Genomic DNA, 144,179 nt, shown 5'->3' with positions numbered 1-144,179 from the left:
CCAATTTTAGATTTCTGTAGACTTGTTAACCATAGCCACCATCATTTCCAAAACATCACTCAACTAGTTAGTTCCATTAACAATGCTTTAAACACTGGCAATGCTATCAGCTTACCGTCTCTGTTCTGTTTCTGTGTCATCAGGTGAGACCTCAGGAACTGTGTGGATTGGAACTCAGGAAGGAAGGTGAGGTGTGGAAATCAGAACCATGCTGTTCCATGATATGTTAAACAATTGACAGTTGCTCATTCTCCCTCTCCTCTCTTTTTCTCTTTCTCCCTCCATTCCCAGTGTATTGGTCCACTCCGCATCCACAGCTAGGAGGCGCTGTCTGCAGTCTATCTCTCTGTCTGAGGGTGTGCACTCTCTCACGTGAGTACATCTGTACCCAGTCCGATATAGACCGCGAGCCCCTACAGTTGGACACTTGGATGACTAAATCTGAAAGGATAATTGTGTACCAGTTTGAATATTGCATGTTTTGTCTTTGTTTACTTTCAACTCTAAACCTTTCAGGTATTCACAGGGTCAAGTCATTGCTGGATTTGCCAATGGGACGCTTGCATTCTTCTCGCACAACCCAGGTAATTCCCCCTCTCAGGTTACTGTCAGGATCAGGTCAGGTTACTGTCAGGATCAGGTCAGGTTACTGTCAGGATCAGGTCAGGTTACTGTCAGGATCAGGTCAGGTTACTGTCAGGATCAGGTCAGGTTACTGTCAGGATCAGGTCAGGTTACTGTCAGGATCAGGTCAGGTTACTGTCAGGATCAGGTCAGGTTACTGTCAGGATCAGGTCAGGTTACTGTCAGGATCAGGTCAGGCTACTGTCAGGATCAGGTCAGGCTACTGTCAGGATCAGGTCAGGTTACTGTCAGGATCAGGTCAGGTTACTGTCAGGATCAGGTCAGGTTACTGTCAGGATCAGGTCAGGTTACTGTCAGGATCAGGTCAGGTTACTGTCAGGATCAGGTCAAGGCTACTGTCAGGATCAGGTCAGGATCAGGTCAGGCTACCGTCAGGATCAGGTCAGGTTACTGTCAGGATCAGATTCCTGTCTGGATCAGATCAGATTCCTGTCAGGCTACTGTCAGGATCAGGTCAGGCTACTGTCATGATCAGGCCAGGATCAGGTCAGGTTACTGTCAGGATCAGGTCAGGTTACTGTTAGGATCAGGTCAGGTTCTTGTCAGATTCTTGTCAGGTTCTTGTCAGGATCAGGTCAGGTTCTTGTCAGGATCAGGTCAGGTTCTTGTCAGGATCAGGTCAGGTTCCTGTCAGGATCAGGTCAGGCTACTGTCAGGATCAGGTCAGGCTACTGTCAGGATCAGATCAGGCTACTGTCAGGATCAGATCAGGCTACTGTCAGGATCAGGTCAGGTTACTGTTAGGATCAGGTCAGGTTCTTGTCAGGTTCTTGTCAGGATCAGGTCAGGTTCTTGTCAGGATCAGGTCAGGTTCCTGTCAGGATCAGGTCAGGTTCCTGTCAGGATCAGGTCAGGTTCCTGTCAGGATCAGGTCAGGCTTCTGTCAGGTTCAGGTCAGGCTACTGTCGGGCTACTGTCAGGATCAGGTCAGGCTACTGTCATGATCAGGCCAGGATCAGGTCAGGTTACTGTCAGGATCAGGTCAGGTTACTGTTAGGATCAGGTCAGGTTCTTGTCAGATTCTTGTCAGGTTCTTGTCAGGATCAGGTCAGGTTCTTGTCAGGATCAGGTCAGGTTCCTGTCAGGATCAGGTCAGGCTACTGTCAGGTTCAGGTCAGGCTACTGTCGGGCTACTGTCAGGCTACTGTCGGGCTACTGTCAGGATCAGGTCAGGCTCCTGTCAGGATCAGGTCAGGCTCCTGTCAGGTTCCTGTCAGGCTACTGTCAGGTTCCTGTCAGGATCAGGTCAGGCTACTGTCAGGATCAGATCAGGCTACTGTCAGGATCAGATCAGGCTACTGTCAGGATCAGATCAGGCTACTGTCAGGATCAGATCAGGTTCCTGTCCGGATCAGATCACTTTACTGTCAGGATCAGGTTACTGTCAGGATGAGGTCAGGATCAGATCAGGCTACTCTCAGGATCAGGCTACTCTCAGGATCAGGCTACTGTCAGGATCAGGTCAGGCTACTGTCAGGATCAGGTCAGGCTACTGTCAGGATCAGGTCAGGCTACTGTCAGGATCAGGTCAGGCTACTGTCAGGATCAGGTCAGGTTACTGTCAGGTTCAGGTCAGGTTCCTGTCAGGATCATATCAGTGCATATGAAGGAAAGTAGGGAAGAAGTGGTACCATTTAAGTTTGAGATAAACTGTATCCCTTCTAGCCAGAACCATTGTATGTCAGAATTGACTTTTCGTAGCAGGTTAGGAGAACTTACGCAGCAGGTTAAGAGAATTAGCATAGCCGGTTAGGATAATTAGGTTCAGTTTAAGAATAGGGTTAGCTAAAATGCAAAGAAATTACGTCAATTTGACAAACTGTATTCCATCTATCCATGACCACATACAACCTGTGGCTCAGTTGGTAGAGCATGGTGTGTGCAACGCCAGGGTTGTGGGTTCGATTCCCACGGGGGGCCAGTACAAAAAAAAAAATGCATGAAATGAAATGTATGCACTCACTGGATAAGAGCGTCTGCTAAATGACTAAAATGTAATTGTAAGAGACTGACGATGACTAATCACCACTATATTTGACAGGTGGATGGAATCTCCAATCACATGAGGTTTTGCCTCTGGGATCAACTCCACTGCAGCCCATTCGCTGTTGCCTAGCGAAGGGGGCGTGCTTATGGGTAGGATATTGGAATCGGGTTCATGTGGTCGATGTCGAGAATAGAAAAGTGGAGGTAAGAGTTTGACGAACCTGAAAATATTGTGTGTGAATTCAGAATGGTTTGTACTTTGTATTATTTTGTCTATATTTCCCACCGCTCTCTTTCAGCAAACTTTAACCGTCTCGGAGCGCAGTGAGCAGCAGGTGCGTTTCCTGTGTGCGGCAGGAAGTGGTGTGTGGACGTCCTGCCGGCTCGACCCTACACTCAGGCTTTTCGATTGGTCCACTGGCCGGCTCCTGCAGGATGTGGATCTCACCCCTCTGGTCACCAAAACACTGGGTAGGAGCAGGAACAGGATTCTCAGTTCATGAATCTGTTCATGTTTATATTGCTGATATGAGCATGTAATGGCCCACATAGAAGTTAATGTTCAACTTTGAATACATTTTCTTCAATTTTGGCTTCAACCCTTACCTCCTCAACCCAAAAACTGAACCTACTCTGCTTGAATGGATAAGCTCCTGACTGTTGGTCTCTCTTCTCCAGGCCCTGCCTTCTTGTCTCTCTCCCCGCTGCAGATCTCCTCCCTCACCGTCATCTCTGGCCGGCTGTGGGTGGGAACAGGAAGTGGCGCCATCTTCTCCATCCCTGTGTCTCTCAGTGAGTACTAACCTCTGGCCCACAGAGGTCAACAACAGAATCACCTGAGAGATAATGCCCTTACACTGGTCAAATGACAACTGTCTTCTTCTCTGCGTTCCATAGGTTCAGAGTCTGCCTCTATACCATACTGCTCTTTGGCGGCAGCACAACTGTGTTACCATGGACACCGCCAGGCTGTCAAGTTCATCATTGCTGCACCTGGTGAAAATCTTCTATCGTTGTTCATTCATTCACTGTTGTGTAACAATGCAGTTATTCTACAGCAGGGCTATTCAACTGGCGGCCCCTGGTTCTTTGATCAATTCTGAACATTAATCAAAGATCTACAAAAAAAATCCCCTCCAAAATCCGACGTTCAACGTCAAAATGACAAGCACTATGGTGGTTGTCTATAATGTGGTTTTTTTGTGGTTTCTAGCACTTATGTGGCATGTTGATAATTTTTTCTTCATATGAATTTGGCTCTAGTGTTTCAACGGTTTAAGCTACAACATGTTATGACCCCATTCGTGAAAGCTACGACTCTCAGGAACACTACATGCCTTCTGTTTCCCTCTCTGATGCTCACAAGGACTTGTTAGAAGGGAGTGGGACAAATAAATGCACCTAATGACTGTGGGGAATTAATTCAAAGCTTCCGTCCCTCAGACTGGAATTTGGCATCACCTGATTTTACATATCTTTGTGTTCTTTATTAAGATGCTTAGTTTTCAGATTTTAAAATGACCTAATTACGTGTAAGAAGCTTTTACTAGTTAAAATGATGAGCGAGTGTTGTGACTTCCTTTTCAATGATGAGCATTTTTGGGCTGCACCTCGACTCACGTTGGCTGAGCGCCCTCCACTTCTTTCCTAATTACTTTTAGCAACATTTAATTTGAAGAAAATTGCTTTATTGGTGATATGCGTTGCTTTTTTTATACAATTCTTCCGAAGATTAATTGCATGTGGAAAATGTCCGTCCCCCCTAAAATTAACCAGTAGGAATGTAGTTGAATAGCCCTGTTCTACAGTATTAAATACTATGTAGTTATTACATAGTTATTAGACATTGTGCTACTATGCAGTTATTGCATAGTTATTCGACAGTATTATATTGTGATACTATGCAGTTATTACATGGTTATTAGTATTCTATATCTGTGTTCCCCAGGCTGTGGGACCAGCTCCTCTACAATAGGAGGCGGTGCTGTGACTCTAGTCTCTACCTCTCAGCTCATCCTCAGTGGAGGAGAGGGCTACATCAACTTCCGCATCGGTGAGTTGAGGATATCACGTGGTTGTCATTAGAGTGGTTGTCTGACTGACTCTGTCTCCCTCTTACCTTTCCCAGGCGACGACGCGAATGACGGCGCACCCGAAGCTGCCCCGCTGCGATCAGACCGCAGTCACATGATCATCTGGCAGAGCCCCACCCCCTCCCTGCCCAGCTCCGCCCTTTGACCACATCCAGTCTAGAATGAGACAAGGAAGGATTAGACAGAGATGTCATACAAGAGACCAGGAAGTACAAATGGGAGCCATGTTTTAATGGGCTTCATTCACTAGGAGTTCCATTTGGATATTTGTTCTAGAATCTTGGGATTAAATTAAGACATCACAGCTTAATCCTTCTTGTCTCACTCTGTTATCCAGTTGCTACCCTCATCCCCTTGACTAAACCTTTCACCTGGTTAAGCCAGTCTCCTCGATGTGTGCCTTAATGTGATTTGACAATCGTTGCTGTGAGATTGGTCATTGTACAATGTTTTGTGTTTTTTGTGAAACATGTTTCCTCATCATGGTAATCATATATGGGCAGCAGGTAGCCTAGCGGTTAAGAGCGTTGGGCCAGTAACCCAAAGATCGCTGGTTTCAAAACCTGAGCCGACTAGGTCAAAAATTGGTCTGTGCACATGAGCAAGGCGCTTAACCCTAATTGCTCCTGTAAATCGCTCTGGATAAGAGCGTGTGCTAAATGACTCAAATGTATATATCATCATCACTGTAGCAAAGTATTTTACAGTAAGAGTCATCATCTCTGACTTTTGGTTGGTCAGTTAAGAATAGTTTGGGTTTGTTTTAACCACAAAAGATGCACACTCAGTAGCATATCATTCCATGACGTTGGCACAAGGTCATTATACCCTTGTTCAAACTTGTTTACATTGATACTGAGATGTAGTGTTGAAGCTGCTGGGTTCCTAATAACTATTGTTGCATAAGACCCTGGCCTTCAGTTCCCATTGCATGCTGGGTAAATCTACAGCGTAATTGCACTTTATTATCGTGTGTGTGTGTGTGTGTGTGTGTGTCTCTTAAATCTTTTGAAATGATTGGCTAATCCTCTTAAAGATCCCAGAGAAATTATCTTATGTCTGCTCGTCATGACTTTGTGAAACACAAATGGTTTGTTAAAACAAAAAAATGTAAGTTTTCATTTGCAGAGCGATAAGGGAGTGGAAGCCTCAAAAGATACTTAAAAGTATTTTATGCAGTATTTGAAAGTGTGTTTATGTGTGTGATTCATGTCTGAAAATGTTAATCATAACTGGACTCTATGCAAGAATCTATGTATCTACTTAAATCTATGAAAAATAAACTTTGGGAAATACTTTCATAAAAGATCTGTTTTCAAATCAATATAATGTAATACTTTACACCCCAAATTTTCACAAATGCCCTATGGTAGGTTATTTTATAGTTTTAATACAATTTTATAATTTAATACAAAAACCCTACTACGATTCAAAGAAAACCACAACACATGGATTATTATGACTATAAAGACCAATTATGTACAGATTCAAGCCTAAACAAACCAACCAAGTGAACTCTGAATATCCTCCATGCTTGATCGTTTAAAATCCTATTCAGACAGTCTGTACAATTCTGTTATCTACCAGAGGTGTTTCAGCAAAGGTCAAGTCACAATAAAAAGCAATGACCAACCGTTTTTCCATCTTGCAATTGACACTAGTGAACTAGCAGTATGTAAGTCTCTTCCACCGTGGAGGCGGTGGAACTTGGGTTAAAGAATGAGGGAGTTCTATAAAAAAATGTATCTTAAACTGAATCTTATTCCTGCTCCAGGTGAAGCGGGTTAGGGTTGATTACATTTGTTTTGGAATCGGGCTCCCTCCCGGTCGTGAGCCCAGTGCCCCGTTTTGGCCGACGGCGAAGTCAGCTCCAAAAAAAAGTGACAGGTTAATCACGTGGAGTAATGAGTAGGATTCTGGGTTTTTACATACACAAATGATTGCTTTTGATAAAAAGGCTTTACCTAATGAAAACTAGTTTGAAAATGTGAACATATGCTGCCTTGATGACAACATGACCGAGCGGCGCATATTACTGTTTGATTTGAGAAGGGCGCTCCTCCCAACCCCGCTTTTCCCCATTCACATCACGGGCCCTAGCCTGGTTCATTTAATAGCACTCCCCCAATGCCAACAATACCACTCCCAGACCCCCAGGCAGTTTGACTGCCAATAGTCTAATGGAGACAGTGAGGACCCTCCCTTACAACCAAACCCTTCTCCTACGCCTGACCATGAAGCATCATGAGGGGCTGCTGTGGCTCCTGGGGAGTCGTATCCTGCGGCTGAGGGAGCGGGCTAGCCGGTCCATGGCACCCATGGTTCCCCCTAGCTCCTTCCTGGAGGTCAGGCCCTCAAGGTTCCCGCTGTACCACATGACCCATCCTCCCAGGGACATGAGCATTAGTAGAACCCCAGAGTACACCAGCAGGTCCCCAAAGTCCTGTCCCTTAATCTCTAATGGGGCGAAAACCCCCACCAGCAGAGCAGACACGCCTAGCAGGTCCATTAATATGGCAAATGCCAGGGCCAGCTTACAGTGGGACAGACCATCATAGTGGTGCGCCATGGTCACTCACCTGGGGGACAGAGAGGTGGGGGAGGTGAGGTGTGTGGCACATTGACAGACATAAATCTTGTGCATTGACATTGCTCAGAGTAAAATCACAATAGAGTCACCTCTGGCAATGATAGGGGGTTCCCTCTAGGCCTACTGGTCGACTGGGAGGATATTGTATGAACATAAACATGACACCATGGCGTGTATGTTCTGTAGCTATTAAAGTACAGGCATGTATGAAATAATGTAACCATGGTCAAATAACTACAGTATGTTATTTAAATATTTACTGTGTCTGTGTATTTAGGCCTACACCTTTTTTTTTTTACCTTTTCATGTAACATTGTAGGTTCCTACAATACTCTTCAATGTATCTTTATTCATAGGAAAAACAGGTGCCACACCTGAGCGCTATGATTCTCCCAGCACAACCGAGACACTTTTGTGTTTCAATGCCGGTTAAAAAACGGATTTAAACACAGAAAAACATAACAGATTAATACTCACCTCATCACAGGTGCAAATGCGTTTTGATTAGTATCTTTTCAATGTTTATCTCTTAAAAATTTAAGTAGAATCCACTCAAACTGTATTCTTCCGGTTCTTCACTGGCAGGTAAAAACAGTGACTCATGAGTGAATAATGTTACCTGACACCTCTCCACTCCCCCCTCACCTGAAATTTCTGCACTGAAGAATATCATTGGTCCTGTATCCTTGGTCAGAGCAGCACTAAACGAAAGCAAGAAAAACCTGTCAAACAATATTTTACTTTTCAATTCTTTTCCCACTGACATTTATTTTGGAATTTGAAATATAATGTATATACTAAACAAAAAAACAAATACAACATTCACAAATGTCAACGATTTTACTGAGTTACAGTTCATATAAGGAAATCAGTCAATTGAAATAATTGAATTGGGCTCTAATCATCTGAGACCAGCCACCCACTGGGGAGCCAGGCCCAGCCGATCAGAAATCGTTTCCCCCACATCAGCTGTCCGGGTGGCTGGTCTCAGATGATCCTGCAGGTGAAGAACCCAGATGTGGAGTTCCTGGGCTGGCGTGGTTACATGTGGTTTGCGGTTGTGAAGAAAGTTGGACGTACTGCCAAATTCTCTAAATACGAAGTTGGAGTCGGATTATGGTAGAGATGACAATTAAATTCTCTGGCACGCTTGCTCAAAACTTGAAACATCTGTTGCATTGTGTTACGTGACAAAACTGCACATTTAGAGTGGCCTGCACCTGTGTAATGATCATGCTGTTTACTCAGTTTCCTGATATGCCACACCTGTCAAGTATATGGATTATATTGGCAAAGGAGACATGCTCACTAACAGGGATGTAAACAAATTTGTCCACAACATTTTTGAGAAATACGATTTTTGTGCTTATGGAACATTTCTGGGATGTTTTATTTCAGCTCATGAAACATGGGAGCAAAACTTTACATGTTCTATTTTTGTTCAGTATATAATTTGTGTTCTTATTTAATAATTAACAATTAATACAATACACAAGCGCTTTCCATTGATAAAGATATGTACTTACAGTGCGACAGCTGGAACGGGATCCTGACTACAGCAGCGCCTTTTCCTTACAAACTACATTTCGGTAAATTATACACTCTCCCTTAGGTAACCGGAAATGACGGCAAAGGACGTAAACAAGACTTGTAAAATAAACGCTAAATTGTTATTGTTCTAGCTAGGTACGAAAGTGGACAGAATGAACGGGATTTACATATGAAATACGGTGTTATAACGACTGAATAACGGTTCGTATATCATTGATTTGTAGAGAACTCCACCAGAAAATAGTTTGTGCGTAAAAGAAGCTGCTAGCTTGCTACTAGTAAAATAGCTAGCTGCTGATTATCTAGCTAGCCTGTGTAAGATTAGCAGAGTCCTTATGGCAATGTGATGTGTAACTAGCTAACGTGTCCATTTTTTATTATAACGCTACATTTTGCAAACTAGCATATGTCAGCGACGAACATCGTGTATAATGTGCTAATATAACTTGATAGTACGCTAGCAAGTTTAACGTTAGACAGAGGGGAATAAAGCGATCTGTGCGAAATAAGTAGGTAACTTATTCTGCATCTCAGCTGAGAACTGCCATACATTAACTACTAGTAATTACATTTCTAGTGGCATAATTGCATCCACGAATGCTTAGTTAGCAAGCTGAAGGCAACACTTCGAAGTTATTACTAAACTGACTGCATACTTTTACATTTGCAATGAAACATCGTCAATGGGAGTTGTTTTCCATCATTGGATGTTGTGTGCCAAATGTAATAAATTAATAAACCTGTATTGTTTCTGTACAATGAAGGGTGCACGAGATGCAGGAGGGAAATATTAATGACGCTTTGCCTACCTCCAAGAGCCACACAGGCTCCCACCCCATGCAGAGTAAGATTGTTAAACCTTCTAAAATCTGGATCATTGATATAGCTGTGTATTTACCTCTTCATGACAAAGTGATAACAGTTATTTATCCATAATAATGCCTACTGTATATTTCTCCCTCTGTAGCTCCGAAGAACGAGGATGCCTATGAAATCTCCATTCCCTTTGAGGAGAACAACTTTGAGCAGCAAGGCTTCTTCAACCAGAATGAACAGAGTTTTGACGGTTCATATCAAAGCTTTTATTTTCTACTAGATCAGAACCCATACCATAGATTAATGTAGTTGAATGACCATCTGGAAGGACAGTCCAGTGAGTCCACTCACCTGGTTTCTTCGGTGTGAATCGGTTAGGGATTAAGATTAATCCTGATATTCATTACCTGACCCTTAACTTCCTGTGTGTGTTTCTCAGAGTCGCCCCTTCCCTCGGGCGCCCCCCCACCAGGCAGCTCGTACCTGCTGATCACCAACCTGCGGACGCAGCTGCAGATCTCCCTGGAGAAGAACTCGTGGCTGCACAAACGCATCGAGGACCTGGAGGAGGAGAGGGACTTCCTGCGTTGCCAGCTGGACCGCTTCATCTTCTCTACCAAGACCCAAGGCCATCAGAACCAGGGCCCCAGCGAGAGCCAGTACAGCAATGGTGAGCGAGGGGCATGGAGAGGTTTTGGGAAGGAGGATGGACACAACCATGATGGAGAAAGATGTTTTGTGATTAGAGAAGTTCTTCCATGCTAACCACACCAGCCAGGTTGCGTGCACGAGCGTTGCTAAGTAAATGTACACACGTTATTCAATAATTTCATCCCAACTGCTTGTGCACCTCAACCAGCGTCTGCTTAGCCAGGCGCTTGATTTGCTGCAAGACCCGCCTCTCCCATCTCATCATTGGTTTTTAGGAGCATATACCCACGTGGGTGATTGAAAGATGGAGGTCCACACCACCATTTGGTGGTGGTAATGTACCTTAAATATGGTTGCCAACCGCCATATAAAACTCCACAAAAGAAGAAGAATGAACAAACATCCCCTTTTTGTCTGTGGATTAATTATCGGAGTAGAGAACACACGATTTTGTTTGACTCAACATGGGTAAAAAATTATAAAAAGTACCAGCAAAAAAAGGACCATATGCATTTCAGGTAAAATAACAACCCAATGTTTATTTTCTAGGACAAATTAGATAGCAACAGCAAGCTAGCTAAATGTCCATGAAAGTTTCATGTGTGTTTCGACCTGTCCCCAAATTAATATAGTTGGTCCACAGTTGGTTTTGGTATTTTAACCTGCATGTCATGAACGCGTCTGGTGGGGATAGACAAAATCAGCACGTAGACGCACGCGTGGAGCCGGTTTGTCAGCATGTAAGACAACATACTTTTTACAGGCATAGATTTATTCTCAGGAACCGTTGTTTTTCCTCCTGCAGGCTATGACTCTAGACGTTTTGAATGGAAGCCGAGGAGAGAGGGGGAACGGCCAGCTGGTAAGGACTGCTTTATGACCTCAGTAGTGCATTGTTGTTCAAGATACATGTATCTAGATCCAGAGCATATTCTATACATTCTCGTCACCTCTCACCACTACTGGCCTCAGTTCACTGATCACCCTCATTGATCTTCTCCTTTTCCGTTCGTTAACCCTTTCAGAGCAGAAGTCTGAGCCACAGCGTTTCACATCTCGTCAGATATTCCAGCGAAGACCATCCCCCACTGCCATGGCCCCACCCAAAAACCACACTTCCAGCACGATAGCCAATCAGATGGCCGCGATGAGCTCCATGTTCAGCCCCGGGGCCTCCCAGACCCTCTTGCAGGGGCACAGCAGTGGCAGTAGCAGCGCTAACAGAGCCACCATGAGTGACATGAATGCACACGGGAGTGTAGGGCCAGGTAATGGGATCCAGACTAGAGGTTGACATATGAACAGGACTCTTGCAGGTGCCAAAGGATTCTGGCAGGAATGGGAGAGGCCTCCCGAGTAGTGCAGTGGTCTAAGGCCCTGCATCGCAGTGCTAGCTGTGCCACTAGAGATTCTGGGTTCGAGTCCAGGCTCTGGCGCAGCCGGCCGCGACCGAGAGACCCATGGTTCGGCGCACAATTGGCCCAGCGTTGTCCGGGTTAGGGGAGGGTTTGGCCGGCAGGGATGTCCTTGCTTATGTATATTTGAGCAATTCCATTTACTTTTGATACTTAAGTATATTTAAACCAAATACTTTTAGACTTTTACTGAAGTAGTATTTTACTGGGTGACTTTTACTTGAGTCATTTTCTAATAAGGTATCTTTACTTTTACACAAGTATGACAATTGGGTACTTTTTCCACCACTAATAGTCTATCACCTCTTGTCTAGCACCTCTAGTCTAGCACCTCTATCACCTCTAGTCTAGCACCTCTATCACCTCTAGTCTAGCACCTCTAGTCTAGCACCCCTATCAGCTCTAGTCTATCACCTCTATCACCTCTAGTCTATCACCTCTATCACCTCTAGTCTAGCACCTCTATCACCTCTAGTCTAGCACCTCTTGTCTAGCACCTCTATCACCTCTAGTCTATCACCTCTAGTCTAGCACCTCTAGTCTAGCACCTCTATCACCTCTAGTCTAGCACCTCTATCACCTCTAGTCTATCACCTCTATCACCTCTAGTCTAGCACCTCTAGTCTATCACCTCTAGTCTAGCATCTCTAGTCTATCACCTCTAGTCTAGCACCTCTAGTCTATCACCTCTAGTCTAGCACCTCTAGTCTAGCACCTCTATCACCTCTAGTCTAGCACCTCTAGTCTAGCACCTCTATCACCTCTAGTCTAGCACCTCTATCACCTCTAGTCTATCACCTCTATCACCTCTAGTCTAGCACCTCTAGTCTATCACCTCTAGTCTAGCATCTCTAGTCTATCACCTCTAGTCTAGCACCTCTAGTCTATCACCTCTAGTCTAGCACCTCTAGTCTATCACCTCAAGTCTAGCACCTCTAGTCTATCACCTCTAGTCTATCACCTCTATCAGCTCTAGTCTAGCACCTCTAGTCTAGCACCTCTTGTCTAGCACCTCTAGTCTTGCACCTCTATCACCTCTAGTCTAGCACCTCTATCAACTCTAGTCTAGCACCTCTAGTCTAGCACCTCTAGTCTAGCACCTCTATCATCTCTAGTCTAGCACCTCTATCAACTCTAGTCTAGCACGTCTATCACCTCTAGTCTAGCACCTCTATCATCTCTAGTCTAGCACCTCTAGTCTAGCACCTCTAGCATCTCTAGTCTAGCATCTCTAGTCTATCACCTCTAGTCTATCACCTCTATTACCTCTAGTCTAGCATCTCTAGTCTAGCACCTCTATCACCTCTAGTCTATCACCTCTAGTCTATCACCTCTAGTCTATCACCTCTAGTCTATCACCTCTATCAGCTCTAGTCTATCACCTCTAGTCTATCACCTCTAGTCTATCACCTCTAGTCTATCACCTCTATCAGCTCTAGTCTATCACCTCTAGTCTATCACCTCTAGTCTATCACCTCTATCACCTCTAGTCTATCAGCTCTAGTCTATCACCTCTAGTCTATCAGCTCTAGTCTAGCACCTCTATCAACTCTAGTCTAGCACCTCTAGTCTAGCACCTCTAGTCTAGCACCTCTATCATCTCTAGTCTAGCACCTCTATCAACTCTAGTCTAGCACGTCTATCACCTCTAGTCTAGCACCTCTATCATCTCTAGTCTAGCACCTCTAGTCTAGCACCTCTAGCATCTCTAGTCTAGCATCTCTAGTCTATCACCTCTAGTCTATCACCTCTATTACCTCTAGTCTAGCATCTCTAGTCTAGCACCTCTATCACCTCTAGTCTATCACCTCTAGTCTATCACCTCTAGTCTATCACCTCTAGTCTATCACCTCTATCAGCTCTAGTCTATCACCTCTAGTCTATCACCTCTAGTCTATCACCTCTAGTCTATCACCTCTATCAGCTCTAGTCTATCACCTCTAGTCTATCACCTCTAGTCTATCACCTCTATCACCTCTAGTCTATCAGCTCTAGTCTATCACCTCTAGTCTATCAGCTCTAGTCTAGCACCTCTATCAACTCTAGTCTAGCACCTCTAGTCTAGCACCTCTAGTCTATCACCCCTATCAGCTCTAGTCTAGCACCTCTATCACCTCTAGTCTATCACCTCTAGTCTATCACCTCTAGTCTATCACCTCTATCACCTCTAGTCTATCACCTCTAGTCTAGCACCTTTAGTCTATCACCCCTATCAGCTCTAGTCTAGCACCTCTATCAGCTCTAGTCTAGCACCTCTATCAGCTCTAGTCTAGCACCTCAAGTCTAGCACCTCTAGTCTATCACCTCTAGTCTAGCATCTCTATCAGCTCTAGTCTAGCACCTCTATCACCTCTAGTCTATCACCCCTATCAGCTCTAGTCTATCACCTCTATCACCTCTAGTCTAGCACCTCTAGTCTATCACCTCTAGTCTAGCACATCAGTCTAGCACATCAGTCTAGCACCTCTAGTCTAGCACCTCTAGTCTAGCACCTCTAGTCTAGCACCTCTAGTCTAGCATCTCTAGTCTAGCATCTCTAGTCTATCACCTCTAGTCTATCACCTCTAGTCTATCATCTCTAGTCTATCACCTCTAGTCTATCACCTCTAGTCTAGCACCTCTAGTCTAGCATCTCTAGTCTATCACCTCTAGTCTATCACCTGTAGTCTAGCACCTCTAGTCTAGCATCTCTAGTCTAGCATCTCTAGTCTATCACCTCTAGTCTATCACCTCTAGTCTATCATCTCTAGTCTATCACCTCTAGTCTATCACCTCTAGTCTAGCACCTCTAGTCTAGCATCTCTAGTCTATCACCTCTAGTCTATCACCTGTAGTCTAGCACCTCTAGTCTAGCATCTCTAGTCTATCACCTCTAGTCTATCACCTCTAGTCTATCATCTCTAGTCTATCACCTCTAGTCTATCACCTCTAGTCTAGCACCTCTAGTCTAGCATCTCTAGTCTATCACCTCTAGTCTATCACCTGTAGTCTAGCACATCAGTCTAGCACCTCTAGTTTAAAGTAGTTTTTTATCAGGTCTTGTTTGTCTGTTTAGATTCCCTTTCCCTCCTGGGGGAGTCCGAGGAGTTCCTGGAGCAGGAAGGCTACATGAACGAGGAGGAAATGATTTCAGGAGAAGACGGGATGTCAGAGGGCATGAGCAGCGGTGGGCACCCAGGGATGAAGAGGAGGCGGGTCTTCCGATTCACCAGGGAGAGGCAGAGAGGTGAGGGACAATGGCAGCCATGTTACTCATGCCATGTTCCAATGCTTTGGAAATGCTTCTTTCCTTCCTTCCTTGATGTAGGCCTAATCAATCCCCACCTCCCTCCATCTCCTCCCCCTCTAGTCAAAGACGCTGCAGGGGTTCTGTTTCGCTACAAGAAGATCCTGCTGACCTACCAGCGGCTGAAGAACATGTCTAAGGCCTTCCAAATCCACGGCGTAGACCGCAACACGGTGGCCTCCACCACGCCCATCGCTGAGATGCTGCTGGTGGCCCCGGAGAAGGTGGCGGAGGTGGGCGAGTTTGACCCGTCCAAGGAGAAGCTGCTGGATTACGCACGGCGCTGCTACGTCGCCCTGGATGAGGAGACACTCAGCAGGGTGCAGGCCCTGAAGAAGAACAACCTGCTACTACCCATCTCCTACAGGTTCAGACACTGAAGGGGGGAGGGACGCTGGGGCCAAGGGGATGAGGGGAATCTAGGGGCCAAGGGGATGGGGGGGTGCTCTGGGGGGAGGAGGGCTTCATTTAGTCATGAAGAAGAGCAGGGTGGGACTTTTGGGGAAGGTCATCACTCAACCATCTCCCTAAGATTCAGACATTTATGGAAAGTTAAGATTTGTGTATGGGAGCGCTGGATATGTAGGGGAGGTTGTTGCCCATCCCATACACAGAATCTGTTTTCTATTCTTAACTATTTGTTCAGAATCCTTTTGAAGCCGAGGTAATGAACTATAGCATTCCTTATTTCTGACCAGAGTACTATTGAACTTTGTAGTACTTTATTTCAGTGCAATTTTGACACATAGGGCCCCATTTTGCTAATGCCAAAAAGTGGTGCTATTGTCTGAAGAGGCCGTGCTACTCCCAAATACTTACAGTAGCAGCATGAAGGTACAGTGACCAAATCGTAGATTTGTAGCGTTCCAAACTGGGTCTTTATTTTCATCATACTTGAAATAAGTGCCATGCTGACTATTTGAGGTAATACGGTCTTTTTTGACGATCATCTATTTTGCGCTGTCAGAATTTCACCTTTTAGTGTCTTCATTTAAAAGTGGTGTCATATTCTGCACACTCACAAAAGAAATGCCAATACTATACATCTTTATTTACAGATAAATGTTTGTTGTTTGGATAACATTCCCTCGTCTTTTTCCTAGCACTTCAAAAACAAATGTATTATTTGTGCACTTAAATGATGACCTTATTTAGATATTAAAAAAGCCCACACCTAGTGATTTTGGATCTGTCTCTCATTTCTCCAGGTTGAAAGGAGGAGAGGATTCTCTTAAAGAGAAGGAAACTCACGCGACCACAAACTGAACAAAGCAAAGAGTAGTTGCACACTCTATTGCTCAGATTCCACCCTTTAGTAGAATCATTCCAGTGTTCTGTCAGAAAGCTTCCAGGTTCTGAAACAAAGGAAGTTAGCTAGCTGACTGACCACTGGTGTTGTGTCTGCACCAGAACAACAGAATAAGCAGATACTCTTTGCTTTGGAAGGAGGATGGGGCCAGTTTTGGGAACAGTGCTACTGTGAGGCTAAGCTGTTGTACCACAAATACATCACTTTTTTTGTTGCACCAGAATATATTCTGTCACTGTAAAGTGCCGCTGTAGCATACAGTTGTGAGATGTGTAATTTGACTGAAGTGTGGTGTAGTGTAACATCACGTACCCTTTGTACTGTGCTACGAAGATTTGTTTTTTGCTATAATAGTAGTATGATTTACTGTGCTATTTCACCATCAGTTGAGCTTTGTGCTTTCTTTTTTCAGTCCTCTACTGCAATACTTTGTTTGCTTGGGAATAATTTATTACAATTAGATTGCATACTATTAGGTTTCTCTTTCTTTGTGTTCCAATAAGCTCAGTGATTTCCACAAAAGGGACAAAATACAAAATGTTGATTTTTATTTGAACATGTCTATGTAAATCAATATCAATCACCAGGTCCCCATTACAATTGCATGTGAAATTAACTCATGTTGGTCAGTTGTTTAGACAGAGCTGTTGTTGAACCTAATAATGATGTTAAAAAAACAATAGCAGTAGTATTGGCGATGGTGTAATATAGTGGTATAGTGTGTGTTTATTATACTGAAACTGGTACAAGGAATTGCTGAGACCCCAGGTTGTCTGAGTGTGTGAAAGGGTACCTCTCACTTTAAACTTCATGTCTTACTTATTCACAACACAAACTCTCCCAGGGACAGGTATCAGTGTGTACAACTGCTGAAATCATGTTATGTTCCAACACCTTTTATACGGGTCAGAGATGTCATTTTCACTTTAATAAGGAACCAATAATTTACTGAAAGGTACAGTACAATCTGTATCATTTAAGATACCGGTATCTGTGTGCAGCATTTCAAAAATGTTTAATATTGTATTTCTCTTCAAGAATAATGAGGAGTAGCCTGTAATTCAAAAACTGATAATGTTTGGTTGATTATACAAATTGTATGGACTGTAAAAATAGAAATGCCATTAAAGCATTTGATTTCTTAAAAAATGTGACTTATGTTTCTCTCTGTGTGTAGAAAGGGAGATGCTAGAGGAAAAACGTACGCATCGGCCCTGGGTCAAACTCCTTTCTGTTGTAATCACATATTTGAGAGGTTGTTTCTGAAATCAATAAAGGGAAATCGAGCTTTCACGTATCCAATGCATAATATAATGTCCAATGTAATAATTTGTTTGGTGCTAGGGCAAAGAGAATATACTGTATTTACATGTTTTGCAGGTTGAATAACAGGCCCAAAGGGGGCGCTAAAAGTAAAAGGTGTATATCAACTTCCGGTGTCACGGGGTTCCTGGGAGACGAAACGCAAAAAGCGGGCATACCGAACATATCCCGTATTTTCTCCTTGTATACATTTCATTGCAAAACATATATATTGGGACGATTTCAAACACCGTTACAACATCAACAGGACAGACGGCATAACATTGGATGTGCAATTGTACCAGCATATCCGTATTCACTCGATTTGCTAACTAATTAGCATTAGCTCGCTACCACGACTCCTTCAAGAACAGGCCCCAGCCTGGACTTTGCTTTAGCTATCTAACTAGCTAGCACAATATAACGCGTTTTCTTCGCCAATGTTATTGTCTGTTCTTAGTGTAAACTAGAACCATATATTTATAAATCACTTGGAGTTGTTCATGTGATTTTGATATTTCTAACCCGTTGTATTGGTGTTGTGTAGCTAGTTAGCATTTACTAAGTGTGTTGTGCACTTTTTTCGCAAGCTAGCGACCGCGCCGCATTCCCGTCCATTTTACAGTCACAACTAACTAGCTAGCTAGGGCTAGCAAATAAGAAACGGCGATGTCGGATTTCGACGAATTCGAGAGACAGCTGTCTGAAAACAAACAAGGTAAGCTAGCTAGTTAATCACTTATGTTTTATAACCAGGTTCTAAACTAGCTAATTAACAATCGCTTATTATCACAACACAAGAGCGCGAGCTGGATAACTAGCTGGTAGTAACGTTGTCTGCTAGAGTCCACACTGTCGCAGCTGTCGTCCCAGGCACATTCGTGTGGCTATAACTAGCTAACCCATTGTTTAAAAGTAACGTTTTTTTTATGTCACTAACCGGCCCTGTTTTGAACCAGCTGACGTTTCCCAGCTCTGTATATGTTGAAGTTTCCAGTTAAAATATTAAACCATGAAAAGTTAACATCTCTTGGCCATATAGTAGCTATATCCTATGAAAGTAAACACGTAACGGTGTCCATCCTCTTGCCCCCTGTACCATCTTCTCTCCTCCCCATCTCTATGGTCCTCTGTAGCTCAGTTGGTAGAGCATGGCGCTTGCAACGCCAGGATAGTGCGCTCGATTCCCGGGAACACCCGTACGTAAAATGTATGCAAGCATGACTGTAAGTCGCTTTGGATAAAAGCGTCTGCTTAATGCCATAACTATATTATTTTAACTCAACCGTTTTCTCTCCTCCCCTCTGTTTTCTTTCCTCCCTCTTCCTATTGTTTCACCGTTCCTTCCCTTTTCTTTCCCTTCCTCCAGCGGAGAAGGACAAGGAGAACCGCCACCACCGTCGCTCCCCCTCTCGCAGCCGCAGCAGAGAGAGGAAGAGGAGGAGCAGAGACAAGGACAGACGCAGCAGGGATCGCCGTGGAGACAGCAAGGAGCGCAGACCGAGACGCAGGTAACTATAGCATTGTTTTACTGCACGCTCTCAGGTGTGTAAGAGACCTAGTTAAGTGCAGGTACTACGTACTGGTTAGAGTAGGGCTATCTGCACACCTGATGAGTGAACAGTATCAGGACACTTGGAAAATAAGCAACCCAGGCAACACTGACTTTACCTGAAATAGAAAGTTCTCACAGTCATATTGATGCACAACATTATTCCTCTGTCTGAGGTAGCCCACCTATTGTCCTGACAGTGAGATGCAAGTTTGTGGAGGAAGACTCACATCTAACAGTGTTCACACACACGTTGAACATTCTACACCTGGTCCCTTAAGTTGTTTTAGGATGCATTTGTTTTAGTGGAAAGAGCCTTACTAGACCTCAGTTTTCTGTAGAAGATTCCAAATCGGTCCCTATCCCTAGGCCCTACTAGTAGATCTGAAAGGACTGGATGTGGTGAGCGCTCCAGCAGAAGACCATATTGCTTATGCCTATCCAATCCTTTAGGATCTATGTGAAGTTCATACAAACAGTGGCTTGGGGCTAATTTCCAATTGCCCTCTAGTTCCACTTCCTGCATTGGAACTACCTGTGACCAGGGTTGGAGTGAAATGAAATGTGAACTCCTTCCAATGTCATTTCAGCTCACCATCCCAACAACAACCCCAAGAGATTGCTGTAAGGTAATACAGCAAACTAACACAGAGCTTGTTTCTGCATTATTACAATATCACTCCAGTCACTCTAGCAAGTGATCTTTCCTCTGATTGTGTACTATCCACTCATGTTTATGACAGCGTATTATATCCTGTGTATACCATTGTGTGGGAAGGTTTCGGTTTCTATGGAGAGAGAAAAATGAAACTGTAGGGTCAACTCTGTAATAATGGGTTAGATTTGTAGGGCTCTGTGACATCATCCACTAGAAATGTCATTTAAGAGTAGTATGTCATTTGAAATCACTTGTATTTGTAAAAGGTATAATAATTTATAACATGGTGTTTGTCATAGATGGGTTGAAGAGAAGCTGTAGGTTTCTCTAAGGTCTGTTTCTCTAAAGGCCTGAAGGACTTTAGGGCTTGACTCACAGGACATCACAAGTAATGACTTCTATTTGTCTTTTTACTTCATCTGTTTCCTCCTGCGCTCCTCTGTTGGACTTTCTGTCCTCACCTCTCCTGTCCTATTTTCTCTCCATCAGTCGTTCCCCGCACCGTGAAACGAAGAAGAAGAACAAAGTGAAGAAGTACTGGGACGTCCCTCCTCCTGGCTTTGAACACATCAGTGTGATGCAGTACAAAGCCATGCAGGGTAAGAGAGGAGGCCTCACTTCATCATCCTCTTCCTCCCTTGTTCTCTCTATTTCCATATACTCTATTCAACTCTTTGACCCTCGTTTGGCCTCATATTTAACAGTTCTTTCTAATACGGTCTTGTTCTGGAAGCTGTATGAATGTTGTGTTTAAAAACATGTGACTTCTCCTCAAGCTGCGGGTCAGATCCCAGCCACGGCCCTGCTGCCCACCATGACCCCAGATGGCCTGGCTGTGACCCCCACTCCTGTCCCTGTGGTGGGAAGCCAGATGACCAGACAGGCCCGTCGGCTTTATGTGGGGAACATCCCCTTCGGCATCACAGAGGTCAGTTAGCTCCTGGATGGATGTAGGGACAGAGATCAGAGAGATGTAGTAGGTAAAAGTTGATACAGGTTAACAGGGTTCTACAGTGCTGCCATTTAACTCGTGTATGTGCCTGAATATGTAGCTGCGTGACCTGGAATTTTTATTTAGGAGGACCAGTGTGCCTAGAAAAATGTAAGGATTCTAGCTTTTATTTCCTCAAATATTTTTCCTTGTGCTCCTAAATTTCTTTGTTTGCGCCTACATTTGACGTGCTCCCCATAAAACAAGTTCAGCGTAGAGCCTTGACAGGTTAAGGATAGGGGCCGGGCCACCTGATTCTGTCAACTAGTATTTCAAGCTCAGGGGGATCAGAGAGTGCATAATAAATACTGTTGTTGTTGGAGTGAGTCTTTTCCAGAGTATTGCCTCAATGTCTCTCCCTCTCCCTGTGTAGGAGTCCATGATGGATTTCTTCAATGCTCAGATGCGTCTGGGCGGTCTCACTCAGGCTCCAGGAAACCCCGTCCTCGCTGTTCAGATCAACCAGGACAAGAACTTTGCCTTCCTCGAGGTGGGTCTCAACACCCACTTGACAATACTCAATACTGGAGAAGAAATGTGACCTTCCTCAATAGTTTTAAAGGACCTCTTTTCCTTTTATCTGAGTTTTATGAAATGGTCTGACAGGTGAAAGTTAACCCTCTACCTTTCTAAAACCTGGTCTGTGTTTGTTGTCCCATAGTTCCGCTCAGTGGATGAGACAACCCAGGCCATGGCGTTCGACGGCATCATCTTCCAGGGACAGAGTCTGAAGATCCGCCGTCCCCATGACTACCAGCCTCTGCCCGGCATGAGCGAGAACCCCAGCGTCTACGTGCCTGGTCTGTCCGCTTGTCTGTCTCTGTCTGAACGTCTCTGGCTGCTTCACTCTCTATTTAGTCCATCTTTAAACCCTTCTTAGTCTGGCCTACTTGAACTATTTACCCGTCTCTATTAGAGGTCGACCGATCATGATTTTTCAACGCCGATACCGATTATTGGAGGACCCCAAAAAAAGTCGATGCCGATTTTTGTGTGTGTATATGTGTATATATATATGTATATATATATGTATATATATGTGTATATATGTATGTGTATGTATATATGTATGTGTATGTATGTGTGTATATATATGTATGTGTATATATATATGTATGTATGTATGTGTATACATATGTGTGTATATATATGTATATACACATACATATATATACACATATGTATATGTATATACACATACATATATATACACATACATATATATATATATATATATATGTATATACACATACATATATATACACATACATATGTATATACACATATATATGTATGTGTATATATGTATGTGTGTGTGTATGTGTATATGTATGTATGTGTGTGTGTGTGTGTGTGTGTGTATATATGTGTATGTATATATGTATATGTGTAATGACAATTACAACACTACTGAATTAACACTTTTTATTTTAACTTAATATAATACATAAATATAATCTATTTAGTCTCAAATAAATAATGAAACATGCTCAATTTGGTATAAATAATGCAAAAACAGTGTTGGAGAAGAAAGTAAAAGTGCAATATGTGCCATGTAAAAAAGATAACGATTAAGTTCCTTGCTCAGAACATATGAAAGCTGGTGTTCTTCAATATTTCCAGTTAAGAAGTTTTAGGTTGTACTTATTATAGGAATTATGACGCGTTGACTATTTCTCTCTATACCATTTACCTTTGACTATTGGATGTTCTAATAGGTACTTTAGTATTGCCAGCCTAATCTCAGGAGTTGATAGGCTTGAAGTCATAAACAGCGCTGTGCTTCAATCATTGCTAAGAGCTGCTGGCAAACGCAGTAAAGTTTGAATGACTGCTTACGAGCCTGCTGCTGCCTACCACCACCCAGTCAGAATGCTGTATCAAATATCAAATCATAGACTTAATTATAATATAATAAACTCAGAAATATGAGCCTTTGGTCATTAATATGGTCAAATCCGGAAACTCATTTCGAAAACAAAACGTTTATTCTTTCAGTGAAATACGGAACCGTTCTGTATTTTATCGAACAGGTGGCAACCCTAAATCTAAATATTGCTGTTATATTGCACAACCTTCAATTTTATGTCATAATTATGTAAGATTCTGGCAAATTAGTTCCCAACGAGCCAGGCGGCCCAAACTGTTGCATATACCCTGACTCTGCATGCACTGAACGCAAGAGAAGTGACACAATTTCTCTAGTTAATATTGCCTGCTGACATGAATTTCTTTTAACTAAATATGTAGGTTTAAAAATATATACTTCTGTGTATTGATTTTAAGAAAGGCATTGATGTTTATGGTTAGGTACATTCGTGTAACGATTGTGCTTTTTTCGCAAATGCGCTTTTGTTAAATAATCACCCGTTTGGCGAAGTAGGCTGTGATTCTATGATAAATTCACAGGCACCGCATTGATTATATGTAACGCAGAAGCTAGTTAACATAGTAATATCATCAACCATGTGTAGTTAACTAGTGATTATTTGAAGATAGTTTTTTATAAGATAAGTTTAATGCTAGCTAGCAACTTACCTTGGCTCCTTGCTGCACTCATGTAACAGGTGCTCAGCCTGCCACGCAGTCTGCTCGTGGATTGTAATGGAATCGGTGTCCAAAAATACCGATTGTTATGAAAACTTGAAATCGGCCCCAATTAATCGGCCATGCCGATTTGAATAACTTCTCTCTCCTTCTGTCTGTGTAGGCGTGGTGTCCACAGTGGTGCCTGACTCGGCCCACAAGCTGTTCATCGGGGGCCTGCCCAACTACCTGAATGATGACCAGGTCAGTGAGCTAACCTTAACCAGCTTAGCCTTCTAACCAGGTCACCTGGAGCCGCATACTGGGGTGTGCTGGCTGGCTGGCTGCTCACCTCCCGTGACGTCTCAGTCTGGCCCAGTGAAAACCTCCTGTTTCCTCACATGCCTAGTCAATGCTGGATGCGGTTAGCAGTGTACTGGAGTAACACTGATGGAAGCCAGACAGCTTGAAAGACCTCCAATAGTCTGAGATGTTAAGTGTCCAACAATGTCTCCTCGTCTGACTGTTCTCCCCTGTCCCTCCCATCTTTTCCCCTCTGATCTCTATGGTAATCTCACCCCTTCTCTCTGTGTTCTCCAGGTGAAGGAGCTCCTGACATCGTTTGGGCCTCTCAAGGCCTTTAACTTGGTCAAGGATAGTGCCACAGGTTTGTCTAAGGGTTATGCGTTCTGTGAGTATGTAGATGTCAACCTGAACGACCAGATCACCATGGAGAATCAGGTAGCTAACCAACCCCTTCATTTTTACTTCTTCACACACACACCATGTTTTGGATTTGTTCCAGTTTTTTTTAAATCTCCACATTTTTGCAATATCGCTTCACATTTTTAATTACTTGCATATCAATAAAAATGTAAATTAATGTTATAAAAGGGGAACTATATTGCTCTTGAGATATTAAAATGTATTATGTGTTTGATATAATTACTTTAGCCCCCACAGCAAGATGCATAACTCTTGACAAAATTATTTCATGTGGTTACACTCCAATCATAACAGATTACCCTGAAATATTGGAACTGAATTGCAGTACAAATGTTGTAAAACCTTTGAAAATGACCATCTGTAGAAAGGGAAAAATACTAAATTCTTCTTTTGATTGGGTTCTTGAAAGGGGGAATTTCAATATACACTGGTCAAAAAAATAAAGGGAACACTAAAATAACACATCCTATATCTGAATGAATGAAATAATCTTATTAAATACTTTTTTCTTTACATAGTTGAATGTGCTGACAACAAAATCACACAAAAATAATCAATGGAAATCCAATTTATCAACCCATGGAGGTCTGGATTTGGAGTCACACTCAAAATTAAAGTGGAAAACCACACTTCGGGCTGATCCAACTTTGATGTAATGTCCTTAAAACAAGTCAAAATGAGGCTCAGTAGTGTGTGTGTGGCCTCCACGTGCCTGTATGACCTCCCTACAACGCCTGGGCATGCTCCTGATGAGGTGGCGGATGGTCTCCTGAGGGATCTCCTCCCAGACCTGGATTAAAGCATCCGCCAACTCCTGGACAGTCTGTGGTGCAACGTGGCGTTGGTGGATGGAGCGAGACATGATGTCCCAGATGTGCTCAATTGGATTCAGGTCTGGGGAACGGGCGGGCCAGTCCATAGCATCAATGCCTTCCTCTTGCAGGAACTGCTGACACACTCCAGCCACATGGGGTCTAGCATTGTCTTGCATTAGGAGGAACCCAGGGCCAACCGCACCAGCATATGGTCTCACAAGGGGTCTGAGGATCTCATCTCGGTACCTAATGGCAGTCAGGCTACCTCTGGCGAGCACATGGAGGGCTGTGCGGCCCCCCAAAGAAATGCCACCCCACACCATGACTGACCCACCGCCAAACCGGTCATGCTGGAGGATGTTGCAGGCAGCAGAACGTTCTCCACAGCGTCTCCAGACTCTGTCACGTCTGTCGCATGTGCTCAGTGTGAACCTGCTTTCATCTGTGAAGTGCACAGGGCGCCAGTGGCGAATTTGCCAATCTTGGTGTTCTCTGGCAAATGCCAAACGTCCTGCACGGTGTTGGGCTGTAAGCACAACCCCCACCTGTGGACGTCGGGCCCTCATACCATCCTCATGGAGTCTGTTTCTGACCGTTTGAGCAGACACATGCACATTTGTGGCCTGCTGGAGGTCATTTTGCAGGGCTCTGGCAGTGCTCCTCCTGCTCCTCCTTACACAAAGGCGGCGGTAGCGGTCCTGCTGCTGGGTTGTTGCCCTCCTACGGCCTCCTCCACGTCTCCTGATGTACTGGCCTGTCTCCTGGTAGCGCCTCCATGCTCTGGACACTACGCTGACAGACACAGCAAACCTTCTTGCCACAGCTCGCATTGATGTGCCATCCTGGATGAGCTGCACTACCTGAGCCACTTGTGTGGGGTTGTAGACTCCGTCTCATGCTACCACTAGAGTGAAAGCACCGCCAGCATTCAAGTGACCAAAACATCAGCCAGGAAGCATAGGAACTGAGAAGTGGTCTGTGGTCTCCACCTGTAGAACCACTCCTTTATTGGGGGTGTCTTGCTAATTGCCTATAATTTCCACCTGTTGTCTATTCCATTTGCACAACAGCATGTGAAATGTATTGTCAATCAGTGTTGCTTCCTAAGTGGACAGTTTGATATCACAGAAGTGTGATTGACTTGGAGTTACATTGTGTTTAAGTGTTCCCTTTATTTTTTGGAGCAGTGTATAATGTGTAGAAGTGCTTAGACCCTGGGGGTTTGTCCCTGCTGATGATTGACAGCTGTATTAACCACTTGGAGATGCCCTGTTCCCACAGGCCATAGCAGGACTCAACGGCATGCAGCTGGGAGATAAAAAACTCCTGGTGCAGAGAGCCAGCGTGGGATCCAAGAACGCCACTCTGGTGAGACTGAGATCTGGGCAGGCTGGGAATAGAGTGCTACTGTAGAGAGAGAAGTAGAAGGTAGAGTGAAGCTCTTGGTCCAGGGAGCCATCAGGACATCTGAGAAAGATACACTTGGATAGAGGATCTTGTGCAGAGGGGATAGAGGATCTTAGAGTAGAAGAGACGAGGGGGAGCATATGCTGTGCCCTTGGGGGCGGCCCGTGCTGTGTCTGTTCTACTTTTCCAATCCCTCACGGCATGTTCTGTATCCGACACTCCTTCTCCAACCCTCCTCTCTCCCCTCCAGACAAGTATAAACCAGACCCCGGTGACGCTGCAGGTGCCGGGCCTGATGAACAGCTCAATGACCCAGATGGCCGGCCTGCCCACTGAGGTGCTGTGTCTGATGAACATGGTGGCTGTGGAGGAGCTGGTGGATGAAGAGGAATACGAGGAGATCGTGGAGGATGTGAGGGACGAGTGCAGCAAGTACGGCCAGGTCAAGAGCATCGAGATCCCCAGACCTGTGGATGGGCTGGAGGTCCCTGGCACTGGCAAGGTGAGAGAGAGAAGCTTCTGTCTGTCTTCAGCTTCATGGCTTTGCCTTTTTGAATGATCTCATTGAACCTCCTTACATTTCCCCTCTCTACCCCTCTCTCTCCTATAGATCTTTGTGGAGTTCATGTCAGTGTTTGACTCCCAGAAGGCCATGCAGGGTCTGACGGGCAGGAAGTTTGCTAACCGGGTGGTGGTGACCAAATACTGCGACCCTGATGCCTACCACCGCCGAGACTTCTGGTAGAGGATGGCGACAGACGAGGATAGTGATTGCCATATGCCATATGGATTGCCATATTTCAAATCGACCCCTAACCCCCCACCACCTAGGCACGCGTTTTGACCTGAAAAGGTGTGAGCGACATAATGTTTCACCTAGTCCATCAGAAGGCCAGGTAGAGTTCAGAGAAGTACCCAGCGGTAGGGGCTGGGGATCCATTTGGTATTGGGCAAAAGAGAAGGGAGAGATGAAGGGTTTGTATTCTGATGAAAACCAAGAGGGGGGTGGGGGTTCAAAGATTTTTGTGAATTGTGTGTAGTAACAGGTCAGGGGTAAATGATTTTTATACTTTGTGAAAGGGATGGGTCATTCTGGGGGGGGGGGGGGGGGTCTTGCCACACCTTATGGTTTGTATTTAAATGCAGGGAGCCTGTTTTAAATACTTTAGGAAGGTGAGGAGAGTGGGAAGTCCACTATAAGAGTGGTGGATAGATGGATGGACAGGAGTATTCATCATTTCGTATGGGGAGAGGGAGGTGGTGACATTTTTTATTTGACCCAACAATGTAGATAACATGATCAGATTCTTGTTGTGAAAAGGGGGAAGGAAAGCTCGAAAGCTATTGACAGGATAGCATGGAAACTATTGACAGGATAGCATTGACAGGATAGGATGGAAAGCTATTGATAGGATGGAAAGCTATTGACAGGAATGGCCTCGTTTTGTGATTTTTCTTTCTCAGATTTGGACCTTTTAGATTTCCTTGTTTTTCTTCCATGTACATCAGACTAAGCCCCTCTTCCTCACCCTGTGTGTGTAGCGAGAGCGGGAGAGGCTGTAACTATACATAACCCACTCCAATGTCATATTGGACTCATTTATCTGAATGTCAGCTGTTGTGTATACTGTCACACCTTGCATTGTCACCAGGGCCAGAGTTTGAGTACCATACATTTTTATTACTGCCTGTGTCTCTTTGAAGGTTGTTTCTTTTTAGATTGAAACCTTTCATCTAGTGTGAATTTATCCATCCCCATTTTTAGCAGGCAAAATAATTCTGTCCCTACACCCTTACCCTTAAGAGAGACTGGGAGAGGGGAAAGGCAGGCTTTTGAAGTTCTGAATTGTTATTTTTGAGTTGTGAGTGAAAAATATTGGATTGGTGTTGAGTAGGGCTTGATCTGATTCTGATTAAAAGCCTTGCTATTTTTCATGTCACATTCAAGATAAAAAATATATGGAGTACTCATTCATGTCTGCTTAGCAAGTTTGTCAATACATGGAGTCATTTCATGCTTTGGTCTTTTCAGGTAACAATGATTTGAGATTGTAGTCAGTATTCAAGTTGTATTGCTTTGTCTGGAATTAGTTTATTTTGTTTTTGTTTTGCTTCCTGTTTCAAACCTACCTATAGAATATTGGACCGCTCATACAGAAATCTCTTTGTCCCAGGTAGTGTTTGTGTAACTTCTCACCTCAGCAGACAAAATAAAGGTATAAAGACTAATACCAATGTTTCCTGTTCTACTGCCCACAAATAAAATGCACTATTTACTTTGACCAAGTTATCAGGCTTTTAGTAACTATAAAAGTCAGGTAGTATTGTGTGATTGTACACCTTTTCTGTTAAGTAATGGGTTTGTTGTCACAAAGGGTGAGATGGAGATATTAAACAGATGATTTTTTTAACTGAAAGGGAGTGCAGTCTTTTGGACAGGTTCTATTGGAATGGTCAACAAAATGTTCATACTCATCAAAAGGTTGTCCCCTCAACTGTATATATGGTCTCACTTCTTCCTCATCTCCCTCAACCTTTGTCATTATGACTCCAAGGACCACTAGTTAGACTATGGGGTTGGGAGGGAGTTCCCATGATGCTTTGTGTTCAGACCTAGAGTTGGGCAGTACCAGTAAAATGTGACTTTCTCCCCTTATAAAATTTGCTTTTTAAATGTTACCATGTCATTTAATTTTAGCTTTTCTGGGGGGGGAAATGTGATTTCTTAAGTGAATTAATGGAATAAAAAATGGTTAAAACCACATGTAGTTTATAACAGAAGTGTGGATCTTTTATTTAACTAGGCGAGTCAGTTAAGAACAAATTCTTATTTACAATGACGGCTAAACCCTAACGACACTGGGCCAATTGTGCACCGCCCTATGGGACTCCCAATCACAGCTGATTGTGATACAGCCTGGAATTGAACCAAGGTCTGTAGTGATGTCTCTAGCACTGAGATGTAGCCTTAGAACACGGCACCACTTAATTTCTCATTTTCAAAAGTTGCTCAAACAGGATTTCTGATTATACACACTGAAAAGCAGGAGTTGACTAAAAGTGCAAATAGACTTGGCTTGTATGTTTACATTTTCTCTTAGCCACGACTTCCAGTAGTGAGCGCATACATTTTCATACTGGTCCCCCATGGGAATCAAACCCACAACCCTGGCATTGTAAGCGCCATGCTCTACCAACTGAGCCACACGGGACTGATTTTGACTGTTTCTCCATTGAAATGTCAAGGTGACAGGTTCAGAACCACAGTACACATAAACCTGAGCTGACTGGTCAGCAGTATTCATGGGTAGAGGCTTGCCTAAGTGGCATGAAAACAGGTTGACACTGCAGCCTTCAGTACTCCCTCTATACTCACCTGGGGCTTATTCAGGATGGAACGGCTACTGAAATGCATAGTGCAGCACAGACATGACACTGGCATGGGAATAATGAACCATGTCTCTATACATCCCATCTCTGTCTGTGCCGTTGCACGCCACTGAGGAAGGCCAGCAATATGGTGCAATCCCTCCAGACCAGGCTATATGTTGCCAGAAAGTACAGAATCTAAGATCAGTTTACCCACCCCAATCCAATCCCAAGAGGGAAAACAAGACTCCTTAGATCAGTGTAAAGGAACAACTTCATCCTACTCCAATGGGAATCAGTATAGAGACTCGGAAGATCTCAATTGCATACTCCTCATGTCCTCTCTCCTCGTCTCCTTCTTAAAACCCATTGGATGAGAAAGCCAGAAGTCCTGCCCCTCGGACCTTCTCCTCCAATGGGTTTTGAGAAAGAGACGAGAGAGGACGCGAGGAGTATGCAATTGAGATCTTTCCTCAGTAGCCCACCATAGGAGCCCAGCCCAGGCAGGTCTGATGCTACAGTAGTATATCCATGCACTGCTGCCCTCTAGTGGGAAGTCTACACCACACCTCCCCACTGATCTTCATTCAGAAAGATGGAACGCTGCAGTAGCAGAGGGAGAGAGCAACACTAAACACTACATCAAGGGATGGAGGCTGTGTGCATGTGTGTGCCTGTGTGTGCCTGTGCATGTGTGTGTGAAAGCAGAGCACAATTTGTAAATGCATAGGTTTAAGGTTCAGATTTCTCTTGTCATGACATCACAGAGCAGTAGATTCTCTTCTACGCAGTCCTTAGTTCAACTATAGAATATCTTACAGATGACATCATGCAGTGTGTGTGTGTTCCGTTGTGTGTGTACGCGCTCTCGCGTGTGTTTTGGTGTGCGTGCTTACATGAGTGTGTATGTGTGTGCGTGAGTGAGTGTGAGCATACATCACTCCGGTGGTGACAGGACTTGGAGTGATGTGTATATGAGAGTCTGAGGATGTTCACATCAGCACACCGTGTATTATAAAAGACCTGAGATGACCACTGTCTTCCTATCAGACCATATGAGGGAGGAGAGGTCACGCCATACAGCCAGGACAGAGGCACAGTGCCAGAGTCCACTCTACAGCAACTAGAAAAAAGTTAAGAAATAAAGCACACAAGTATAATTATATTTTGACAGGAAAGCTAATTTGCACAGGCAAGATTAAATACTGTAGGCCACCTTTTATGATTGATACCACATTAATTCAATGCATTTCTATGTCAAATCTGTCAGCCCCCCCTTCCCCCATGCCTTGCGTGTTTCTGGACCCTTGCCCACCCACCCCGGGTGCTAGGAAAATGAATCCAGTTGAATGGATGTTTGGCTCTTCATCAAGCCGATATGCCCACCATATTGTCCACTTTCTGATAAGAATCATCACCTACAGAAGAAGCGTGTTGTTATGCTGCAATCCCAGGAAGTGGTGAGGAACTGAGATGAGTGGTGAATGGGGGGAGGGGTATTCCTGTCAGCCCCGTACCTCATTCGCCAAGTTCCCCGTTACTCTGCCACTCGATCTCTCTCTCCCTCTACCTCAATTAGCTTTCTCTCTGTGTCGCTACTCTCCCTCACTCTTTCTCTCTCTCCCTCTCCCTACCTTCCTCCCTCTCTCTATGTTTATATCTCTTTCTCCATGTCTCTCTCTCTCTCTCTCTCTCTCTCTTCATCTCCTCTCTTTCTCTATGTCTCTCTCTCTTCATCTCCTCTCTTTCTCTGTCTCTCTTTATCTCCTCTCTTTCTCTACGTCTCTCTCTTCATCTCCTCTCTTTCTCTACGTCTGTCTCGCTCTCTCTTTCTCTACGTCTCTCACTCTATGTTTATATCTCTTTCTCTACGTCTCTCTCTCTTCATCTCCTCTCTTTCTCTACGTCTGTCTCCCTCTCTCTCTCTCTCTGTGCCACGTGTCATGTGTAACCCAAACTGTGAGCAGTACAGCAGAGCAGGAGCTGGATCATGTGGAGAGCTTCCATGAGACCAGGCTGTACCTCTCTCTACACTCTGCTTCCTTAAAGGGAGGTTCTGTACTATAGACCACTGACTGGGCTTCTGATTGTGCTTTAGAATAGTGATTACGGTTCTAATTTTCTTTAGAACGTTGAATGGGGTTCTACTCTGCTTTAGAACAACGACTATGGTTCTGCTGCTCTACAGGAAAGCAAAGTGTATGAAATGTAGTTGTACCTTGACTGCTCTTGATGTCTATTTCTCCAACACACTCTCTTTTTCGACAACCAACTTCTTTTCCCATAACTTTCCACCTCTTCTTTTCCTCTGTAGTGCTCTTTTTCCAGTGTGTTTCTGTCTGTCATTCTGTCAGTTGCAGTTTGTCTCTGTCTTTCTCCCCTAATCCCTCTCTGTCTGCTCTCTCTCTCTCTCTCTCTCTCTCTCTGTCTGCTCTGTCTGCTCTGACTCTCTCTTCCTCTCCCTCTCTCTTTCTCTCTCCCTCTCTCTTTCTCTCTCCCTCTCTCTTCCTCGCCTCTCTTTTTTTTCTCTCTCTCTCTCTCTCTGATTAACAGTGTGTTATGGGTTGCTGTGAAGTGCTACCCTGGCCTCCACTCATATAAACAGTACAGAGGCCCCTCCCTTGCCACCACTTAATGTCATTAACAGCTGGCTTTCTTAAATAGACACAGACAGACACACACACAATGTTTTTACCCACACAAACATTGCCTGACATCATGGCAGAAGACAAAACCATAAAGATTTCAAACAAATGTAGTGTTGAGTTTGAACATGCACCCAGATACACACAAACACACATTCTGAGGGGCAGAGGCCAGTAGACACAGTTAATCAACTACAGAACCAACCTACCCAGCACTCCCTCTCCTCTTACTCTCTCTTTCCATATCCTTTACTTACCCCACCCCCTTAACACACACTGACTATCTCTCTCTCTTCTGCCTCTCTCTCTCTTTAGCCCCATTTATACCTGCTTTTAACAACATGCATACTCTGTCCTGATCTTGTCCACATTCTGATTGTGCCCACATTTTTAGACAGGTGTAGACGATTAAAAGACGGATTGTGATCAGATCTTTCTGACCACCCCCGGAGGTAGTCAAGCATGCATTGTGTCTGGATGTCTTGTGTGGACAGATCTGGACAGAGAAACAATTCAAATCATAATTACCCACCTTCTAAAATCATTGACAGGTGGCACCATTGAATTATGACATCAATATGTGTGTCTTAAAATAAATAAATATTATTGTAAAAGAATAGCACTCAGTTAATTTGCATACAGCGAGGTACCAGGAAATCTGGAAATGTCAGCACAATCAGAATGTAAACAATCAGGACAAAGGACCTATGTTAGCACCAGGTATAAACGTCTCTCTCTCTCGCTCTCTCTTTCTTTCTCTCTCTCTCTCTCTCTTTCTCTCTTTCAACCCCCTCTCTCTCCCTCTCCAACACTCCCAACTTTCTCCCCTCTATTAAGTTCCAAGCTTCTTTCAATCTGAAGTGAACAACATATTCCAAACAGGTCAGACTTACTTTTCTCCTTGTTGTTATTGGAGCTGTGCTTTAGATCGTGCTTATAGCTGCATGTTGTGCTGTTTGCAGTAGTGGTGGTTAAGTAGGAGAGAGTGTTGCTGATTTTCACAAACAGATGTCTTTTTTCCTAACATGTGTGAGCAGTTAGAGCCTGCCGTTTTAGTTCTACTGCTCAACGAGTAATGGACAGATTCTTTTGAAATGAAACATGTCTGCAGTCGATCTTAGTTTTGACGGATGTGTACACACGATTAGGTTTGATCTTAGTTTTGACGGATGTGTACACACGATTAGGTTTGATCTTAGTTTTGATGGATGTGTACACACGATTAGGTTTGATCTTAGTTTTGACGGATGTGTACACACGATTAGGTTTGATCTGATTTGTGGAACAGTTTGCTGTGTTATTTTGACTACATTGACCGTGATTAGGAAATCATGGACATTGCACAGCAAAAAGTGACATCTAAGCAACTTAAATATGTTATCCAGAGTGATAATTCACTTCAAATGAGTGTTTCTTGTCTTACTAAGCTAACATGTCTAACCTCATTGGCAGATATTTGGCTTCTTTTAACCTAAAAAAGGCTAAATACTAGTAATTTATCTTATTTGAAGATATTTTTTCAAGATATTTAATCGTCTTATTAAAATAAGCAAAATGATCTGGCAATGACGTTAGATAATTTAGTAAAAAATTTTTTTTAAAGTGAATTATCACTCAATATAACATATCTAGGCTTGCTTAGATTTCACTTTTTGCAGTGCGTGATGTAATGGGATATCCATCCATGTGCAGTGTGTGTAATTCTACAGCTCCTAATTCAACTGTCAGCAGCTGCTCTTGTTACTTTCCATTAGGTTCAGCGCTATGCCTTATGCTATAGATATAAGCTATAGGTTGCTTAATGTGCAAGAGAAGTTTCGGTCTAGCCATTGGATATACATATCTCTGATAGTGTATGCCATGAAATAGTCTTTATTTTGGTTCTGTGGGACATTCCATAGGGAGCGCATGATGCTCTTTGACAGACAGAAAGTGATCCCTTCCACTGTGGTTGCCAGCTCTGTCAGAAGGACGTCCCAGTGCAACATTTTAAAAAGGGCAGACAGTTCTCAGGAGTTTGACTTTGGCTTGGAGCTATAGACTGATAGCAGAGTACACACCTCATGGATTACTACACAGCAGTGGAGGCTGGTGGGAGGAGCTATAGACTGATAGCAGAGTACACACCTCATGGATTACTACACAGCAGTGGGGGCTGGTGGGAGGAGCTATAGACTGATAGCAGAGTACACACCTCATGGATTACTACACAGCAGTGGGGGCTGGTGGGAGGAGCTATAGACTGATAGCAGAGTACACACCTCATGGATTACTACACAGCAGTGGGGGCTGGTGGGAGGAGCTATAGACTGATAGCAGAGTACACACCTCATGGATTACTACACAGCAGTGGGGGCTGGTGGGAGGAGCTATAGACTGATAGCAGAGTACACACCTCATGGATTACTACACAGCAGTGGGGGCTGGTGGGAGGAGCTATAGACTGATAGCAGAGTACACACCTCATGGATTACTACACAGCAGTGGAGGCTGGTGGGAGGAGCTATAGAGGGACGGACTCATTGTAATGGCTGGAATGGAATTAATGGAACGGTATCAAATATATGGAAATCACACTTGACTCCGGTCCTTTTATTCCATTCCAGCCATCCTATAGCTCCTCCCACCAGCCTCCACTGCCACACAGCCTTTCACCACTCCTTCCCCACATTTCTATCACATTTAGATGGTCACTCAATGGACGCTTTCATCCAAAGCAACTCACAAACTCCCACGTTTAAACTGAACTGCTGTCTCCTATCCTATCCTATTGCCCCAACTCAACCCTTGTCCCTAACCCCTCAGGCACTTGTGTAGATGTTAGTGGATTGTATGTATAAACAAAATATACCAACTTACCCTCCTATAGGCTGGAGGACTTTCCATCAGTTTTACTGTGTGCCTAAAGAGTAGGGTCAATGGGTTGATTAAGGATTGCAGTTTGATAGTAGAGAACCTACTTAATGGATCAAGTATTTCTCTTTTCTTTTCACCTGCTGTCTGTCTGGCTGTGCCCCAACCTGGGACCTGTCCCTGGGACTCCACCACTCTGTCCCCTGATGTGGGACCAATCCCTGGGACACTCACTCACTCCACTGCCCTGTCCCCTGATGTGGGACCTATCCCTGGGACACTCACTCACTCCACCGCCCTGTCCCCTGATCTGGGACCTATCCCTGGGACACTCACTCCACCGCCCTGTCCCCTGATGTGGGACCTATCCCTAGGTCACTCACTCCACCACCCTGTCCCCTGATGTGGGACCTATCCCTGGGACACTCACTCCACCACCCTGTCCCCTGATGTGGGACCTATCCCTGGGACACTCACTCCACCACCCTGTCCCCTGATGTGGGACCTATCCCTGGGACACTCAATCTGTCTACCACCACTGTCAGCGCTTGGCATTAATTGCCACCCAGAGCTGAATTATCACCACACACACACACCACGCACATGCAAACGCACATGCACGCACAAAACATTAATGGTATCTGCGTATACATGATACATATACACTGAGTGTACAAAACTTTAAGAACACCTGCTCTTTCCATGACATAGACTGACCAGGTGAATCCAGGTGAAAGCTATGATCCGTTATTGATGCCACTTGTTAAATCCACTTCAATCAGTGTAGATGAAGGGGAGGAGACAGGTTAAGGAATGATTTTTAGCCTTGAGACAATTGAGACATGGACTGTGTATGTGCACCTTTGAACGGGGGATGGTAGTAGGTGCCAGGTGCACCGGTTTGTGTCAAGAACTGCATGCTCCTGGATTTTTCACACTCAACAGTTTCCTGTGTGTATCAAGAATGGTCCACCACCCAAAGGACATCCAGCCAACGTGACACAACTGTGGGAAGCATTGGAGTCAACATGGCCCAGCATCCCTGTGGAACGCATTTGACACCTTGTAGAGTCCTTGCCCCAACGAATTGAGGCTGTTCAGAGGGCAAAAGAAAGTGTTCCTAATGTTTTGTACACTCAGTGTAACACAGAATATTACTTTCAGAGAGGGTACTAATAGCAACCTGCGAGGAGGATCTGTAGGGACTGACCCAGGGATATCTGGCTGGGATATTGGTAGGCGTGTGGGGGAAAACAATAGCCTTTCCTTATGGCTGGCTGGTCCAGAGCAAGCACAGTTCCTAGTAGAGGATTTGACACTCACCTTGACCCTGACAGCAGTCTGCTCTAATAGCTTGTATCTGGCTCATACTCTCTCTGGTGTATAGGACAGCAACAAAGAATTTCCAATCCAGGCAGTTCTTTAACCACTAGGCTACCGGCTGTATCTGGCTTGTACTCTGCTGCATAGGGCAGCAACAAAGGATCTCTACTCCTGGCAGACTGGCAGTTTTATCCACAGAGAGATCAATGTTGGCCCAGTCAAGTGTTTTTTCCCACCTGAACTTGATCCCCCTTTTTAGAGAATCATCATCTCTCTTGTTATGGATGGGGACAAAGAGGGTGTTGTCGTTGTTAACTGTTTTCTTTTCTTCTTTCCTTGTTTATATTCAGGGGATGTTCCAGAAAAAATAGATGCCATCCTTCCTCGTCACCCAGTCCTCTCCTCCATCTATCTCTCCATCACTCCCTTTCTCCCATCTTTTCTACTCCCATACTGAACCGTCCATCTCTCTCTCCCCTTTCCTCCTCCCGTTCTCTCCGTTCTCCATTCTTCATCCCCACATCCACCTCTGAACTGCTGTTATCTGTGCCTCTACCTTCCTCCTGTCTTCAACCTTCCTTTCTTCTTTTTGGGGTTCACTTCCCTTCAATTATTTCCCTGCTTCTCTCTCTTCACCCTCTTTCCCGTCCTCTTCCCTCTTTCCCCTCCCTTCCTCTCTCCATCCGGCCTCTCTCGGCCTCTGGTAGAGGTCACCATGTGGGCCAACTACATTGTCCAGCCAGAGGAGGATGGCCGTATGGGGGTGGTAGGAGCAGGGCCCCATGGGGGCCTGGCCGGCCTGGCAGGGGTGAAGGGAGGGGGGCGTGCTACAAGGCGGACCCCTAGGATGAGTGACAGCCAGGAGGGGAAGATCAAGCTGGCGTTCTTTGTGGCCATTGTGGGCGTGACCCTGACAGTGCTGGGGGTGGGCACAGAGTTCTGGGTGGAGCTGGCCACGCCCAAGACCTGGAGTAACAACCAGACGTGTCAGACAGCCCACTACGGCCTGTGGAAGGGGTGTACTCGCACCCTGTGGGTGGACGACATCGACCCCGAGAGAGAGAGCTGCGGCCCCGCAGACCTGCCCGGAGGTGAGGAACCTGTGTCTGTCTGTCTGTCTGTCTGTCTGTCTGTCTGTCTGTCTGTCTGTCTGTCTGTCTGTCTGTCTGTCTGTCTGTCTGTCTGTCTGTCTGTCTGTCTGTCTGTCTGTCTGTCTGTCTGTCTGTCTGTCTGTCTGTCTGTCTGTCTGTCGCATTAAGGCAGGCCATGAGTTGATTTTGGGGAAAGGCTTGGTAATATCCTTTGGTTCTCATTTTGATGACAACACTGTAAAAATGGGTTTTGACTAGAGGGAGTAAAGCCACGACCGGAAGGGATTTTTTTCGGAGCAGGTTAGGAGAATTTGCGCAGCAGTTTAGGGTAATTAATGTGGCAGGTTAGGAGACTTAGGTTAAGGTTAGGAAAAGGGTTAGGGTTAGCTAAAATGCTCTCCTAACCTGTAACGAAAAGCCTCTTCCGGTCGTAGCTGGACTCCCTCAAATCACAACCGCAGAGATGGAGGTAACGATGGAGGTAACTGGGGCACTGATTTCATGACCAACCCCTGATTGCACTGCAGTGCTGTGTGTGTTAGTTAGGGCTTCCTCCCCTTCCTCTGCAATGATCTGTAATCATAGGATAGGTGGAAGCAATGTGTTGGATGTCTTCCAGGAATTTACATCAATGCCGTGTCAATATGTGGGTGTGTGTATGCATGTATACATTGTATGTATGCGCGCCCTTTGTGTGTGTGTCTGTGCGCGAGCGTGCTTATGCAAATGTGTGTGAATAGGAGGCGTGTATGCCAGCTTTGCTGCATGTGTATCTGGGTCATCCTACAGATAATGTGCAAATTGAGTCCTTAAAGGAATACTGCTTTGAAATGGAGCCAGTCTGAATTTGACGAATCTGAATGTGGCTACTGGTCTGTCTGTTAGTTATCTAGCTATAGGCATCAGATTTTTATAATCGTTGGTGAGTCAGAAAAGGATGTTTCCAGTATCCTTGTAAACATCCAACCTTTCAGTGTGTTTATATAAGACAGACGCTTCCCTTTTACTGCATGATGGAGCTTCTCCTTTTGGAATATTTCAATGGATTATTATTATTATTATTTAATTTCAATTTCTTTCAGTTTTAGAATTTTCATTTATTGAATGATCAGTCAAAAATATATTTTGATTGCAGGAATTCTTCATTATAGTGTTTTTTCATAAAATGTTCTCCAAAAAATATATAAATAAATACGATTTTCAGCCACTTCCTCCATCCTGTACTGTTACGTTCCCCCATGTAAGTCTCTTATCTGTGGAATGACCCGTTTCTGTCTGTAGGGATCGTCCAGTGGTGGATGAATGCAGGTATTAAAGCACTTGTCCCACAGAGGGGGCCAGACAGGGCCTACGGTAGGATGAGGTATCCATCTCCTGTATTCGTGCTTTATCTGCCAGAATAGTCTGATATTCAGCCAGGCTAGCAGTGGTTGGCTTTGATACACTAGCAATGATGTATGTATTGTTTTGAATAGGATGTATATATATTTCACATTGTATAAATATAAAATGGCTTTATTTCATTTTGTAGTCTTGATTTAGCTTGTTTTATTAGGATGGATGAATCCCATGAATGTTCATATCTATTACAATGTAGATTATACACTATATCCACCTGGTGCATTGTTTATCAACCTCCGGTATTTTAGAGGGCTGATTCACCTTGGATGTCTAGTCGATAAACATCTATGTCTGACTCACCTTGTGTGTCTTGTCTAGCAGATAAACATCTGTGTTTACGATGACGGTCTGTGTGTTGGAGTAGAGTCAGTATCTATTCTGACACTTCCTCGTCTCCTTGCGTCAAAACACTGTTGGCCCACAGCGCCTGACAGACAGGCTCTGCTGTGTGTGTGTGGACTTCTCACGTTTGGAGAAAAACAACTGTTTCTCCGTCTGTGCTTCTCTATTTCACATTCATGTTTACATGCCCTTGGCGCCTGTCCCTGGGAAACAACATCACAGTCATTCTCTGTCACTGTCTTTCAGTGCCAGACCAACTAATACATCATACATCACTCACTGCTACTGTACATTACTATAACCTCTGACTAACTGACTCAGAGGTGGAGAGGTCGGCAGTTAGACAGGTAGACAGGTGGAGAGCTTGGGAGGTAGATCTCACTATAAATCTGTGGTCATAATATACAGGTTTCCTGTAACGCACCAGTGTTGCAGACAGAATAGCATTAAGGTTGATAGGAGAGTCTGCTGTATATGTTTGTACTTGTGTGTTTGGTTTTACTATCCTTGTGGTGACCAGAAGTCAAACAAGGAAAAAGGTTATTTTAGGCTAAGGTTTAGGGGTAGGGTTTGGGGTTAGGGTTTGGGGTTAGGGAAAATAGGATTTTGAATGGGAATCAGTTGTTTGGTCCCCACATGGATAGTAAAACAAACATCTGTGTGTTAGTGGGTCCCTCTGTGTCTCTGACCACACAGAGTATGCAGGGGTGACTATCAGACAGGGATCGAGGAAGAACAGCAGAGGACGATAGAATATATAAAGAGCAGCAAAGGATGAGAGAATATATAGTTGAAGTCAGAAGTTTACATTCAGAAGTTTACATACACTTAGGTTGGAATCATTAAAACTCGTTTTTCAACCACTCCACAAATTTCTTGTTAATCAACTATAGTTTTGGCAAGTCGGTTAGGACATCTACTTTGTGCATGACATAAGTAATTTTCCCAACAATTGTTTAGACAGATTATTTCACGTATAATTCACTGTATCACAATTCCAGTGGGTCAGAAGTGTACATACACTAAGTTGACTTTGCCTTTAAACAGCTTGGAAAATTCCAGAAAATTATGTCATGGCTTTAGAAGCTTCTGATAGGCTAATTGACATCTAATTGACATCATTTGAGTCAATTGGAGGTGTACCTGTGGATGTATTTCAAGGCCTACCTTCAAACTCAGTGCCTCTTTGCTTGACATCATGGGAAAATCAAAAGATATCAGCTAAGACCTCATTACAAATATTGTAGACCTCCAAGTCTGGTTCATCCTTGGGAGCAATTTCCAAATGCCTGAAGGTACCACGTTCATCTGTACAAACAAACGTACGCAAGTATAAACACCATAGGACCACGCAGCCGTCATACCACTCAGGAAGGAGACGCGTTCTGTCTCCTAGAGATGAACGTACTTTGGTGCGAAAAGTGCAAATCAATCCCAGAACAACAGCAAAGGACCTTGTGAAGATGCTGGAGGAAACAGGTCCGAAAGTATCTATATCCACAGTAAGACGACTCCTATGTCAACAAAAACGAGTCCTATATCGACATAACCTGAATGGCCGCGCAGCAAGGAAGAAACCACTGCAAGGAAGAAACCGCCATAAAAAAGCCAGACTACGGTTTGCAACTGCACATAGGGACAAAGATCGTACTTTTTGGAGAAATGTCCTCTGGTCTGATGAAACAAAAATAGAACTGTTTGGCCATAATGACCATCGTTATGTTTGGAGGAAAAAGAAGGATGCTCGCAAGCCGAAGAACACCATCCCAACCATGAAGCACGGGGGTGGCAGCATCATGTTGTGGGGTGCTTTGCTGCAGGAGGGACTGGTGCACTTCGCAAAATAGATGGTACATGAGGATGGAAAATTATGTGGATATATTGAAGTAACATCTCAAGACATCAGTCAGGAAGTTAATGCTTGGTCGCAAATGGGTCTTCCAAATGGACAAGCATACTTCCAAAGTTGTGTCAAACTGGCTTAAGGACAACAAAGTAAAGGTATTGGCGTGGCCATCACAAAGCCCTGACCTCAATCCTATAGAAAATTTGAGGGCAGAACTGAAAAAGCGTGTGCGAGCAAGGAGGCCTACAAACCTGACTCAGTTACATCAGCTCTGTCAGGAGGAATGGGCCAAAATTCACCCAACTTATTGTGGGGAGCTTGTGGAAGGCTACCCGAAACGTTTGACCCAAGTTAAACAAATTAAAGGCAATGCTCCCAAATAATAGAGTGAATGTAAACTTCTCACCCACTGGGAATGTGATGAAAGAAATGAAAGCTGAAATTAACCATTCTCTCTTCTATTATTCTGACATTTCACATTCTTAAAATAAAGTGGTGATCCTAACTGACCTTAGACAGGGAATTTTAACTAGGATTAAATGTTAAGAATTGTGAAACTGAGTTTAAATGTATTTGACTAAGGTGTATGTAAACTTCCGACTTCAACAGTATATAAAGACAGAGAGAGGAAGATCAGCAGAGGATGAGAGAATATATTGACAGAGAGAGAGAGGAAGATCAGCAGAGGATGAGAGAATATATTGACAGAGAGAGAGAGGAAGAGCAGCAGAAGATGAGAGAATATACAGTTAAAGTCAGAAGTTTACATACACCTTAGCCAAATACATTTAAACTCAGTTAAACAATTCATGACATTTAGTCCTAGTAGAAATTCCCTGTCTTAGGTCAGTTAGGATCACCACTTTATTTTAAGAATGTATATATATATATATATATATAAGACAGAGAGAAGAAGAGTGTCTGTCTAATGCAGTATTAACCAAGCCCCCGTAATCTTCTCTCTTTTCCTTCCTTCATCTCGTTCACCTCCCTCTCATCTGTCTCCCTCTTTCTCTTTGTTCTCACCCCTCCCTCCGTCTGCCCACTCTATCACTCCTTCCCCCTCTTTCTCATGCTCTCTGCGTTCTCTCCTTCTCTGTGTCTTCCTCCTTAAAATGTCTTGCTTTCTCTCCTCCCCCTCCACCTGCCCCCTCTTTCTATCTCTCCTTCTCCCTCTCTTCCATCACCCTTCTCTCTCGTGGCACCATATGTGCTGCGGATGTGCTGTGGATGTGCGGTGGATGTGCTGTGGATGTGCTGTGGATGTGCTGTGGATGTGGGACTGCGTAGAGCAGTGAGCAGTGTTTTTCATGGTGCTGCCGCTACACAACAGATAAAATAGGTCTTCATGCCTAGGAGGACAGAGGGGATGGATGCACAGGGACCAGCAATATACTGTGTGTGTGTGATGTTCCCTCTCTGTTTCTCTTCTCAGAATCTAACTGCACTTACTTCAAATTCTTCACCAATGGAGACAACGCTGTCATATTTAAGAAGACGACCCACAAGAGTAAGTCGGCATCTTAAGTCTCGCTTCCGCCTCCTCCTCCTTCTCTTCCTCTCTCTCTTTCTCTCCCTCTCCCCCTCTCTCTCTTTCTCTCTCTTTCTCTCCCTCTCCCCCTCTCTCTCTTTATCTCTCTCTCTTTCTCTCCCTCTCCCCCTCTCTCTCTTTCTCACTGTGCTGTATTTATCCCCTGTGGCGTCACTCTCAGATGCACAATACTCACTGAGGTGTAACTCTGCCCTCCCTCATTCTCCCCTGTCTACCTCTCCAACACCTCTTCACTCTTTCTCTAACCACTTCTCCCTCTATTCACTTCCTCTCCATCCCTCTCTCCTCCTCCTCTCATTCTGTCTCCCCCCTCTCTCTCCCAGACCTGAACATAGCGGCTGCTATCCTAGCGATGATAGCTCTATCTATGATGGTGATGGGGGCTATCTGTATCACCATGTCCCTCAGTAAAGGAGTGCCCTTCTTCCTCAAGCCCGCCTCCTTCTGCTTCATCCTATCAGGTAAGGGGAAGTAGACTACAAAGAGAGCAGCCACTATTCTGTGTGTAGACTTAGACCCCCCTGTAGGGAAATAAACAATCAAAAATGTACACTAAACTCTCAAAAGTTCCAAAAGAATAAAGATATTTCAAATGTCATATTATGTCTATATACAGTGTTGTAATTATGTGCAAAGTACAAAATGGAAAATTAATACACATAAATATGGGTTGTATTTACAATGGTGTTTGTTCTTCACTGGTTGCCCTTTGCTTGTGGCAACAGGTCACAAATAGTGCTGCTGTGATGGCACACTGTGGTATTTCACCCAATAGATATGGGAGTTAATCAAAATTGGATTTGTTTTCGAATTCTTTGTGGATCTGTGTAATCTGAGGGAAATATGTGTCTCTATTATTGTCATACATTTGGCAGGAGGTTAGGAAGTGCAGCTCAGTTTCCATCTCATATTGTGGGCAGTGTGCACATTGCCTGTCTTCTCTTCAGAGCCAGGTCTGCCTACGGCGGCCTTTCTCAATAGCAAGGCTATGCTCACTGAGTCTGTACACAGTCAAAGATTTCCTTAATTTGGGTCAGTCACAGTGGTCAGGTATTCTGCCACTGTGTACTCTCTGTTTAGGGCCAAATAGCATTCTAGTTTGCTCAGTTTTTTTGTTAATTCTTTCCAATGTGTCAAGTAATTATCTTTTTGTTTTCTCATGATTTGGTTGGGGACAGAAGCACCAGATAATCAGCAAACAGTAGACATTTGACTTCAGATTCTAGTAGGGTGAGGCCGGGTGCTGCAGACTGTTCTAGTGCCCTCGCCAATTCATTGATATATATGTTGAAGAGGGTCTAGCTTAAGCTGCATCCCTGTCTCACCCCACGGCCCTGTGGAAAGAAATGTGTGTTTTCTGCCAATTTTAACCGCATACTTGTTTGTGTACATGGATTTTATAACTTTGTATGCTTTTCCCTTAACACCACTTTCCATCAATTCGTATAGCTCTCTCTCCCCTCATACCTCCTCTCCGTCTCACCTCTACTCCTTCTCTCCCTCCCTCCACATCCATTCCCCATCCCCACTTCCTCCCTCCCTCCCTCAGGTCTACTGGTCCTGCTGTCTATACTGGTGTTTCACCAGTCAGTGCTGGCCCTGTTGTCATCTGACCACTCCATACCGCTCCACCACGAGCTCTCCTGGTCCGTGGCCTGTGTGGGCTTCGCTGGGGCCATCCTCATCGTGGGGGGGATCCTTTTCCTGATCCTCTCCCTCCCCTACAGCTCCTGGGAGAAATGTCTGCCTCAATGCAACAGCAGCACTACCTAGCACATGGGAGGCCCAAAAGCACATTACTGGGGGGGAAATAAATTGAGTTTTATATCAGGATCGCAATCAAACTCCAGTCCTCGGGGGATTTGGTTGCAGGCTTTAGTTGTCAGGTATAAATCAGACACTGATTAGAACAACTACAGCCAGTAGACACTGATGCCATCCAGGAGTTGAGTTGGAGACCCCTGTTTATATTGTCAGTTATATTGTCAAACTAGACTGAAAGACTGACTAACTTGTAGGTCTACACAGTGTTTACTTAATGCAATAACAATGATGCTCACTAACTGCCTAGAACTGTACAAGCCTGCCCTAAAGCCTGCGACCTTACCAGGAAACACTACGTAGACCACAACTTCCCCACTTTTTGGCATCATGACCAACCTATAGCTTTTAGAAGTTTCTGATGACCTACCAAAGAACAAGCAATGTTTCTAAGCAGAACCCAGTCTTTACCAGGGGGGTAATGCTGGGTTAAACAAAACCAAAGCATGGATTGCTGTCTTAACTTGTCCATTGACTGCTAACAGGGTAAGGAAACCAATATGTCATTTAGTTATTGAACTAGTTCTTTAAACACAACGTCAACCACAATGTAGTTGTAGATAAAGACCCAGCAGTGGGGTGCAGCATTCTGTCTGTACTATGTACTATGTACTATGTACTAACCATTACTTATTGACAGTGTTACTTAGCCTATTAAATCACACATGGGGGGGGGGGGGGGGGTGGGGGCTCTATGGGTAGGTCACTACCGTTGCTAAGGGAGGAGATATTTTATATTTTTCTTGAAGTGGCACAGCCATCCCTGCTACATGAAATGCCTTGCAGGTTGTCACTATTAATCTATTATGAATGATTATGACGCCTTACACTTAATACCTAGAAATAATATATTATCTAAGCAATTTACTAAATATTTATTATCTACACATTGTCCACATAAATGAATGCTGTTTTTACATAAGAATGTGTGAATGATTTAATGTATGTATGGAAGATACAGATTTATATTTCACAGTGTATTGTATAGACTCACTTTACAAGCACAGCTCTGTATATAAAATATGTGTTTATATTTTATTTATACCTGCACACTGTAGCTTGGAGGGTGTTCAAGCTGTTCAAGCTTGGAGGGTGTTTTTAGCTTATTCAAACCCTTTTTTCATCACGTGTTTTATTTGTCATAATAAAGCCCACCTTGTCTTTCTCTACCTACATGTTTGTTTGGGGAAATGCATATTGTGCCTAAATGGTTCTATGATCATAAGTATGTCTCACTGGGTTTGCTTTTGAAATAAATAGACTTCTCCTACTTTGTCTTGTCTACAAGTCCTTTTCTCCCTTCTAACTTAAATGCAACCCATTTTTTAACCCTTACCAACAGACGTACCAACCCCCCAACTCCCTCTCTCTCTCTCTCTCTCTCTCTAAAATTAGTACATTGCTCATCCCAGTTGCACTGCAGAGGTTGAGAAACCTTATCCATGAATGTAAACTATGTACCTCACCCCTACCCTCACCCTTACCCCCACGTGCACCTGCACCCCCACCTCTCCCAACCCCACTTTCTCTCCTGTCTCTCGGGGAGCTCCCCTTCCCAAACCCCCCACCTCTGTTGCCCTCACCCCATTGGCCCAGAGGTGGTGTACTAGGTCAGAAGGGTCCTAGAACCTCCTTCCATGTCGGTTCCATTTCTTTTGGACACCCTCTACCCTAATTGTCCAAGGGGGGTACAGAGACCACCAACACACACACACTCTAGCCCTCCAGTGAGCAGAAACTGAAACCAGTGCTGACACATTACACGGTGTTCAGAAAGTATATATAGCTGTTTAATGGTTCTGCACAGCCTCTTTGACGAGAGCAATAGAAGCACTGCTGGCTTGTACCAGGTGTAAGTGAACCTCAGAGTGTGAAATTGGAGATTTTGGCTGACAAATGTAGTATCACCACCTCTTTGCCAGGCTGTATCACAACCAGCCGTGATTGGGAGTCCCATAGGGCGGTGCAAAATTGGCCCAGCGTCGTCTGGGTTTGGCCGGTGTAGGCCGTCATTGTAAATAAGAATTTGTTCTTAACTGACTTGCCTAGTTAAATAAAAAAAATAATAATACAAAAATTCCTGTTTAAATAAAGTAAATAAATAAAATATTGTGGTCACATTCACATTTACATTACATTTACGTCATTTAGCAGACGCTCTTATCATTAACAGGATAGTGCACTGTATAGTGCAAATAAATGTTTTCATACCTTGGGTCTAAAGTTGTGTCAAGTCTCTATCTGTCATTCCCGCCAACTCTCACTTTTTCTATTTTTTCTCTCGCTGTCATTCCCTTCATCTCTCTCTCTCTCCATCCCGCTATGCAATCTGGTTTCTGAGCTGGTCATGGGTGCACCTCAGCCACGCTCAAGGTCCTAAACGATATCATAACCTCCATCGATAAGAGACAATAATGTGCAGCCGTATTCATCGACCTGGCCAAGGCTTTCGACTCAGTCAATCACCACATTCTCATCAGCAGACTCAACAGCCTTGGTTTCTCAAATGACTGCCTCGCCTGGTTCACCAACTACTTTTCAGGCAGAGTTCAGTGTGTCAAATCGGAGGGCCTGTTGTCTGGACCTCTGGCAGTCTCTATGGGGGTGCCACAGGGTTCAATTCTTGGGCTGACTCTATTCTCTGTATACATCAATGATGTCGCTCTTGCTGCTGGTGATTCTCTGATCCACCTCTACCCAGACAACACCATTCTGTATACTTCTGGCCCTTCTTTGCACACTGTGTTAACTAACCTCCAGACGAGCTTCAATGCCATACAACTCTCCTTCCGTGGCCTCCAACTGCTCTTAAATGCAAGCAAAACTAAATGCATGCTCTTCAATCGATCGTTACCAGCACCTGCCCACCCGTCCAGCATCACTACTCTAGACGGTTCTGACCTAGAATATGTGGACATCTACAAATACTGAGGTGTCTGGTTAGACTGTAAACTCTCCTTCCAGACTCACATTAAGCATCTCCAGTCCAAAATTACATCTAGAATTGGCTTCCTACTTCGCAACAAAGCATCCTTCACTCATGCTGCCAAACATACCCTTGTAAAACTGACTATCCTACCGATCCTTGACTTCGGCAATGTCATTTACAAAATAGCCTCCAACACTCTACTCAGCAAATTGGATGCAGTCTATCCGTTTTGTCACCAAAGCCCCATATACTACCCACCACTGCGACCTGTATGCTCTCGTTGGCTGGCTCTCACTTCATATTCATCATCAAACCCACTGGCTCCAGGTCATCTATAAGTCTTTGCTAGATAAAGCCCCGCCTTATCTCAGCTCACTGGTCACCATAGCAGCACCCACTCGTAGCACGTGCTCCAGCAGGTATATTTCACTGGTCACCCCCAAAGCCAATTCCTCCTTTGGCCGCCTTTCCTTCCAGTTCTCTGCTGCCAATAACTGTAACGAATTGCAAAAATCACTGGAGCTGGAGAGTCATATCTCCCTCACTAACTTTAAGCACCAGCTGTCAGAGCAGCTCACAGATCACTGCACCTGTACATAGCCCATCTGTAAATAGTCCATCCAACTACCTCATCCCCATACTGTTATTTCATTTTGTTGCTCCTTTACATCCCAGTATCTCTACTTGCACATTCATCTTCTGCACATCTATCACTCCAGTGTTTAATTGCTAAATTGTCATTATTTCGCCACTATGACCTATTTATTGCCTTACCTCCCTTATCTTACCTCATTTGCACACACTGTATATATACTTTTTTTATATTGTGCTATTGACTGTATGTTTGTTTATTCCATGTGTAACTCTGTGTTGTTGTTTGTGTCGCACTGCTTTGCTTTATCTTGGTCAGGTCGCATATGTAAATGAGAACTTGTTCTCAACTAGCCTACCTGGTTAATTAAAGGTGAAATAAAAAATTAAAATAAAATAAAATCCCATCTCATTATGTCATTCCTTTAAAGAAAAAAATAATCAGTCTGTAAATCGGTCTGTTATTGTTTTTTTTATAAACTTCGTGCAATACAGTGTTTGAGTTTATCACACATTTAGATAAACCATAATCATTTTGTCTAGATATATCTATTCTCAACTACATAGTATTCATATTGCCCACATAAATGCTATCTGTGTGCAGTTTTGTCACATTATTATTTTTTCTCTCAAATGAAATAAAAAAGAAGAAACTCAAATTAAAAAGAATGTGGAAGCGTCAGGTGGTTTAATTTCCTTTCCCCAGTCTGTAATGTAGCGGGGTGTCCAATAGTGTCCATCCCAGTTCTGCCATCACTCCAGACAATAAATGAGGTGCAGGAGAGTGTATACATTCTCTTCAACATAAACAGAAGGGGTCAAAAGGTCAAAGTTCAAGGGTCACGTGGGAAGCACAGTGAGAGTTTTTCTTTGGGGGTGGGTTCGGATGTTCGTCTCCATGGTAATTCTGTCATGGGTCATGTGACAGAGGAGAAGACATGCCCAAAACGGCTAGGGCAGGGCAGGGTGGGGGGGAGAGGCAGCGCACCCCATGAGAACTGGGGGGTAGCCTGTACCCATACAGAGGATCAAAAACACATCACCCTCCCCTCCCCTTCCCAAAATACACACCCTGTTTTCATACCAGAGGTCCTAAAGAAAGTATCTATAGAATTTGCAAATATAGGTATGCGTTAATTACAATGTACATGTTTAATTTCAAAAGTTTTCTCTATAGTGTATTTTAACCCCCCCACCTCCGTCCCCACATTTATTTAATTGACATTTTTCATTGTCAATTTCATTTTAATGATGGATGGATAGCATGTCTGTTGTGTCTGTTCTAAATAATAATTTTGGGTCTCTTGCTTGTAGAAAATAATGAATAAATGTTTCTCTTCTTCTCTCCAGGTGACGAGCTTCACCTGTTTTCTCTGTACAAATATATCAGTTTCTCTTCTTCTCTCTTCAAGACAGAGGTTTCTGTTAATGCCCAGAAAACAAACATCTTCAACATGACTACAGCTACGACTACTGCTAACATTGATTCGAATGGAACTCAGAATAACATAGGCCCATAGAAAACAGACTCAGAATAACACTGAAGTTGCTCAGTTGCCTCAGTCACTCACTTATTGTAGCCTTCAGTTACAATATTGGAAGACAATGTACAGTATTCACACAACTTAACTGTGTGTTAGAACCAAGGGGTAGAAAATCAAAAAAGAGACGTAAAAATAAATTAACTGAACTCCACCAAAGAACAAGTTGTAATAATAGTAATAATAATACATTATATATTATTATTATATAATTAAATCATATAAATCATAATACACACTCTCATCTTCTCATATGTTGTATACACTCATGCTTGACACCAATGACACAGTTACACAGCCCACTGATCATACCAGCGTGTCTGTGTTGAAGAAATTCACAGTAAACGTCGTCAGGATCCAAAATCAGAGTGAAAATGATACAAATCATATCATCATTCTAAAACGATAGCATTGCGAACAGAGCTAGCTCGTAATAACGCTAATAATAATCACAACAATTGACGTCAAATATGATCTTGTTAAATCAGCGTTAGTATTGCACTAAAGAAAGTGGATTGTTTAAAATAGTAGCGCAAGATTAATCGCGTTGGATCATTAACAAAATAAATCATTTCTAGTGCGTTAAAATAGTAAAATAGTTTTGTTGTTAAAGTTCATTATTGTTGTAATTATCACGTTGTGTTATTACTTGTTTTCTCTTGTTTCTCAGTGAGATACTGTAGACTAATAACAGTGAAAAAGATTTTCTCTCTCTCCTCTCCATTCCTTTATCTCAATACCCTTTAATACTCCTTCATCCCAATCCCCCTCTCTCTATATATCTCTCTCTCTTCCTTCCCTGTGTACCCTCCCTCTCTCCCCCTCCCCTCCTCTCTACACGGGTGTTGTCTTCCTGTTGAGCGTATTGGAGTTGCTCTCTCTATCTCCCTTTAGCCTGTCCAGCGTTCCCATCCCTCGTTCTCTCTCCACCGTGGACGAGGAGAAGGGTGGGGGCCCCGAGCCCACCGAGTTGCCCATGGGTGCGTTGGAGTTGGAGGAATTCTGGGATAGCGAGGGGTTGTGGGACTTCAGAGAGGGCAGCGTGCCGCTCATCATCACACCCCCTCCTCCCCCTCCTCCCCCGTCCTTGGGGAAGCAGTTGTGGAGCTGGTAGAGGGTGGCGCGGTCCACGGTGCCGTACATGGGGGGCAGGCCAGCCAGCTTGGGGTCGCGGGACAGAGTGTAGAGGGAGATGTCGCCCCCCGCCAGGGTGGTGTGGGAGCGAGAGTGAGGGTTGGGCAGCGTGGCCACAGACATGGGCCCCTGGGAGAGCATGGCCGAGGGGGGCAGGCCAAAATTCTTCCCCCCGCCTCCCCCCACCGGCGAGGGGTCTCGGGAGCGTGAGGGGTCAGTAGAGCGGGATGAGGAGCGGGAGCGACGGCGGAAGCGGTAGCTGGGTAGGCGGAGCATGGCGTGCGTGGTCCCCTTGAAGATGTCAGTGCGCGAGCGGCAGCGAAGCTCCTTGTTCTTTTCGATGTAGATGTTGACGGCCAGAACGCCCACCATCTCAGCCATGATGAAGGACAGGCCTCCGAAGTAGAAGGACCAGCCGTAGCTGTACTGCCACTTCTTGTCTTCGTCCTTCTTAGGGGAGATGTCTCCCAGCGCTGCAGAGATGTACACGATCACACCGATGATGTTGCTCAGACCTGGGGGAGACAGGGGACAAATGAGGATATACAAACACACACACACACACACACACACAAAAACACACAAGGATATATATACACACATACACACACTCTCTCTCTCTCTGTCATGTTATCCAGAGCAGGAGAGCAGGAGGAAAGACATGACTTTACATCAAAAGAACATAAACATATGTATACATACTAAGGGACTTAGATAGACATAAAGACACAGAAATAATCACAGACACACACACAGACACACAGACAGGTCTGACAGGAGTTAGTTAGTGCACCTGCAGCCACAAAGAGAATGCCTGCTCCCAGGACGATGTTCCTCTTGTGCTTATAGAAGCGACTGAGACCGATACACACCCCTCCCATCAACAGCAGGATAGCACTGAGGATAGGGAAGATGTTGGAAGCCCTGACCATACCTACAGAGAGAGAGGGACGGGACAGTGACGGGACAGTGACGGGGAGAGCGAGGGGAGGTGAGAGAGAACAAGTGAGAGAGAAGAAGAGAGAGAGGAAGTGGGTGATGAAGAGAGAAGGAGGGGAAGTGAGAGAGAACAAGTGAGAGAGAAGAAGAGAGAGAGAAGAAGAGAGAGAGAGGAAGTTGGTGATGAAGAGAGAGGGAGGGGAAGTGAGAGAGAACAAGTGAGAGAAGTAGAGAGAAGAAGAGAGAAGTAGAGAGAGAGAGGAAGTGGGTGATAAAGAGAGAGAAGAGGGAGAGAGACAATAAGAGAGAGAGGAAGTTGGTGATAAAAAGAGAGGGAGGGGAAAGAAAAAAGGTCAAAGTAGCAGATAGAATCAGAGGGAGAGGATGAGAAATAAACAGCTGTATTCTGCTGTGAGCAAATGAATTACCATGTGGCCAAGCTAGTGAGTGTTTAATTGTATCAGCTCTTTCCCAAGAGGCATCAACTCTGATACCCCCCAGGACACACACACACACACACACACACACACACACACACACACACACACACACACACACACACACACACACACACACACACACACACACACACACACACACACACACACACACACACACACACACACACACACACACACACTCTTACTTCACCACTCCTCTCCCATCTAGGACATAGGCCAGAGGACAGAAATGCCAAAGTAAATGCCAGCCAAATGCCGTGGCTACATAGTGAACAGTACACAGTCTTCTCCTGCTGCATTGTGGGACGGGCACACATAATGCGGCACGGAACACCCACACAGGTGTGGCCTGGAGGAACACCCGTGAACTAGGGCAGCACATTATCCCTCGACTTCATACAAACACTAACATGTTTTATTCAAACACAGCTTATTTTCTCCCGGTCTTCAGGAGTGAGATCTAACTACTATATGTGGTCTAAGGCTTCTGTAAAAAGTGGTTTACAGTTGTGGATGAGTTAGGCTGTGTATCAGTTATGGGGAACTCCCGTCCTGGGGGTGGCAACAGTGTGTGCAGGGTTTTGTTCCAGCCCTGCCCAACACACCTGATTCAAATGATTTTCATTTTAGACAACAAAAAATAGTCAAAGACTCCAGCCACCCAAATTATAGACTGTTCTCTTGCTACCGCACAGAAAGCGGTAGGTCCAAAAGGCTCCATAACAGCTTCTACCCCCAAGCCATAAGACTGCTGAACAATTAATCAAATGGCCACCCGGACTATTTACATTGACCCCCCTTTGTTTTTACACTGCTGCTACTAGCAGTCTATTATCTATGCATTGTCACTTTACCCCAACCTACATGTGGAAACTACCTCGACTAACCTGTACCCCTGCACACTGACTCGGTACTGGTACCCCCTGTATATAGCCTCGTTATTGTTATTTTATTGTGTTACTTTTTATCATTTTTTACTTTAGTTTATTAAGGTAAATATTTTCTTAACTCTTTGTTGAACTGCATTGTTGGTTAAGGGCTTGTAAAGTAAGCATTTCACGGTAAGATCTACACCTCTTGTATTCGGCTCATGTGACTAATAACACCTGCACCTCCTCAGGTACATCAGATGTTGACTTACGTAGAACATACTCAGGCCCATCATGGTCAAAGTCAGCATCCTCAGGGAAGTGGTTGATCTGAGAACACACTCCCCTCTTTACCCCTGAAAGAGAGAGAGAGAGAGAGAGAGGGGTGGGTGTTAGAACAGAATACCCACACACTCTATCTCTCACACACACACACACACACACACACACACACGCACACGCACACGCACACACACACACATGCACACACACTTTATACATCAGCACATGCATCAGCTCCACTCCACAGAGTTTCATCAGAGAAAGAAACAGCAGTTTATATTAGCATATAAAAAGAGAGCAAGAGAGAAAGAGGAAGAGAAAAAGGCATGAGAGAGAGAAACTGCAGACTGGTTGTGCCTCAGGTTCTGTCCTGTCATTGTTCACCCTTCCCAGGTAGGTCTGAGGACAGAACAGTACGCATCCCCAACACAAAACATCCACACTCTCTGCCCTTAGGAACTGATTCTAGATCAGATGTCCTTGCCCCGTTAAGGTCATGCAGTATCTCATTAGTATCACACTCATATACATACATTATTTGTCATCAGGTGCTGGGTAGAAAAACACTAATTTAATGTAGAAAGGGTACCAGCATATATGTATGTATAGTTCTAATAAGAAATGTTTTATTTAGAGTGATCCACAGTGAATACCAATATTCACTTAAAAATAGTCATTTCACTGTGGTCCTTTCTGAATAAGAGCATGCAGTAACTGAATGAACACACTAACTCACCCCCACACACACCCCAACACAGAGAGCCATCCATACAGGCAGACAGGCAGACAGATAGCTACCCGCTGGGGTCTTGTGGCTCTACTGCAGACAGACAGATGGACGGACGGACGCACGGTGATGACAGCACACGACTGGTGCTGGCTGATGGATGGATTGTGAGAGAGTTGGAGTGATGGAATGATGAGACAGACGGAGGAGGGAGAGAAGGACAGATGTGGGGTGAGCTTGTCTCTTTCTCATTGTTCTTTTATTTCCATGGTTGTCGTCTGTAAAGAAAGAGATGGGGGCACAGAGGGGGGTGTCAGCTAAACCCCCTGACAGATGCCATTTTGGCTCTAAACCAGGAAGTAGTTCTCCATTGGTACAGATCTAGGATCAGTTAACCCTCTCTCCCAATGTTAACCATAACCATTAGGTGGGAAAACCAGTGTCTAGGGAGCAACTACTTTACAGCTGTTCTTGCTACTCTTGAAACAGAGAAACAGCTGGATAGAGCCAAAATGACCTGAGTTTCACTCACTTCCATTCACTTACCTTTTAACTCTGTAAGAAACGTACTGGAGGGTGAAACTGACCTACATGGGCAGTAGAGGCTGCCTCTAAGTAATGCCCCAAAGATCAGTGTTCTCTATTTGAACCATCACCACAACAGCATTCAATATAAAGAATCAACACTCATATCACTGCTGTTGAATATTGAATATTTGCTGCCCACAATGTGATGTTAGGGGCCTTTGACTAAAAGCTAAGGGAAAGACTGTACTGACCTACTAGTATTTTGCCTAGTTAAAGAAAGGTACAAATAAATACAAATAAAAATCTGGAATCCTCTCAACCTGCCGAATCAGAGAATACCCCATCCACTCACTCCTTTGGCCCCTAACACAGCAATGTGTGACATCCACCCGCGGGCTTAAATCTTTTAGAGCCAATATGTCCTCTGTTTCCATTGCACCTACACTTCACTGCATCACTGCACGGCTTCTGAGCACCCATCTTGACTCAATACTCTACGGACATCAAGGATACTTGACCTCTAAGCCATACCAAAGCACTGAAGGCTCCACTGCACCACAGAGAGAAAGAGAGAAGAGAGAGAAAGAGAGGAGAGAGAGAAAGAGAGGAGAGAGAGAAAGAGAGAGAGAGGGAAAGAGAGGGAGAAAGAGAGTAAGAGCGGAGAGAGCGAGAGAGAGAAAGTGAGAGAGAGAAATAGCGGGGAGGGAAGAGAGAGTGTAAAGGGAGAGATAGCAGACAGAGGCAGAGGGAGTATGAGAGAGGCAGAGAGAGACGACAGAGGGAGAGAGGGAGAAGAGCGAGAGAGCAGAGAGATCGACGACAGAGGGAGAGAGGGAGAAGAGCGAGAAAGAGAGAACAGAGAGAGGGAGAGAAAGAGGGCAGAGAGAGAGTAAAGAGAGGGAGAGAGAGATAGAGAGAGCAGAGAGAGAGGGAGGGAGAGAGAGGGCAGAGAGAGTGTAAAGAGAGAGAGCAAAGAGAGAGGCAGAGACAGAGACAGAGGGAGTTAGTGAGAAGAGCGAGAGAGAGCAGAGAGAGAGTAAAGAGAGAGAGCAGAGAGAGAGAGAGCAGAGAGGGAGGGAGAGAGGGAAGAGAGAGTAAAGAGAGAGCAGAGAGAGAGTAAAGAGAGCAGAGAGAGAGGCAGAGACAGAGAGAGTTAGTGAGAAGAGCGAGAGAGAGCAGAGACAGGGATAGAGGGAGAGAGAGAGAGAGAGAGAGAGAGAGAGAGAGAGAGAGAGAGAGAGAGAGAGAGAGAGAGAGAGAGAGAGAGAGAGAGAGAGAGAGAGAGAGAGAGAGAGAGAGAGAGAGGAGCACTGCAGCAATGCTGTGAAGGCTGGGGCTTATCTCTAATTGGCTGCTTTGTTATCAGGAAGCTTAGAGATGAGGACAAATGTGCTTTGCACAATGACCAGGCCAAGGATGGGACTTACCCTACATGCCTTATAGAGGAGTAGTGACGGGACTACAAACATACGGCAGCTAGCTAACACCATTCATTCAGCTTCAACTACTGTCCTATTCTGTCCTATTCTGTCCTATCCAGCCCTGTCCTGTCTCCCCCCTTCTAAAGCCTGTATGTCAGAGCAGTTAAATGTATTATAAATGCGCTGCTTGTGCCGCAGTGACTGAGTGGAGATGGCGTGATGGCTACTGTCATTTTCAGAGATCCCATCAGTTAAATCACTGGGCTGGTGCAGGGTTGGGCAACAGGGTCTGCAGTGAGTTTGTAGGGCCAGCTGTAATATACCTGATTCAGCTTATCAAAGGCTCGATGGATCTAGTTGAATCAGGTTTCCAACACATGGTTGGTGAGCACAGTGCTAGTGGGTGATGAGTGTAAGGTAGGTTATAAATTAAAGACAGTGATGGAAGGAATGGGGTGAAATGAGAGGGGTTCTTTTCAGGTGATTTCAACTTCCTGATCTGCTGACACCATGGAACATGAGGAATACAACCACTGTATACTGTACATCTAGACCATCAGCTCCTGTTACCTACTTCACCACTGGAGTCATCCTTAGTTCAGGGATGAAGTGGTATCCTTATGACAAATTCATTTGAAGGGTAGAAATTACAATCTCCACAAACATCCAGTATTGATAGATAAAGTGCCTGTACTGTACTAGCTCTCTGAACAGATACAGTTCAGAACTCTTCCCACTCTTCCCACTCTAAAGAACCCACTCTAAGAACCCATTCTAATGACTCTAATGAACCCACTCTAAAGCTGTGTTGTTCTTATGCACAACGCATCACCGGGCGCAAACTACATGACCTCCAGGACACCTACAGCACCCGATGTCACAAGAAGGCCAAAAAGATCATCAAGGACAACAACCACCCAAGCCATTGCCTGTTCACCCCGCTATCGTCCAGAAGGTGGGATTAGTACAGGTGCATCAATGCTGGGACCGAGAAACTGAAAAACAGCTTCTATCTCAAGGCAATCAGACTGTTAAACAGCCATCACTAACACATAGAGGCTGCTGTCTATATACACATTTTTAAAATATCTTTTTAATTTCACCTTTATTTAACCAGGTAGGTCAGTTGAGAACAAGTTCTCATTTACAACTGCGACCTAGCCAAGATAAAGCAAAGCAGTGCGACACAAACAACACAGAGTTACACATGGGATAAACAAACGTACAGTCAGTAACACAATAGAAAAGTCTATATAGAGTGTGTGCAAATGTAGTAAGATTAGGGAGGTAAGGCAATAAATAGGCCATAGTGGCGAAATAATTACAATTTAGCAATTAAACACTGGAGTGATAGATGTGCAGAAGATGAATGTGCAAGTAGAGATACTGCGGTGCAAAGAAGCAACAAAATAAATAACAATATGGGGATGAGGTAGTTGGGTCGGCTATTTACAGATGAGCTATGTACAGGTGCAATGATCGGTAAGCTGTTCTGACAGCTGATGCTTAAAGTTAATGGGGGAGATATAAGTCTCCAGCTTCAGTGATTTTTGCAATTCATTCCAGTCATTGACAGCAGAGAACTGGAAGGAAAGGCGGCCAAAGGGGGAGTTGGCTCTGGGGGTGACCAGTGAAATATACCTGCTGGAGCACGTGCTACGGGTGGGTGCTGCTATGGTGACCAGTGAGCTGAAATAAGGCGGGGCTTTACCTAGCAAAGACTTATAGATGACCTGGAGCCAGTGGGTTTGGCGACGAATATGAAGCGAGGGACAGCCAACGAGAGCATACAGGTTGCAGTGGTGGGTAGTATATGGGGCTTTGGTGACAAAACGGATGGCACTGTGATAGACTGCATCCAATTTGCTGAGTAGAGTGTTGGAGGCTATTTTGTAAATGACATTGCCGAAGTCAAGGATCGGTAGGACAGTCAGTTTTACGAGGGTAGTAAGAACCGTCCAGAGTAGTGATGCAAGACGGGCGGACGGGTGCGGGCAGCAATCGGTTGAAGAGCATGCATTTAGTTTTACTTGCATTTAAGAGCAGTTGGAAGCCACGGAAGGAGAGTTGTATGGCATTGAAGCTCGTCCCGAGGTTTGTTAACACAGTGTCCAAAGAAGGGCCAGAGGTATACAGAATGGTGTCGTCTGTGTAGATGTGGATCAGAGAATCACCAGCAGCAAGAGCGACATCATTGATGTATACAGAGAAAAGAGTCGGCCCGAGAATTGAACCCTGTGGCACCCCCATAGAGACTGCCAGAGGTCCGGACAACAGGCCCTCCAATTTGACACACTGAACTCTGCCTGAGAAGTAGTCGGTGAACCAGGTGAGGCAGTCACTTGAGAAACCAAGGCTGTTGAGTCTGCCGATAAGAATGTGGTGATTGACAGAGTTGAAAGCCTTGGCCAGGTCGATGAATACGTCTGCACAGTATTGTCATTTATCGATGGCGGTTATGATATCGTTTAGGACCTTGAGCGTGGCTGAGGTGCACCCATGACCAGCTCGGAAACCAGATTTCATAGCGTCGAAGGTACAGTGGGATTCGAAATGGTCGGTGATCTGTTTGTTAACTTGGCTTTCGAAGACTTTAGAAAGGCAGGGTAGGATAGATATAGGTCTGTAACAGTTTGGGTCTAGAGTGTCTCCCCCTTTGAAGAGGGGGATGACTGTGGCAGCTTTCCAATCTTTAGGGATCTCAGACAATACAAAAGAGAGGTTGAACAGGCTAGTAATTGGGGTTGCAACAATTGCGGTGGATAATTTTAGAAAGAGAGGGTCCAAATTGTCTAGCCCAGCTGATTTGTAGGGGTCCAGATTGTGCAGCTCTTTCAGAACATCAGCTATCTGGATTTGGGTGAAGGAGAAATGGGGGAGGCTTGGGCAAGTTTCTGTGGGGGGTGCGGAGCTGTTGACCGGGGTAGGGGTAGCCAAGTGGAAAGCATGGCCAGCCGTAGAAAAATGCTTATTGAAATTCTCGATTATCGTAGATTTATCGGTGGTGACAGTGTTTCCTAGCCTCAGTGCAGTGGGCAGCTGGGATGAGGTGCTCTTATTCTCCATGGACTTCACAGTGTCCCAGAACTGTTTGGAGTTTGTGCTACAGGATGCAAATTTCTGCTTGAAAAAGCTAGCCTTTGGTTTCCTAACTGCCTGTGTATATTAGTTCCTAACTTCCCTGAAAAGTTGCATATTGCGGGGGCTATTCGATGCTTATGCAGTACGCCACAGGATGTTTTTGTGCTGGTCAAGGGCAGTCAGGTCTGGAGTGAACCAAGGGCTATATCTGTTCTTAGTTCAATTTTTTTTGAATAGGGCATGCTTATTTAAGATGGTGAGGAAAGCACTTTTAAAGAATAACCAGGCATCCTCTACTGACAGAATGAGGTCAATATCCTTCCAGGATACCCGGGCCAGGTCGATTAGAAAGGCCTGCTCGCTGAAGTGTTTTAGGGAGCGTTTGACAGTGATGAGGGGTGGTCGTTTGACCGCAGACCCATTATGGACGCAGGCAATGAGGCAGTGATCGCTGAGATCCTGGTTGAAAACAGCAGAGGTGTATTTAGAGGGCAGGTTGGTTAGGATGATATCTATGAGTGTGCCCGTGTTTACAGATTTAGGGTTGTACCTGGTAGGTTCCATGATAATTTGTGTGAGATTGAGGGCATCGAGCTTAGATTGTAAGACGGCCAGGGTGTTAAGCATATCCCAGTTTAGGTCACCTAACAGTACAAACTCTGAAGATAAATGGAGGGCAATTAATTCACATATGGTGTCCATGGAACAGCTGGGGGCTGAGGGGGGTCTGTAACAAGCAGCAACTGTGAGAGACTTATTTCTGGGAAGGTGGAGTTTTAAAAGTAGAAGCTCGAACTGTTTGGTCACAGACCTGGGTAGCATGACAGAACTCTGCAGGCTATCTCTGCAGTAGATTGCAACTCCACCCCCTTTGGCAGTTCTATCTTGGCAGAAAATGTTGTAGTTAGGGATGGAAATTTCAGAATTTATGGTGGCCTTCCTAAGCCAGGATTCAGACACAGCTAGGGCATTAGGGATGGCGGAGTGTGCTAAAGCAGTGAATAAAACAAACTTAGGGAGGAGGCTTCTGATGCTAACATGCATGAAACCAAGGCTTTTACGGTTACAATAGTCAACAAATGATAACGCCTGGGGAATAGGAGTGGAACTGGGGCCTACAGGGCCTGGGTTAACCTCTACATCAGCAAAGGAACAGAGTAGGATAAGGGTACGGCTAAAGGTTATAAGAACTGGTCGTCTAGTGTGTTGGGGACAGAGAATAAAAGGAGCAGATTTCTGGGCGTGGTATAAAAGATTCAAGGCATAATGTACAGACAAGGGTATGGTAGGATGTGAGTACAGTGGAGGTAAACTTAGGCGTTGAGTGATGATGAGAGAGTTTTCGTCTCTGGAGGCACCATTTAACCTAGGTGAGGTCTCCGCATGTGTGTGGGGTGAGACGAAAGAGCTATCTAAGGCCTTTTGAGCTGGGACTGAGGTCTCTATGGTGAAAAAAAACAATAAAAACTAGCCAAGACAGCAGCATATTGACATTAGAGAGAGGCATAAAGCAATCACAGGTGTTGATCAGGAGTGCTAAGACAACAACGGGTAAATGGTGATGAATGGGCAGAGCGGGTCAGTTAGGTACATACAGGACCTGAGTTCGAGGCTGGGGCCGACAGGTAAACAAAATGAGGTACCATGTTATTGAAACAGTCCAGGGGGCATCAGCTGTGTAGCCGAGTGATCATGGGGTCAAAAGAGCAGCAATAGGTGAGTCAGGGTGCTGTTCGGTAGTCACTACTATGCTAGGCGGGCAGGGGACACAGCGTTCAGAAAAGCTAGCAGGCGGGGGCTAGTAGATGGTTCTTCGCCGACATCATAACAGAATAGCCTGTTGAGACCACATTGGGCGATCACGTCGGCAGCCCAGTCGTGATGGATCGGTGGGGCTCCGTGTCGACAATAAAGGGCAAAGGAGGTATTGTAGCCCTAGAATTAGCTGGTATATGGGCCTAGCCCGAGGCTAGCTCAAGGCTAGCTGGTGCTTGCTTCGGGACAGAGGTATTAACTTAACAGTAGCCACTCGTTTGCAGCTAGCTAGCTGCGATGATCCGGGGTAATGATCCGGTGTAATAATCCAGAGTGGCAGGAATCTGATGCTGGCCTTCTAGGCAGAGTTTCTCTTTCCAGTGTCTGTGTTCTTTTTCCCATCTTAATCTTTTCTTTTTATTGGCCAGACTGAGATATGGCTTTTTCTTTGCAACTCTGTCTAGAAGTCCAGCATTCCGGAGTCGCCTCTTCACTGTTGACGTTGAGACTGGTGTTTTGCGGGTACTATTTAATGAAGCTGCCAGTTGAGGACTAGACACTCTAATGTACTTGTCCTCTTGCTCAGTTGTGCACCAGGGCCTCCCACTACTCTTTATATTCTGGTTAGAGCCAGTTTGGGCTGTTCTGTGAAGGGAATAGTACACAACGTTGTATGAGATCTTCAGTTTCTTGACAATTTCTCGCATGGAATAGCCTTGTTTTCTCAGAACAAGAATAGACTGACGAGTTTCAGAAGAAAGGTCTTTGTTTCTGGCCATTTTGAGCCTGTAATCGAACCCACAAATGCTTATGCTCCAGATACTCAACTAGTCTAAAGAAGGCCAGTTTTATTGCTTCTTTAATCAGAACAACAGTTTTCAGCTGTGTTAACATAATTGCAAAAGGGTTTTCTAATGATCAATTAGCCTTTTAAAATGCTAAACTTGGATTAGCTAACACAACGGGTAATTATCAGATGGTTGCTGATAATGGGCCTATGTACGCCTATGTAGAACCAAGTATTGAGTTTATTTGTTATAATTAATTGGTATTAGATTTAAAAGGTGATTGAATTCCTCCCGAATTGTAATGTTGTTAATGCATTTCTTTTGAAGAAATATTTATTTCATGTATAAGTGAATAGGTTGGTTTACTTTTAAGTTTAAGTTTTGACCAATAAGGTCGCTTGTTAAGCTGTGGCCAATGGGAGAGTTGACCTGGATAACGGGAGGCCTGCGGAAAAAAAGAGGGAGAGAGACGTTGAGAAAGGGATGGACATTACATTATGACCGTTGGTGAAGAAGAATTATAACAGAAGACGATAAAAATAGAACAAAACCCATACCTACCGAGTTTTGAAGGGAAATACCGATTTTATTTTATAAGAGAGTTGTTATAATTTTGTTTAGACTTAGTAAAGACTGAAGCTACCATCTCATCGTGGAGGTATTTGACAGCCTTGAGGTTAGCCTAGCATCGTGTGAAAGATGATTAAGATTAACGAGTTCATGTTCCCATGGGCTATCGGTTACTGCTAAAGAGTACTGTCTGCATTGATAGCTGTGCTTGCTGTGGATCTTGTGAGGAAACCTGCACAGAACTGCCATACTTCGCTGAGGGAATATCTATGAGTAGTGAGTAACCACAACGGTGGGGTGCTTCTGGACTTTAAGTGTGTCGGCATTTTTTTTTTTGAGCTCCAACGCGCGCCAACGGGTTAAGCAAGCTTGAAATAATTTGGACATGGGTTGTGCACGACTCATTGGGGATTATTATTTTTATTTATTTTGATGTGGTGCATTGAAAATGTAATAATACACACCTTGAACCTTATGTATGATGCCTTGGTGGAGTCATTTAGTGTTTCAATTTAATTTAATGCATGGGAAAGTATATCCTTATACAATAACAAAAATCTATAATCATTCCATCTGAAGTTAATACCCTATTTGTCATCACCCTAGATAGTTTATAATAGGGATTCTTATTGGAGATGTCCTTCTCACCTAACATCCCATGCAGTTGATATATTCTATGTAAGGTAATATCGTGAGAGTCAAATTCGAGCCTGGTGAGAGGGTTACAGGTATATGTTGTGAAATTATTAGATATGACTTGTTAGATAAGTATTTCACTACACCCGCAATAACATCTGCTAAACACGTGTATGTGACCAATAACAATTGATTTGATGCTCCTTGGAAATCATTAAACAGAAACATCAGTCCACTGGGAAAGCTTAGGAAAGAGTTTCCTCTTCCAGCATTTCCACGTTCCAGATTTTCCAAGGAGCTCATAAACTCAGCATGTGCATTGCTTCACATTATAATGACCTTTACGGCAGCACTGCTGACTACATAATTCCACTGAAACATATGGTAACCATACCATCCATTCATCTCATCTGACACGAAACAACTGCACAACATCAACTCTGAGCGTCCTTGTAATGGACCCTCCATTCCATTCAGTCCTTATTCCTTTCCATATCACAAGACAGCAACACTGCAGGTAGTGCATTAGGACACAGACATGAGGTCTGCACTGGTATTGCATCAGATCCAAAATAGCCACAGTCCTTACTTTGATCATACCAGCTATTACCAACTATTACCAGCTATTACCTATATTACCAGCTATTACCAGCTATTACCAACTATTACCAGCTATTACCTATATTACCAGCTATTACCAGCTATTACCAACTATTACCACCTATTACCAGCTATTACCAGCTATTACCAGCTATTACCAACTATTACCAACTATTACCACCTATTACCAATTATTACCAGCTATTACCAACTATTACCAACTATTACCAACTATTACCAACTATTACCAATATAACCAACTACATAGTATTTATAGTATCTAATCTCTTAAAAACTGCAATATGTCACTTTTTGGGTGACCCAACCAAATTCACATAGAAATGTGAGTTATAGATCTGTCATTCTCATTGAAAGCAAGTCTAAAATAATTTTAGACCCAAGCCACACCTGTACCCAGACTTTTTACCACTCCCCTCTGGCGCAGGTATAGGGCACCCCTCGGCAGGAAAAACAGAACTAGACAATAATTTGTGCCAGGTGTGATATCCCTCCTAAATAGCTCAGGCTAATGTTCCTATCGACCCAGTAAGGCCAGCAGGCTAGTCTCTTTTTATTGGTATGTAACTGTTATGAAAGTTGTATTGTCAATTTGTTTTGTATTTTAACGCCACTTTAAACATGTACATGACACTGCAACAAAATTTCCCCATGGGGGCAATAAAGTCAGTAAAGTAAGAAGTGGTAGATCTGTTCTATATCTGCTATTTCTATGCTCCCCATTCTTAAGTTTTGTTTTTGCGTCTTTTACTTTTGGTTTTGTACACCAGCTTCAAACAGATGAAAATACAATATTTTTGTATTTTTTAAAATATATTTCACAGTGGTTTAGATGGTACAATGATTCTCTATACTACACCGCCTTGTTTTGTCACATAAACTGAAATTAGGCGAATTATTAGAATTTTAGCAACCAGGAAATGGCAGAGTGATTTCTGCATAGTGTAGTGTACCTTTAAATCTAGAATGGACATTAGGACAAAAGGCTCAAATGGAACCTGTCCTAACTCATCCCCTCCAACGTCATACACACACACACACACACACACACACACACACACACACAACACACACACACACACACACACACACACACACACACACACACACACACACACACACACACACACACACACACACTCACACACAAGATCCACACATGCTTCCGTCTACCCTCTATCCATCCTCTCCCACTCCACCCACATATCCAAGATGGTGTGTTAGTAGCATTTAAGTAGCCTACCTTCCAGGCAGCAGATCCTCCAGAGGCCAGAGTGGGTGAGGGCTCCGGGGTCCTTCTTGTCCTTGTTGTGGGGGTCGTCCGAGTGGTTGCGGGTGCTGTTGCAGATGGAGGCACGGGAGTACAGCCAGTAGTCCGTCCCTATAGAAACCGTCATCAGGCAGAAGGCTGCAAAGGCCCCCACGGTGGTGAGGAGGATCTGGATCCCCTTCTCACAAACCATCCCTAGAGAGGAGGGACAAGGAGGAAGAAAAGTGAGAAGTGCAGTAGAGACAAGAGATCAACAGATGAGATAGAAAGAGGGAGAAAGGGGAGAGATGAGGGAGAGGGAGGGGAGAGAGAAAGAGACAGAGAGAGAAAGAGAGAGAGAGAAAGAGAAGAGAGAGATGCAGAGAGAGGGAAAAAGAGAAGAGAGAGATGCAGAGAGAGAGAAAGAGGGAGCGAGAGATGCAGAGAGAGAGAGAAAGAGGCAGAGAGAGATGCAGAGAGAGGAAGAAAGAGAAGAAAGATGCAGAGAGAGAGAAAGAGAAGAGAGAGATGCAGAGAGAGAGAAAGAGGTAGAGAGAGATGCAGAGAGAGAGAGAGGGGGAGGCAGAGAGAGAGAGAGAGAGAGAGAGAGGCAAAGAGAGATGCAGAGAGACAGAGAGGCAGAGAGAGAGAGAAAGAGGCAGAGAGAGATACAGAGAGAGAGAGATGCAGAGAGAGAGAGATGCAGAGAGAGAGAGAGAGAGATGCAGAGAGAGAGAGAGAGATGCAGAGAGATGAGGTGTATAAGTGGTTATATGAGGTGTCCTTGGAAGGGGAGTTGGACGATACTGCTGACTCGTCTTAACAGGAAGGAATTGATGGTGAACACAACAAATTACACTCTGAGAATCTCAATGTGCTCCATATTCATGACCATGACACCACTCTCTCCCCCACATAATCAGCATAGACAGGGCTAGAGCAGAATACACAACACACTCGATGAGACAGAACACACACACATGCACACACACACACACACACACACACACACACACACACACACACACACACACACACACACACACACACACACACACACACACACACACACACACACACACACATACACACACACACACACACACACACACACAAACACATAGAGACACACACAGACACACACACACCTCAATATACATAATCACAGAGCAAGAACACAGCAGCAACATCAGCACATACAGGAACAAAGCTCAACAATTACATTCTGTGTTCATTGTCGAAAATCAATCAATCAATCAATCAATCAATCAATTAATCAACCATTTAGGCTTATACAATCAATCCTTTACAGTATCAGTGTTCCTATCCTCTTCTTACCTCCAACATCAACATAGTATACCCCTCTGGTCCCCTTGAACATGAAGTGGTGCTAAAACCTGTGCATTTACATGATGGTTACATAGGCCTCTGCCCAGCACCCTGCCCTGAACTTTAGTCACTGTTACTAGCCAGCTAGCCCACGGTACTCTACCCTGCACATTAGAGACTGTTACTAACCTGCTACCCCCCGGTACTCTACTCTGCACCTTAGAGACTGTTACTAACGTGCTACCCCCCGGTACTCTACCCTGCACCTTAGAGACTGTTACTAGCCGGCTACCCCCCCGGTACTCTACCCTGCACCTTAGAGACTGTTACTAACCTGCTACCCCCCGGTACTCTACCCTGCACCTTAGAGACTGTTACTAACCTGCTACCCCCCCGGTACTCTACCCTGCACATTAGAGACTGTTACTAACCTGCTACCCCCCGGTACTCTACCCTGCACCTTAGAGACTGTTACTAACCTGCTACCCCCCGGTACTCTACCCTGCACCTTAGAGACTGTTACTAACCTGCTACCCCCCGGCACTCTACCCTGCACCTTAGAGACTGTTACTAACCTGCTACCCCCCGGTACTCTACCCTGCACCTTAGAGACTGTTACTAGCCGGCTACCCCCCGGTACTCTACCCTGCACCTTAGAGACTGTTACTAACCTGCTACCCCCCGGCACTCTACCCTGCACCTTAGAGACTGTTACTAACCTGCTACCCCCCGGTACTCTACCCTGCACCTTAGAGACTGTTACTAACCTGCTACACCCCGGTACTCTACCCTGCACCTTAGAGACTGTTACTAGCCGGCTACCCCCCGGTACTCTACCCTGCACCTTAGAGACTGTTACTAACCTGCTACCCCCCGGTACTCTACCCTGCACCTTAGAGGCTGCTGCCCTATGTACATAGTCATGGAACACTGGTCACGTTAATAATGCTTACATACTGTTTTAGCCACTTCATATGTATATTCTGTATTCTAGTCAAGGCTGGTCCTATATAACTACTGCTGTACACACCTTTTCTATTCATATACTGTCTATAATGTCTATACACACCATCATATACATATAGATTTATATTCCGGACTCTGACATTGCTCGTTCTAATATTCCCATATTTCTTCATTCCTTTCTTTACATTTATGGGATTTGCCTGCATAGTTTTGTATTGTTAGGTATTACTGTACTGGTGGAGCTAGGAACATAAGCCTTTCGCTACACCTGTGATAACATCTGAACATTTGTATTTTATTTGGCTTCATCTCACCCCAGGCACATTTACCTCCATTGTGACTTCATTTGCAAATCTTTGAAATTGTGCAAAGCGCACTCGAGTATAACAGTTGTAAGTACTATTACCAATGTGTACCTGCAATGTAATTACACTGTACCCGCCTATGTAATAACCACGTAAATACATTGATTATAGTGCCACTTGATGTAAAGCGGGACCCCATTGCGTTACCAAGGTATACATTTACATCAGCTGAGGTAAGACTTACCTGCCGCCGAGTTTCTATCCTTCGACTCCATTTTGAAATCTTTCTTTTCCTCGTTAATGAAGAATGCGCTGTCCCCTCAATCCGGACAGCATCCATCGACTGTTCTCACTCTCTCCCCCTCTCCTTCCTGCACTCGTTTTCTCTCTCTCTCTCTTTGGCCTCTATCTCTTTCTCTCTCTCTCACTGGAAAGATGTGCTGGTGGAGGCTCTTGATTGTGATTGGACGCTCTCGCTCTGGTCCTCTTATTCACAGGAAGCAGTCACTGAGGAGGACATGGTAGTTGGGCTACTGCCAAAGAAAGACAAGAAGAAGAAGGAGAATGATAACATTAGTCGTTTATAGCTGTGCAGTTATGAGGCCTGTTTATCTAAAAACTGTGATCATCTCAGAAAGTTCAGACTACTCATGTTATAAAGTCACGTTGTAAAAACACAAATAACAGAAAACTAAAACACAAAAAACTATCAAGTCGACTCTCATACCAGTATAACATAGAATAGAATACAAATGGTGCATCTGAATATAGAGCTAGAAATAACAGATCTGGTCTGAATAAGACGAGCGAGAAAGGGGGAGAGTAGAGAGGGTGCACTCAGCGTTGTTGCCATGGCGACATTGAATTCCAAAGTCTGGATAGCATAGAGTGAGGGACTGAGAGAGAGAGAGAGAGAGAGAGGAACTGAGAGAGAGAGAGAGAGAGAGAGAGAGAGAGAGAGAGAGAGAGAGAGAGAGAGAGAGAGGGGAGAGAGAGAGAGAGAGATGAACGGAGAGAGGGACAGAGAGAGAGAGGGACTGAGAGACTGAGATAGGAGGACTGAGAGAGAGAGAGAGAGAGAGAGAGAGAGAGAGAGAGAAAGAGAGAGAGAGAGAGGGACTGAGAGAGGGAATGAGAGAGAGGGAATGAGAGAGAGAGAGAGAGAGAGAGAGAGAGAGAGAGAGAGAGAGAGGGACTGAGAGAGAGGGACAGAGAGAGTGAGAGGGACTGAGAGAGAGATGAACGGAGAGAGGGACAGAGAGAGAGGGACAGAGAGAGAGAGAGAGAGAGAGAGAGAGAGAGAGGGGGACAGAGAGAGAGAGAGAGAGAGAGGGACTGAGCTAGAGAGAGAAGCACAGAGAGAGAGAAAGACTGAGCGAGAGAGAGAGGGGGACAGAGAGAGAGAGGGATTGATGAAAGAGAGAGAGGGACTGAGAGAGAGAGAGAGAGAGAGAGAGATGAACAGAGAGAGGGACAGAGAGAGAGAGGGACTGAGAGAGAGATAGAGACTGAGCAAGAGAGAGAGACAGACAGACAGAGAGAGAAACTGAGAGAGGGATGAGAGAGAGAGAGGGACTGAGAGAGAGCGAGAGAGCTTTATTACAGGCCATACTGTTTCTAACTGCCTTAATAATCTCCCCCATAGAAACAACAGTGACAGCACCATCAACAGAAACGGAAGGGATCTGTTGCAGCTCTGTAGAAGCCTGGGTCTGTACTTTGTCAATGGTAGGTTATGGGGGGACTCTTTGGGGAGATTCACCTACTGCTCACCTCTTTGCCACAGTACAGTAGACTATATGATTACAGACATTGACCCTTTCTCTCTCAGCTCATTCACTGTCAAGCCACTAACACCTCTGTCTGATCACAGCCAAATTACGTTGTTCCTCAAAAGAACAGACATGGAAACAACTACACATTCACAGCCCAGTAAACTGTACAACATCAGAAATTCATACAGATGGGCCCAAAACAGCACAGAAGAATGCCAGAAAGCAACCTGGAACCAAAATTTCCAAACCCTCTTAGATAACTTTCTGGATACCACATTCACTCACAGTAAAGAAGGCATCAATCTAGCAGTACAAAACATCAACTATATATTCAGGCAAACGGCAAAAGAAGCATAATTTAAATTGATAAAAAAACTAAACAAAAAGATCACCGATGACACCTGGTTTGATGCAGATTGCAAAATTATAAGGAAAAAACTTAGAACACTATCCAACCAAAAGCACAGAGACCCAAATAATGGTGAATTACGCCTTCATTACTGTGAGACTTTAAAACTCTATAAACGTACACTCAGAACCAAAAAGCACAGTACAACAGCAAGCAGCTGACACTAATTGAGGAGCCCAAAACACAAACAACTTCTGGCAAAAATGGGAAAAATTTTTTAAAAAATCGAAACAAGAGAAATTAGCGATACAAAATGGTGACATATGGACAACCCATTTTAAAACACTCTACAACACCATTGAAATTGACACAAATGCAGAACAACGCCAAATTCATGAGAAGTTGAATGGATTAGAAAAAGCTATAAAGGACAATAAAAATCCATTGGACTCCCCAATTACTGACCAGGAGCTCTATAAGAAACTTCAGGCTCTCAAATTTAAAAAAGCATGCAGACCTGATGGCATCCTAAATGAGATGCTCAAACTTACTAGTGCAAAATTTCAATTGGCTATATTAAAACTGTTTAATTTGATCCTGAGTGTAGGTTATTTCCCTGACATCTGTAATCAAGGACTCATAACCCCAATCTTTAAGAACGGAGACAAATTTGACCCTAACAATTACAGAGGCATTTGTGTGAACAGTAACCTGGGGAAGGTTTTCTGTAGTATTATAAATGTAAGAGTTCTAAACTTCCTTAATAAGCACAATGTCTTGAGTAAAAGCCAAATTGGATTTATACCAAAACTTTGCATGATTGATCATATTTACACCCTACACATCCTGATGGATAAACATGTCCACCAAAATAATACCAAAATATACGCTTGCTTTATCGACTTCCAAAAAGTATTTGATTCTATTTGGCATACAGGACTGTTCTACACAGTTATTGAAAGTGGTGTGGGGGTAAAACATATGACATCATTAAATCAATGTATACTGGAAATACATGCAGCATTAAAATTGGCAAGAAAATAACAGAATTCTTTAACCAGGGGCGGAGCCTTTGCCAGGGTTGCAATCTGAGCCCTGCACTCTTCAATATTTACATCAACGAATTGGCCACTATTCTAGAAAAATCTCCACAATTCAGAGGTTAAATGCCTACTCTTCGCAGATGAACTATGCCTGCTGTCACCCACAGCACATAGCCTACAGCAGAGCCTGGACCTGCTATTTTTAAAAATGTATTTTACCTTTATTTAACTAGGCATGTCAATTAAGAACAAATTCTGGGGCTAACAGCCTTGTTCAGGGGCAGAATGACAGATTTGTACCTTGTCAGCTCGGGGATTCGAACTTGCAACCTTTCGGTTACTAGCCCAACGCTCTAACCACTAGGCTACCCTGCCACCTGTGCCCTGGAGGTAAACCCCAAAAATAAAAATAAAATGATTTTCCAGAGAAGATCCAGATCTCAGGAAATTAGACCAAAGTTCTCAATTGGTAGAAAATATATAGAGTACTGCACACACTACAATTACTTAGGTTTAAAAATAAGCTCAACTGGACACCTTAATGAGGCACTGAATGAACTGAGAGAGAAAGCACGCAGGGCATTCTACGCAATTAAAAAACAAATTCAAATTGAAATACATATTCAAATTTGGCTAAAACTAATTACATTTACATTTAAGTCATTTTTTGTCATAATTGAATGTGTCATTGAACCAATTGCACTTTATGCCAGCAAGGTGCAAAACAAGATTTCATCAAATGGGACAAACACCCCATTGAAACCCTGCATGCAGAGTTCTGTAAGATTCTCCTACATGTCCAGAGGAAAACTACAAACAATGCATGCAGGGCAGAATTAGGCCAATATCCACTAATAATAAAAACTCAAAAAAGAGCAATTAAGTTTTGGAAACATCTAAAATACAGTGACCCCCTCTCATATCATTACCAAGCCCTGCAATGCCAAGAGCTGAGCAAAGAAAAGAGTCCCCTCATCCAGCTGGTCCTGAGGCTGAGTTCACAAACCTGTTCTACTAATACACTGGAGCCTCAGGACCAGAACATCCAATCAATCAGAATAAACTAAATTACAACACAGTCAAAACAAAACTACATTGCTTATTGGGAAACACAAGCACAAGCACAAAGGAAAATGCAGTGCTATCTGGCCCTAAATCGACAGTACACCGTGGCTAAATATTTAACCATGGTTACTGATCAAAACCTTAGAAAAACCTTGACAAAGTACAGGCTCAGTGAGCACAGCCTTGCCATTGAGAAGGGTAGACACAGGAAAACCTGGCTCCCCATAGAGGAAAGGCTGTGCAAACACTGCACCACATCAGAACCTGAGACAGAGCTGCATTTCCTGACAAAATGTCAAAAATATAAAACAATTAGAAAGTGTCATTTCCCCAAATTTGAAACCCTTATTTAAGGTTTCAAAGACCTCTCTGATGAGAGTAGGCTACCCGTCCTGTTGGGGAAGGACGCAGAGAGCTGTGGGTTGGCAGCGCACTACATTGCTGCCTGCCATAAGATGAGGGACAGTGTCTGACATACCAATAAACCTGCACATGTCCTCTACTGTATTGTTATTGTTCAATGTATGGTTATTTTGACCCTTGGTTATTGTTGTTACTGTTGTCCCGTTGACAATTTTTTGATTCTTATTATCTTAATATTGTAAATATCCAAAGTAAGCTTTGGCAATATGTACATTGTTACATCATGCCAATAGAGCTAATTTAATTTAATTTAATTTAATTAAAAGGAACTGAGAGAAGGACTGAGAGAGAGAGAGAGAGAGAGAGAGAGGGACAGAGAGAGAGGAACTGAGAGAGAGAGGGGGACAGAGAGAGAGAGAGAGAGGGACAGAGAGAGAGAGAGAGGGACAGAGAGAGAGGGACAGAGAGAGAGGAACTGAGAGAGAGAGGGGGACAGAGAGAGAGAGAGAGGGGCAGATAGAGGGACTGAGAGAGAGTGACAAAGAGAGAGAGAGGGATAGAGAGAGAGAAAGAGAGAGGGATAGAGAGAGAGAGAGAGAGAGAGATAGAAAGAGAGAGAGGGACAGAGAGAGAGAGTGACAGAGAGAAAGAGAGGGACAGAGAGAGAGAGAGAGAGAGAGAGAGGGACAGATAGAGAGAGGGACTGAGAGAGAGAGAGAGAGGAACAGAGAGAGGAACAGAGAGCGAGAGAGAGAGTGACAGAGAGAGAGAGAGAGAGGGACAGAGAGAGAGAGAGGGACAGATAGAGAGTGGGACAGATAGAGAGAGGGACTGAGAGAGAGAGAGTGACAGAGAGAGAGAGGGACAGAGAGAGAGAGGGACAGATAGAGAGAGGGACAGATAGAGAGAGGGACTGAGAGAGAGAGTGAGTGACAGATAGAGAGAGCGACTGAGAGAGAGAGTGACAGAGAGAGAGAGAGAGAGAGAGAGAGAGAGAGAGAGAGAGAGAGAGAGAGAGAGAGAGAGAGGGACAGATAGAGAGAGAGACAGAGAGAGAGAGAGGGACAGATAGAGAGAGGGACTGAGAGAGAGAGAGAGAGAGAGAGAGAGAGAGAGAGAGAGAGAGACAGAGAGAGAGAGAGGGACAGATAGAGAGAGGGACTGAGAGAGAGAGAGAGAGTGACAGAGAGAGAGAGGGACAGAGAGATTGTGAGAAAAATGGAATATTTGAAGTAGGTATACATGTTGCACTTCAAGCAGTAAAATGTATAAGCGCTGTATCAACAGCCATCATGTGTGACCACAGCGACAGTCTGCCACACACACACAGACACACCACACACACACACACACACACACACACACACACACACACACACACACACACACACACACACACACACACACACACACACACACACACACACACACACACCACACACACACGGACAAGCACTCATAAACACACACACGCACACGCACACACTCAGCAGAGGACAAGATGTAATCCCAGTGTGTAGTGCTTAAAAAAGCTAAAGAAATCTAAACAGAAAAATGTGAAGAACAATAAAGGGGCACGCATAATTTAGCAAACATAATTTAGCCAATATAATGCAGCGCGGTCTAGAGGCATTAATATTTGATGATGCAATATGGCACCCTGATCAAAATAGGTTACATCCTGTTTGGATTGTGAGACCTAAAACAGAGAACTGCCTCAAAAGAGAGAGTAAGACAGATAGAGAAAGAGAGTACGAGAGAGAGAGAGGAAGAAAGAGGGAGAGAGAGGGAGAGGAAGAGAGGGAGAGAGAGGGAAAGAGAGGTTGAGAGAGAGAGATAGGAAGAAAGAGGGAGAGAGAGAGAGAGGGAGAGAGAGAGGGGGATAGAAAGAGAGAGAGGTAGAGGGGGAGAGAGGGAGAGAGAGGATCCCCTCTGCTATGTCTCTGAACACACTTAGGTTGTACCTTCTAATGTTAGTGGTACAATATCATTCTCTCTTTTCTCCATCTTGTCCCTCCTTCACTGTGAGCTGTCCCTCTTTCTCATAAAGTGATCTGTCCCTCTCTCTCATAAAGTGAGCTGGCCCTCTCTCTCATAAAGTGATCTGTCCCTCTCTCTCATAAAGTGAGCTGGCCCTCTCTCTCATAAAGTGAGCTGTCCCTCTCTCTCATAAAGTGAGCTGGCCCTCTCTCTCATAAAGTGAGCTGTCCCTCTCTCTCATAAAGTGAGCTGTCCCTCTCTCTCATAAAGTGAGCTGTCCCTCTCTCTCATAAAGTGAGCTGTCCCTCTCTCTCATAAAGTGAGCTGGCCCTCTCTCTCATAAAGTGAGCTGTCCCTCTCTCTCATAAAGTGAGCTGTCCCTCTCTCTCATAAAGTGAGCTGGCCCTCTCTCTCATAAAGTGAGCTGGCCCTCTCTCTCATAAAGTGAGCTGTCCCTCTCTCTCATAAAGTGAGCTGTCCCTCTCTCTCATAAAGTGAGCTGTCCCTCTCTCTCATAAAGTGAGCTGGCCCTCTCTCTCATAAAGTGAGCTGTCCCTCTCTCTCATAAAGTGAGCTGTCCCTCTCTCTCATAAAGTGAGCTGTCCCTCTCTGACATTTTTTAAAACTTTTAATCTAATAAAACCAAAACTAAATTACTGCCTGCATCTATTTGCATACGTGTGTGAATACAGACAACTTTATGCATCTGTATGTATGTTCTTCCCTCTCTTTCATTGTGCTACAGATGACCCCCTCCTCTCTTTCATTGTGCTACAGATGACCCCCTCCTCTCTGTCATTGTGCTACAGATGACCCCCTCCTCTCTTTCATTGTGCTACAGATGACCCCCTCCCCTCTTTCATTGTGCTACAGATAACCCCCTCCTCTCTTTCATTGTGCTACAGATGACCCCCTCCTCTCTTTCATTGTGCTACAGATGACCCCCTCCCCAATTTCATTGTGCTACAGATGACCCCCTCCTCTCTTTCATTGTGCTACAGATAACCCCCTCCTCTCTTTCATTGTGCTACAGGAAACCCCCTCCTCTCTTTCATTGTGCTACAGATAACCCCCTCCTCTCTTTCATTGTGCTACAGGAAACCCCCTCCTCTCTTTCATTGTGCTACAGATGACCACCTCCCCTCTTTCATTGTGCTACAGGTAACCCCCTCCTCTCTTTCATTGTGCTACAGATAACCCCCTCCTCTCTTTCATTGTGCTACAGGTGACCCCCTCCCCTCTTTCATTGTGCTACAGGTAACCCCCTCCTCTCTTTCATTGTGCTACAGATGACCCCCTCCCCTCTTTCATTGTGCTACAGATGACCCCCTCCTCTCTTTCATTGTGCTACAGGTAACCCCCTCCTCTCTTTCATTGTGCTATAGGAAACCCCCTCCTCTCTTTCATTGTGCTACAGATGACCCCCTCCCCTCTTTCATTGTGCTACAGGTAACCCCCTCCTCTCTTTCATTGTGCTACAGATAACCCCCTCCTCTCTTTCATTGTGCTACAGGTAACCCCCTCCCCTCTTTCATTATGCTACAGGTAACCCCCTCCTCTCTTTCATTGTGCTACAGATGACCCCCTCCCCTCTTTCATTGTGCTAAAGATGACCCCCTCCTCTCTTTCATTGTGCTACAGGTAACCCCCTCCTCTCTTTCATTGTGCTATAGGAAACCCCCTCCTCTCTTTCATTGTGCTACAGATGACCCCCTCCCCTCTTTCATTGTGCTACAGGTAACCCCCTCCTCTCTTTCATTGTGCTACAGATAACCCCCTCCTCTCTTTCATTGTGCTACAGATGACCCCCTCCCCTCTTTCATTGTGCTACAGGTAACCCCCTCCTCTCTTTCATTGTGCTACAGATGACCCCCTCCCCTCTTTCATTGTGCTACAGGTAACCCCCTCCTCTCTTTCATTGTGCTACAGATAACCCCCTCCTCTCTTTCATTGTGCTACAGGAAACCCCCTCCTCTCTTTCATTGTGCTACAGATAACCCCCTCCTCTCTTTCATTGTGCTACAGGAAACCCCCTCCTCTCTTTCATTGTGCTACAGATGACCACCTCCCCTCTTTCATTGTGCTACAGGTAACCCCCTCCTCTCTTTCATTGTGCTACAGATGACCCCCTCCCCTCTTTCATTGTGCTACAGGTAACCCCCTCCTCTCTTTCATTGTGCTACAGATAACCCCCTCCTCTCTTTCATTGTGCTACAGGAAACCCCCTCCTCTCTTTCATTGTGCTACAGATAACCCCCTCCTCTCTTTCATTGTGCTACAGGAAACCCCCTCCTCTCTTTCATTGTGCTACAGATGACCACCTCCCCTCTTTCATTGTGCTACAGGTAACCCCCTCCTCTCTTTCATTGTGCTACAGATAACCCCCTCCTCTCTTTCATTGTGCTACAGGTAACCCCCTCCCCTCTTTCATTGTGCTACAGGTAACCCCCTCCTCTCTTTCATTGTGCTACAGATGACCCCCTCCCCTCTTTCATTGTGCTACAGATGACCCCCTCCTCTCTTTCATTGTGCTACAGGTAACCCCCTCCTCTCTTTCATTGTGCTATAGGAAACCCCCTCCTCTCTTTCATTGTGCTACAGATGACCCCCTCCCCTCTTTCATTGTGCTACAGGTAACCCCCTCCTCTCTTTCATTGTGCTACAGATAACCCCCTCCTCTCTTTCATTGTGCTACAGATGACCCCCTCCCCTCTTTCATTGTGCTACAGGTAACCCCCTCCTCTCTTTCATTGTGCTACAGATGACCCCCTCCCCTCTTTCATTGTGCTACAGGTAACCCCCTCCTCTCTTTCATTGTGCTACAGATAACCCCCTCCTCTCTTTCATTGTGCTACAGGAAACCCCCTCCTCTCTTTCATTGTGCTACAGATAACCCCCTCCTCTCTTTCATTGTGCTACAGGAAACCCCCTCCTCTCTTTCATTGTGCTACAGATGACCACCTCCCCTCTTTCATTGTGCTACAGGTAACCCCCTCCTCTCTTTCATTGTGCTACAGATGACCCGCTCCTCTCTTTCATTATGCTACAGATGACTCTTCCTCTCTTTCATTGTGCTACAGATGACCCCCTCCTCTCTTTCATTGTGCTACAGATTACCCCCTCCCCTCTTTCATTGTGCTACAGATGACCCCCTCCCCTCTTTCATTGTGCTACAGATAACCCCCTCCTCTCTTTCATTGTGCTACAAATAACCCCCTCCTCTCTTTCATTGTGCTACATATAACCCCGCCCCCTCTTTCATTGTGCTATTGATGACCCGCTCCCTTCTTTCATTATGCTACAGGAAACCCCCTCCTCTCTTTCATTGTGCTACATATAACCCCCTCCCCTCTTTCATTGTGCTACAGATGACCCCCTCCCGTCTTTCATTGTGCTACAGATGACCCCCTCCTCTCTTTCATTGTGCTACAGATGACCCCCTCCTCTCTTTCATTGTGCTACATATAACCCCCTCCCCTCATTCATTGTGCTACAGATAACCCCCTCCCCTCTTTCATTGTGCTACAGATGACCCCCTCCCCTCTTTCATTGTGCTACAGATGACCCCCTCCTCTCTTTCATTGTGCTACAGGTAACCCCCTCCTCTCTTTCATTGTGCTACAGATGACCCCCTCTCCTCTTTCATTGTGCTACAGGAAACCCCCTCCTCTCTTTCATTGTGCTACAGATGACCCCCTCCCCTCTTTCATTATGCTACAGGAAACCCCCTCCTCTCTTTCATTGTGCTACAGTTTACCCCCTCCCCTCTTTCATTGTGCTACAGATAACCCCCTCCTCTCTTTCATTGTGCTACAGAAAACCCCCTCCTCTCTTTCATTGTGCTACAGATGACCCCCTCCTCTCTTTCATTGTGCTACATATAACCCCCTCCCCTCATTCATTGTGTTACAGATAACCCCCTCCCCTCTTTCATTGTGCTACAGATGACCCCCTCCTCTCTTTCATTGTGCTACAGATGACCCCCTCCTCTCTTTCATTGTGCTACAGGTAACCCCCTCCTCTCTTTCATTGTGCTACAGGAAACCCCCTCCTCTCTTTCATTGTGCTACAGATGACCCCCTCCTCTCTTTCATTGTGCTACAGGTAACCCCCTCTCCTCTTTCATTGTGCTACAGGAAACCCCCTCCTCTCTTTCATTGTGCTACAGATGACCCCCTCCCCTCTTTCATTATGCTACAGGAAACCCCCTCCTCTCTTTCATTGTGTTACAGGTGACCCCCTCCCCTCTTTCATTGTGCTACAGGTAACCCCCTCCTCTCTTTCATTGTGCTACAGATAACCCCCTCCTCTCTTTCATTGTGCTACAGGAAACCCCCTCCTCTCTTTCATTGTGCTACAGATGACCCCCTCCTCTCATTCATTGTGCTACAGATGACCCCCTCCCCTCTTTCATTGTGCTAAAAATAACCCGCTCCTCTCTTTCATTGTGCTACAAATAACCTCCTTCTCTCGTTCATTGTGCTACAAATAACCCCGCCCCCTCTTTCATTGTGCTACAGATGACCCCCTCCCCTCTTTCATTATGCTACAGGTAAGCCCCTCCTCTCTTTCATTATGCTACAGGTAACCCCCTCTCCTCTTTCATTGTGCTACAGATGACCCCATGCCCTCTTTCATTGTGCTACAGGTAACCCCCTCCTCTCTTTCATTGTGCTACAGATGACCCCCTCCTCTCTTTGATTGTGCAACATGTGACTCCTCCTCTCTTTCATTGTGCTACAGATGACCCCCTCCCCTCTTTCATTGTGCTACAGATGACTCCTCCTCTCTTTCATTGTGCTACAGATGACCCCCTCCCCTCTTTCATTGTGCTACAGATAACCCTCTCCCCTCTTTCATTGTGCTTCAGATGACTCCTCCCCTCTTTCATTGTGCTACTGATGACCCCCTCCCCTCTTTCAATGTGCCCTAGATGACCCCCTCCTCTTTTTCATTGTGCTACAGATGACCCGCTCTCCTCTTTCATTGTGCTACAGGAAACCCCCTCCTCTCTTTCATTGTGCTACAGATGACCCCCTCCCCTCTTTCATTATGCTACAGGAAACCCCCTCCTCTCTTTCATTGTGCTACAGATTACCCCCTCCCCTCTTTCATTGTGCTACAGGTAACCCCCTCCTCTCTTTCATTGTGCTACAGATAACCCCCTCCTCTCTTTCATTGTGCTACAGAAATCCCCCTCCTCTCTTTCATTGTGCTACAGATTACCCCCTCCTCTCTTTCATTGTGCTACAGATGACTCCCTCCTCTCTTTCATTGTGCTACAGATGACCCCCTCCTCTCTTTCATTGTGCTACATATAACCCCCTCCCCTCATTCATTGTGTTACAGATAACCCCCTCCCCTCTTTCATTGTGCTACAGATGACCCCCTCCCCTCTTTCATTGTGCTACAGGAAACACCCTCCTCTCTTTCATTGTGCTACAGATGAACCCCTCTCCTCTTTCATTGTGCTACAGGAAACCCCCTCCTCTCTTTCATTGTGCTACAGATGACCCCCTCCCCTCTTTCATTATGCTACAGGAAACCCCCTCCTCTCTTTCATTGTGCTACAGGTGACCCCCTCCCCTCTTTCATTGTGCTACAGGTAACCCCCTCCTCTCTTTCATTGTGCTACAGATAACCCCCTCCTCTCTTTCATTGTGCTACAGGAAACCCCCATCTCTCTTTCATTGTGCTACAGATGACCCCCTCCTCTCATTCATTGTGCTACAGATGACCCCCTCCCCTCTTTCATTGTGCTAAAAATAACCCCCTCCTCTCTTTCATTGTGCTACAAATAACCTCCTTCTCTCGTTCATTGTGCTACAAATAACCCCGCCCCCTCTTTCATTGTGCTACAGATGACCCCCTCCCCTCTTTCATTATGCTACAGGTAAGCCCCTCCTCTCTTTCATTATGCTACAGGTAACCCCCTCTCCTCTTTCATTGTGCTACAGATGACCCCTTGCCCTCTTTCATTGTGCTACAGGTAACCCCCTCCTCTCTTTCATTGTGCTACAGATGACCCCCTCCTCTCTTTGATTGTGCAACATGTGACTCCTCCTCTCTTTCATTGTGCTACAGATGACCCTCTCCCCTCTTTCATTGTGCTACAGATGACTCCTCCCCTCTTTCATTGTGCTACAGATGACCCCCTCCCCTCTTTCATTGTGCTACAGATGACCCCCTCCCCTCTTTCATTGTGCTACAGATAACCTCCTCCCCTCTTTCATTGTGCTACAGATGACCCTCTCCCCTCTTTCATTGTGCTACAGATGACCCCCTCCCCTCTTTCATTGTGCAACAGATGACCCCCTCCCCTCTTTCATTGTGCTACAGATGACCCCCTCCCCTCTTTCATTGTACTACAGATGACCCCCTCCCCTCTTTCATTGTGCTTCAATGACCCCCTCCCCTCTTTCATTGTGCTACAGATGACCCCCTCCCCTTGTTCATTGTGCTACAGATGACCCCCTCCCCTCTTTCAATGTGCCCTAGATGACCCCCTCCTCTTTTTCATTGTGCTACAGATGACCCACTCCCCTCTTTCATTGAGCTACAGATAACCCCCTCCTCTCTTCCATTGTGCTACAGATGACCCCCTCCCCTCTTTCATTGTGCTACAGATAACCCCCTCCTCTCTTTCATTGTGCTACAGATAACCCCCTCCTCTCTTTCATTGTGCTACAGATAACTCCCTCCCGTCTTTCATTGTGCTACAGATAACCCCCTCCTCTCTTTCATAGTGCTACAGATGACCCCCTCCCCTCTTTCATTGTGCTACAGATGAATCCTCCACTCTTTCATTGTGCTACAGATAACTCCCTCCTCTCTTTCATTGTGCTACAGATGACTCCCTGCTCTCTTTCATTGTGCTGCAGATGACCCCCTCCCCTCTTTCATTGTGCTACAGATGACTCCTCCTCTCTTTCATTGTGCTACAGATAACCCCCTCCTCTCTTTCATTGTGCTACAGATGACCCCCTCCCCTCTGTCATTGTGCTACAGATGACCCCCTCCTCTCTTTCATTGTGCTACAGGTAACCCCCTCCCCTCTTTCATTGTTCTACAGATGACCCCTCCCCTCTTTCATTGTGCCAAAGACGACCCCCTCCCCTCTTTCATTGTGCTACAGATAATCCCCTCCTCTCTTTCATTGTGCTACAGATGACCCCCTCCCCTCTTTCATTGTGTTACAGATAACCCCCTCCTCTCTTTCATTATGCTACAGATGACCCCCTCCCCTCTTTCATTGTGCTACAGATGACCCCCTCCTCTCTTTCATTGTGCTACAAATGACCCCCTCCCCTCTTTCATTGTGCTACAGATAACCCCCTCCTCTCTTTCATTGTGCTACAGGTAACCCCCTCCCCTCTTTCATTGTGCTACAGATGACCCCCTCCTCTCTTTCATTGTGCTACAGATAACTCCCTCCTCTCTTTCATTGTGCTACAGATGACCCCCTCCCCTCTTTCATTGTGCTACAGATGACCCCCTCCCCTCTTTTATTGTGCTACAGATAACCCCCTCCCCTCTTTCATTGTGCTACAGATCACCCCTCCCCTCTTTCATTGTGCTACAGATCACCCCCTCCCCTCTTTCATTGTGCTACAGATGACCCCCTCCCCTCTTTCATTGTGCTACAGATGACCCCCTCCCCTCTTTCATTGTGCTACAGATGACCCCCTCCCCTCTTTCATTATGCTACAGATGACCCCCTCCCCTCTTTCATTGTGCTACAGATGACCCCCTCCCCTCTTTCATTGTGCTACAGATAATCCCCTCCCCTCTTTCATTGTGCTATAGATGACCCCCTCTCCTCTTTCATTGTGCTACAGATGACCCCCTCCCCTCTTTCATTGTGCTACAGATAACCCCCTCCTCTCTTTCATTGTGCTACAGATAACTCCCTCCCCTCTGTCATTGTGCTACAGATGACCCCCTCCTCTCTTTCATTGTGCTACAGGTAACCCCCTCCCCGAATTTCATTGTTCTACAGATGACCCCTCCCCTCTTTCATCGTGCCAAAGACGACCCCCTCCCCTCTTTCATTGTGCTACAGATAATCCCCTCCTCTCTTTCATTGTGCTACAGATGACCCCCTCCCCTCTTTCATTGTGCTACAGATAACCCCCTCCTCTCTTTCATTGTGCTACAGATGACCCCCTCCCCTCTTTCATTGTGCTACAGATGACTCCCTCCTCTCTTTCATTGTGCTACAAATGACCCCCTCCCCTCTTTCATTGTGCTACAGGTAACCCCCTCCTCTCTTTCATTGTGCTACAGGTAACCCCCTCCCCTCTTTCATTGTGCTACAGATGACCCCCTCCTCTCTTTCATTGTGCTACAGATAACTCCCTCCTCTCTTTCATTGTGCTACAGATGACCCCCTCCCCTTTTTCATTGTGCTATAGATGACCCCCTCCCCTCTTTCATTGTGCTTCAGATGACCCCCTCCCCTCTTTCATTGTGCTACAGATGACCCCCTCCCCTCTTTCATTGTGCTATAGATGACCCCCTCCCCTCTTTCATTGTGCTTCAGATGACCCCCTCCCCTCTTTCATTGTGCTACAGATGACCCCCTCCCCTCATTCATTGTGCTACAGATGACCCCCTCCTCTCTTTCATTGTGCTACAGATAACTCCCTCCCCTCTTTCATTGTGCTACAGATGACCCCCTCCCCTCTTTCATTGTGCTACATGTAAGCCCCTCCTCTCTTTCATTGTGCTACAGATGACCCCCTCCCCTCTTTCATTGTGCTACAGATGACCCCCTCCTCTCTTTCATTGTGCTACAGATGACCCCCTCCTCTCTTTCATTGTGCTACAGATGACCCCCCCCCCCTCTTTCATTGTGCTACAGGTAACCCCCTCCTCTCTTTCATTGTGATACAGATAACCCCCTCCCCTCTTTCATTGTGCTACAGGTAACCCCCTCCTCTCTTTCATTGTGCTACAGATGACTCCTCCTCTCTTTCATTGTGCTACAGATGACCCCCTCCTCTCTTTCATTGTGCTACTGATGACCCCCTCCCCTCTTTCATTGTGCTACAGGTAACCCCCTCCTCTCTTTCATTGTGCTACAGATGACTCCTCCTCTCTTTCATTGTGCTACAGATGACCCCTCCTCTCTTTCATTGTGCTACAGATTACCCCCTCCCCTCTTTCATTGTACTACAGATGACCCCCTCCCCTCTTTCATTGTGCTACAGATGACTCCTCCCCTCTTTCATTGTGCTACAGATGACCCCCTCCTCTCTTTCATTGTGCTACAGATGACTCCTCCTCTCTTTCATTGTGCTATAGATGACCCCCTCCCCTCTTTCATTATGCTACAGGAAACCCCCTCCTCTCTTTCATTGTGCTACAGGTGACCCCCTCCCCTCTTTCATTGTGCTACAGGTAACCCCCTCCTCTCTTTCATTGTGCTACAGATAACCCCCTCCTCTCTTTCATTGTGCTACAGGAAACCCCCTCCTCTCTTTCATTGTGCTACAGATGACCCCCTCCTCTCATTCATTGTGCTACAGATGACCCCCTCCCCTCTTTCATTGTGCTAAAAATAACCCCCTCCTCTCTTTCATTGTGCTACAAATAACCTCCTTCTCTCGTTCATTGTGCTACAAATAACCCCGCCCCCTCTTTCATTGTGCTACAGATGACCCCCTCCCCTCTTTCATTATGCTACAGGTAAGCCCCTCCTCTCTTTCATTATGCTACAGGTAACCCCCTCCTCTCTTTCATTGTGCTACAGATGACCCCTTGCCCTCTTTCATTGTGCTACAGGTAACCCCCTCCTCTCTTTCATTGTGCTACAGATGACTCCTCCTCTCTTTCATTGTGCTACAGATGACCCCCTCCTCTCTTTGATTGTGCAACATGTGACTCCTCCTCTCTTTCATTGTGCTACAGATGACCCCTTGCCCTCTTTCATTGTGCTACAGGTAACCCCCTCCTCTCTTTCATTGTGCTACAGATGACTCCTCCTCTCTTTCATTGTGCTACAGATGACCCCCTCCTCTCTTTGATTGTGCAACATGTGACTCCTCCTCTCTTTCATTGTGCTACAGATGACCCCCTCCCCTCTTTCATTGTGCTACAGATAACCCTCTCCCCTCTTTCATTGTGCTACAGATGACTCCTCCCCTCTTTCATTGTGCTACAGATGACCCCCTCCCCTCTTTCATTGTGCTACAGATAACCTCCTCCCCTCTTTCATTGTGCAACAGATGACCCCCTCCCCTCTTTCATTGTGCTACAGATGACCCCCTCCCCTCTTTCATTGTGCTACAGATGACCCTCTCCCCTCTTTCATTGTGCTACAGATGACCCTCTCCCCTCTTTCATTGTGCTACAGATGACCCCCTCCCCTCTTTCATTGTGCTACATGTAAGTCCCTCCTCTCTTTCATTGTGCTACAGATGACCCCCTCCCCTCTTTCATTGTGCTACAGATGACCCCCTCCTCTCTTTCATTGTGCTAAAGATGACTCCTCCTCTCTTTCATTGTGCTACAGATGACTCCTCCTCTCTTTCATTGTGCTACAGATGACCCCCTCCCCTCTTTCATTGTGCTACAGATGACCCCCTCCCCTCTTTCATTGTGCTACAGATGATCCCCTCCCCTCTTTCATTGTGCTACAGGTAAGCCCCTCCTCTCTTTCATTATGCTACAGATGACCCTCTCCCCTCTTTCATTGTGCTACAGATGACCCCCTCCCCTCTTTCATTGTGCTACAGGTAAGCCCCTCCTCTCTTTCATTATGCTACAGGTAACCCCCTCCCCTCTTTCATTGTGCTACAGGTAACCCCTCCTCTCTTTCATTGTGTTACAGATGACTCCTCCTCTCTTTCATTGTGCTACAGATGACCCCCTCCTCTCTTTGATTGTGCAACATGTGACTCCTCCTCTCTTTCATTGTGCTACAGATGACCCCCTCCCCTCTTTCATTGTGCTACAGATAACCCCCTCCCCTCTTTCATTGTGCTACAGATGACCCCCTCCCCTCTTTCATTGTGCTACAGATGACCCCCTCCCCTCTTTCATTGTGCTACAGATAACCTCCTCCCCTCTTTCATTGTGCTACAGATAACCTCCTCCCCTCTTTCATTGTGCTACAGATAACCTCCTCCCCTCTTTCATTGTGCTACAGATGAACCCCTCCCCTCTTTCATTGTGCTACAGATGACCACCTCCCCTCTTTCATTGTGCTACAGATGACCACCTCCCCTCTTTCATTGTGCTACAGATAACCTCCTCCCCTCTTTCATTGTGCCCATAATGACCCCTCCCCTCTTTCATTGTGCTACAGATGACCCCCTCCCCTCTTTCATTGTGCTACAGATGACCCCCTCCCCTCTTTCATTGTGCTACAGATGACCCCCTCCCCTCTTTCATTGTGCTACAGATGACCCCCTCCCCTCTTTCATTGTGCTACAGATGACCCCTCACCTCTTTCATTGTGCTACAGATAACCCCCTCCCCTCTTTCATTGTGCTATAGATGACCCCCTGCCCTCTTTCATTGTGCTACAGATGACCCCCTCCCCTCTTTCATTGTGATCTAGATGACCCCTCCCCTCTTTCATTGTGCTACAGATGACCCCCTCCCCTCTTTCATTGTGCTACAGATGACCCCCTCCCCTCTTTCATTGTGCTATAGATGACCCCCTCCCCTCTTTCATTGTGCTTCAGATGACCCCCTCCCCTCTTTCATTGTGCTACAGATGACCCCCTCCCCTCGTTCATTGTGCTACAGATGACCCCCTCCTCTCTTTCATTGTGCTACAGATAACTCCCTCCCCTCTTTCATTGTGCTACAGATGACCCCCTCCCCTCTTTTATTGTGCTACATGTAAGCCCCTCCTCTCTTTCATTGTGCTACAGATGACCCCCTCCCCTCTTTCATTGTGCTGCAGATGACCCCCTCCTCTCTTTCATTGTGCTACAGATAACCCCCTCCTCTCTTTCATTGTGCTACAGGTAACCCCCTCCTCTCTTTCATTGTGCTACAGATGACTCCTCCTCTCTTTCATTGTGCTACAGATGACCCCCTCCTCTCTTTCATTGTGCTACAGATGACCCCCTCCCCTCTTTCATTGTGCTACAGGTACCCCCTCCTCTCTTTCATTGTGCTACAGATGACTCCTCCTCTCTTTCATTGTGCTACAGATGACCCCTCCTCTCTTTCATTGTGCTACAGATGACCCCTCCTCTCTTTCATTGTGCTACAGATGACCCCTCCTCTCTTTCATTGTGCTACAGATGACTCCTCCTCTCTTTCATTGTGCTACAGATGACCCCTCTCTTTCATTGTGCTACAGATGACCCCTCCTCTCTTTCATTGTGCTACAGATGACTCCTCCTCTCTTTCATTGTGCTACAGATGACTCCTCCTCTCTTTCATTGTGCTACAGATGACCCCTCCTCTCTTTCATTGTGCTACAGATTACCCCCTCCCCTCTTTCATTGTGCTACAGATTACCCCCTCCCCTCTTTCATTGTGCTACAGATGACCCCCTCCTCTCTTTCATTGTGCTACAAATAACCTCCTCCTCTCGTTCATTGTGCTACAAATAACCCCGCCCCCTCTTTCATTGTGCTACAGGTAACCCCCTCCTCTCTTTCATTGGGCTACAGATGACTCCTCCTCTCTTTCATTGTGCTACAGATGACCCCCTCCTCTCTTTGATTGTGCAACATGTGACTCCTCCTCTCTTTCATTGTGCTACAGATGACCCCCTCCCCTCTTTCATTGTGCTACAGATAACACCCTCCACTCTTTCATTGTGCTACAGATGACTCCTCCCCTCTTTCATTGTGCTACAGATGACCCCCTCCCCTCTTTCATTGTGCTACAGATGACCCCCTCCCCTCTTTCATTGTGCTACAGATGACCCCCTCCTCTCTTTGATTGTGCAACATGTGACTCCTCCTCTCTTTCATTGTGCTACAGATAACCTCCTCCCCTCTTTCATTGTGCTATAGATGACCCCCTGCCCTCTTTCATTGTGCTACAGATGACCCCCTCCCCTCTTTCATTGTGATCTAGATGACCCCTCCCCTCTTTCATTGTGCTACAGATGACCCCCTCCCCTCTTTCATTGTGCTACAGATGACCCCCTCCCCTCTTTCATTGTGCTATAGATGACCCCCTCCCCTCTTTCATTGTGCTTCAGATGACCCCCTCCCCTCTTTCATTGTGCTACAGATGACCCCCTCCCCTCGTTCATTGTGCTACAGATGACCCCCTCCTCTCTTTCATTGTGCTACAGATAACTCCCTCCCCTCTTTCATTGTGCTACAGATGACCCCCTCCCCTCTTTTATTGTGCTACATGTAAGCCCCTCCTCTCTTTCATTGTGCTACAGATGACCCCCTCCCCTCTTTCATTGTGCTGCAGATGACCCCCTCCTCTCTTTCATTGTGCTACAGATAACCCCCTCCTCTCTTTCATTGTGCTACAGGTAACCCCCTCCTCTCTTTCATTGTGCTACAGATGACTCCTCCTCTCTTTCATTGTGCTACAGATGACCCCCTCCTCTCTTTCATTGTGCTACAGATGACCCCCTCCCCTCTTTCATTGTGCTACAGGTACCCCCTCCTCTCTTTCATTGTGCTACAGATGACTCCTCCTCTCTTTCATTGTGCTACAGATGACCCCTCCTCTCTTTCATTGTGCTACAGATGACCCCTCCTCTCTTTCATTGTGCTACAGATGACCCCTCCTCTCTTTCATTGTGCTACAGATGACTCCTCCTCTCTTTCATTGTGCTACAGATGACCCCTCTCTTTCATTGTGCTACAGATGACCCCTCCTCTCTTTCATTGTGCTACAGATGACTCCTCCTCTCTTTCATTGTGCTACAGATGACTCCTCCTCTCTTTCATTGTGCTACAGATGACCCCTCCTCTCTTTCATTGTGCTACAGATTACCCCCTCCCCTCTTTCATTGTGCTACAGATTACCCCCTCCCCTCTTTCATTGTGCTACAGATGACCCCCTCCTCTCTTTCATTGTGCTACAAATAACCTCCTCCTCTCGTTCATTGTGCTACAAATAACCCCGCCCCCTCTTTCATTGTGCTACAGGTAACCCCCTCCTCTCTTTCATTGGGCTACAGATGACTCCTCCTCTCTTTCATTGTGCTACAGATGACCCCCTCCTCTCTTTGATTGTGCAACATGTGACTCCTCCTCTCTTTCATTGTGCTACAGATGACCCCCTCCCCTCTTTCATTGTGCTACAGATAACACCCTCCACTCTTTCATTGTGCTACAGATGACTCCTCCCCTCTTTCATTGTGCTACAGATGACCCCCTCCCCTCTTTCATTGTGCTACAGATGACCCCCTCCCCCCTTTCATTGTGCTACAGATGACCCCCTCCTCTCTTTGATTGTGCAACATGTGACTCCTCCTCTCTTTCATTGTGCTACAGATAACCTCCTCCCCTCTTTCATTGTGCTATAGATGACCCTCTCCCCTCTTTCATTGTGCTACAGATGACCCCCTCACCTCTTTCATTGTGCTACAGATGACCCCCTCCTCTCTTTGATTGTGCAACATGTGACTCCTCCTCTCTTTCATTGTGCTACAGATGACCCCTCCTCTCTTTCATTGTGCTACAGATTACCCCCTCCCCTCTTTCATTGTACTACAGATGACCCCCTCCCCTCTTTCATTGTGCTACAGATGACTCCTCCCCTCTTTCATTGTGCTACAGATGACCCCCTCCTCTCTTTCATTGTGCTACAGATGACTCCTCCTCTCTTTCATTGTGCTATAGATGACCCCCTCCCCTCTTTCATTATGCTACAGGAAACCCCCTCCTCTCTTTCATTGTGCTACAGGTGACCCCCTCCCCTCTTTCATTGTGCTACAGGTAACCCCCTCCTCTCTTTCATTGTGCTACAGATAACCCCCTCCTCTCTTTCATTGTGCTACAGGAAACCCCCTCCTCTCTTTCATTGTGCTACAGATGACCCCCTCCTCTCATTCATTGTGCTACAGATGACCCCCTCCCCTCTTTCATTGTGCTAAAAATAACCCCCTCCTCTCTTTCATTGTGCTACAAATAACCTCCTTCTCTCGTTCATTGTGCTACAAATAACCCCGCCCCCTCTTTCATTGTGCTACAGATGACCCCCTCCCCTCTTTCATTATGCTACAGGTAAGCCCCTCCTCTCTTTCATTATGCTACAGGTAACCCCCTCCTCTCTTTCATTGTGCTACAGATGACCCCTTGCCCTCTTTCATTGTGCTACAGGTAACCCCCTCCTCTCTTTCATTGTGCTACAGATGACTCCTCCTCTCTTTCATTGTGCTACAGATGACCCCCTCCTCTCTTTGATTGTGCAACATGTGACTCCTCCTCTCTTTCATTGTGCTACAGATGACCCCTTGCCCTCTTTCATTGTGCTACAGGTAACCCCCTCCTCTCTTTCATTGTGCTACAGATGACTCCTCCTCTCTTTCATTGTGCTACAGATGACCCCCTCCTCTCTTTGATTGTGCAACATGTGACTCCTCCTCTCTTTCATTGTGCTACAGATGACCCCCTCCCCTCTTTCATTGTGCTACAGATAACCCTCTCCCCTCTTTCATTGTGCTACAGATGACTCCTCCCCTCTTTCATTGTGCTACAGATGACCCCCTCCCCTCTTTCATTGTGCTACAGATAACCTCCTCCCCTCTTTCATTGTGCAACAGATGACCCCCTCCCCTCTTTCATTGTGCTACAGATGACCCCCTCCCCTCTTTCATTGTGCTACAGATGACCCTCTCCCCTCTTTCATTGTGCTACAGATGACCCTCTCCCCTCTTTCATTGTGCTACAGATGACCCCCTCCCCTCTTTCATTGTGCTACATGTAAGTCCCTCCTCTCTTTCATTGTGCTACAGATGACCCCCTCCCCTCTTTCATTGTGCTACAGATGACCCCCTCCTCTCTTTCATTGTGCTAAAGATGACTCCTCCTCTCTTTCATTGTGCTACAGATGACTCCTCCTCTCTTTCATTGTGCTACAGATGACCCCCTCCCCTCTTTCATTGTGCTACAGATGACCCCCTCCCCTCTTTCATTGTGCTACAGATGATCCCCTCCCCTCTTTCATTGTGCTACAGGTAAGCCCCTCCTCTCTTTCATTATGCTACAGATGACCCCCTCCCCTCTTTCATTGTGCTACAGATGACCCCCTCCCCTCTTTCATTGTGCTACAGGTAAGCCCCTCCTCTCTTTCATTATGCTACAGGTAACCCCCTCCCCTCTTTCATTGTGCTACAGGTAACCCCTCCTCTCTTTCATTGTGTTACAGATGACTCCTCCTCTCTTTCATTGTGCTACAGATGACCCCCTCCTCTCTTTGATTGTGCAACATGTGACTCCTCCTCTCTTTCATTGTGCTACAGATGACCCCCTCCCCTCTTTCATTGTGCTACAGATAACCCCCTCCCCTCTTTCATTGTGCTACAGATGACCCCCTCCCCTCTTTCATTGTGCTACAGATGACCCCCTCCCCTCTTTCATTGTGCTACAGATAACCTCCTCCCCTCTTTCATTGTGCTACAGATAACCTCCTCCCCTCTTTCATTGTGCTACAGATAACCTCCTCCCCTCTTTCATTGTGCTACAGATGAACCCCTCCCCTCTTTCATTGTGCTACAGATGACCACCTCCCCTCTTTCATTGTGCTACAGATGACCACCTCCCCTCTTTCATTGTGCTACAGATAACCTCCTCCCCTCTTTCATTGTGCCCATAATGACCCCTCCCCTCTTTCATTGTGCTACAGATGACCCCCTCCCCTCTTTCATTGTGCTACAGATGACCCCCTCCCCTCTTTCATTGTGCTACAGATGACCCCCTCCCCTCTTTCATTGTGCTACAGATGACCCCCTCCCCTCTTTCATTGTGCTACAGATGACCCCTCACCTCTTTCATTGTGCTACAGATAACCCCCTCCCCTCTTTCATTGTGCTATAGATGACCCCCTGCCCTCTTTCATTGTGCTACAGATGACCCCCTCCCCTCTTTCATTGTGATCTAGATGACCCCTCCCCTCTTTCATTGTGCTACAGATGACCCCCTCCCCTCTTTCATTGTGCTACAGATGACACCCTCCCCTCTTTCATTGTGCTATAGATGACCCCCTCCCCTCTTTCATTGTGCTTCAGATGACCCCCTCCCCTCTTTCATTGTGCTACAGATGACCCCCTCCCCTCGTTCATTGTGCTACAGATGACCCCCTCCTCTCTTTCATTGTGCTACAGATAACTCCCTCCCCTCTTTCATTGTGCTACAGATGACCCCCTCCCCTCTTTTATTGTGCTACATGTAAGCCCCTCCTCTCTTTCATTGTGCTACAGATGACCCCCTCCCCTCTTTCATTGTGCTGCAGATGACCCCCTCCTCTCTTTCATTGTGCTACAGATAACCCCCTCCTCTCTTTCATTGTGCTACAGGTAACCCCCTCCTCTCTTTCATTGTGCTACAGATGACTCCTCCTCTCTTTCATTGTGCTACAGATGACCCCCTCCTCTCTTTCATTGTGCTACAGATGACCCCCTCCCCTCTTTCATTGTGCTACAGGTACCCCCTCCTCTCTTTCATTGTGCTACAGATGACTCCTCCTCTCTTTCATTGTGCTACAGATGACCCCTCCTCTCTTTCATTGTGCTACAGATGACCCCTCCTCTCTTTCATTGTGCTACAGATGACCCCTCCTCTCTTTCATTGTGCTACAGATGACTCCTCCTCTCTTTCATTGTGCTACAGATGACCCCTCTCTTTCATTGTGCTACAGATGACCCCTCCTCTCTTTCATTGTGCTACAGATGACTCCTCCTCTCTTTCATTGTGCTACAGATGACTCCTCCTCTCTTTCATTGTGCTACAGATGACCCCTCCTCTCTTTCATTGTGCTACAGATTACCCCCTCCCCTCTTTCATTGTGCTACAGATTACCCCCTCCCCTCTTTCATTGTGCTACAGATGACCCCCTCCTCTCTTTCATTGTGCTACAAATAACCTCCTCCTCTCGTTCATTGTGCTACAAATAACCCCGCCCCCTCTTTCATTGTGCTACAGGTAACCCCCTCCTCTCTTTCATTGTGCTACAGATGACTCCTCCTCTCTTTCATTGTGCTACAGATGACCCCCTCCTCTCTTTGATTGTGCAACATGTGACTCCTCCTCTCTTTCATTGTGCTACAGATGACCCCCTCCCCTCTTTCATTGTGCTACAGATAACACCCTCCACTCTTTCATTGTGCTACAGATGACTCCTCCCCTCTTTCATTGTGCTACAGATGACCCCCTCCCCTCTTTCATTGTGCTACAGATGACCCCCTCCCCTCTTTCATTGTACTACAGATGACCCCCTCCTCTCTTTGATTGTGCAACATGTGACTCCTCCTCTCTTTCATTGTGCTACAGATAACCTCCTCCCCTCTTTCATTGTGCTATAGATGACCCTCTCCCCTCTTTCATTGTGCTACAGATGACCCCCTCACCTCTTTCATTGTGCTACAGATGACCCCCTCCTCTCTTTGATTGTGCAACATGTGACTCCTCCTCTCTTTCATTGTGCTACAGATAACCTCCTCCCCTCTTTCATTGTGCTACAGATAACCCTCTCCCCTCTTTCATTGTGCTACAGATGACCCCCTCCCCTCTTTCATTGTGCTACAGATGACCCCCTCCCCTCTTTCATTGTGCTACAGATGACCCCCTCCCCTCTTTCATTGTGCTACAGATGACCCCCTCCCCTCTTTCATTGTGCTTCAGATGACCCCTTCCCCTTGTTCATTGTGCTACAGATGACCCCCTCCCCTCTTTCAATGTGCCCTAGATGACCCCCTCCTCTTTTTCATTGTGCTACAGATGACCCCCTCCCCTCTTTCAATGTGCCCTAGATGACCCCCTCCTCTTTTTCATTGTGCTACAGATGACCCGCTCGCCTCTTTCATTGTGCTACAGTTAACCCCCTCCTCTCTTTCATTGTGCTACAGATAACCCCCTCCTCTCTTTCATTGTGCTACAGATAACCCCCTCCTCTCTTTCATTGTGCTACAGATGACCCCCTCCCCTCTTTCATTGTGCTACAGGTAACCCCCTCCTCTCTTTCATTGTGCTACAGATAACCCCCTCCTCTCTTTCATTGTGCTACAGATGACCGCCTCCTCTCTTTCATTGTGCTACAGATTACCCCCTCCCCTCTTTCATTGTGCTACAGATGACTCCTCCTCTCTTTCATTATGCTACAGATTACTCCTCCTCTCTTTCATTGTGCTACAGATGACTCCTCCCCTCTTTCATTGTGCTACAGATGACTCCTCCTCTCTTTCATTGTGCTACAGATGACCCCCTCCCCTCTTTCATTGTGCTACAGATGACCCCTTGCCCTCTTTCATTGTGCTACAGGTAACCCCCTCCTCTCTTTCATTGTGCTACAGATGACCCCCTCCCCTCTTTCATTGTGCTACAGATAACCCCCTCCTCTCTTTCATTGTGCTACAGATGACTCCTCCCCTCTTTCATTGTGCTACAGATAACCCCCTCCTCTCTTTCATTGTGCTACAGATGACCCCCCCCCCCTCTTTCATTGTGCTACAGGTAACCCCCTCCTCTCTTTCATTGTGCTACAGATAACCCCCTCCTCTCTTTCATTGTGCTACAGGAAACCCCCTCCTCTCTTTCATTGTGCTACAGATTACCCCCTCCTCTCTTTCATTGTGCTACAGATGACCGCCTCCTCTCTTTCATTGTGCTACAGATTACTCCTCCTCTCTTTCATTGTGCTACAGATGACCCCCTCCTCTCTTTCATTGTGCTACAGATGACCCCCTCCTCTCTTTCATTGTGCTACAGATGAACCCCTCCCCTCTTTCATTGTGCTACAGATGACTCTTCCTCTCTTTCATTGTACTACAGATGACCCCCTCCCCTCTTTCATTGTGCTACAGATGACTCCTCCTCTCTTTCATTGTGCTACAGAAGACCACCTCGTCTCTTTCATTGTGCTACAGAAGACCCCCTCGTCTCTTTCATTGTGCTACAGATGACCCCCTCCCCTCTGTCATTGTGCTACAGATGACCCCCTCCTCTCTTTCATTGTGCTACAGATGACCCCCTCCCCTCTGTCATTGTGCTACAGGTAACCCCCTCCCCTCTTTCATTGTTCTACAGATGACCCCTCCCCTCTTTCATTGTGCCAAAGACGACCCCCTCCCCTCTTTCATTGTGCTACAGAAGACCACCTCCTCTCTTTCATTGTACTACAGATGACCCCCTCGTCTCTTTCATTGTGCTACAGATGACCCCCTCCCCTCTGTCATTGTGCTACAGATGACCCCCTCCTCTCTTTCATTGTGCTACAGATGACCCCCTCCCCTCTTTCATTGTGCTACAGATGACTCCTCTCCCCTCTTTCATTGTGCCCATAATCACCCCTCCCCTCATTCATAGTGCTACAGATGACCCCCTCCCCTCTTTCATTGTGCTACAGATGACCCCCTCACCTCTTTCATTGTGCTACAGATGACCCCCTCCCCTCTTTCATTGTGCTACAGATGACCCCCTCCCCTCTTTCATTGTGCTACAGATGACCCCCTCCCCTCTTTCATTGTGCTACAGATGACTCCTCCCCTCTTTCATTGTGCTACAGATGACCCCCTCCCCTCTTTTATTGTGCTACAGATAACCCCCTCCCCTCTTTCATTGTGCTCTAGATGACCCCCTCCCCTCTTTCATTGTTCTTCAGATGACCCCCTCCCCTCGTTCATTGTGCTACAGACGACCCCCTCCTCTCTTTCATTGTGCTACAGATAACCCCCTCCTCTCTTTCATTGTGCTACAGATGACTCCTCCCCTCTTTCATTGTGCTACAGATAACCCCCTCCTCTCTTTCATTGTGCTACAGATGACCCCCCCCCCCCCCCTCTTTCATTGTGCTACAGGTAACCCCCTCCTCTCTTTCATTGTGCTACAGATAACCCCCTCCTCTCTTTCATTGTGCTACAGATTACTCCTCCTCTCTTTCATTGTGCTACAGATGACCCCCTCCTCTCTTTCATTGTGCTACAGATGACCCCCTCCTCTCTTTCATTGTGCTACAGATTACTCCTCCTCTCTTTCAGTGTGCTACAGATGAACCCCTCCCCTCTTTCATTGTGCTACAGATGACTCTTCCTCTCTTTCATTGTACTACAGATGACCCCCTCCCCTCTTTCATTGTGCTACAGATGACTCCTCCTCTCTTTCATTGTGCTACAGAAGACCACCTCGTCTCTTTCATTGTGCTACAGAAGACCCCCTCGTCTCTTTCATTGTGCTACAGATGACCCCCTCCCCTCTGTCATTGTGCTACAGATGACCCCCTCCTCTCTTTCATTGTGCTACAGATGACCCCCTCCCCTCTGTCATTGTGCTACAGGTAACCCCCTCCCCTCTTTCATTGTTCTACAGATGACCCCTCCCCTCTTTCATTGTGCCAAAGACGACCCCCTCCCCTCTTTCATTGTGCTACAGAAGACCACCTCCTCTCTTTCATTGTACTACAGATGACCCCCTCGTCTCTTTCATTGTGCTACAGATGACCCCCTCCCCTCTGTCATTGTGCTACAGATGACCCCCTCCTCTCTTTCATTGTGCTACAGATGACCCCCTCCCCTCTTTCATTGTGCTACAGATGACTCCTCTCCCCTCTTTCATTGTGCCCATAATCACCCCTCCCCTCATTCATAGTGCTACAGATGACCCCCTCCCCTCTTTCATTGTGCTACAGATGACCCCCTCACCTCTTTCATTGTGCTACAGATGACCCCCTCCCCTCTTTCATTGTGCTACAGATGACCCCCTCCCCTCTTTCATTGTGCTACAGATGACCCCCTCCCCTCTTTCATTGTGCTACAGATGACTCCTCCCCTCTTTCATTGTGCTACAGATGACCCCCTCCCCTCTTTTATTGTGCTACAGATAACCCCCTCCCCTCTTTCATTGTGCTCTAGATGACCCCCTCCCCTCTTTCATTGTTCTTCAGATGACCCCCTCCCCTCGTTCATTGTGCTACAGACGACCCCCTCCTCTCTTTCATTGTGCTACAGATGACTCCTCCTCTCTTTCATTGTGCTACAGATGACCCCTCCTCTCTTTCATTGTGCTACAGATAACCCCCTCCCCTCTTTCATTGTGCTACAGATGACCCCCTCCCCTCTTTCATTGTGCTACAGATAACCCCCTCCCCTCTGTCATTGTGCTACAGATGACCCCCTCCTCTCTTTAATTGTGCTACAAATAACCTCCTCCTCTCGTTCATTGTGCTACAAATAACCCCGCCCCCTCTTTCATTGTGCTACAGATGACCCCCTCCCCTCTTTCATTATGCTACAGGTAAGCCCCTCCTCTCTTTCATTATGCTACAGATAACCCCCTCCCCTCTTTCATTGTGCTACAGATGACCCCTTGCCCTCTTTCATTGTGCTACAGGTAACCCCCTCCTCTCTTTCATTGTGCTACAGATGACCCCCTCCCCTCTTTCATTGTGCTACAGATGACTCCTCCTCTCTTTCATTGTGCTACAGATGACTCCTCCTCTCTTTCATTGTGCTACAGATGACCCCCTCCTCTCTTTGATTGTGCAACATGTGACTCCTCCTCTCTTTCATTGTGCTACAGATGACCCCCTCCCCTCTTTCATTGTGCTACAGATGACCCCCTCCCCTCTTTCATTGTGCTACAGATGACCCCCTCCCCTCTTTCATTGTGCTACAGATGACCCCCTCCCCTCTTTCATTGTGCTACAGATAACCTCCTCCCCTCTTTCATTGTGCTACAGATGACCCTCTCCCCTCTTTCATTGTGCTACAGATGACCCCCTCCCCTCTTTCATTGTGCTACAGATAACCTCCTCCCCTCTGTCATTGTGCTACAGGTAACCCCCTCCTCTCTTTCATTGTGCTACAGGTAACCCCCTCCTCTCTTTCATTGTGCTACAGATAACCCCCTCCTCTCTTTCAATGTGCCCTAGATGACCCCCTCCTCTTTTTCATTGTGCTACAGATGACCCGCTCCCCTCTTTCATTGTGCTACATTTAACCCCCTCCTCTCTTTCATTGTGCTACAGTTGACCCCCTCCCCTCTTTCATTGTGCTACAGATAACCCCCTCCTCTCTTTCATTGTGCTACAGATAACCCCCTCCTCTCTTTCATTGTGCTACAGATAACTCCCTCCCGTCTTTCATTGTGCTACAGATAACCCCCTCCTCTCTTTCATTGTGCTACAGATGACCCCCTCCTCTCTTTCATTGTGCTACAGATAACCCCCTCCTCTCTTTCATTGTGCTACAGGAAACCCCCTCCTCTCTTTCATTGTGCTACAGATTACCCCCTCCTCTCTTTCATTGTGCTACAGATGACCGCCTCCTCTCTTTCATTGTGCTACAGATGACCCACTCCTCTCTTTCATTATGCTACAGATTACTCCTCCTCTCTTTCATTGTGCTACAGATGAACCCCTCCCCTCTTTCATTGTGCTACAGATGACTCCTCCTCTCTTTCATTGTGCTCTAGATGACCCCCTCCCCTCTTTCATTGTGCTACAGATGACCCCCTCCCCTCTTTCATTGTGCTACAGATGACCCCCTCCCCTCGTTCATTGTGCTACAGACGACCCCCTCCCCTCTTTCATTGTGCTATAGATGACCCCCTCCCCTCTTTCATTGTGCTACAGATGACCCCCTCCCCTCGTTCATTGTGCTACAGACGACCCCCTCCTCTCTTTCATTGTGCTACAGATGACTCCTCCTCTCTTTCATTGTGTTACAGATGACCCCCTCCCCTCTTTCATTGTGCTACAGATGACCCCCTCCTCTCTTTCATTGTGCTACAGATGACTCCTCCTCTCTTTCATTGTGCTACAGATGACCCCTCCTCTCTTTCATTGTGCTACAGATTACCCCCTCCCCTCTTTCATTGTGCTACAGATGACCCCCTCCCCTCTTTCATTGTGCTACAGATAACCCCCTCCCCTCTGTCATTGTGCTACAGATGACCCCCTCCTCTCTTTAATTGTGCTACAAATAACCTCCTCCTCTCGTTCATTGTGCTACAAATAACCCCGCCCCCTCTTTCATTGTGCTACAGATGACCCCCTCTTTCATTATGCTACAGGTAAGCCCCTCCTCTCTTTCATTATGCTACAGGTAACCCCCTCCCCTCTTTCATTGTGCTACAGATGACCCCTTGCCCTCTTTCATTGTGCTACAGGTAACCCCCTCCTCTCTTTCATTGTGCTACAGATGACTCCTCCTCTCTTTCATTGTGCTACAGATGACCCCCTCCTCTCTTTCATTGTGCTACAGATAACCCCCTCCTCTCTTTGATTGTGCAACATGTGACTCCTCCTCTCTTTCATTGTGCTACAGATGACCCCCTCCCCTCTTTCATTGTGCTACAGATGACCCCCTCCCCTCTTTCATTGTGCTACAGATGACCCTCTCCCCTCTTTCATTGTGCTACAGATCACCCCCTCCCCTCTTTCATTGTGCTACAGATGACCCCTCCCGTCTTTCATTGTGCTACAGATAACCCCCTCCTCTCTTTCATTGTGCTACAGATGACCCCCTCCCCTCTTTCATTGTGCTACAGGTAACCCCCTCCTCTCTTTCATTGTGCTACAGATAACCCCCTCCTCTCTTTCATTGTGCTACAGGAAACCCCCTCCTCTCTTTCATTGTGCTACAGATAACCCCCTCCTCTCTTTCATTGTGCTACAGATGACCGCCTCCTCTCTTTCATTGTGCTACAGATGACCCACTCCTCTCTTTCATTATGCTACAGATTACTCCTCCTCTCTTTCATTGTGCTACAGATGAACCCCTCCCCTCTTTCATTGTGCTACAGATGACTCCTCCTCTCTTTCATTGTGCTCTAGATGACCCCCTCCCCTCTTTCATTGTGCTACAGATGACCCCCTCCCCTCTTTCATTGTGCTACAGATGACCCCCTCCCCTCGTTCATTGTGCTACAGACGACCCCCTCCCCTCTTTCATTGTGCCAGAGATGACCCCCTCCCCTCTTTCATTGTGCTACAGATGACCCCCTCCCCTCGTTCATTGTGCTACAGACGACCCCCTCCTCTCTTTCATTGTGCTACAGATGACTCCTCCTCTCTTTCATTGTGTTACAGATGACCCCCTCCCCTCTTTCATTGTGCTACAGATGACCCCCTCCTCTCTTTCATTGTGCTACAGATGACCCCCTCCTCTCTTTCATTGTGCTACAGATGACTCCTCCTCTCTTTCATTGTGCTACAGATGACCCCTCCTCTCTTTCATTGTGCTACAGATTACCCCCTCCCCTCTTTCATTGTGCTACAGATGACCCCCTCCCCTCTTTCATTGTGCTACAGATAACCCCCTCCCCTCTGTCATTGTGCTACAGATGACCCCCTCCTCTCTTTAATTGTGCTACAAATAACCTCCTCCTCTCGTTCATTGTGCTACAAATAACCCCGCCCCCTCTTTCATTGTGCTACAGATGACCCCCTCTTTCATTATGCTACAGGTAAGCCCCTCCTCTCTTTCATTATGCTACAGGTAACCCCCTCCCCTCTTTCATTGTGCTACAGATGACCCCTTGCCCTCTTTCATTGTGCTACAGGTAACCCCCTCCACTCTTTCATTGTGCTACAGATGACTCCTCCTCTCTTTCATTGTGCTACAGATGACCCCCTCCTCTCTTTGATTGTGCAACATGTGACTCCTCCTCTCTTTCATTGTGCTACAGATGACCCCCTCCCCTCTTTCATTGTGCTACAGATAACCTCTTCCCCTCTTTCATTGTGCTACAGATGACCCTCTCCCCTCTTTCATTGTGCTACAGATCACCCCCTCCCCTCTTTCATTGTGCTACAGATGACCCCTCCCCTCTTTCATTGTGCTACAGATGACCCCCTCCCCTCTTTCATTGTGCTACAGATGACCCCCTCCCCTTGTTCATTGTGCTACAGATGACCCCCTCCCCTCTTTCATTGTGCTACAGATGACCCCCTCCCCTCTTTCATTGTGCTACTGATAACCCCCTCCTCTTTTTCATTGTGCTACAGATGACCCGCTCCCCTCGTTCATTGTGCTACAGTTAACCCCCTCCTCTCTTTCATTGTGCTACAGATGACCCCCTCCCCTCTTTCATTGTGCTACAGATAACCCCCTCCTCTCTTTCATTGTGCTACAGATAACCCCCTCCTCTCTTTCATTGTGCTACAGATAACCCCCTCCTCTCTTTCATTGTGCTACAGATAACTCCCTCCCGTCTTTCATTGTGCTACAGATAACCCCCTCCTCTCTTTCATTGTGCTACAGATGACCCCCTATCCCTCTTTCATTGTGTTACAGGTAACCCCCTCCTCTCTTTCATTGTGCTACAGATAACCCCCTCCTCTCTTTCATTGTGCTACAGGAAACCCCCTCCTCTCTTTCATTGTGCTACAGATTACCCCTCCTCTCTTTCATTGTGCTACAGATGACCGCCTCCTCTCTTTCATTGTGCTACAGATGACCCACTCCTCTCTTTCATTATGCTACAGATTACTCCTCCTCTCTTTCATTGTGCTACAGATGAACCCCTCCCCTCTTTCATTGTGCTACAGATGACTCTTCCTCTCTTTCATTGTACTACAGATGACCCCCTCCCCTCTTTCATTGTGCTACAGATGACTCCTCCTCTCTTTCATTGTGCTACAAATGACTCTTCCTCTCTTTCATTGTACTACAGATGACCCCCTCCCCTCTTTCATTGTGCTACAGATGACCCCCTCCCCTCTTTCATTGTGCTACAGATGACTCCTCCTCTCTTTCATTGTGCTACAGATGACTCCTCCTCTCTTTCATTGTGCTACAGATAACCCCCTCCTCTCTTTCATTGTGCTACAGATGACCCCCTCCCCTCTGTCATTGTGCTACAGATGACCCCCTCCTCTCTTTCATTGTGCTACAGATGACCCCCTCCCCTCTGTCATTGTGCTACAGGTAACCCCCTCCCCTCTTTCATTGTGCTACAGATGACCCCCTCCCCTCTTTCATTGTGCTACAGATGACTCCTCCTCTCTTTCATTGTGCTACAGATGACCCCCTCCCCTCTGTCATTGTGCTACAGGTAACCCCCTCCCCTCTTTCATTGTCCTACAGATGACCCCTCCTCTCTTTCATTGTGCTACAGATAACCCCCTCCTCTCTTTCATTGTGCTACAGATGACTCCTCCTCTCTTTCATTGTGCTACAGATAACCCCCTCCTCTCTTTCATTGTGCTACAGATAACCCCCTCCTCTCTTTCATTGTGCTACAGATGACTCCCTCCTCTCTTTCATTGTGCTGCAGATGACCCCCTCCCCTCTTTCATTGTGCTACAGATGACTCCTCCTCTCTTTCATTGTGCTACAGATAACCCCCTCCTCTCTTTCATTGTGCTACAGATGACCCCCTCCCCTTTTTCACTGTGCTACAGATGACCCCCTCCTCTCTTTCATTGTGCTACAGATAACCCCCTCCCCTCTTTCATTGTGCTACAGATAACCCCCTCCCCTCTTTCATTGTGTTACAGATGACCCCCTCCCCTCTTTCATTGTGCTACAGATAACCCCCTCCTCTCTTTCATTGTGCTACAGATGACCCCCTCCCCTCTTTCATTGTGCTACAAATAACCTCCTCCTCTCGTTCATTGTGCTACAAATAACCCCGCCCCCTCTTTCATTGTGCTACAGATGACCCCCTCTTTCATTATGCTACAGGTAAGCCCCTCCTCTCTTTCATTATGCTACAGGTAACCCCCTCCCCTCTTTCATTGTGCTACAGATGACCCCTTGCCCTCTTTCATTGTGCTACAGGTAACCCCCTCCTCTCTTTCATTGTGCTACAGATGACTCCTCCTCTCTTTCATTGTGCTACAGATGACCCCCTCCTCTCTTTCATTGTGCTACAGATAACCCCCTCCTCTCTTTGATTGTGCAACATGTGACTCCTCCTCTCTTTCATTGTGCTACAGATGACCCCCTCCCCTCTTTCATTGTGCTACAGATGACCCCCTCCCCTCTTTCATTGTGCTACAGATGACCCTCTCCCCTCTTTCATTGTGCTACAGATCACCCCCTCCCCTCTGTCATTGTGCTACAGATGACCCCCTCCTCTCTTTAATTGTGCTAAAAATAACCTCCTCCTCTCGTTCATTGTGCTACAAATAACCCCGCCCCCTCTTTCATTGTGCTACAGATGACCCCCTCTTTCATTATGCTACAGGTAAGCCCCTCCTCTCTTTCATTATGCTACAGGTAACCCCCTCCCCTCTTTCATTGTGCTACAGATGACCCCTTGCCCTCTTTCATTGTGCTACAGGTAACCCCCTCCTCTCTTTCATTGTGCTACAGATGACTCCTCCTCTCTTTCATTGTGCTACAGATGACCCCCTCCTCTCTTTGATTGTGCAACATGTGACTCCTCCTCTCTTTCATTGTGCTACAGATGACCCCCTCCCCTCTTTCATTGTGCTACAGATAACCTCCTCCCCTCTTTCATTGTGCTACAGATGACCCTCTCCCCTCTTTCATTGTGCTACAGATCACCCCCTCCCCTCTTTCATTGTGCTACAGATGACCCCTCCCCTCTTTCATTGTGCTACAGATGACCCCCTCCCCTCTTTCATTGTGCTACAGATGACCCCCTCCCCTTGTTCATTGTGCTACAGATGACCCCCTCCCCTCTTTCATTGTGCTACAGATGACCCCCTCCCCTCTTTCATTGTGCTACAGATAACCCCCTCCTCTTTTTCATTGTGCTACAGATGACCCGCTCCCCTCTTTCATTGTGCTACAGTTAACCCCCTCCTCTCTTTCATTGTGCTACAGATGACCCCCTCCCCTCTTTCATTGTGCTACAGATAACCCCCTCCTCTCTTTCATTGTGCTACAGATAACCCCCTCCTCTCTTTCATTGTGCTACAGATAACCCCCTCCTCTCTTTCATTGTGCTACAGATAACTCCCTCCCGTCTTTCATTGTGCTACAGATAACCCCCTCCTCTCTTTCATTGTGCTACAGATGACCCCCTATCCCTCTTTCATTGTGTTACAGGTAACCCCCTCCTCTCTTTCATTGTGCTACAGATAACCCCCTCCTCTCTTTCATTGTGCTACAGGAAACCCCCTCCTCTCTTTCATTGTGCTACAGATTACCCCCTCCTCTCTTTCATTGTGCTACAGATGACCGCCTCCTCTCTTTCATTGTGCTACAGATGACCCACTCCTCTTTTTCATTATGCTACAGATTACTCCTCCTCTCTTTCATTGTGCTACAGATGAACCCCTCCCCTCTTTCATTGTGCTACAGATGACTCTTCCTCTCTTTCATTGTACTACAGATGACCCCCTCCCCTCTTTCATTGTGCTACAGATGACTCCTCCTCTCTTTCATTGTGCTACAAATGACTCTTCCTCTCTTTCATTGTACTACAGATGACCCCCTCCCCTCTTTCATTGTGCTACAGATGACCCCCTCCCCTCTTTCATTGTGCTACAGATGACTCCTCCTCTCTTTCATTGTGCTACAGATGACTCCTCCTCTTTTTCATTGTGCTACAGATAACCCCCTCCTCTCTTTCATTGTGCTACAGATGACCCCCTCCCCTCTGTCATTGTGCTACAGATGACCCCCTCCTCTCTTTCATTGTGCTACAGATGACCCCCTCCCCTCTGTCATTGTGCTACAGGTAACCCCCTCCCCTCTTTCATTGTGCTACAGATGACCCCCTCCCCTCTTTCATTGTGCTACAGATGACTCCTCCTCTCTTTCATTGTGCTACAGATGACCCCCTCCCCTCTGTCATTGTGCTACAGGTAACCCCCTCCCCTCTTTCATTGTCCTACAGATGACCCCTCCTCTCTTTCATTGTGCTACAGATAACCCCCTCCTCTCTTTCATTGTGCTACAGATGACTCCTCCTCTCTTTCATTGTGCTACAGATAACCCCCTCCTCTCTTTCATTGTGCTACAGATAACCCCCTCCTCTCTTTCATTGTGCTACAGATGACTCCCTCCTCTCTTTCATTGTGCTGCAGATGACCCCCTCCCCTCTTTCATTGTGCTACAGATGACTCCTCCTCTCTTTCATTGTGCTACAGATAACCCCCTCCTCTCTTTCATTGTGCTACAGATGACCCCCTCCCCTTTTTCACTGTGCTACAGATGACCCCCTCCTCTCTTTCATTGTGCTACAGATAACCCCCTCCCCTCTTTCATTGTGCTACAGATAACCCCCTCCCCTCTTTCATTGTGTTACAGATGACCCCCTCCCCTCTTTCATTGTGCTACAGATAACCCCCTCCTCTCTTTCATTGTGCTACAGATGACCCCCTCCCCTCTTTCATTGTGCTACAAATAACCTCCTCCTCTCGTTCATTGTGCTACAAATAACCCCGCCCCCTCTTTCATTGTGCTACAGATGACCCCCTCTTTCATTATGCTACAGGTAAGCCCCTCCTCTCTTTCATTATGCTACAGGTAACCCCCTCCCCTCTTTCATTGTGCTACAGATGACCCCTTGCCCTCTTTCATTGTGCTACAGGTAACCCCCTCCTCTCTTTCATTGTGCTACAGATGACTCCTCCTCTCTTTCATTGTGCTACAGATGACCCCCTCCTCTCTTTCATTGTGCTACAGATAACCCCCTCCTCTCTTTGATTGTGCAACATGTGACTCCTCCTCTCTTTCATTGTGCTACAGATGACCCCCTCCCCTCTTTCATTGTGCTACAGATAACCCCCTCCTCTTTTTCATTGTGCTACAGATGACCCGCTCCCCTCTTTCATTGTGCTACAGTTAACCCCCTCCTCTCTTTCATTGTGCTACAGATGACCCCCTCCCCTCTTTCATTGTGCTACAGATAACCCCCTCCTCTCTTTCATTGTGCTACAGATAACCCCCTCCTCTCTTTCATTGTGCTACAGATAACCCCCTCCTCTCTTTCATTGTGCTACAGATAACTCCCTCCCGTCTTTCATTGTGCTACAGATAACCCCCTCCTCTCTTTCATTGTGCTACAGATGACCCCCTATCCCTCTTTCATTGTGTTACAGGTAACCCCCTCCTCTCTTTCATTGTGCTACAGATAACCCCCTCCTCTCTTTCATTGTGCTACAGGAAACCCCCTCCTCTCTTTCATTGTGCTACAGATTACCCCCTCCTCTCTTTCATTGTGCTACAGATGACCGCCTCCTCTCTTTCATTGTGCTACAGATGACCCACTCCTCTTTTTCATTATGCTACAGATTACTCCTCCTCTCTTTCATTGTGCTACAGATGAACCCCTCCCCTCTTTCATTGTGCTACAGATGACTCTTCCTCTCTTTCATTGTACTACAGATGACCCCCTCCCCTCTTTCATTGTGCTACAGATGACTCCTCCTCTCTTTCATTGTGCTACAAATGACTCTTCCTCTCTTTCATTGTACTACAGATGACCCCCTCCCCTCTTTCATTGTGCTACAGATGACCCCCTCCCCTCTTTCATTGTGCTACAGATGACTCCTCCTCTCTTTCATTGTGCTACAGATGACTCCTCCTCTTTTTCATTGTGCTACAGATAACCCCCTCCTCTCTTTCATTGTGCTACAGATGACCCCCTCCCCTCTGTCATTGTGCTACAGATGACCCCCTCCTCTCTTTCATTGTGCTACAGATGACCCCCTCCCCTCTGTCATTGTGCTACAGGTAACCCCCTCCCCTCTTTCATTGTGCTACAGATGACCCCCTCCCCTCTTTCATTGTGCTACAGATGACTCCTCCTCTCTTTCATTGTGCTACAGATGACCCCCTCCCCTCTGTCATTGTGCTACAGGTAACCCCCTCCCCTCTTTCATTGTCCTACAGATGACCCCTCCTCTCTTTCATTGTGCTACAGATAACCCCCTCCTCTCTTTCATTGTGCTACAGATGACTCCTCCTCTCTTTCATTGTGCTACAGATAACCCCCTCCTCTCTTTCATTGTGCTACAGATAACCCCCTCCTCTCTTTCATTGTGCTACAGATGACTCCCTCCTCTCTTTCATTGTGCTGCAGATGACCCCCTCCCCTCTTTCATTGTGCTACAGATGACTCCTCCTCTCTTTCATTGTGCTACAGATAACCCCCTCCTCTCTTTCATTGTGCTACAGATGACCCCCTCCCCTTTTTCACTGTGCTACAGATGACCCCCTCCTCTCTTTCATTGTGCTACAGATAACCCCCTCCCCTCTTTCATTGTGCTACAGATAACCCCCTCCCCTCTTTCATTGTGTTACAGATGACCCCCTCCCCTCTTTCATTGTGCTACAGATAACCCCCTCCTCTCTTTCATTGTGCTACAGATGACCCCCTCCCCTCTTTCATTGTGCTACAAATAACCTCCTCCTCTCGTTCATTGTGCTACAAATAACCCCGCCCCCTCTTTCATTGTGCTACAGATGACCCCCTCTTTCATTATGCTACAGGTAAGCCCCTCCTCTCTTTCATTATGCTACAGGTAACCCCCTCCCCTCTTTCATTGTGCTACAGATGACCCCTTGCCCTCTTTCATTGTGCTACAGGTAACCCCCTCCTCTCTTTCATTGTGCTACAGATGACTCCTCCTCTCTTTCATTGTGCTACAGATGACCCCCTCCTCTCTTTCATTGTGCTACAGATAACCCCCTCCTCTCTTTGATTGTGCAACATGTGACTCCTCCTCTCTTTCATTGTGCTACAGATGACCCCCTCCCCTCTTTCATTGTGCTACAGATGACCCCCTCCCCTCTTTCATTGTGCTACAGATGACCCTCTCCACTCTTTCATTGTGCTACAGATCACCCCCTCCCCTCTTTCATTGTGCTACAGATGACCCCTCCCGTCTTTCATTGTGCTACAGATAACCCCCTCCTCTCTTTCATTGTGCTACAGATGACCCCCTCCCCTCTTTCATTGTGCTACAGGTAACCCCCTCCTCTCTTTCATTGTGCTACAGATAACCCCCTCCTCTCTTTCATTGTGCTACAGGAAACCCCCTCCTCTCTTTCATTGTGCTACAGATTACCCCCTCCTCTCTTTCATTGTGCTACAGATGACCGCCTCCTCTCTTTCATTGTGCTACAGATGACCCACTCCTCTCTTTCATTATGCTACAGATTACTCCTCCTCTCTTTCATTGTGCTACAGATGAACCCCTCCCCTCTTTCATTGTGCTACAGATGACTCCTCCTCTCTTTCATTGTGCTCTAGATGACCCCCTCCCCTCTTTCATTGTGCTACAGATGACCCCCCCCTCCGGCCGTGCCCCCTCCCCTCGTCATTGTGCTACAGACGCCCCCTCCCCCCGGCCAGGCCCCCTCCCCTCCGTGCTCAGTGCCCCCTCCCCCCGTGCGTGACCCCCCCCCCGCAGGCACGACGCCCCCTCCCCTCTTTCATTGTGCTATAGATGACCCCCTCCCCTCTTTCATTGTGCTACAGATGACCCCCTCCCCTCGTTCATTGTGCTACAGACGACCCCCTCCTCTCTTTCATTGTGCTACAGATGACTCCTCCTCTCTTTCATTGTGTTACAGATGACCCCCTCCCCTCTTTCATTGTGCTACAGATGACCCCCTCCTCTCTTTCATTGTGCTACAGATGACCCCCTCCTCTCTTTCATTGTGCTACAGATGACTCCTCCTCTCTTTCATTGTGCTACAGATGACCCCTCCTCTCTTTCATTGTGCTACAGATTACCCCCTCCCCTCTTTCATTGTGCTACAGATGACCCCCTCCCCTCTTTCATTGTGCTACAGATAACCCCCTCCCCTCTGTCATTGTGCTACAGATGACCCCCTCCTCTCTTTAATTGTGCTACAAATAACCTCCTCCTCTCGTTCATTGTGCTACAAATAACCCCGCCCCCTCTTTCATTGTGCTACAGATGACCCCCTCTTTCATTATGCTACAGGTAAGCCCCTCCTCTCTTTCATTATGCTACAGGTAACCCCCTCCCCTCTTTCATTGTGCTACAGATGACCCCTTGCCCTCTTTCATTGTGCTACAGGTAACCCCCTCCTCTCTTTCATTGTGCTACAGATGACTCCTCCTCTCTTTCATTGTGCTACAGATGACCCCCTCCTCTCTTTGATTGTGCAACATGTGACTCCTCCTCTCTTTCATTGTGCTACAGATGACCCCCTCCCCTCTTTCATTGTGCTACAGATAACCTCCTCCCCTCTTTCATTGTGCTACAGATGACCCTCTCCCCTCTTTCATTGTGCTACAGATCACCCCCTCCCCTCTTTCATTGTGCTACAGATGACCCCTCCCCTCTTTCATTGTGCTACAGATGACCCCCTCCCCTCTTTCATTGTGCTACAGATGACCCCCTCCCCTTGTTCATTGTGCTACAGATGACCCCCTCCCCTCTTTCATTGTGCTACAGATGACCCCCTCCCCTCTTTCATTGTGCTACAGATAACCCCCTCCTCTTTTTCATTGTGCTACAGATGACCCGCTCCCCTCTTTCATTGTGCTACAGTTAACCCCCTCCTCTCTTTCATTGTGCTACAGATGACCCCCTCCCCTCTTTCATTGTGCTACAGATAACCCCCTCCTCTCTTTCATTGTGCTACAGATAACCCCCTCCTCTCTTTCATTGTGCTACAGATAACCCCCTCCTCTCTTTCATTGTGCTACAGATAACTCCCTCCCGTCTTTCATTGTGCTACAGATAACCCCCTCCTCTCTTTCATTGTGCTACAGATGACCCCCTATCCCTCTTTCATTGTGTTACAGGTAACCCCCTCCTCTCTTTCATTGTGCTACAGATAACCCCCTCCTCTCTTTCATTGTGCTACAGGAAACCCCCTCCTCTCTTTCATTGTGCTACAGATTACCCCCTCCTCTCTTTCATTGTGCTACAGATGACCGCCTCCTCTCTTTCATTGTGCTACAGATAACCCCCTCCTCTCTTTCATTGTGCTACAGATGACCCACTCCTCTCTTTCATTATGCTACAGATTACTCCTCCTCTCTTTCATTGTGCTACAGATGAACCCCTCCCCTCTTTCATTGTGCTACAGATGACTCTTCCTCTCTTTCATTGTACTACAGATGACCCCCTCCCCTCTTTCATTGTGCTACAGATGACTCCTCCTCTCTTTCATTGTGCTACAAATGACTCTTCCTCTCTTTCATTGTACTACAGATGACCCCCTCCCCTCTTTCATTGTGCTACAGATGACCCCCTCCCCTCTTTCATTGTGCTACAGATGACTCCTCCTCTCTTTCATTGTGCTACAGATGACTCCTCCTCTCTTTCATTGTGCTACAGATAACCCCCTCCTCTCTTTCATTGTGCTACAGATGACCCCCTCCCCTCTGTCATTGTGCTACAGATGACCCCCTCCTCTCTTTCATTGTGCTACAGATGACCCCCTCCCCTCTGTCATTGTGCTACAGGTAACCCCCTCCCCTCTTTCATTGTGCTACAGATGACCCCCTCCCCTCTTTCATTGTGCTACAGATGACTCCTCCTCTCTTTCATTGTGCTACAGATGACCCCCTCCCCTCTGTCATTGTGCTACAGGTAACCCCCTCCCCTCTTTCATTGTCCTACAGATGACCCCTCCTCTCTTTCATTGTGCTACAGATAACCCCCTCCTCTCTTTCATTGTGCTACAGATGACTCCTCCTCTCTTTCATTGTGCTACAGATAACCCCCTCCTCTCTTTCATTGTGCTACAGATAACCCCCTCCTCTCTTTCATTGTGCTACAGATGACTCCCTCCTCTCTTTCATTGTGCTGCAGATGACCCCCTCCCCTCTTTCATTGTGCTACAGATGACTCCTCCTCTCTTTCATTGTGCTACAGATAACCCCCTCCTCTCTTTCATTGTGCTACAGATGACCCCCTCCCCTTTTTCACTGTGCTACAGATGACCCCCTCCTCTCTTTCATTGTGCTACAGATAACCCCCTCCCCTCTTTCATTGTGCTACAGATAACCCCCTCCCCTCTTTCATTGTGTTACAGATGACCCCCTCCCCTCTTTCATTGTGCTACAGATAACCCCCTCCTCTCTTTCATTGTGCTACAGATGACCCCCTCCCCTCTTTCATTGTGCTACAGATGACTCCTCCTCTCTTTCATTGTGCTACAGATGACCCCTCCTCTCTTTCATTGTGCTACAGATTACCCCCTCCCCTCTTTCATTGTGCTACAGATGACCCCCTCCCCTCTTTCATTGTGCTACAGATAACCCCCTCCCCTCTGTCATTGTGCTACAGATGACCCCCTCCTCTCTTTAATTGTGCTACAAATAACCTCCTCCTCTCGTTCATTGTGCTACAAATAACCCCGCCCCCTCTTTCATTGTGCTACAGATGACCCCCTCTTTCATTATGCTACAGGTAAGCCCCTCCTCTCTTTCATTATGCTACAGGTAACCCCCTCCCCTCTTTCATTGTGCTACAGATGACCCCTTGCCCTCTTTCATTGTGCTACAGGTAACCCCCTCCTCTCTTTCATTGTGCTACAGATGACTCCTCCTCTCTTTCATTGTGCTACAGATGACCCCCTCCTCTCTTTGATTGTGCAACATGTGACTCCTCCTCTCTTTCATTGTGCTACAGATAACTCCTCCCCTCTTTCATTGTGCTACAGATGACCCCCTCCCCTCTTTCATTGTGCTACAGATAACCCCCTCCCCTCTTTCATTGTGCTACAGATAACCTCCTCCCCTCTTTCATTGTGCTACAGATGACCCCCTCCCCTCTTTCATTGTGCTACAGATCACCCCCTCCCCTCTTTCATTGTGCTACAGATAACCTCCTCCCCTCTTTCATTGTGCTACAGATGACCCCCTCCCCTCTTTCATTGTGCTACAGATCACCCCCTCCCCTCTTTCATTGTGCTACAGATGTCCCCTCCCCTCTTTCATTGTGCTACAGATGACCCCCTCCCCTCTTTCATTGTGCTACAGATAACCTCCTCCCCTCTTTCATTGTGCTACAGATGACCCCTCCCCTCTTTCATTGTGCTACAGATAACCTCCTCCCCTCTTTCATTGTGCTACAGATGACCCCCTCCCCTCTTTCATTGTGCTACAGATAACCTCCTCCCCTCTTTCATTGTGCTACAGTTAACCCCCTCCTCTCTTTCATTGTGCTACAGATGACCCCCTCCCCTCTTTCATTGTGCTACAGATAACCCCCTCCTCTCTTTCATTGTGCTACAGATAACCCCCTCCTCTCTTTCATTGTGCTACAGATAACCCCCTCCTCTCTTTCATTGTGCTACAGATAACTCCCTCCCGTCTTTCATTGTGCTACAGATAACCCCCTCCTCTCTTTCATTGTGCTACAGATGACCCCCTATCCCTCTTTCATTGTGTTACAGGTAACCCCCTCCTCTCTTTCATTGTGCTACAGATGACCCCCTCCTCTCTTTCATTGTGCTACAGGAAACCCCCTCCTCTCTTTCATTGTGCTACAGATTACCCCCTCCTCTCTTTCATTGTGCTACAGATGACCGCCTCCTCTCTTTCATTGTGCTACAGATGACCCACTCCTCTCTTTCATTATGCTACAGATTACTCCTCCTCTCTTTCATTGTGCTACAGATGAACCCCTCCCCTCTTTCATTGTGCTACAGATGACTCTTCCTCTCTTTCATTGTACTACAGATGACCCCCTCCCCTCTTTCATTGTGCTACAGATGACTCCTCCTCTCTTTCATTGTGCTACAAATGACTCTTCCTCTCTTTCATTGTACTACAGATGACCCCCTCCCCTCTTTCATTGTGCTACAGATGACCCCCTCCCCTCTTTCATTGTGCTACAGATGACTCCTCCTCTCTTTCATTGTGCTACAGATGACTCCTCCTCTCTTTCATTGTGCTACAGATAACCCCCTCCTCTCTTTCATTGTGCTACAGATGACCCCCTCCCCTCTGTCATTGTGCTACAGATGACCCCCTCCTCTCTTTCATTGTGCTACAGATGACCCCCTCCCCTCTGTCATTGTGCTACAGGTAACCCCCTCCCCTCTTTCATTGTGCTACAGATGACCCCCTCCCCTCTTTCATTGTGCTACAGATGACTCCTCCTCTCTTTCATTGTGCTACAGATGACCCCCTCCCCTCTGTCATTGTGCTACAGGTAACCCCCTCCCCTCTTTCATTGTCCTACAGATGACCCCTCCTCTCTTTCATTGTGCTACAGATGACCCCCTCCTCTCTTTCATTGTGCTACAGATAACCCCCTCCTCTCTTTCATTGTGCTACAGATGACTCCTCCTCTCTTTCATTGTGCTACAGATGACTCCCTCCTCTCTTTCATTGTGCTGCAGATGACCCCCTCCCCTCTTTCATTGTGCTACAGGTAACCCCCTCCTCTCTTTCATTGTGCTGCAGATGACCCCCTCCCCTCTTTCATTGTGCTACAGATGACTCCTCCTCTCTTTCATTGTGCTACAGATAACCCCCTCCTCTCTTTCATTGTGCTACAGATGACCCCCTCCCCTTTTTCACTGTGCTACAGATGACCCCCTCCTCTCTTTCATTGTGCTACAGATAACCCCCTCCCCTCTTTCATTGTGCTACAGATAACCCCCTCCCCTCTTTCATTGTGCTACAGATGACTCCTCCCCTCTTCCATTGTGCTACAGATAACCCCCTCTCTTTCATTGTGCTACAGGTAACCCCCTCCTCTCTTTCATTGTGCTACAGATGACTCCTCCCCTCTTCTATTGTGCTACAGATAACCCCCTCCCCTCTTTCATTTTGCTACAGGTAACCCCCTCCTCTCTTTCATTTTGCTACAGGTAACCCCCTCCTCTCTTTCATTGTGCTACAGATGACTCCTCCCCTCTTTCATTGTGCTACAGATGACCCCCTCCTCTCTTTCATTGTGCTGTAGATGACCCCCTCCCCTCTTTCATTGTGCTACAGATAACCCCCTCCCCTCTTTCATTGTGCTACAGATAACCCCCTCCCCTCTTTCATTGTGCTACAGATGACTCCTCCTCTCTTTCATTGTGCTACAGATAACCCCCTCCTCTCTTTCATTGTGCTACAGATGACCCCCTCCCCTCTGTCATTGTGCTACAGATGACCCCCTCCTCTCTTTCATTGTGCTACAGATGACCCCCTCCCCTCTGTCATTGTGCTACAGGTAACCCCCTCCCCTCTTTCATTGTGCTACAGATGACCCCCTCCCCTCTTTCATTGTGCTACAGATGACTCCTCCTCTCTTTCATTGTGCTACAGATGACCCCCTCCCCTCTGTCATTGTGCTACAGGTAACCCCCTCCCCTCTTTCATTGTCCTACAGATGACCCCTCCTCTCTTTCATTGTGCTACAGATGACCCCCTCCTCTCTTTCATTGTGCTACAGATAACCCCCTCCTCTCTTTCATTGTGCTACAGATGACTCCTCCTCTCTTTCATTGTGCTACAGAAGACCCCCTCCTCTCTTTCATTGTGCTACAGATGACTCCTCCTCTCTTTCATTGTGCTACAGATGACTCCCTCCTCTCTTTCATTGTGCTGCAGATGACCCCCTCCCCTCTTTCATTGTGCTACAGATGACTCCTCCTCTCTTTCATTGTGCTACAGATAACCCCCTCCTCTCTTTCATTGTGCTACAGATGACCCCCTCCCCTTTTTCACTGTGCTACAGATGACCCCCTCCTCTCTTTCATTGTGCTACAGATAACCCCCTCCCCTCTTTCATTGTGCTACAGATAACCCCCTCCCCTCTTTCATTGTGCTACAGATGACTCCTCCCCTCTTCCATTGTGCTACAGATAACCCCCTCTCTTTCATTGTGCTACAGGTAACCCCCTCTCTTTCATTGTGCTACAGATGACTCCTCCCCTCTTCTATTGTGCTACAGATAACCCCCTCCCCTCTTTCATTTTGCTACAGGTAACCCCCTCCTCTCTTTCATTTTGCTACAGGTAACCCCCTCCTCTCTTTCATTGTGCTACAGATGACTCCTCCCCTCTTTCATTGTGCTACAGATGACCCCCTCCTCTCTTTCATTGTGCTGTAGATGACCCCCTCCCCTCTTTCATTGTGCTACAGATAACCCCCTCCCCTCTTTCATTGTGCTACAGATAACCCCCTCCCCTCTTTCATTGTGCTACAGATGACTCCTCCTCTCTTTCATTGTGCTACAGATGACCCCCTCCCCTCTTTCATTGTGCTACAGATGACTCCTCCTCTCTTTCATTGTGCTACAGATGACCCCCTCCTCTCTTTCATTGTGCTACAGATAACCCCCTCCACTAGTGGGTCTGTCTCTCACTAGGTGGATAATGCCTCTCAAAAACACTCTCTTCCTAACCATTGTGACTGTGTCCAATTGTGTGTGTGTGTGTGTGTGTGTGTGTGTGTGTGAGAGAGAGAGAGAGGGAGAGAGAGAGAGTGGTTGTGTGTGATCTTAAACACAAACCAAATTATTTTATTGAAGAGATTCCCTCTGTATCCCATGCCTCTGAGCATGTAGTGAATGACCTTACTAACAAGCTGCTGAGTTATTCCCCTTAGCCTCAGCTCCCCTGTGTCTAGTGTCATTTAATTATGGACAATCTTTTATTTTCCTTCAATAATTAAGATTGGAGGTTAGGGTGCGAGAGAGTTCGAGAGAGAGTTAGAGAGAGAGATGGGGAGAGAGACAAAAGGGGAGAAAGGTAGAATAAAATGTTTCTCTGTAGATTCCATCATAATCCAATATAACGTTATAGACAAGACAAGTGTTGTCTTTGCATTTATGATCGAACAAGAATTAGTGATGGCTTCCTATGTGAAGTGGATCCTAATCGCACCACAGATCACCTTCACGAATATGAAAAGTAAATACATAAACCGCTCCTTCCAAAAACAGTCCCATAAATCACAAAGGAGATATGGATATTTTAGCAGCTGCAGCATTAGCTCTTCATTGCACAGATCAACTACCAAATTGCACTTTGAATAAATTATGATGGCTATGATAACTTTCCTCACACACGTGAAGTGCAGAAGGTCTACAGAAGTAGGATATTAATTTGATCACTCTGGTGCAGGAGAACTTTCCTGCTATGCAGGACATATAAACCTTGTGTATTTAAGGTTTAAAAAGGCTTCTGAAGTTTGTAAAAAAATCTATTTCACCAGGTAGGTGTCACGTCCTGACCCTGGTAAGATGTCATTTTCTATAGTAGAGTAGGTCAGGGCGTGACAGGGGGTGTTTTGTCTATGTTTTCTAATTCTATGTTTTGTTCTAGTATTCTATTTCTATGTTGGAGATTTTTGGGATGATCTCCAATTAGAGGCAGCTGGTTCGGGTTGTCTCTAATTGGAGATCATATTTAAGTTGTTTTTTTTCTAGTGTGTTTGTGAGCAGTTGTATTCTGTTTAGTTGTGTTCTGTGTAGACTTCAGTACCTGACAGAACTGTTAGCTGATCATTTTCTCTTTGTTATTTTCTTTAGTGTTCTGAGTTTAAATAAACGTCATTATGAGCACTCGACACGCTGCGCCTTGTTCCCCAGAACTGCCCACCACAACTGGATCAAGCAGCGTGCCCTGGAGGAGATGGATTCCTGGTCTCTGGAGGAGAGGCTAGAGAGGGTAAACTGGACTTGGGGCCAAGTACTGGACAGATAAAGAAGCCTGCTGGGGAGGCACGAGAGGCTACAGAAACCCAAAGAAAATGTTTTGGGGGGGGGGGGCACATGGAGCAGTCGGCGGAGCCGAGGAGCAAACCAGAGCCAATCCGGGAGAAGAGGGAAAATTTGGAGAAGGGAGAAATGGGAGAGTTATTGAGTTGGTGGAGGACGCACAAGTTTTTCCCAAAGGAACGTGTCGTCAGTTTGGTGCCACCTGAGTCAGCTCCCCGTACTCGTCCTGAGAAGTGTGTGGAAGTTCCGGAACAAGTGATACCGGCTATACACACCAGGTCTCCAGCACGTCTCAACAGCCTGCTACGTCTTGTGCCTCCTCTCCGCACTCGCCCTGAGGTGCGTGTCATCAGCCCGGTGCCACCTGTACCGGTCCCACGCATCAGACCTCCGGTGCGCTTCCACAGCCCAGTACGTCCTGTGCCTGCTCCTCGCACTCGACCTGAGGTGCGTGTTACCAGTCTGGCGCCACCTATTCCAGTCCCACGCATCAGACCTCCGGCGCGCATCCCCAGTCCGGAGCCTCCGGCGACACTCCCCAGTCCGGAGCCTCCAGCGGCAGCCTGCAGCACGGCGCCTCCGGCAATGATCTACAGTCCGGTTCCTCCTCCGACGATCCACGGTCCGGTGGTACAGAAGCAGAGGGATCTGCGGGCGGAGCGGGGGTTACACCCCGAACCGGAGCCACCTCCGCTGCTGGAGGATCTGCTGGAGAGGTATTGGGTATTGCACTAGAGCCGCCATAGACAATTGTCACCCTCCCTACCCTCCCTTTTTGTTTTGGTTTTTTTTGGTTGGTTTTTTTGCATTCGGAGTCTGCACCTTTGGGGGGGCGGGGGGTACTGTCACGTCCTGACCCTAGTAAGATGTCATTTTCTATAGTAGAGTAGGTCAAGGCGTGATAGGGGGTGTTTTGGTTGGTTTGTCGATGTTTTCTATTTCTATGTTTTGTTCTAGTATTCTATTTCTATGTTGGAGGTTTTTGGGATGATCTCCAATTAGAGGCAGCTGGTTCGCGTTGTCTCTAATTGGAGATCATATTTAAGGTGGTTTTTTTTCTAGTGTGTTTGTGGGCAGTTGTATTCTGTTTAGTTGTGTTCTGTGTAGACTTCAGTACCTGACAGAACTGTTAGCTGATCATTTTCTCTTTGTTATTTTCTTTAGTGTTCTGAGTTTAAATAAACGCCATTATGAGCACTCAACACGCTGCGCCTTGGTCCCCTCTATACGACAGCCGTTACAGTAGGCCAGTTGAGAACAAGTTCTTTGTTGTTTGTCTTTGTCTTCTTTGTTCTTTGAAATTTCAGACTTGATTTTCCCTTACGAAAAATGTATCAACCCCTACAGAAATGTCCATTAATTACAATCCATATAACAATTCACATTTCCTGATGCTGTAGGATTATGTTCCTGCTGTAGCAAACTGGCTCAAATGAAGATCCTACATCTGTATGTGACTGGAGAGTGAACACGCTAGAGAACATTCTGTCAAGTAAGGTACCCAGCCTTAGCTTACACACCACAGTTAGAGATTCACAGAGTTCAGAGTCAATTCATGACCTTGGGACTACATTTGTAAATCATTTTTATAGGGGGGTGCAATCGCAGATAGAACCTTGTGGCTCTGAAATGTCAATCTGGGTTCAACTATAAGGTTCTATCTGAAACTTCTGAATTACACATGTTCAGTTTTTAAGAAGACTGTAGCTATTTGAATACATAATTCTATAGCACTATTGTATCAAGACAGTCAGCACACATCCTCAAATACATTAAGACATGTATTATGGTCATTAGATAAATTAGTCATCACTGAACAACGATGTGACAGCATCATATATTTTAAGATTTCTGACAGTGTTGTTTTATTGCATACGTGCCATTGTTGCTAGCTAGACTAACCTAGACCCTACTTAGAGGGAGAAGGCAAAGACATACACTACCGTTCAAACATTTGGGGTCACTTAGAAATGTTCTGGTTTTTGAAAGAAAAGCAATTTTTTTGTCCATTAAAATAACATCAAATTAATCAGAAATACAGTCTAGACATTGTTAATGTTGTAAATGACTATTGTAGCTGGAAATGTCAGCTTTTTTATGGAATATCTACATAGGCCCATTATCAGCAACCATCACTCCTGTGTTCCAATTGCACGTTGTGTTAGCTAATCCAGGTTGATAATTTTAGAAGGCTAATTGATCATTAGAAAACCCTTTTGCAATTATGTTAGCACAGCTGAAAACTGTTGTGCTGATTAAATAAGCAATTAAACTGTCCTTCTTTAGACTAGTTGAGTATCTGGAGCATCAGCATTTGTGACTTTGATTACAGGCTCAAAATGGCCAGAAACAAATAACTTTCTTTTGAAATTTGTCAGTCTATTCTTGTTCTGAGAAATGAAGCCTATTCCATGTGAGAAATTGCCAAGAAACTGAAGATCTCGTACAATGCTGTGTACTACTCCCTTCACAGAACAGCGCAAACTGTCTCTAACCAGAATAGAAAGAGGAGTGGGAGGCCCTGGTGCAAAACTGAGCAGGAGGACAAGTACATTAGAGTGACTAGTTTGAGAAACAGACACCTCACAAGTCCTCAACTGGCAGCTTCATTAAATAGTACCCGCAAAACACCAGTCTCAACGCCAACAGTGAAGCGGCGACTCCGGGATGCTGGCCTTCTAGGCAGAGTTGCAAAGAAAAAGCCATATCTCAGACTGGCCAATAAAAAGAAAAGATTAAGCTGGGCAAAAGAACACAGACACTGGACAGAGGAAGATTGGGAAAAAAGTGTTATGAACAGACGAATATACGTTTGAGGTGTTCGGATCACAAAGAAGAACATTTGTGAGACGCAGAGAAAATTTAAAACTGCTGGAGGAGTGCTTGACGACATCTGTTAATCATGGTGGAAGCAATGTGATGGTCTGGGGGTTCTTTGGTGGTGGTAAAGTGGGAGATTTGTACAGGGTAAAAGGGATCTTGAAGAAGAAAGGCTATCACTCCATTTTGCAACACCATTCCATTCCCTGTGGACAGTGCTTAATTGGAGCCAATTTCCTCCTACAACAGGACAATGACCCAAAGCACAGCTCCAAACTATGCAAGAACTATTTAGGGAAGAAGCAGTCAGCTGGTATTCTGTCTATAACTGAGTGGCCAGCACAGTCACCGGATCTCAACCCTATTGAGCTGTTGTGGGAGCAGCTTAACAGTATGGTACGTAAGAAGTGACCGTCAAGCCAGTGTTTCAGGAAACATGGGGTGAAATCTCTTCAGATTATCTCAACAAATTGACAACTAGAATGCCAAAGGTCTGCAAGGCTGTAATTGCTGCAAATGGAGGAATCTTTGACAAAAGCAAAGTTGGAAGGACACAATTATTATTTCAATTAAAAATCATTATTTATAACCTTGTCAACATTTTGACTATATTTCCTATTCATTTTGCATCTCATTTCATGTATGTTTTCATGGAAAACAAGGACATTTCTAATTGACCCCAACCTTTTGAACGGTAGTGTATGTTCTGATTGGTCCATGTGTATTTATTCAGGCTTGTGATTGAAGATTAAACATTACAGCATCAAGTTCAAATGGGTTTATGCAGAGAGAACTTTACACTTTTTCCTTTTTTTCCACGTAAAATGTACTCTTTCAAAAATCTAACTTCACAGACATATGAAGAACCATCTCAAGATCTATTGTATGTGACTAACTCATTTCTCACTAAAATGTCAGCTAGAACCTTATAGTCCCAAGGTTTGGAATTTCTTCCACAATAAGTTGGTTTCGCTAAAAGCCAGTCAGGTATCACATGTCCATCTATATGCGTCAATCTCTCAGGACCTTAGTCTGTGTTCCATAAGGGTGTCACGTTGTATAAATGATTGGAGACAGGCGCAAGAATACATCATTGGGGGTTTAATACTCCACCCAAAAACACAACATGCCATGAAAGGCACGGGGACGAAGCACAAAACAAACACGTATACAAAAACACAGGGATGAAACCCAAACAAAAGAGCGAGGTTAAACCTCTAATAAATACACAGGACGAGACCCGTAATAACTATACACGGGATGAGACCCGTAATAACGAGTACACAATAAACGCAGCATGAAAGCCGAAACAACGAAGCTCAGGCACTCACAAGACCAACGGACATGGGAACAACAACCGACAAGACAATGGTGAACAGAGGGCACATATATACAATTACTAATCAGGGGAATTGAAATCAGGTGTGCATAATGAGACAGTTCAGTGACGCCTAGAGTCCGGTGATCTAGACCTCCGGAACTGGTGCACAGAATGCGCAGCAGTACCGGGGGAATCCGTGACAAAGGGAGGAGGACGAAATCTACTAAGATACACTGTTAAGCAATTCTACTTATGATAATGGCATGATTGCATCCCTGAATGATACAAATATAGATAGACACTGAAAATAGATTCCTCGTGAGCAATACTTTGTGGAATCTACAGGACTCAAATGACAACACAATAGAAGCAATAGACAAAAATTCATTAAAACAGAGAATAGAAGACAAACTAACAGATGTTCTGTGTCTATAGCTTCTCTGTGACATTAGTCTCATTCACCAGCCAAGTCTCTGAGAACAGAAACAGGAAGCTTAGAAGCCTGGCTCATAAGACTACAACGACATTATCAACATCCAACACGCAGACCAACTGAAAGCATCACAGTCATTATGAGTAGGGAGGGTTGTGTGTAAGATCAGGCTGCAGATGAGAGTCTGGCAGGAGGAGGAGGCTGAGCTGGAACACCTGAGCCTTGTCCTGACTCCTGGGTCTACACAGCTGGCACCTTGAGCAAGGCTCCACACGGACAGACACACACACACACACACACACAAACACGCATTCACATGCTTGCATGCACGGACACACACAAAGAGTAAAATGTTCATGCAGAAACTAAGACAAATAATATAATCAGTTGCGATTCATTTTTGTTTCACCCAGTGAAAAGCATTTAGTCACAGAGCACATCAATCAAACAGGACCTGGAAGAGTAATGCTATATCTCTGACTTATCACCAAAATACTGGAATACAGGTTTGGTTGAACAGCACTGCCCCCCTTGGACTGTGCCTCTCTAATCTACAGATACTACATAGGAACACATTTTAATTTGGCCGATAAAGGACATGCATTGAACATTTTGTTAATTAATTGAGACATTTTGTGCACCCGAATGAGGCCAACCCCTGCCAGAAAGACACTGCTGAAAGTGATTCAAACACCAGAAATATCCCACATTGATCAACAGAGATTTCAGGAACCCAACATTTCCCCTAACCATTGATAGCGGGTCAGATGGTTTCATCTCCCTATGGAGAAGGTTAGGACTGGGAGTAGAGTGGTCTGATCCTAGATCTGTAGTTAAGGGAATCCTGGAACCTCTAAAGCAAGATTCAGTTGCAGAGGCCTGGCTGGGAGACAGTCAACACCTGAGAGGCTCCCACAGTAACATGCTGACTACACCTGCCACGCGCGTGCGTCCACATGCCCCATCGCACACATGTTGATTTTCTATCCACACCAGATGACACGCAGGTTAAAATAGCAAAACCTACTGTGAACCAATTCATTTGGGAGCATGTCAAAACACACATGAAAGATTCATGGACATTTAGCTAGCTTGATGTTGCTGGAAGATGAACGTTGGGTTGTTATTTTACCTGAAATGCATATGGTCCATTTTTTTTGCTGGTTCTTTGTAGAATTTGGACCCGGAGTCGTACAAAATGTTGTGTTTCTCTACTCTGACTATTAACATTGAGCAATCCCGTTCTGAGCCAATACATTCTAACAGCCTAATAAATATATTTCATATATGCTATTGCAAAGATAATCCTTTGGTTATGTTTATGAAGGTCTTCGGTAACAAATGTTTTTCATTTGTTAATGTTAATGTAGGCTATATGTAAAAACAATTCAAGTGTTATACACCATCACAAAGAAATGCATTATTATTTCATTAAGGTAGGTCTTAAGAAACATACAAAAATGAATTGTATTTCAAATGAACAGAATAGCATATTTTAACTTGTATTATGTTACTAGTCTGTGCTTAGTAGGATATGGCTATACTGCTGCAAGTGCTCAATTATTGATCGCATGGAATAGCGGATATAAAATTCAACATTTTGAAATACAGCACTTGCCTTAATTTTAAGAGTTGTTCGGCAAATGTACAGTATGTGTTTTAGAAACCATCTAACCAGCTCTTTCCAATTGGTTATGAAATTAAAATGTCGTACCTGCAGGAAGGATGATTTAAAAAAAAAGTTGCTTTCTGGTGAGCTCTGTTCCCTTTGTCAATTACCCATACTGCACTGCAATCTCTTCATTCACAAGGCAATTGATAATATTGTCACCCATCAGACTATTGTCAATTTAAACTTGTTTTTAGGCTACATCTATTATTATAGGCCTATGTGTGAAATTAGTTTTGATCTAGTTTAGGTGTACAGCAGTTTCCATTGGCCATTGTCAGATGGCAGCTAACTGCCAGGTGAAGGAAGGGTAAGGGGGGGGGGAAATGACCTGTCCTCCTAAAACTGCTTAGTTATGGAAATTCTAACAAAGGTAGTGTGACTTATTTAGGAAAAGTTAAGGATGGGGCGGGTGTAACTTCGAAAATGGCAGAGTAATTAAAATGTTAAATTCATATGACCTCCAAATGATGCTCTCAGGGCTTCTAGTGTTAATCCACAGATAAAAGGTGAAACTGTTTGTTTTTAGTTAGTTACTGTGTCTATGATTAATCTCTCCTCGTTCATCTTACAAATACCAAGGTGGGTTTGTATGCTCCTGAAAACCAATGATTAAATGGGAGAGGTGGGACTTACAACACGTCAAGCATCTCAAATAAAACCATGTTCCTTTTTAGCGCCTGGCTATGTCAACGCCCGCTGTCGCGCACGAGCAGTGTGGATGAAATGACTGAATAACATACACATCAATGTATTTTTGCAACGCTTGGGCACGCAATGTGGCTGGTCTGGTTTGGGTGTAACATGTGTGGATGAACTGACGTTCCCTGGACTCACTAACAAGCAATGTATATTATTACATTAGTTTAGGAACCACTGTCTGCAGAGGCATGTGTCTTATTATAGGAAGCATGTCAATGTGAGGCAGTCTTCCTGGTATTCATACAGTACCCCAAACTATTCTGCCATTCTATTTGGCCACTGGAAAAACATGAGAAAGGTGTTCCTCTGCAGTGCATATTTGATTGAATTGAGCTCTTGGACTTCCTTTCCCCTTCTATTTCCTTTCCCTTCTATCTTATATGACCACTGATCAGCACTTTTACACTGTAAAACTGAGTCTTATATGACCACTGATCAGCACTTTTACACTGTAAAACTGAGTCTTATATGCCTATGAAGAGTCTCATCGGATGATACAGAGACAACACAAACAACAGCAATGTGGGCATGCACACAGAAACACGCACATACACACACACACACACACACGAGCATACTACACAGTCAATATAAACATCATCTAAACATCTAAACCATTAACACTCCATCACTTTACAGTAGATCAATGGAAAGTGCTTTAGCCAACTACATTGTCATGGGCCCACGCACACACACACAAGCACACAAGGACACACACACACAGGCAGGGGGCCCATGTTGTGTGACTGTTGTTCACTGAGCATGACAGTCAGAAGGAGGAGGCGGTCCTGTGAAGTCTTTTATCTCTGCTCTTTACACTCAGTGACTCTACACAGGCAGAGTGGCTTTATGTCTCTGATACCATAGGGCTGATCCATCACACTGATATACAGCACCCCCACATCATGCAATACACCAGCTAGTTCATTTCCATGACAGGAAAACACAGGTGATGTATGTATTTACACTGCAGTGTATGAAGTCTTCCGCTGGAGCTCTGAGATAGACGTTCATTGTGGATCTGAGACCAGAGCGGGAATGGGATAAAAACTCAGCCAACCCCCTATAGCTCTATAGTACAGGTACATGTACCCCTCCATTAAGGCTCTATAGTACAGGTACATGTATCCCTCCATTAAGACTCTATAGTACAGGTACATGTATCCCTCCAATAAGGCTCTATAGTACAGGTACATGTATCCCTCCATTAAGGCTCTATAGTACAGGTACATGTATCCCTCCATTAAGGCTCTATAGTACAGGTACATGTATCCCTCCATTAAGGCTCTATAGTACAGGTACATGTATCCTTCCATTAAGACTCTATAGTGCAGGTACATGTATCCCTCCATTAAGGCTCTATAGTACAGGTACATGTATCCCTCCATTAAGGCTCTATAGTACAGGTACATGTATCCCTCCATTAAGGCTCTATAGTACTCCATTAAGGCCGTCTCTCCTTCCAGTTCTCTGCTGCCAATGACTGGAACGAACTACAAAAATCTCTGAAACTAGAAACTTTTATCTCCGTCACTAGCTTTAAGCACCAGCTGTCAGAGCAGCTCACAGATCACTGCACCTGTACATAGTCCATCTATAATTTAGCCCAAACAACTACCTCTTCCCCTACTGTATTTATTTATTTATTTTGCTCCTTTGCACCCCATTATTTCGATTTCTACTTTGCACTTTCTTCCACTACAAATCTACCATTCCAGTGTTTTACTTGCTATATTGTATTTACTTTGCCACCATGGCCTTTTTTGCCTTTACCTCCCTTATCTCACCTCATTTGCTCACATTGTATATAGACTTATTTTTCTACTGTATTATTGACTGTATGTTTGTTTTACTCGTGTGTAACTCTGTGTTGTTGTATGTGTCGAACTGCTTTGATTTATCTTGGCCAGGTCGCAATTGTAAATGAGAACTTGTTCTCAACTTGCCTACCTGGTTAAATAAAGGTGAAATAAAATAAAATAAAAATAAAAGGCTCTATAGTACAGGTACATGTATCCCTCCATTAAGGCTCTATAGTACAGGTACATGTAACCTTCCATTAAGGCTCTATAGTACAGGTACATGTATCCCTCCATTAAGGCTCTATAGTACAGGTACATGTACCCCTCCATTAAGGCTCTATAGTACAGGTACATGTATCCCTCCATTAAGACTCTATAGTACAGGTACATGTATCCCTCCAATAAGGCTCTATAGTACAGGTACATGTATCCCTCCATTAAGGCTCTATAGTACAGGTACATGTATCCCTCCATTAAGGCTCTATAGTACAGGTACATGTATCCTTCCATTAAGGCTCTATAGTACAGGTACATGCAACCCTCCATTAAGGCTCTATAGTACAGGTACATGTAACCCTCCATTAAGGCTCTATAGTACAGGTACATGTATCCCTCCATTAAGGCTCTATAGTACAGTTACATGTATCCCTCCATTAAGACTCTATAGTACAGGTACATGTATCCCTCCATTAAGGCTCTATAGTACAGGTACATGTATCCCTCCATTAAGGCTCCATAGTACAGGTACATGTATCCCTCCATTAAGGCTCTATAGTACAGTCACATGTATCCCTCCATTAAGGCTCTATAGTACAGGTACATGTATCCCTCCATTAAGGCTCTATAGTACAGGTACATGTATCCCTCCATTAAGGCTCTATAGTACAGGTCCATGCATCCCTCCATTAAGGCTCTATAGTACATGTACATGTATCCCTCCATTAAGGCTCTATAGTACAGGTACATGTATCCCTCCACTAAGGCTTTATAGTACAGTCGGGGCCAAAAGTTTTGAGAACGACACAAATATTAATTTTCACAAAGTTTGCTGCTTCAGTGTCTTTAGATATTTTTGTCAGATGTTAATATGGAATACTGAAGTATAATTACAAGCATTTCATAAGTGTCAAAGGCTTTTATTGACAATTACATGAAGTTGATGCAAAGAGTCAATATTTGCAGTGTTGACCCTTCTTTTTCAAGACCTCTGCAATCCGCCCTGGCATGCTGTCAATTAACTTCTGGGCCACATCCTGACTGATGGCAGCCCATTCTTGCATAATCAATGCTTGGAGTTTTTCAGAATTTGTGGGTTTTTGTTTGACCACCCGCCTCTTGAGGATTGAACACAAGTTCTCAATGGGATTAAGGTCTGGGGAATTTCCTGGCCATGGACCCAAAATATTGATGTTTTGTTCCCCGAGCCACTTAGTTATCACTTTTACCTTATGGCAAGGTGCTCCATCATGCTGGAAAATGCATTGGTCGTCACAAAACTGTTCCTGGAGGGTTGGGAGAAGTTGTTCTCGGAGGATGTGTTGGTACCATTCTTTATTCATGGCTGTGTTCTTACGGAAAAATTGTGAGTGAGCCCACTCCCTTGGCTGAGAAGCAACCCCACACATGAATGGTCTCAGGATGCTTTACTGTTGGCATGACACAGGACTGATGGTAGAGCTCACCTTGTCTTCTCCAGACAAACTTTTTTTCCAGATGCCCCAAACAATCGGAAAGGGGATTCATCAGAGAAAATGACTTTACCCCAGTCCTCAGCAGTCCAATCCTTGTACCTTTTCAGAATATCAGTCTGTCCCTGATGTTTTTCCTAGAGAGAAGTGGCTTCTTTGCTGCCCTTCTTGACACCAGGCCATCCTCCAAAAGTCTTTGCCTCACTGTGCGTGCAGATGCACTCACACCTGCCTGCTGCCATTCCTGAGCAAGCTCTGTACTGGTGGTGCCCCGATCCCGCAGCTGAATCAACTTTAGGAGACGGTCTTGGCGCTTGCTGGAATTTCTTGGGCGCCCTGAAGCCTTCTTCACAACAATTGAACCGCTCTCCTTGAAGTTCTTGATGATCCGATAAATGGTTGATTTAGGTGCAATCTTATTGGCAGCAATATCCTTGCCTGTGAAGCCCTTATTGTGCAAAGCAATGATGACGGCACGTGTTTCCTTGCAGGTTACCATGGTTATGTGGTGGTTAATTTCTGTATTACCAAATCAGGAGAAACAAACTTCACACACCAGTCAGAAGTATACTTAAACTACATCTTTAATAATAAGAGCTTTGCAATAGCATTGACTTTCAACGATTCCCTATTTCTAATGAACCGTTGAGAGTGACAACACAAAAGTACAAAGATCTTTTATAGCCAAGATACACCCCTCTCGCCCTCCTACTCCAAACTGGAACCGTCTCTTCCTTGTACGGTATAGAACAAAAACACCAACTCATCCAATGGCATAACTCAATTGTCAACTCTAGATACTCCCATCTCAAGTAAAACCCCTTCTTGACCCCACTCCTGGACAAGCTCACTGAGGGGAGTGAGTCTCTAGGTCATATACTATCCCAGCATAAGTGCAACATCAGAGAGGACATACAATGGTTCCATACACTGCCATACACCTCCCCCCAATGCCAAAGGAGGGAGTGACTTGCGCACAGACATTGTGGAGACAAGTAATTGGTTCCCCATTAATCACGCCATCCCTTAACATGGTTTAAGAATAGGTAAAGACACATTCACATATGAAGACAATGTTCCATCCTGTCCTCTTCTCTTTCTGATATTCTGCATAGCACCAGAGACATGTAAAAGACAAGTCTGACCTCTCCCCTCTCTGGGCCCCAAGTGACTGAGCCCCAGCTGAGGGAAGAAGTGCAACTGCCAACACCAGAGTACAAAGGGATACATTATGATTCATCCGCCACAGTTGACAGAGGAAGAACAATGATTCCAATCACCACCCTCCTTTTGAAGCTTCCAGTCTGTTATTCAAACTCAATCAGCATGACAGTGTGATCTCCAGCCTTGTCCTCATCAACACTCACACCTGTGCTAACGAGAGAATCACTGACATGATGTCAGCTGGTCCTTTTGTGGCAGGGCTGAAATGCAGTGGAAATGTTTTTTGGGGATTCAGTTCATTTGCATGGTAAAGAGGGACTTTGCAATTAATTGCAATTCATCTGATCACTCTTTATAACATTCTGGAGTATATGCAAATTGCCATCATACAAACTGAGGCAGCAGACTTTGTGAAAATTAATATTTGTGTCATTCTCCAAACTTTTGGCCACGACTGTACAGGTACATGTATCCTTCCATTAAGGCTCTATAGTACAGGTACATGTATCCCTCCATTAAGGCTCTATAGTACAGGTCCATGCATCCCTCCATTAAGGCTCTATAGTACATGTACATGTATCCCTCCATTAAAAGGCTCTATAGTACAGGTACATGTATCCCTCGATTAAAGTGGAACTGACCACATTTTAGAAACATTTGTAAAACATCTGTTAATTTACACCCCCAGGAAGAATATGACACTTTTTTAAAGTAGCGAGCACTTGGATATGATCATTTGCATAAATTCTTAGAATGTTTGGGAATGACGAATACTAAGGCATTAGTGAAAATTCTATAGCAATATAGAGTGGGAAAGCGGCCGAGCGTTTTGACAATTAATAGACACTGCTGTAAATAAAATCGAATAAAAACATCTGTCTTGTTCAGGAGCGGAGTCTACGCAGACTAGTGCGCCACAGCCAATCAGAGGTACAGTAGGCCTATATATAAATAAGCCATTTGCCACATGAACATGCCATCATTCACTTTGAAGAGGACTATGTGTTTACATGCTGACTACACCACTTGCGTTGCGTGCGCGAGCGAGCGTTACAAAATAAAATGTACACATACTGTACATGTTATTCAATCATTGCACCCACACTGCTCGCGTACGTCAACGAGCATCTGCGTAGCCAGGTGCTAAAATAGAACTTGGTTCTATTTGTGATGCTTGACGTGCTGCAAGTCCCACCTCTTCCATCTCCTCATTGGTTTTTAGGAGCATATACCCACGTGAGTGATTGAAAGATCAACTGAGGTCCACACTCCAATCCAGTTGGTGGTGGTAATGCACCTTAAAGTTGATTGCCAACTGTCATATAAAGTCCAAAGAAGAAGCCTGAAGGAGGAGAGATTACTAGAAACGGACTCAGTTTACCCTTTTATCTGTGGATTAATTGTTGGAGTAAAATACCTTGTGCATTTCAGGTAAAATAACAACCCAATATTTATATCCCAGGACAAATTAGCTAGCAACAGCAAGCTAGCTAGCTAAATTGCCATAAATGTTTAATGCTTTTCGACCAGACCCAAATGAATATAGTTGGTTCAGAGTTCGTTTTGATATTTCAACCTGCGTGTCCTGATTGCGTCTGGTGTGGGTGGACAAAATCAACATGCGTGCGATGGTGGATGCACGTGTGCAAGCGGTCTGGTCAGCATGTTACAGACAGTTGCAACAGCGCGACTTTAGATCCTTAGCACGCGTTCTGCAAAAACCACAGAATACACTTGAATGGATTTCTGCAAATATGTATCTAAATACCACGGGAGTCCTCTTACATTTGGGAACTCTACAGTTCTATTGACCAAACAACCATAAAAAGGTAGGCTATCTTTGCATATATGTACATCAACAACTACAAGATCAAGAACTAATGCTAGCCAAAGCAAGGTGAGCTAAAATCTAACGAAGGAACAATAGATAAAACCTCTAAAACTTTTTCCGCTTGTTGGCTGTCAAAACTACACTATAAACGATGGAGAATTGTAGCCTGCTCATCTTTCTGCAGCTTGCCTGCCAATGCATGCCTGTTCCAACCAAGCACCCAACTAACTGGCTAAAGTTCCAGACACAAATGAGAGAACACCTCACTGACTATTTTACTCACCATAGCAGAGTTGGTTAGGCTGTTTACATGTTATCCAGAGTATTCAGGACTAACTATAACTTTTTTTTTACTGACACCAGTCATATTCAGGGGGTCTTGCACGTTCATAAATTCATCTGTTATTCTTCACTCTGGCACACTCAGACAAGAGTGGTCTGAAATCGGAGTAGATAGCTAGCCAGAGTGAATTTGCTAACTGGATAACAGTCGTTTAGCATACCTAGCTAGCTAGCAAAGCGATTCACATTTCTTGCTAGATAACCAAATGACATGTGCATCTCTAGCTGTGTAGCCACCAAAAAACGATACGAGGAGAAAAAGTCAGTCACTCACCCATTCTGTCAATGACATGACGTCCTCCTAGCAGCTAACTAGCTAGCTAGCTAAAGTTAGGCACTGTGTTTTTAGCTTGCTACATAAATAGATATGCTAGCATATTAACCACGTTATGACTGACTTGTGATCATTTCCCTTGCTAGTTTGATGGTATTGACGTTCCCAGCCTTAGTTACATTTGTCCGTTTTGTCAAAATAGATGTGTATTAGTGTTGTCACGATACCAGAATTTTTACTCTGCTACCGATACCAGGTTTAGTATCTCGATACTCAATACCATCACGATACTCAATACCATCACGATACTCAATACCATCACGATACTCCAATACCATCACGATACTCAATACCATCACGATACCCAATACCATCACTCAATACCATCACGATACGATACTCAATACCATCACGATACCCAATACCATCACTCAATACCATCACGATACTCAATACCATCACTCAATACCATCACTCAATACCATCACGATACTCAATACCATCACTCAATACCATCACGATACTCAATACCATCACTCAATACCATCACAATACTCAACACCATCACTCAATACCAAAACGATACCAAAACAATACAACTGCAAAAGAATATAAGGTGTATTAGCAGATTGGCACTTGATCCAGACAGATCTTTTGAGTTCAATATCATTACATTTATTTCATTACATTTTTTAATGTATGCATTAATTAATAAATTATACAAACATACAATCAATTTGACTTAGTGTTTTACCAATCTAACTAGCCTACATAACAACATAATGGTAATAATGTATTTGAAGGGTATAGCTCCATTGATAAACTGGGTAAATCAACATGTAGCCTAAGCCTATTCACAATACAGGTGAATGCATTTTCAATAGGTGTGTGTGCATGCATTGAGTTATTGAGTTTGTTTTGGCTACAGATGAAAAACAATGTTTCTCTTCCATTTGGGGCTTATTTTATAACATTTCTTGCTGTCTCTTTTAAACCCATGACGTCATTCACAGACACAGTCAGTCCGAGGCTGGAGCAAAGATGAGGAGAGATGTGAGGCGAAAGTTAATTAATAAAGTTTTTGGTGACAATCAGCTTTGAAATCAGCAATATTTTGCTCAATGGTTTGCAAAAAAGTACTATGGTAATGAATTGATGTTAGCTTCACTTGTAAGCTAGCAATGAAAAGTTAGCCTACAAAGCTGGAAGCTACCGGCATCTTCTTGCATTGTAAAGTGTTCTAGCCTGTAATGGACATTGTCATGCGAACAGTATTTAACAGTTGAAACATTTCTATATGCCGTGTTGCATTATTCAAGTGTGTTAACTTCTGTGCAGCATAATAAGTGGAGATGCAGCCCAGACTCCCAGTGAGAACAGTGTTTCCTCAGGACAGGCTACAGCTAGCAATGAGGAAGTGGAACAGGCATGATGCGCTCGCACTATAAGCAGACATTGGCTGCGCTGATAGAAAGACTTGATCCTCTTTCAATCAGTAGACAACGTGAGACACATTTGACTGGTGAGAGACTGCAGAGAGATTGGGGAGAGACTGGAGAGACACTGGGGAGAGACTGGCAAGAGACTGGAGAGAGATTGGGAAGAGATTGGGGAGAGACTGGAGAGAGACTGGGGAGAGACACTGGGGAGAGACACTGGGGAGAGACATTGGGGAGAGACATTGGGGAGAGACTGGCAAGAGGCTGGGAAGAGATTGGGAAGAGATTGGGAGAGAGACTGGGGAGAGAGACTGGGGAGAGACTGGGGAGAAACTGGGGGAGAGACTGGAGAGAGACTGAAGAGAGACTGGGGGAGAGACTGGAAAGTGATGAGAGACTGGGGACGCAAGACTGGAGAGACACTAGAAAGAGATGAGGAGAGACTGGAAAGAGACTGGGGAGAGACTGGAAAGAGACTGGAGAGAGATTGGAGAGACAGAGAGACTGGGGAGAGATTGGAGAGAGAATGGGGATAGAATGGGGAGAGACTGGAGAGAGACTTGGGAGAGACTTGGGAGAGACTGGAGAGAGACTGGAGAGAGGATGAGAGAGGCTGGGGTGAGTCTGGGGAGAGACTGGTGGGGAGACTGGAGAGAGACTGGAGTGAGACTGGAGAGAGACATTGCATAGAGATAGGGGGTACACTATAACGAGAGGCTGGGTAAGGAGAGACTGGTTAAGGAGAGGCTGGGTAAGGAGAGGCTGGGTAAGGAGAGGCTGGTTAAGGAGAAACGGGTTAAGGAAAGGCTGGGTAAGGAGAGGCTGGGTAAGGAGATGCTGGTTAAGGAGAGGCTGGTTAAGGAGAGGCTGGTTAAGGAGAGACTGGTTAAGGAGAGACTGGTTAAGGAGAGACTGGGTAAGGAGAGGATGGTTAAGGAGAGGCTGGTTAAGGAGAGGCTGGTTAAGGAGAGGCTGGGTAAGGAAAGGCTGGGTAAGGAGAGGCTGGGTAAGGAGAGGATGGTTAAGGAGAGGCTGGTTAAGGAGAGGCTGGTTAAGGAGAGGCTGGGTAAGGAAAGGCTGGGTAAGGAGAGGCTGGGTAAGGAGAGTCTGGAGAGAAGAATGGGAGCTCAGAACCATAGTCATAAAAGGCAGCCCTGCTACAACAGCATTGATCCTCTGAACAATTGCTGCATGACAGAAATGATGATCATTGCAGAACTCAACTACTGCGTTTCACTAAAGAGAGAAACAGAGGGAGTAAGAGAAAGGGAGATGGGGGGAGAAGAAATCATTCCTTCCTGGGACTGGAATTACAGTATAGTGAAATGACAAGAAAAGAGATGGAAAGGGGAAAAGAAAGAGGAAATGTTCAAAAGTTTCAGTTATTCTGTCCAACTGTTCTAGGTCACCCATAAATTGGCTGATATAACTTTTACCCCTAGGCTAGTGCTCCTCATTGGGTAGTGGGTGTTCCACATTGACATTGGATGAAGTGAGTCCCCCCCTTTCAATGTAAAGCAATTTGTAATTTTGAACAAAAACGTATATTCAAACCTGCCCAACACCAAGATTACCAACAGAAACCAATTGGAGCCACATTTCCTAGATGGAATGACCCAGCACCTCAATCAGAGCAACCTGGAAACAGTGTCCTCAAACAGACTATGACATTAAATCTCAAACTGATCAAACTGTGCTATCTGTTCAATGTAAATGTAATATCTATGGGGTACTGCATATCTATTATTGATTATCTATGGGAGACCTGCAGATCTACACCACACCTCATTCCAGGGGTGCAACTTTGGTTTTAGAAGTGGGGGGACATAATGTTTTTTTTATATAACAAAAATGTATCCAGTTGGATAAACACTCCAAACAGCCTACCTGACCGCTCGGAGGCATCCGCATGGTCCTAAAGCTCACCGTTGCCTCATTTTCTATCACATTCCAATGATAAAACTGGGGGGGACTAAAATGCAATTTCAGAATGTGGGGGGGGGGGGCTCAACACACAATTGAGAAGCAGTTTGGTGAGTGACAATAAATCTAACAGCTCTCAATGTGGAGGGCTTCTATATGTGCTACAAGTCTATCCAGCTAGCTCACGGTCTACAAGTCTATCCAGCTAGCTCACGGTCTACAAGTCTTTCCAGCTAGCTCACGGTCTACAAGTCTATCCAGCTAGCTCACGGTCTACAAGTCTATCCAGCTAGCTCACGGTCTACAAGTCTTTCCAGCTAGCTCACGGTCTACAAGTCTATCCAGCTAGCTCACGGTCTACAAGTCTATCCAGCTAGCTCACGGTCTACAAGTCTTTCCAGCTAGCTCACGGTCTACAAGTCTATCCAGCTAGCTCACAGTCTACAAGTCTATCCAGCTAGCACACAGTCTACAAGTCTATCCAGCTAGCTCACAGTCTACAAGTCTATCCAGCTAGCTCACAGTCTACAAGTCTATCCAGCTAGCTCACAGTCTACAAGTCTATCCAGCTAGCGCACAGTCTACAAGTCTATCCAGCTAGCTCACAGTCTACAAGTCTATCCAGCTAGCTCACAGTCTACAAGTCTATCCAACTAGCTCACACCCTCCCCCAAATTATTATTAAGTCCCGCTTTAAACTTTAAACGGCTTTAAACTTCCTCTTTAAAGTTGTAATTTCAAAATTCGGTAGTGCATCATCAGTTCCTCTTGTCGTGTCAGTCATAGCATAACTTAGCGAGCTATTTATAACACACCATGTTCCCCAATGCTGGAAGGGGGGCCCAGAGTGAAAAGCTTTGGGAACCCCTGTTCTAGCTTACAGGGCTGCTATAAGAAAGGGTGGTTGGAACAGACCGCAGTCCTAATATTCTGAGGGAAATGAATCAGGAGAAAGTAATTATGCTATAAATTATGACCACCATATAAAGCTCTATATTGCAGTAGATTGTGAGAGTATCAACCCAACAACTTGGACTACTTTATTACATCAAGAGGTCAGACAATGCAATGGCATGGTTCCTGACAGTGCTGCAGCTGCAGTAGATGGCTACATGCATGGAAGAGCAAGGCCCCTCTGGACAGTCACACACATCATCACAGAACAACAACCAATACAGAGAGCATGTCTGAGGGGGATGCTGTGTGGTCAGGAGAAAACAGAGCTGCAGAAAGAACCATAGCAATACAATGGACAGAATGGCCTTACAGTTCAGCTCCAAAATCCCCCATGATTCTTCCCGCTCCAGCCAACATAGTGGAATAACATAATTTGCCACTGTAGCAGGTGTAGAAAGAGGTTACTGGGAAAGGTGGTGAATTCCGAGAGATGGCGTGATATAATTGTCAAGTAATCCGACATTTCAAATGGTATAGGGTTCCCAGTGCAAATGTAGTCGAACATTGCTCGGAATTGAATGCCTGATAATTCTAAGAATGGAACTGATGACTAGCAGAGCTGCGAGAGAGAGAGAGAGGCCTATGCTGGTGACAACTGAGCAAATAGCCATTTATAGAGAAAAAATACAAATACTTATGAGCTACATGTCATACCAAAGATCACTCAAACACACACTAATGTGAAATACCACTTGGGCACACCATTCCACCTCAGATTTCATAATCCTATGGAGAATTAATGATTGAACAACCTATGTGTGGGATTAATAGGTATGTATGGATCTAAGAGAAAAAAGGCATGTGTGGTGGTCCTCTGGGGAGAAGAGGCAGAGGCCTCAAAACAAGATGGTCACAAATGACATACCCATAAGATCATGCGGTGCATTTAGGCTACAGCATGAAACTAATATGATAGGCTTCCATAGTTATTGGCGCGCTTGAGCATTCCGGCAGAGATAGACAGTGTGAAGGATGGATGATATGAAAGCAATGCCACACAGACACATGTTCGATACAGCACGACAGACAGAGCTGCGACGGAGAGCATGGAGAGACTGAAATACAGCGATGCGGACCGCAGTGCATTCATTAATACAGTGTACACATCACACTGACTGCACTGACTCCACCGTGGAAAATGGACGCCTAGTGTTACCAGTGGCGGTTCTAGACCATTTCAACTGGGGGGGCCAAGATGGGGCCAGTTGTACTGTTAGAGGGGCCAGTTACATTAGACGTTATTGTTGTCATATTGTTTTCTTCACTGCATTGCAGGCATTAGCAGGCAAAAGACCATGTTCATAATCATCATCGTTGCCACTGTCTAATAATGGATGTAAAAAAAGAACGATAGCAAAAATTAGTTATGTAAAAATTATTTCATACTCATCATATGGGGAGGCCATAAGGGGGTCCAAAATTGTTGTCACAGGGGCACTGCTCCCACACCCCCATAACCGCTAGTGAGTGTTCACGACCGACCGACCGGCATAGTGCGTGAGAACTCGTTTGACTGAGGATCAAAGACACATTCACACACTATGACATCAAACACACTGAAAATGTGCAGGACATTCTCATACACCCATATTAAACACCTGTATACACGGATTTATATGGCTGCGCTGTCCCCCGCGCTCAAACGCGATATTATAGGGATAATATGTAGTTGCATTCGAAGCATCATTTCTGCTCTTGTATTGTAATTTGCAGGCACATTAATTTGACGTTTAATTGCCTACATTCATGGTCTGTTACTGTTTTAAACTGATTAGTGAGTTGCGAGCAGTGTGAAACGAATTGGCAGGAGAATGTAGCTTGCAAATAGCCATCGATTGATTGGTTTTTCGTTAAACCAAATACAAGCACTTAAACAATGACCAATATTATAACCTATATTACAAGCCCCGAATGTAAATAATCTTATAGACAAGTCTTACCTGCAGGCTTATTATTTCAGAAGCTTATTCGAAGACCGTCGCACTCCCAAAGAGAGGAAAAGGAGATGGAGAGAAAAAGAGAGAGAGGGGGTGGACGACAAATAACGGCCTCGAAATAACAAACAGGGGGGTATTAAGACAAAATTACGTGAAAAAATACCGTGTAAGAAACTGTATGTAATTTCTCTACTAAACATAACTTAGCCATATGATGAAATGGTTTTAACAGATATACAGCGGATACACAGACACACATCAGTGAAACACGAATTTGTCTACAGTAGATGTAGCCAATGCGTGTGTGTACTCGGTGAGAATGCGTCCCCTCCTCCCCTCCAGTTACACGAGTGCTAGTTCGCTCTGTCTGCCCGTCCGTTCCTCTATCTATCTCTCACACCGAGCCCTCGACGTAAGCAACTTGTCGCATCTGACCGAACTCTTCAGTGATGTGAACGGATAAGCTTGGCTACTCGAAAATCAGAATAAGCTGGCTATTCATTTGCTGTTGTGCATGTAGGCTACAACAGGGCTCTTTTGTTTGGGGGCAATACAGATGCTAAAACCACAGTCTTTTGGCAATCATCATTTTTCTACATGTGGTTATTGGAGCGTGTGTGTATGTGCGTCAGTTGCGTGCTCGCCTAAATAGCATGCTAGCCATGACCAAGTTAAGAGTGTTACTGATGTCGATATTTTGTTGAAGGTCGGCAGGATGGAGATTCATCGTGATTGTTTTTTTTATTTTCATACGACAGAATAGGATGGCCATTTTCACCGCTGTCTAAAGAAATGCAGGGCTGTGAGCATTGCGGTAGCACAGTTCCGCAGAGAGAGAGAGAGGTGCCACGCACAATTGTGTAGAGGGGAGGGGATAAAAACGGTAACCGTAGACTATTTTTGGTAAGATGGTGACTCGAGACCACAGAAGGAAAAATGCCCTGTTTTCCCGCGCCTAATAATAATTATGTCATCATCTCCTTGACTCAAATACACACTGCTGCTGGAAATACTGTCATCTTCTGAGGCATGATTCAACAACGGCTGGTTTGTAGGTTGACATATAGCCAGTGGTTCCTGTACACCGCCACTATTCTAATTCAGTGCGTGTGTATTTGTGTGTGAACCAGGCGACCTGAGGACTGGCTGAAAGATGACCTTCAATGGCTTTAAAATGGTTTTACCCATTCCCTTCCTCCCTTCCTCTCTTCATCACCCTCTCTATCTTACACACACATACATACACACGCACGCACACAAACACGGAAAAAGGGGAGCAGAAGAGCTGAAGAGAGCTAATGCCGAGTGACAGGTCTTTCATGCAGTAATGGTGATGGTGAAAAGAGAGATTCACTCAACCCCATACTGCTACACACACACACACACACACACCACACAACAGAGAGAGAGAAAGAGAGAGAGCTGACGTCACAGAACCACATGTTTATAAATATGTGCTCACAAAGGCTATAATAGCACACATTCCCGTCCCACCAATATTTACACACTATAAATCCTAGCGCTTACTCCTGTGTGATAGAAAATCCTTGAAGATGGACAGCACAGACATTTTATATTTATATATCTATATTGATTGTTGGCTTTTTGTGTTGTCCATTTGACCTGCATCATTTCCTTCACACACACACACACACACACACACACACACACCCCCCCCCCCCCGTACTAATCAATCAGACTGTGGCCTGTACCACGATAGGGGAGAGGCTAGTGTTTTAATTCAACGCTTAGTGACCTACACTGCAATGCAGTGCACGCACCTGCAGCTAATGCCTCAAATTAACCTTAAATTTGACATTTGGTTTGACTCCGAAATTTGATGTTTGAGGAACATGGATGAACGTCTAATTCTGACGTGAGTCTGTGAGAGCTAGCTGACACACACACACACACACACACACACACACACACACACACACACACACACAAATGCAAATTACCCCATGTTGTGTTGTATTCTTGTTGTGACTCACTGAGCTAAAGCCTAGGCATCAGATTAGAAGCTAACGTGAGTCTCCAGGTATCAGGCATACATAGGCTGGTGAAGCAGCTTGGTTACCCTCACACAGTGCTCCACAGTGTGTATGCCATGCATTATAATAAAGGCCTGCAGTATTTCAACCCTGCACCAATCCCCACCTTCAGAGTCGACTGCTCTGAATCACACACACACCACACACACACACACACACACACACACACACACAGGTTCCAAAGGGATTGTATCAATGCATGCCAATATGAGTGAAATCCAACCCAGAGACTTTTATTGTTACACCTCCAATAACACTGACGTCATCACAATCACAATCGGTATGGGATGAGTTTAATCAAGATTCTACAGTATTATTTCCATGGATTTAGTTGAAGCTATTGACAATCTCTTTTCTTTGACGGTGCATCACGGAGAAAAAAGGGACTGTCTTTACAAAGATCATTATGTGCTAGAAGAGTAACAGTGGAAGTATAGGCACACCTAAGGTTGCAAAATTCCAGGAACTTTCAATAAATTTCCTGGTTTTCCAGAAATTATTTTTTAAGGATTTCCTGCTTATTCCATGAATCTTTCAACCAGGATTTCAGGAAAACCAGGGAATTTATTGAAAGTTCCTGGAATTTTGCAACATTAGGCCCACCTACACCCTCTGATGAAACAGCAGAGAGAAAAATACTTGGGGATGAGGGAACAGGGGAGAAGAATTCGGCGAGAGAAGAATGGGACCGAAGGAAAAGATAAACAAAATTGGCTCTACAAATTCTCTATTAAAATGTAATAATCATAATGGAGTGAATGATTGTAAAAGAAGACTGAATGGCAGGAGGAAAGAACGGTCACAGAAGCCCCATTTATAACTGGTTCTAACTTGCATCCTTTGTCCTAGTCTTGTCCACATTCTTATTGTGCCCACATTTGTAGACAGGTGTAGACAAACCAAAATACCCATTGTGATCTGATTGTGATCAGATCATCATGCCCACCTCCGGAAGTAGTCAGACATACATTGTGGGCTCCCGAGTGGCGCAGCGGTTTAAGGCAATGCATTTCAGTGCTAGAGGCAACACTATAGACCCTTGTTAGATTCCAGGCTGGATCACAACCGGCTGTGATTGGGAGTCCCATAGGGCGGCGCACAATTGGCCCAGGGTCGTTTGGGTTTGGCCGGGGTCTTACAATAAATAAATACATGTAATTTTGAAAGAATAGCTGTGTAATAATTTGCATAAAGGAAGGGACCAGGAAGTCTGGTCACAATGCATACACAGTAGGCGGATAACAGACACATTTTCATACCATGTATAGACACATTTCTGGAAATATGGGCACAATCAGAATGTAGAAAAGATCAGGACAAAGGACCCATGTTAGCAACAGGTATAAACAAGGGTTGGAGTGAGGACAGAGGGTTTAATAGTAAGAGATAATTACTACTGTCATCAATCAATATTTAATCCCCTGCTGATTTTGTACGTTTGCCCACTGACAAAGAAATGATCAGTCTATAATTTTAATGGTAGGTTTACTTGAACAGTGAGAGACAGAATAACAACCAAAAAATACAGAAAAACGCAGGTCAAAAATGTTATAAATTGAATTGCATTTTAATGAGGGAAATAAGTATTTGACCCCCTCTCAATCAGAAAGATTTCTGGCTCCCATGTGTCTTTTATACAGGTAACGAGCTGTGATTAGGAGCACACTCTTAAAGGGAGTGCTCCTAATCTTAGTTTGTTACCTGTATAAAAGACACCTGTCCACAGAAGCAATCAATCAATCAGATTCCAAACTCTCCACCATGGCCAAGACCAAAGAGCTCTCCAAGGATGTCAGGGACAAGATTGTAGACCTACACAAGGCTGGAATGGGCTACAAGATCATCGCCAAGCAGCTTGGTGAGAAGGTGACAACAGTTAGTGGGATTATTCACAAATGGAAGAAACACAAAAGAACTGTCAATCTCCCTCGGCCTGGGGCTCCATGCAAGATCTCACCTCATGGATTTGCAATGATCATGAGAATGGTGAGAAATCAGCCCAGAACTATACGGGAGGATCTTGTCAATGATCTCAAGGCAGCTGGGACCATAGTCACCAAGAAAACAATTGGTAACACACTACGCCGTGAAGGACTGAAATCCTGCAGCGCCCACAAGGTCCCCCTGCTCAAGAAAGCACATATACCTGCCCGTCTGAAGTTTGCCAATGAACAACTGAATGATTCAGAGGACGACTGGGTGAAAGTGTTGTGGTCAGATGAGACCAAAATGGAGCTCTTTGGCATCAACTCAACTTGCCGTGTTTGGAGGAGGAGGAATGCTGCCTATGACCCCAAGAACACCATCCCCACCGTCAGACATGGAGGTGGAAACATTATGCTTTGGGGGTGTTTTTCTGTTAAGGGGACAGGACAACTTCACCGCATCAAAGGGATGATGGACGGGGCCATGTACCGTCAAATCTTGGGTGAGAACCTCCTTCCCTCAGCCAGGGCATTGAAAATGGGTCGTGGATGGGTATTCCAGCATGACAATGACCCAAAACACACGGCCAAGGCAACAAAGGAGTAGCTCAAGAAGAAGCACATTAAGGTCCTGGAGTGGCCTAGCCAGTCTCCAGACCTTAATCCCATATAAAATCTGTGGAGGGAGCTGAAGGTTCGAGTTGCCAAATGTCAGCCTCGAAACCTTAATGACTTGGAGAAGATCTGCAAAGAGGAGTGGGACAAAATCCCTCCTGAGATGTGTGCAAACCTGGCCAACTACAAGAAATATCTGACCTCTGTGATTGCCAACAAGGGTTTTGCCACCAAGTACTAAGTCATGTTTTGCAGAGGGGTCAAATACTTATTTCCCTCATTAAAATGCAAATCAATTTATAACATTTTTGACATTCGTTTTTCAGGATTTTTTGTTTTGTTATTCTGTCTCTCACTGTTCAAATAAACCTACCATTAAAATTATAGACTGATCATTTCTTTGTCAGTGGGCAAACGTACAAAATCAGCAGGGGATCAAATACTTTCTCTCCCTCTCTCAGCAGTATACTCACTCCATTCTCTCCCTCTCTCAGCTGTATACTCACTCCTTTCTCTCCCTCTCTCAGCTGTATACTCACTCCTTTCTCTCCCTCTCTCAGCTGTATACTCACTCCTTTCTCTCCCTCTCTCAGCTGTATACTCACTCCTATCTCTCCCTCTCTCAGCTGTATACTCACTCCTTTCTCTCCCTCTCTCGCCATATACTCATTCCTTTCTCTCCCTCTCTCAGCCTTATACTCACTCCTTTCTCTCCCTCTCAGCCATATATGCACTCCTTTTTCTCCCTCTCTCAGCCTTATACTCACTCCTTTCTCTCCCTCTCAGCCATATATGCACTCCTTTCTCTCCCTCTCTCAGCTGTACTCACTCCTTTCTCTCCCTCTCAGCTGTTTACTCACTCCTTTCTCTCTCTCACAGGCACCCCCAAACATCTTCTTTCCATCACAAAGTCAGTGATAATGGCAGACAAATTAATTTTGTATCAATATCATTCTGTGCTTCAGTTCTTACTATGGCATATTCGGTTGGCATCCATTGCACATATCACTATGGACCAGGGCCCAGGTCAAATACTTCTAAAATGCAATCATTCCTTCTTTCCTTCCTTGGAGCAATGCCTGATATGACATGACTGTGCCTGACTTGTGCTAGATCAGTGTCTTCATAAAGGGAAGAAGGCTTTGTAAAAGTATTGGAACAGACCCTCCTTCCATGGTAGTGTCAGAGTAGGACAATGACCAGCAGAGGGCAGTAGTTACACATCGCCAGTCAGTGGGAGCATCGCAATAGTCTATAGTACCCTCCTCTCCTCTCCTCTCCTCTCCTCTCCTCTCCTCTCCTCTCCTCTCCTCTCCTCTCCTCTCCTCTCCTCTCCTCTCCTCTCCTCTCCTCTCCTCTCCTCTCCTCTCCTCTCCTCTCCTCTCCTCTCCTCTCCTCTCCTCTCCTCTCCTCTCCTCTCCTCTCCTCCATCTGTTCTTAGAGATATAGGACAGGAAAAAAACTATATGATTGATGTTTACCATGCTATTTCTTTCTCCTGTTCAGTTCTTTCTTTCTCCTGTTCAGTTCTTTCACATCGTACCAAACTGATGAAAGATCCCACTGGGAAAAAACTGGTTGAATCAACGTTGTTTCCACATCATTTCAACCACACAATTCAATATAATGACGTTGACTCAACGTGGAAAACTGACTGGATTTGATAAAAGTCATTAACATAAGGGAATGATGTATTTTGTTCACCCACCTAAATCCAATGTCAGGGTGACATTTTTGGTTGATTTCAGTTCTGACTCTGTCACACTGTGTCAATTCACAGCAATTCAACAACATACAATAGTTGTATATATTTGCAAAAATATGTACATCATCAAGATAAAAATGTATTATCTTTAAAATATAATTCCACTCACTCCCCTGGTCACATATTCAGACTTAAGCGACAGTTGAAGTCAGAAGTTTACATACACCTTAGCCAAATGCATTTAAACTCAGTTTTTCACAATTCCTGACATTCAATCTTAGTAAAAATTCCCTGTCTTAGGTCAGTTAGGATCACCTCTTTATTTTAAGAATGTGAAATGTCAGTATAATAGTAGAGAGAATGATTTATTTCAGCTTTCATTTCTTTCATCACATTCCTAGTGGGTCAGAAATGTACATACACTCAATTAGTATTTGGTAGCAACCTTTAAATTGTTTAACTTGGGTCAAACATTTTGGGTAGCCTTCCACAATGTTCCCACAATAAGTTGGGTGAATTTTGGCCCATTCCTCCTGACAGAACTGGTGTAACTGAGTCAGGCCTCTGCTCGTACACGCTTTTTCAGTTCTGACCACATAGTTTCTATAGGATTGAGGTCAGGGCTTTGTGATGGCCACTCCAATACCTTGATTTTGTTGTCCTTAAGCCATTTTGACACAACTTTGGAAGTATGCTTGGGGTCATTGTCCATTTGGAAGAAACATTCGCTATCAAGCTTTAACTTCCTGACTGATGTCTTGAGATGTTGCTTCAATATATCCACATTACTTTCATTCCTCATGATGCCATCTATTTTGTGAAGTGCACCAGTCTCTCCTGCAGCAAAGCACCCCCACAACATGATGCTGCCACCCCCGTGCTTCACGGTTGGGATGGTGTTCTTTGGCTTGCAAGCCTCCCCCTTTTTCCTCCAAACATAATGATGGTCATTATGGCCAAACAGTTCTATTTTTGTTTCATCAGACCAGAGGACACTTCTCCAAAAAGTACGATCTTTGTCCCCATGTGCAGTTGCAAACCGTAGTCTGGCTTTTTTATGGCAGTTTTGGAGCAGTGGCTTCTTCCTTGCTGAGCGGCCTTTCAGGTTATGTCGATATAGGACTCGTTTTACTGTGGATATAGATACTTTTGTACCTGTTTCCTCCAGCATCTTCACAAGGTCCTTTGCTGTTGTTCTGGGATGAATTTGCACTTTTCGCACCAAAGTACGTTCATCTCTAGCGGCATGATGGCTGCGTGGTCCCATGGTGTTTATACTTGCGTACTATTGTTTGTACAGATGAACGTGGTACCTTTAGGCATGTAGAAATTGCACCCAAGGATGAACCAGACGTGTGGAGGTCTACAATTTATTTTCTGAGGTCTTGGCTGATATCTTTTGATTTTCCCGTGATGTCAAGCAAAGAGGCACTGAGTTTGAAGGTAGGCCTTGAAATATATCCACAGGTACACCTCCAATTGACTCAAATGATGTCAATTAGCCTATCAGAAGCTTCTAAAGCCATGACATAATTTTCTGGAATTTTCCAAGCTGTTTAAAGGCACAGTCAACTTAGTGTATGTACACTTCTGACCCACTGGAATTGTGATACAGTAAATTATAAGTGAAATAATCTGTCTGTAAACTATTGTTGGAAAAATTACTTGTGTCATGCACAAAGTAGATGTCCTAACCGACTTGCCAAAACTATAGTTTGTTAACAAGAAATTTGTGGAGTGGTTGAAAAACGAGTTTTAATGACTGCAACCTAAGTGTATGTAAACTTCCGAATTCAACTATAGATCTAAAACATTATATCTACATATACAGTAGAATTCTCCCTCCCCTATAGATTTCAGAACATCGTCACATTCATGTTAATGTGTATTCATACATTTTATCCAACATTCATATATTCTTACAGATATTCTAATATTGTTTTATTATTTTAACTCATTATTATTATTATTATTATCATTACCAAGGATAAGTATATGTATAAACCTATGCACATATAAGTGTGTAGGAGTGAAAGACAGTGTTTA

At 45.3% G+C, this 144,179-nt stretch overlaps 6 protein-coding genes across 12 annotated transcripts in view; 4 read left to right on the top strand and 2 right to left on the bottom strand.

Annotated features, from left to right (window-relative positions):
* The window catches only part of LOC106576890 (C-Jun-amino-terminal kinase-interacting protein 4), a 16,351-nt gene extending 10,321 nt beyond the window's left edge, over window positions 1-6,030 (top strand). For both annotated transcript variants that reach the window (XM_014154427.3, XM_045699883.2), the window contains exons 20-28: window positions 144-186; window positions 292-372; window positions 517-584; window positions 2,687-2,835; window positions 2,931-3,102; window positions 3,310-3,423; window positions 3,529-3,627; window positions 4,580-4,684; window positions 4,760-6,030. In XM_014154427.3, the coding sequence (XP_014009902.2) occupies window positions 144-186; window positions 292-372; window positions 517-584; window positions 2,687-2,835; window positions 2,931-3,102; window positions 3,310-3,423; window positions 3,529-3,627; window positions 4,580-4,684; window positions 4,760-4,869 (941 nt within the window). In that variant the 3' untranslated portion in view covers window positions 4,870-6,030. The remainder of the gene's footprint in view (window positions 1-143; window positions 187-291; window positions 373-516; window positions 585-2,686; window positions 2,836-2,930; window positions 3,103-3,309; window positions 3,424-3,528; window positions 3,628-4,579; window positions 4,685-4,759) is intronic.
* A 63-nt stretch (window positions 6,031-6,093) lies between these two features.
* Window positions 6,094-8,926, bottom strand: LOC106576906 (transmembrane protein 238). 2 transcript variants are annotated; one of them, XM_082960744.1, is made up of 3 exons: window positions 8,841-8,926; window positions 7,960-8,015; window positions 6,094-7,303 (listed from the first exon to the last, which is right to left on the bottom strand). In XM_082960744.1, the coding sequence occupies exon 3, from the start codon at window positions 7,291-7,293 to the stop codon at window positions 6,967-6,969; it is 327 nt and encodes a 108-aa protein (XP_082816870.1). In that variant the 5' UTR covers window positions 7,294-7,303; window positions 7,960-8,015; window positions 8,841-8,926; the 3' UTR covers window positions 6,094-6,966. The 2 variants fall into 2 exon arrangements, with proteins under 2 accessions (XP_082816870.1, XP_082816869.1); XM_082960743.1 differs by lacking the exons at window positions 7,960-8,015; window positions 8,841-8,926 and adding an exon at window positions 7,792-7,950.
* LOC106576897 (coiled-coil domain-containing protein 106) lies at window positions 8,820-17,491 on the top strand. Its single transcript, XM_014154439.3, has 9 exons — window positions 8,820-9,066; window positions 9,630-9,709; window positions 9,833-9,931; window positions 10,121-10,351; window positions 11,138-11,194; window positions 11,358-11,600; window positions 14,803-14,973; window positions 15,097-15,400; window positions 16,242-17,491. Exons 2-9 carry the CDS (start codon window positions 9,640-9,642, stop codon window positions 16,297-16,299), a joined length of 1,233 nt encoding a protein of 410 aa, XP_014009914.1. The 5' UTR covers window positions 8,820-9,066; window positions 9,630-9,639; the 3' UTR covers window positions 16,300-17,491.
* Window positions 17,492-17,772: 281 nt separating this feature from the next.
* Window positions 17,773-28,601, top strand: LOC106576921 (splicing factor U2AF 65 kDa subunit). 4 transcript variants are annotated; one of them, XM_014154451.3, is made up of 13 exons: window positions 17,773-18,362; window positions 18,781-18,843; window positions 19,014-19,155; window positions 19,787-19,825; window positions 20,344-20,453; window positions 20,631-20,782; window positions 21,219-21,335; window positions 21,507-21,645; window positions 23,556-23,635; window positions 23,972-24,112; window positions 26,194-26,280; window positions 26,570-26,821; window positions 26,930-28,601. In XM_014154451.3, exons 1-13 carry the CDS (start codon window positions 18,314-18,316, stop codon window positions 27,062-27,064), a joined length of 1,506 nt encoding a protein of 501 aa, XP_014009926.1. In that variant the 5' UTR covers window positions 17,773-18,313; the 3' UTR covers window positions 27,065-28,601. The 4 variants fall into 4 exon arrangements, with proteins under 4 accessions (XP_014009926.1, XP_014009932.1, XP_014009931.1 ...); XM_014154457.3 differs by lacking the exon at window positions 18,781-18,843; XM_014154456.3 differs by lacking the exon at window positions 19,787-19,825.
* A 4,459-nt stretch (window positions 28,602-33,060) lies between these two features.
* On the top strand, window positions 33,061-45,832 carry LOC106576934 (voltage-dependent calcium channel gamma-6 subunit). Its single transcript, XM_014154477.3, has 5 exons — window positions 33,061-33,215; window positions 36,860-37,600; window positions 42,625-42,699; window positions 43,065-43,202; window positions 44,291-45,832. Exons 2-5 carry the CDS (start codon window positions 37,225-37,227, stop codon window positions 44,512-44,514), a joined length of 813 nt encoding a protein of 270 aa, XP_014009952.3. The 5' UTR covers window positions 33,061-33,215; window positions 36,860-37,224; the 3' UTR covers window positions 44,515-45,832.
* A 2,703-nt stretch (window positions 45,833-48,535) lies between these two features.
* LOC106576929 (voltage-dependent calcium channel gamma-4 subunit-like) lies at window positions 48,536-136,350 on the bottom strand. Of its 2 annotated transcripts, none has more exons than XM_014154466.3 (6): window positions 135,838-136,350; window positions 67,526-67,814; window positions 64,676-64,897; window positions 53,299-53,382; window positions 51,551-51,691; window positions 48,536-51,272 (listed from the first exon to the last, which is right to left on the bottom strand). In XM_014154466.3, the coding sequence occupies exons 2-6, from the start codon at window positions 67,554-67,556 to the stop codon at window positions 50,458-50,460; spliced, it is 1,293 nt and encodes a 430-aa protein (XP_014009941.1). In that variant the 5' UTR covers window positions 67,557-67,814; window positions 135,838-136,350; the 3' UTR covers window positions 48,536-50,457. The 2 variants fall into 2 exon arrangements, with proteins under 2 accessions (XP_014009941.1, XP_045555833.1); XM_045699877.2 differs by having other exon boundaries at window positions 67,526-67,811.
* Between the last annotated feature and the right edge of the window lie 7,829 nt (window positions 136,351-144,179).

Source organism: Salmo salar, chromosome 02, assembly GCF_965601325.2.
Source record: "Salmo salar chromosome 02, fSalSal1, whole genome shotgun sequence".
NCBI lineage: Eukaryota > Metazoa > Chordata > Actinopteri > Salmoniformes > Salmonidae > Salmo > Salmo salar.
This window is presented reverse-complemented; position numbering and strand designations above follow the sequence as displayed.

Excerpts from the sequence above, each read along its gene's own strand:
- LOC106576921 (XM_014154451.3), top strand. The coding sequence starts at position 18,314 with ATGTCGGATTTCGACGAATTCGAGAGACAGCTGTCTGAAAACAAACAA. Across the intron at positions 18,844-19,013 it reads CTCGATTCCCGGGAACACCC|CGGAGAAGGACAAGGAGAAC; the intron begins GTACGTAAAATG and ends CCCTTCCTCCAG. Across the intron at positions 20,454-20,630 it reads GCAGTACAAAGCCATGCAGG|CTGCGGGTCAGATCCCAGCC; the intron begins GTAAGAGAGGAG and ends CTTCTCCTCAAG.
- LOC106576929 (XM_014154466.3), bottom strand. The coding sequence starts at position 67,556 with ATGGAGTCGAAGGATAGAAACTCGGCGGCAG. Across the intron at positions 64,898-67,525 it reads GGATAGAAACTCGGCGGCAG|GGATGGTTTGTGAGAAGGGG; the intron begins GTAAGTCTTACC and ends CCTCCTCTCTAG. Across the intron at positions 51,273-51,550 it reads CATTCTCTTTGTGGCTGCAG|GTCTGAGCAACATCATCGGT; the intron begins GTGCACTAACTA and ends TGTCTCCCCCAG.
- LOC106576897 (XM_014154439.3), top strand. The coding sequence starts at position 9,640 with ATGCAGGAGGGAAATATTAATGACGCTTTGCCTACCTCCAAGAGCCAC. Across the intron at positions 11,601-14,802 it reads ACACGGGAGTGTAGGGCCAG|ATTCCCTTTCCCTCCTGGGG; the intron begins GTAATGGGATCC and ends TTGTCTGTTTAG. Across the intron at positions 15,401-16,241 it reads CTACTACCCATCTCCTACAG|GTTGAAAGGAGGAGAGGATT; the intron begins GTTCAGACACTG and ends TCATTTCTCCAG.
- LOC106576934 (XM_014154477.3), top strand. The coding sequence starts at position 37,225 with ATGTGGGCCAACTACATTGTCCAGCCAGAGGAGGATGGCCGTATGGGG. Across the intron at positions 42,700-43,064 it reads TAAGAAGACGACCCACAAGA|ACCTGAACATAGCGGCTGCT; the intron begins GTAAGTCGGCAT and ends TCTCTCTCCCAG. Across the intron at positions 43,203-44,290 it reads CTTCTGCTTCATCCTATCAG|GTCTACTGGTCCTGCTGTCT; the intron begins GTAAGGGGAAGT and ends TCCCTCCCTCAG.
- LOC106576906 (XM_082960744.1), bottom strand. The coding sequence starts at position 7,293 with ATGGCGCACCACTATGATGGTCTGTCCCACTGTAAGCTGGCCCTGGCA.